Raw genomic sequence first — 136629 nt, 5'->3', positions numbered from 1 at the left:
AAGGCATATGACTTGCTGGGCTTTATTGGTCAGGGAATTGAGTTCAAAAACCGTGAGGTACTGTTGCAGCTCCATAAAACCCTCGTTAGATGACATTTAGAGTATTGTGTTCTGTTCTGGTTGCTAAAGTACAGGAAAGATGTAGAAGCTTTAGAGAGGATGCAGAGGTGATTTACCAGGATGTTGCCTGGATTAGGGGTCATGCTTTGTGAGAGTAGCATACACAAAATGCTGGAGTAACTCAACCAGTCATACTACATCTATGGCAAGTGTTCCCAGACTTTTTATGTCATGGACCCATACCATTAAGCAAGGGCTCTATGAATCCCAGGTGGGGAACCCCAGGTCTACGGAAAGGAATAGTCAGTCAACATTTTGGGCTGAGATCCTTCATCAGGAACCATACTTAGTGACACTGGGCAGTCCATGTTATTCTCATGCTGAAACCCATTCTCCAGAAACTACAAACAAGAGAAAATCCGCAGATGCTGGAATCTGAGCAACACAGACAAAATGCTGGAGTAACTCGGTATCTATGGAAAAAAGTATAGATCTGGGTCCAGCCGAAGTGTTTCAGTCCGAAATGTCGACTGTACTTTTTTCCATGGATGCTGCCTGGCTTGCTGAGTTTCTCCAGCATTTTGTGTGAGTCTCCAGAAACTGACACTTTGCTGAGTTTTCATGTAAGTGACCACTGTGTGAGTAGAAGGTGGATGTGCTCTAAGCCTCATTGATGAAGTTATCACATGGACCTCATTAGCCACGAGGAAACTGCAAAACTGTAATGGAAAGAAGTCATTCTCAATCTTGAGGGAATGCCAAATGCAACACACTCAAGATGCTGGATGAATTCAGCAATTCAGGTAGCAACTAAGACAGGGAATAAATGGCTGATGTTCCCCTCCCTAGATGCTCCCTGACCTGCTGAGTCCCTCCAGCCTTTTGTGTGTGTTGCTCAAGATTTCCAACAACTGCAGAATGGTTTGTGCAAATAATGAAGGTTAGAATGAGATTACAACATCTGACCATATAGCGTCTGACAACTCATCCAACTGCCTCATTTGCTTTTTCTGTGACACATGTCTGGATGCAAAATGTTTTCAAATTCATGAGCAGACTTTTCTCACACTGACACACCCATAACAACTGAGGTTCATTCATAGTAAGGAAGGCTGCATTTAATATAGACATTTAAAGAGAGGCCAGAGATTTGCTTTTGTCATTACTGGGACCAGCACGTAAGTCCAATTGTGAAGAAAGCACGCCAGCACCTCGAATTCCCTTGAATTCTGCCAAGAATCAGCATGACAACAAAAACTTGGACCATCTTCTACAGACGTGTGGTGGAGAGTATATTGACTGGCTGTATGGAAACATCAATGCCCTTGAACGGAAAATCCAACAAAAGTAGATTGTTTTTGTGAGTGGGCTGTATCCTTCACCTGGTTTTGCTCAGGTTATGCTCTTATAACCACCCAGGTCATGTTCTTTTCTTGCTGCTGCCGTCAGGAAGAAGGCACAGGAGCTTCAGAACTCACACCATCAGTTTCAGGAACAGTTATTACCCCTCAGGCTCTTAACCCCTCAACCATCAGGCTCTTGAAGCGAGGGGGATAACTTCACTCAATTTTACTTGCTCCATGACTGAACTGTTCTCACAACCCATGGACTCACTTTCAATAACTCTTCATCTCATGTTCTAGATACTTAGAAACATAGAAAACCTACAGCACAATACAAGCCCTTCGGCCCACAAAGCTGTGCCAAACATATCCTTACCTTAGAAATTACCTAGAGTTACCCATAGCCCTCTATTTTTCTGAGCTCCATGTACCTGTTCAGGAGTCTCTTAAAAGACCCTATCGTATCCGCCTCCACCATCGTTGCTGGCAGCCCATTCCACGCACTCACCACTTTCTGTGTAAAAAAACTTATCCCTGACATCTCCTCTGTACCTACTTCCAAGCACCTTAAAACTGTGCTCTCTTGTGCTAGCCTTTTCAGCCCTGGGGAAAAGTCTCTGACTACCCACACGATCAATGCCTCTCATCATCTTATACACTAATTCATTTATTCCTTATTTATTACTATTATCTTTTTTTTTGAATTTGCTCAATTTGGTGTCTTTTGCACATTGGTTGCTTGTCTGTCCTGATAGATTCTATTATGGTTATTATTATTGATTCTATCGTGGTTCTTGGATTTATTGAAAATGTCCACAAGAATCTCAGAGTTGTATACGGTGACATAAATGTACTTTGATAATAAATTTACATCATACTTTGTACTTTGTATGTACATTGAAACACCGAAGTGCTTAGAGTCAGAATCAGAATTAGAATCAAGTTTAATATCAGTGGCATATGTCACGGAATTTGTTGTTTCGTGGCGGCAGTAATTTGCAGTACATAATAAATATAAAACTATAAATTGCAATATGAAGTATATTAAAAATTAAATTAAATAAACAGTGCAAAAAGAGAGGAATGAAAACACTGGTAGTGTGCATGGGTTCATTTTCCATTCAGAAATCTACTAGCAGAGGAGAAGAAGCAGTTGCTGAAACATTGGGTGTGTTTCCTCAGGCTCTGGATGATAGCTTGCATCAGTGAACAACACAGTCTGAGGATCTCCCAGTGGCCACACATTTTAATTCCACATCCCATTCCCATTCTGATATGTCTATCCACGGCCTCCTCTACTGTAAAGATGAAGCCACACTCAGGTTGGAGGAACAACACCTTATATTCTGTCTGGGTAGACTCCAACCTGATGGCATGAACATCGACTTCTCTAACTTCCGCTAATGCCCCACCTCCCCCTTGTACCCCATCCATTATTTATTTATATACACACATTCTTTTTCTCTCTCTCTTTTTTCCTCCCTCTGTCCCTCTCACTATACCCCTTGCCCATCCTCTGGGTTTTTCCCCCCTTTCCCCTTTTCTTTCTCCCTGGGCCTCCTGTCCCATGATCCTGTCATATCCCTTTTGCCAATCACCTGTCCAGCTCTTGGCTCCATCCCTCCCCCTCCTGTCTTCTCCTATCATTTTGGATCTCCCCCTCCTTCTCCCACTTTCAAATCTCTTACTAGCTCTTCCTTCAGTTAGTCCTGACGAAGGGTCTCAGCCCGAAACGTCGACTGTACCTCTTCCCAGAGATGCTGCCTGGCCTGCTGCGTTCATCAGCAACTTTGATGTGTGTTGCTTGAATTTCCGGCATCTGCAGAATTCTTCGTGTTTGCAGTCCGAGGATTTGTTTGCCCACAATTTACTAACACTAATCCATGCATCTTTGGAACATGGGAGGAAAATGAAGCATCTTGAGGACACCAACACGGTCATGGGGAAAATGTATGAACTCCTTAGAGATAGCGATGGGAATTGAACCCTCATCACTGATACTGTAAAGTGCTAGGTGAACTGCAATGATACCACACTAGCTGCATAAAATGGAGCCTTCCTTAGTATTAACTGATTACCCTCAGTTATTACAGGTATGTCAGTGTGAGAGAAGCCTGCTCATGAATTTGAAAACACATAAAATGTGACGGTTGAGAGGCTCAACAGCTACCTGAGGTGGTGCCTCACAGCACCAGAAATTTGGGTTTAATTGTAACCTTGAATCTTGTCAATGGGGACTTTGCATGTTCTCCTTGTGTTCCAGTATCCTCTCATAGATTGATTGGTCATAATAAATCTCCCCTAGTGGAGAGAATCTGGGCAGGAGCCGTTGTGAATGTTGATAATAACAAAAAAGGATTAATATGTAGGAAAGCTTTAATTGATTGGGGTTGGAGGTGGGTGATTGGTGAGGCAGTACACCCTTTCCCATCACTTAGGCAAGGCACCCCTTGTGTCCCCGTGCATGGCCTTGTGGTTTTCTGCACTATTCTGAATGCTAGGGCCCTGCTTTGAATGGTCGTGGGTCAGAGATTCCCAGAAGTCAGTTAGAATGTCACGCTTCATCATTGAGGCTTGGAGTACATCCACCCTTTATTCACACAGTGTTCACTTCCGTGACAAGTTTGAAAAGAGTTTCTGGCACATCCATATGGAGGGTTAGTATAAAAGTATGATGATGGGCAGTCCAGACTCAATTGGCCAAATTCTCCACTGTCATACTGTGTCTCCCCGTAACTCCATATCTCCTTAATGTGCCATGAATCAGATTCAGAATCAGGTTCATTATAACTGTAATATAGATGACTGTATATGCATTATAACATAGATGACATGAAGTTGGTTGTTTTGTCACAACAGTACAGTGAAAAGACATGATTTTTTCTGCCCAATGTGCATTCCCAGCACCAAATTGTAGTGAAGTCCACAACCGGATCTCTGTGTGAGTTTCATGGCATGATGATGATGCCATGAATTTGAAGCCCATGGTTGAGCTGCGGATTCCTTAACTCACTCTTCTTGATAGTATTTCCAAGCTGGTTGCCAGACACCTGCTAAGAAAGAGCGATAAATGTTATTGAAATCCCCTCACTAATTACAACGAACCTTAATGGAGATGAGAATGCAGTAGTCTAGACAAAGTGCTGTTACCTCTGGGTTCAACACGTCTCAAACTGATAGGTTAACATCTGTTGATTATAAAGATCTTACATGAAAGGTATTTAGATTGCCTCAGTTCTGTAGCCATGGAGTCATTGCAAAAACCTTCAACTAATTTGACAATTAAGTTCAATTAAGCTCAGCAATATGTGGGAATGGGAAATGTTGCATTCCTGACTTAGATAATGCTAACCTCACTTCTCAAAGTCAAACCTGCCACGGAATGGAAAATGCTATCTGTTGCCTGCCTATGTATGAAAATTAAGAAAAAAAAACAGCAGATAACGAAATTCTGAAATATTAACAAAAGAAGTGTTGGAAACTATGCTGGTCCAGCAGTATAGGTGGAAACAGAAACGAGTTAACAACAGACCCTTCACCAGAGTTTTCTCTTTTTATTTCTATTCATTTATGTCCTGCCTTGATATCTACATTCTGGAACTTGACCGTTGGAAAAATGAATTTTCCCATTGATAAAGGAATTATAAAGGAAAAAAAAGAGTTGCTCTGGATTTCCAGCATCTGAAGAATCTCTTGTGATTAGGAATTATAAATTTCCATTTTTAATTTAGTAAACTGACCTAATCATTTGCTGCTTATAGAAGTATAACATAAAATGAGAATGGAGTGCATTGTGTCCTGCTTTCTATCAGTGAAAAATGAAAGACAAACTACTGGTAAATATGTGTTTTTCAATGATGAATTAAATTGGATATTGTTATAATTACCCAAATAAAGAATAAAGAAATCTGGCTAGACTACAGTGTTGATTAAAGTCTTCAGTGTTCAATGTGTCATATCCACACCTCATAGCAATATCAATTGATTGTTTATAGTATAGCTAAGTTTTTAGTAGACCCGTAGCTTTTGTGGCAAATATCACACCCAATTCACAAGCCTCTTGGGCTGATTTGTTCAAATGCTCTGTTCTGATGCTTCCCTTCATGATTGTTTAAAAAAAAGTGGAAAGGCCAGACTAGGAGATCTAGTTCAAACCAGTGGATACATTGCTACTTTTGGAAAATTCAGGTTAGAGTTGACCATTTGAAGACAAAAGAAATGTGTAATATATATCTGTCTATGACAAAATGCCAAAATTGCATTTAAAACATCTGTTCAACATTTTCTGTAAACTTGCAATGCAACAAATAGTAAAGTATAGCTTATTTTTGATCTTGGAAATAAGAATGTTGGTAACCAAGTCCACAAATGTTAGTATTTGTTTTTCCCACCCCTTCCAAATTATTACTTATTCATTTTGCTTTGAACAATGTTGATTCATGTCATTACATTAGTAACTTTGTGTAGTTGCTGTGATAATCATCCAGTGAGTTGCTGTTCTGTGGGTGAAAATGCCTTGATAATGAGAGAAGTCAGAGGAGAAATGGCCAGACTGGTTCAAGCTGACAGGAAGGTGAGGAGAAAAGCATCCCTATATGCACAACACATCAAAACTTGAAGTGGATGTGCTGCAGAAGCAGAGGATGACGGACATACACTCAATATATATACTGAGTCTAGCAGATGAGTTCCAACTGTTGGAAGCCAAGAATTAATCACTATTGGAACCATATTTTAATTCTACATTGGGGAAAGAACATGGACTCTCTGAGATGTGAGATAATGTTGGGAATGGGGAAATACAAGTATGAAGGAAGACCTGAAAAACTGGGTCTTTCTTTTTAAGAACAATGCGGATTTCTAGACAATGATTGAATAATGAAAGGATGGGTCAGACTAGATAGAAACAGACTGTTTTCAATGATAAGGGTCCATTGACGCTAGATTAAACACAAGCAGGAGAAAGTTCATTACAAAGAGGGTTGTGAAGCACTGGAATTCCCTATAACATTAATGGTCATACAGCAGTTTGCTTTTATATGGGGATTTTTAACTCAGTAAAAAATCACGGTGTACTTTACTGTATTGAGATAGTAACAATGGTAACTTTCACAGTTCCTGCCCACATTACCAAGTTCTCTATAGATTATTATCATTCCCACACCCAACACTCAACCCCTCCCCCTGCCATCATCACAGATTTTATTGCTCCTTTGTGAGATTTAACAGTCAAATAGTACTTTTGAAGTAGTGGTGATTGTTGCATTATGCACAGCAAGCTCCCACAGACAGTGATAAGATAGCGATAACATATAGCAATTCAGCATCAATGGGAACATTGCATGAATGCTGTGAATTGCTCAAAACAAACTTTACTATACACCACACATAAACTTTCCATGCATAAATTTTAATTAAATAGTCAAATCACGTGTCTCCTTACAAATACAAGAAAAATCTGCGGATGTTGGTAATCCAAAATGCTGGAGGAACTCAGGAGGCCAGGCAGCATCTTTGGAAAAGAGTAAACCAGTGTTTCCCAACCTTTTTTTGCCCAAAGTCCCCCTAAAGCATTTTCATACTTACCAATGCTCTGCCCCAAAGCACTTTCATACTTACCAGGGCTCCCCCCCCACAAAGCACAATATATTTTCCGGCACCCTTATAGTGTAAAAACATGAGAAAAATTATTCTGCTTTAAATTTTTATTTGTCTTTAAACCTAGCTTACACAGTACCTGAGCACTGTATAGCAATCTCAATGCGATCCTTGAGCTTGATGGTTTTTAGCAAGAATTGAAGTATCTTGCTCAGGTTGTGACAGCAAAAGCCTTTAAGTCCCCACTCGTAATAATGTCCTAGCGGTTCCTGCTTTTTGTGAATATGTTGTTCACTGTACTGAAGCCTCTTTCAACAAGGTAGGAGGATGGAGATGCAACGAAGAGCAGTTCAGTTCTTCTCCAAAGATCAGGAAGCTTTGTATGACAGTATAGCCACATACCACAAAAGCTGACATTTTTGAAAAGCATTTTTGCTTTTTCATCATTCTGAACTTCAATAATTTCTTCTTGAAAGCTCTGTTCTTGTTCTTCCACCTTGCAAAGAAGTAGGTTAATTACCAAGTCCAGAATTTATAGATCATTCAAATCCTTGAATTGATTCTGAAAATCCTTCTTCAGTGACTGCAGGTGTAAGCAGTACTCTTACAAATCACCATCTATGAAAGACAGTGCCATAGTTTCCATGCAGGGAAACTGTGAGAACATTCTTCTCCCAATGTTTCCAATTTTCCAACAAAAGTGGACACTGCACTTTTTTGCCTGGATTAAATTGAAATTCTCGCTCTGCAGTTTCACATTTAGAATGTTCATTTTGTCACATAGATCGGCTAGGTATGCCACATCTCAACGTAAAAGTTCAATTTTGTTTCCTAAGCTCTTGTCAACTTTAAGCAAAATTTCAACCACAGTGTCAAAAGGATCAAAAAAAATGTCTTAAGCAGCAGCCTTTTGACAGTCAATGTACATCAGAGTGAAGAAGCAAGCATTCAAACTCTTCATCATTGTCTTGGCATAACTGGCAAAATATTCTGCTATTTAATGGATGAGCTATAATTTTGTTGATAGATATTACAGGAGTCATACTTGAAAAAAAGTTGCGAGCTGAAGTTTTTGGCTGTGAGATGTTGACAATAAATTACACAATGGATTGCAAACAGACTTGGAATTTCTTTTCACATAAATGCCACTAAACCAGCATGGTGACCTGTCGTATATGGTGCTCCATCAGTTGCACAAGCAATCATGTTCTTAATTGGAATATTTTTATCCTCAATATACATCTTGAGCTTGTCATAGATTGATTCTCAGTTGATATTAGCTTTTAACTATTTACAGAAGCGAATCTCTTCATAAACTTTTCCATTTTTGATGAACTGTACATATGCCATTAGCAATGCTTCATTGTGTTGCACAGTTGACTCATCCAGTTGTATCCCAAATTCTGTTTTTTGTAGCTCTGTCCATAGCTGATACTCAATATCTTCATTCATTTCATCAATACGCTGAACGAAAGAGATATTGGATACCCTAAATGTTACCCTGCAGGTTGAGTCGGTGGTGAAGAGGGCAAATGCCATGTTGGCATTCATTTCTAGAGGTGTAGAATATAAGAGCAGGAATGTGATGCTGAGGCTCTCGTGAGACCACACTTGGAGTATTGTGTGCAGTTTTGGGCTCCTGATTTTAGAAAGGATATACTGATATTGGAGGGGGTTCAGAGAAGATTCACGAGACCCCTGGTCTAGAGCCTGTGAATAATTCTCTGGCACAGGATTTAAACCATTCTTCTTCAGTTTTGGAGTCCAGAATGCTACCAACTGAGCCATAATTCTACTCAAAATGTTTCCCATTTGTGGGAGCTTAATGTGCGCAAATGTGCTTTTACAATCTCTACTTTTAAAAAAGAGAAAATCTACAAAGGCTGAAAATTCTGCCGAAGGGTCTCGGTCCGAAATGTCGACTGTACCCCTTTCCACAGATGCTGCCTGGCCTGCTGAGTTCCTCCAATATTTTGTGTGCTCTACTTTAAAATAGTGAATTTGGTTACAAAAGTACTTCAGATGATTTGAAGTGGCAGAAAGAAATGCAGGTCTTTGTGAATGAAGGGTAATAGAAGTATGTCTTTTGGTCCAGTCAGAAAATATCAGACATCATGAGTGACTTCACGAAGAAGTGGGGCTGAATTCCAAATTAATGCCATTCTTCATAAACTTTAAGTAGGAAAACAAGATAATTGTTTTTATTTGTTTGCTCATGAAACATGGAAGCACATAAATCTTAACCAACATGTTGGTTCCCATGGCTGATATCAATCTGCTGTATGTATAAGAAAATAAGGGAAAATACATCATGTTCAAATTGCTTGTCTCAGATGTTATTCAAAGACTTTTGAATCAGGTGATGGGGTCAGGCACAACATGGGAGAAAAAAAGTTTGGAATTTGCTTTGACAGCATTCCTGCACATTCATGATTTACCTTTCTCTTTGACTGACCCCTTGAAATGCTCCTTATCTTTACCAGGGCCAGTTTGGCTACATTCAAATTCCTTCAGCAGACATGGGATAAAAAATGCTACTAAAGAAACAGCATTGTTGCCGACCTGAGAATAGCTATCGGCAGTTAAAATCACGTCAAAGATGCATTTTAAGAAAAGACACTCCACCCCATCACACAAAAGCCCTTATCAGAAACGCAGCTGTCTTTGTCATTGGGGGTGCCTGTTGGGAAATTGAGGACATTCCAGACAGATACATTGTCATTAATTCTGCATAGGCACTCCCACCCTATCAGGATGGTGAAGTTGTAAGATCAATTATTAAATGTAGTTCAGGTTAACTCTAACATTTTACTGTAAAGCCATAAAGGTAGGGGAAAAAGTCAACACCTGCAGAAAGAGGATGTTTCAACAAGAAAAGTATGCACTTAAAAAGTGTCTTTATACAGTTTACACAGGGTTCAAAGTTACGTGGTGCAATTATGTGGGCTTACTATGTCAGCGCTGGACTGTGTGGCAACACTTGCAGGCTGACCCCAGCACGCCACTGAGTGTGTTGGTTGTAAATGCAAATGATACATTTCACTGCATGTTTCAATGAACATGTGATAAATAAATCTAAATCTTGATCTTGATCTTGTCTATCTTCATCCACCGATGCCAGCTAACCCACTGAGTTCCTCAAGCAGTTTGTACTTTTAATAGTTCAATGGTCCAATTTAATAACAGAGAATGCACACAATATACAACCTGAAATTCTTACTCTTCACAGACATCCACAAAACAGAAAAAAAAATCCCAAGGAATAAATGGCAGAAAACTTTAGAACACCAAAGCCCCCACACCCCTCCCATGCACAAGCAGCTTCAAAAGAATCAACCCTCCCCCTACTTGTTCCGGCAGAATCACCAACACCCCACCTAAACCACCCTCCATACAAGCAAATAGCAATCCCCCAGAGGCCATGATCTAGACCCCATCAAAAACTACTGCCCGTCCCAACACTTCGACATCTCAGGCAGGTTCTGTTCCTCACTAGCGAGGGACAGAGAGATATCACTCCTACAACAGTGAGAGGGGAGAGCAGCAGCTCAATGTTACAATCTGCCACGTCCCCTGTCTGAGTTCCCAGACTCGAGGTCCAACAAACTCGCTCTTCTGAAAAAGAAATCAGGATGGCTCAAAGACCTTGAGTCTGTTCATCAAGAGCACACAGAAGTACTCTGTAGAAGATGGAAGGAGCCCACCGTGCCCCTGACTACCTGCTTACCTGGCCATCTGTCACTTGGTGCCGGAGTGTGTAGATCCTCATTGGTCAATCCATAACCCCCAACTCGGGAGTAGAAGCAAAACAGCCTTGTTTTCGAATTACTGACAAAGGAGAAGAGGAGATGAGCAAATATTGGGCATCAGAAAGATAAATAACCATTTCTCCTTAATGTTTTTGCTTGGAGCACTGGAATGTTGGCCAGCACAGCTGGAATGCTCGTTGCTCTTCTGCACATAATGCCAGGCGATTTTAATATGAGATAATAGGACAGACTAGTTTGTGGTTAACCTGCCAATTGTATCATGTACCTCCAGAATCTTCATAAAGTTGTCTCTGCATTTCCATAACACCTGATTACAGATGTCACAATAGGCAGGAAATGCAGGTCCTGAAACCTACAATTTTTGGTCATTCTCCATTGGTTTATTATTGTCATATGTGCAGAGATGTAGTGAAAAACATTATTTTGCACGCCATCCATACTGATCGTTCCAAAACATAAATATATCAAGGTGGTACAAAGGTAAAGGCAACAACAGAATGTAGTCATTCTAATAATCGTGTTATTGTTGCGGAGAAAATGCATTGCAGGTAGACAAAAATGGAGAAAGGGCCATGGTGAGCTTGATTGAGAAACTGAGTTCATCTTTATCATACAGGATGTCCATTCAACAGTCGTATAACAGTGGATTAAATGCTGTCCTTGAGCATGGTGGTATGTCTCCTCAAGCTTGTGTATCTCCTGCCCCATGGAAATGGGGAGAAGAAAGAATGTCTAATGACGTAGGATGGACATTTAATTATGTTGGCTGCTTTCTTGAGTCAGCAGGAAGTGCAAATTGAGTTAATAGAGGGGAGGCTGGTTTTCGTGATTGACCGAGCTATGTCCACAACTCTCTACGATTTCTTTCGGTTGGAGGCAGAGTGTAAACAAAAAGCTAGGGTTTCCAGCACCAGAGCCGGGCAGCAGATTCACGCCTGGTCTTTACTTTATAAATATGAAGAATGTTTCTTGAAATGGAAAGAAGTCCCCAAAAGAATAAAATCCAAGTCATTTCATTTGAGAACACAAGAGATTATGCAGGGCAACGCACACAAAGTGCCGGGGGACCTCAGCAGGTCAGGCAGCATTTCATTTGAGACTGGTTTTCCCAAGTTGTTGCCTAGTCCCGATATCTGCTGTTTGGTCAGCTGTCAATGAAGCACTATCAAAATTCCAAGAATTGCCACCTTGTAGTGGTGGAGAGACTTGTGAGTTCCTGTGATCCCGAGAACGACGCTGTCTGGAGCTTAGCTCCTGATAGGGTGACCCATAGTGTTAAGATTAAAGGGAAGGTTCCAGACAAAGGCGCCAACTAAGACCTCAACAGTGGAGCAGGAGGAAGATGATGACACATCACCAGGACAGTGAAGATGGAGGGAAGCTGCAGCAGTGAACGGGCTCCAGTCATAGAGTCATAGAAGAGTACAGCCCTTTGACCCATCTAGTCCATGCCAAAAACGTTTAAACTGTCCTCTCCCATCGACTTGCACCAGGACCATAACCCTCCATACCCCTACCATCCGCGTACCTACCCAAACTTCGCTTAAACATTGAAATCGAACTTGAATGCACCACTTGTGCTGGCAGCTTCTCCCACACTTTCATGATCCTCTCAGCGAAGAAGTTTCCCATCATGTTCTCATGAAACTTTTTACCTTTCACCCTTAACCGATGACCCCTGGTTGTAGTCCCACCCAACCTCAGTGGAAAAAGCCTGCTTGCATTTACCCTATCTATACACCTCATAATTTTGTATACCTCTATCAAGTTGACTCTCAATCTTCTATGCTTAAAGGAATAAAGTTGACTTGCATTCCGTGCCACTGGATCCTGACCCCTGACCCCAATCTGTCAAGGACTATGGGGTGGTTGCCTGTGCCTCGCATCAAACAAAGTCACGCACAGGCACTCTCTATTAAGGGAGTAACCTTTTTGGAGAACATCATTCTCGACTTGAGTGATCGCACTAAAATAGAACTCCAAGTAAGAGTCAAAACAGTCTGGTACCACTTCATAAAGCAGGGAAAAAATGTTGTCATTATCTATTGAAAAGTCACTGGCATCAACAGTAGGCATCTCCGTTGTGCTGAGTGAAGATTTGTAAGGTCTATTGACTGCAAAGGTTTATAACAGTGTTCAGAGGAGACTTCCCCAATTGTGTTTACTGTATTGCAGACACGGAGATTGAAGGAATTCAGCAGTGTCTTTATAATGTCACTGATGGTGAACCCTCAGGAATTATCATGGTATATTTACAGTGTTGTTGACATGTAACAATTGGAAGAATTCATTGTACTGTGCAGGTTGAGTCCCTGACTAACATTAGTCAGAAGTATTTCTTTATCCAATATTTATGGGGTCACTTTCAGTCAGTGATTTAAATTAATGCTCTGGCTGGATTTATAATGTCACAGACAGCTGACAACCAGAAGACTCCTGTGCACTACGATTACCGTGTTACAGATGTCTATCACAGGGCTATTCTCTGTACTCGATGTCACTAACGTGTCAGAGAAACTCCCCTCACTGTGAATATTTGTGGTAAGATAAAATTGGTCCATATAAAATGTATTTTCTTTTTAGTCCCCCTTTTTAATCCTGCAGACCTTCTTGGCTTTAGTCCCACTAAAATGGAACCCTCCATAGGGCTTCACGTTGCAGCTGACGCTATAAATGGTACTTTTCTTAGGTAGATTGCCCTGCCCTCATAAGAGCAGTATCATGGTCTTCTTCATCAAACAAAGCCCTCTACACCCCATTCCCCTGGTGGGCGTAACCACAAGCTGCTCTAAAAAGCCATCTCAAAGGCATTTTACAAATTCCCTCTCATGGGCTCCAGCACCAGCCTATTTTCTCAATCTACCTGCATATTAAAATTCCTCATGACTTTCGTGACATTGCCCTTTTGACATGCCTTTTTTTTTTATCTGCCATTGTAATTTGTAGTCCACATCCTGACTACTGTTCAGAGGCCTGTATATAACTCCCATCAGCGTCTTTTTACCCTGCAGTTTCTAAACTCTACCTACAAGGATGCTACATATTCCAATCCTATGCCACCTCTTTCTAAGGATTTGATTTCATTTTTTACCAACAGAGTCACCTCACCCTCTCTGCCTACCTACCTTTCCTTTCAATACAGTGCGTACCCTTGGATGTTAAGCTCCCAACTATAACCATATAACCATATAACAATTACAGCACAGAAACAGGCCATCTTGGCCCTTCTAGTCCGTGCCAAACGCTTACTCTCACCTAGTCCCACCGACCTGCACTCAGCCCATAACCCTCCATTCCTTTCCTATCCATATAGTTATCCAATTTTACTTTAAATGGCAATATCGAACCTGCCTCTACCACTTCTGCTGGAAGCTCGTTCCACACAGCTACCACTCTCTGAGTAAAGAAGTTCCCCCTCATGTTACCCCTAAACTTTTGCCCTTTAACTCTCAACTCATATCCTCTTGTTTGAATCTCCCCTACTCTGAATGGAAAAACCCCATCAATGTCGACTCTATCTATCCCCCTCATAACTTTAAATACCTCTATCAAGTCCCCCCTCAACCTTCAACGCTCCAAAGGATAAAGACCCAATTTGTTCAAGCTTTCTCTGTAACTTAGGTGCTGAAATCCAGGTAACATTCTAGTAAATCTTCTCTGTACTCTCTCTATTTTGTTGTCATCTTTCCTATAATTCAGTGACCAAAACTGTGCACAATACTCCAAATTTGGCCTTACCAATGCTTTGTACAATTTTAACATTACATCCCAACTCCTATTTTGATATCGTCCTACCAAAATTTATCACCTCACATTTATCAGCATTAAACTCCATCTGCCATATTTCAGCCCACTTTTCTAACTGGCCTAAATCTCTCTGCAAGCTTTGAAAACCTACTTCATTATCCACAACACCACTTATCTTAGTATCATCTGCATACTTACTAATCCAATTTACCACCCCATCATCCAGATCATTAATGTATATGACAAACAACATTGGACCCAGTACAGATTCCTGAGGCACACCACTAGTCACCGGCCTCCAATCTGACAAACAGTTATCCTCCACCACTCTCTGGCGTCTCCCATCCAGCCACTGCTGAATCAATTTTACTACCTCAATGTTAATACCTAACGATTGAACCTTCCTAACTAACCTTCTGTGTGGAACCTTGTCAAAGGCCTTACTGAAGTCCGTATAGACAACATCCTCCGCTTTACCCTCATCAACTTAACTATGATCTTCTTTTAGCCACATCTCAGTGATGCCCATAACATCATACCTGCCAATCTCTAACCGCACTATAATATCATCTATCTTACTCCATATACTGAGTGCATTTAAATGTAACACCTTCAGTCCTGTATTCATCACCTTTTTTGATTTTGGTCCCCTGTTACATTTTATCTCATCCCACTGACTGCAATTTTGCCCTATCATCTGTCTGTCCTTCCTCACAATCTCACTACACAATGCATCAAACTCAGCTCTATCATTCTGGTCCCCTTAGCCCTGCAAAATTAGTTTAAATCCACCCCAACAGCTCAAGCAAACTTGCCAGATCATCCTATTCTCACCCTCACTGGCACACGGCGCAAGCAGCAATCCAGGGGGTACTACTCTGGAGGTCCTGCTTTTCAGTTTTCTACCTAACTCCCTATAATCTCTCTTCAGGAGCTTCTCCATTTTCCTACCTATGTCATTGGTACCAATATGCACCACCATTCCCTCCCCCTTTAGAATGCTGTGGACCTGATCTGAGACATCCCTGACCCTGGCACCTGGGAGGCAAAATACCATCCAGGCGTCTCTTTCACAGCCGTAGAATCTGCTGTCTGTTCCTCTAATTATGGAATTTCCTGTCCCTACTGCTCTCCCCTCCTCTCCTCTCCACTTCTGAGCCACAGAGTCAGACTCAGTGCCAGAGGTAAGGTCTCTGCAGTTTCCTCCTGGTCGGTCATCCCCCTGAACAGTATCCAAAGCGGTATACTTATTATCAAGGGGAATGGCCACAGGGGTACTCTGCACTGGCTGCCTATTCCCTTTCCCTCTCTTAATAGTCACCCAGCTTTCTGCCTCCTGCAACTTAGGGCTGACTACCTCACTGTAGCTCATATCTATCACCTACGCTTTGTCTCATTTGAGCTGAAGGTCATCGAGCAGCAGCTCTAGTTCCTTAACGCGGACTCTAAGGAGCTACGGCTTGGTGCACTTCATGCAGATGTGGTTATCAGGGAGATGGGAGGTCTCCCAGCATTCCCACATCTCACAAGAGGAACATACCACTAACTCTGCACTCATTCTCAGTGCACTAGCTAAGTACTAACAGAAAAAGCACCTTACTTAGAATCACCACCAGTCAATGACCAGGCTTGCTGAGCCAAAGCCTGAGCACTCTTCTAACATTGTCCACTCGCACAATGGCTACTCCGCTTACACCTTGCTTCTTTTTATTGGCTCCTGCCAAGTGCCTATTAGGTTGTTATGACTGCCCCAAGTTTTTGTTACACCTCATGATACCTCACTGACATACAATCTCTGCAGCCTGTTGAAAAGTCTCGAAAGCACTGAGCTCTTTTTAAGCCTTGCACTGTGTCATAGAAACATAGAAACATAGAAAATAGATGCGGGAGTAGGCCATTCGGCCCTTCAAGCCTGCACCGCCATTCAGTATGCTCATGGCTGATCATCCAGCTCAGAACCCTGTACCAGCCTTCTCTCCATACCCCCTGATCCCTTTAGCCACAAGGGCCATATGTAACTCCCTCTTAAGTATAGCCAATGAACTGGCCTCAACTGTTTCCGGTGGCAGAGAATTTCACAGATTCACCACTCTCTGTGTGAAGAAGTTTTTCCTAATCTCGGTCCTAAAAGGCTTCCCTTTTATTCTCAAACTGTGACCCCTCGTTCTGGACTTCCCCAACATTGGGAACAATCTTCCTGCATCTAGCCTGTCCAATCCCTTTAGGATTTTATACATTTCAATCAGATCTCCCCTCAATCTTCTAAATTCCAACGAGTACAAGCCCAGTTCATCCAGTCTTTCTTCATATGAAAGTCCTGCCATCCCAGGAATCAATCTGGTGAACCTTCTTTATACTCCCTCTATAGCAAGAAGGTCTTTCCTCAGATTATGGGACCAGAACTGCACACAATTCTCCAGGTGTGGTCTCACCAAGGCCTTGTACAACTGCAGTAGTACCTCCCTGCTCCTGTACTCGAATCCTCTTGCTATGAATGCCAGCATACCATTCGCCTTTTTCACCGCCTGCTGTACCTGCATGCCCACTTTCAATGACTGGTGTATAATGACACCCAGGTCTTGTTGCACCTCCCCTTTTCCTAATCAGCCACCATTCAGATAATAATCCGTTTTCCTGTTTTTGCCACCAAAGTGGATAACTTCACATTTATCCACATTAAATTGCATCTGCCATGAATTTGCCCACTCACCTAACCTATCCAAGTCACCCTGCATCCTCTTAGCATCCTCCTCACAGCTAACACTGCCGCCCAACACTGTCACCACCAAACAGCCTCTCATGATGATTGTCCAGTGCCAATTATACCAATCTAACATTAATCCTACTTTATTCTCCTCACATTTCCATTAACTCCCCTGAGATTTTGCCATAGCTACACAAAACAGGCAATTTACAGTAGCCACTGAACCTACCAGTCCCCATGCCTTCGTGCACCCAGAAGAAACCCCAAGTAGTCACAGTGTGCATGTGCAAACTCTACTCAGAAGTGAGGAATGCCTCTTAGCGGAGATGATCCTAACTGGTTGAATCACAGTCTTGAGGAAGGGTCTCAGCCTGAAACATCGACTGATTATTCCTTTCCGTTGATGCTGTGTGACCTGCGGAGTTCCTCCTGCATTTTGTGTGCGTTACTCTGGATTTCCAGCATTTGCAGAATTTCTTGTATTTAGGAGCATGGCCTATCATGGAAGCACCAATGCACAGGGACAGAAATATCCACAGAAATTGGTGGAAACAGCCCAGTCCGTCACAGGCAATGTCCTCTCCACTACTGAGCACAGTTAGATGAAGAACTGCCAGAAGAAAGCAGCATCCATCACCAAAGACCCCCTCATCACCCAGGCCATGCCCTCCTCTCACTACTACCATTGGACAGGAGGTACAGAAACTCTAGATCCCGCTTCACCAGGTTCAGGAACAGTTGTTACCCTTCAATCATGAGGCCCCTGTACTGGTGTGGATAACATCACTCATCCTACCTCTAAACTGATCTACAACTTTCAAGGACTTTTTAACAACTCATGAGCTCAGTATTACAGTATTACTTTTTCAAACAGGAGAAATTCTGCAGATGCTGGAAATCCAAAGGAACGCACACAACATGCCGGAGGAACTCAGCAGGTCAGGTAGCATTTATGGAAATGAGTGAACAGTCAGCGTTTCAGGCTGAGATCCTTCTGAAGAAGGGTTTCGGCCTGAAACGTTGACTATTTGTTCAATTCCATAGATGTTGCCTGCTCTGCTAAGTTCCTCCAGCATTTTGTGTATATTTCTTTACTTTTGTATTTACACAATTTGTCTTCTTTCCACATTGGTTGTTCGTCAATCATTGTTTATGTATAGTTTCCATAAATTCTATTGTATTTCTTTATTTTCCTATAAATGCCCATAAGAAAAGGAATCGAGAAGTAATATATGGTAACATATAGACATAGACATAGTCATACTTTATTGATCCCAAGGGAAATTGAGTTTCATTACAGCTGCAGCAACCAAGAATAGAGCATAAATATGCAGTACAAAAACCACAAACAATCAAACAACAATATGCAAACTATGCCAGATGGAAATAAGTCCAGGACCAGCCTATTGGCTCAGGGTGTCTGACCCTTCACAGGAGGAGCTGCAAAGTTCGATGGCTACAGGCAGGAGCAACCTCCCATGACACTCAGTGTTGCATCTCGGTGGAATATGTCAAAGTATATACATAGTTTGACAACAATTTTGACTTTGACCTTGAGTCCTGCAAGCTGTAAGATGGATGCATCACTCTGCTGCCATATCCTACTTCAATGCTTTAGCTGCCCTGTTCAATCCTGAGGACTGCCCCATATGGGTCCACTATTAAATTGTATTTATAATATTTCCAGTAGTTATGTCCTTTCCCCCCACCAGAAGCCATTCTTGGCTCCCTCCTTGCCCTCATCAAATGTTTCCCCAAATTTAACTAGCAGAAACATGGCATCACTTTACATTGATAATATCCAGCCCTGCTTCACCGTCATTTCTGTTGATTCTCTATTGTCCAAATATCAAAGTCTGGAAACTTTAGTCATAGTCATAATCATAGTCATAGTCATAGTCATACTTTATTGATCCCGGGGGAAATTGGTTTTCGTTACAGTGGCACCATAAATAATAAATAGTAATAGAACCATAAATAGTTAAATGGTAATATGTAAATTATGCCAGTAAATTATGAAATAAGTCCAGGACCAGCCTATTGGCTCAGGGTGTCTGACCCTCCAAGGGAGAAGTTGTAAAGTTTGATGGCCACAGGCAGGAATGACTTCCTATGACGCTCTGTGTTGCATCTCGGTGGAATGAGTCTCTGGCTGAATGTACTCCCGTGCCACCCTTTAGCTCCTCATCTGAGCTTGCTTCCCCTTTCTTGTCCAGCCTCAATTTCCATATAGCCACCTAGCCCTTATTAAACTGTTTTCCAGTCTAATTTAAATTTGGCTCACGAGTTAAATCCATCCCAGACCATAACTTCTGCAGCTTCTAGCACCTCTTTCCTCATGTTGTGTCAGTGTTATGGTCTGAGTCCAAGAACTTCATTCCCTTGATCCCTCCACATCCCTCTGTTTAAAATCCACTTTTCCAAGCATTTTCTCCTTTACTTTGACACCTATTTCTGTCTGACTAATATACAGTAAGAATGCTACATGCCCACTGATATGACGAACTGGTAAGCGAGGCTTTGGGCTGCTCTGGGGTTCAGATCTGCGGACTCAATTTGGTTCCGAATGTTTTTTGCTTCAATTGTTTCCATGATTCTTTTTTCTTTCTCTTGCGCATCGGGTGTTGGTCTTTTCAAAAAAAAAATTCATTAATTGGGTTGTGACTACCTGTAAGCAAACAAATCTCAAGGTTGTATAATTTATACATTCTTTGATAATAAATGTACTTTGAAGAGGAGATTCTGCAGATGCTGGAAATCTGGAGCAACACACACAAAATGCTGGAGGAACTCAGGGGGTCAGGCAGCATCTATGAAGAGGAATCTGTATACCTTGAGAGCATTACTATCAAGTTGTGATGCATATTAAATTGACTTGCACTTATTGTGATTAGAGGAAATCTCTGCTCTGTTGTGATGCTAATGACATTGAACGATAAATTGAAACCTTGTCTTGCAATGACATCTGTTTCACTGAGTAATGCTTTACTGGAATTATAATTGTGCACATGAGATTGTACAGCCAAGACACCATTGTGATAAAAAGCCCCTGACAAAACAAAAACATGTAGGCGGGAGTACAATGCTGTTGTTTAGCACTTTCTGTACCAAGAAACTACATAACCTTGGAGATTCGTGGACAGCCTCTGAAAAATATCTGACCTTTAAAACAAGACCACAACAATATTTCTGTCCTTCCTATTAAAATAAACTCTGAGAACAATTTGATTCTACTTTGTGGCACTCCTTACACACGGATGGGGGATAACTTACCCTGTTATTATAGTGGAAATGCATCTCATGGATTACCTGGCAGGCAGTTAAAATAGGGCACTCACTAATGATTGAGCAGATTGGCCGATGCATTTAAAAGTAAGTTCATTAAACACATTAGAGGAAGTAATAGATGGATATTCCACAAAAGCTCACTCAAGAGGGCAGTTTGGAGGATATTCCAGTTGGATCCAACGGTATTTACTTTACTTATTAATTGTCATTGTCCAAATATAATGAAATAATGGTTGAATGAACCACCATACATTTCTTTAAGTCTTGACTGTAGTGGGATTGTAAACATGAGAGATTCTGCAGACACTGAGAATCCAGAGCAACTCAGACAAAGCCTTGGAGGAACTCAGCCGGTCAGGCAGCACCTATGGGGGAAAAGGACCAGCCACTGTTTCGGGCCATCGAACAGTGGAAATGTAAATAAATGAAAAGCTCCGGTTGTACTGCTCGAGTCACAGAATCGAAGAGCACTATAGCACAGAAACAGGCCCCTTGGCCCATCTAGTCCAGGCGGAACTGTTATTTTGCCTCATCCCATAAACCCACAACTGGACCATAGCCCTCATGCTTTTCCAATCTATTCATCTACCTAAATTTCTCTTAGCTACTGAACTGAGTTAAAAGAACACAACATGCTCCATCCACTATAGTCCGCACTAACAACCCCTGTCCAGGTGTCTTCTATTGTCAAAAAGGTGTGTCATCTACCTGTTCTGTCAGTTCCTGTAAAGTTCTCAAAGACTCTATCATTATCTGAGGCAAATTTTCTTCTATGTACACTCAGAGGCCACTGCGTTAGGTACTTCTGTACACCTGCTTGTCAATAAAAATATCTAATCAGCCAATCATACAGCAGCAACTCAAGGCATGGAAGCATACAGGCATGATCAAGAGGCTCAGTTGTTGTTCAAACCAAACATTAGAACGGGGGAGGAAGGGAATCTAGGTGACTTTGACCACGGAATCATTGTTGGTGCCAGACAGGGTGGTTTGAATATCTCAAAAACTGCTAATCTCCTGGGATTTTCACACAGGACAGTCTCTAGAGTTTACAGAGAATGGTGAAAAAAACATAAAACGTATACAGTGAGCGCCTTTTCTGTGAACTCAGGAGGGCAACAGTAACTCAAATAACCGCGTGTTACAGCGGTAGTGTGCAGAAGAGCAACTCTGATGCACAACATGTCGATCCTTGAAGCAGATGGGCTACATTCATTCAGAGGCCAATTTATGAGGTATGGGAGGAACATAATAAAGTAGCCAATGAGTGCATAAAAAACAATCCTACTATTACAGCACAGAAACAGGCCATCTTGGCCCTTCTAGTCCGTGCCGAATGCTTACTCTCACCTAGTCCCACCAACCTGCACTCAGCCTATAACCCTCCATTCCTTTCCTCTCCATATAGCTATCCAATTTAACTTTAAATGACAATATCGAACCTGCCTCAACCACTTCTACTGGAAGCTTCATCCACACTGCTACCACTCTCTGAGTAAAGAAATTCCCCCTCATACTCTCAATGGAACCAGCAGTGACTTTCAATTCTTGCCAAAAATAGAGCACATGGATAATAGATTTTATTAAACATGTTAATTACTTTTAATTTTAAATTTAATGTTAATTTAAGCATTTTAATTTATTGAGCATTTGCCTCAATGTGGTGGACATTCATTCAGTGCCAACCATTCAGGCTGAGTTTTCTGTCATATGCACAAGCGTAGCAAGCTACAGGTGCACTGAAAGTCTTGCTTTTAGCAACATCACGTCGAGTCAGACAGCACACAGTATAAATTATACAAGACTGAAGAAAAAGACTTCAAAACAAGGCACTATGGAACAAGTCCCTGGTAGCGCTAGATGTAGTTCGTGGCGTTCCATTGCTGAGGTACTATGAGGGCATTGCAGGTTAGCACAAGAACATGATGATTGTAGGAAAGTAGTTGTTCCTCAGTCAGCCGGGACTTATAGCTCCTGCACCTCCTGCCTGACATAGGTGCTGCCAGTGGTGGGGAGGACTATGGCCACGATGCACTAGACTGTCTCCACTTTCCTCTGCTGATTCTTGCATTTCCATGCATTGGAATTTCTATACCAGGCCATGATGTAACCAGTAAGAATGTTTTCAAGGGAGCATCTGTAAAAGTTTGTGAGAGAAAAGTGCTAAATCTCCTTACGCTTCCAAGAAAGTAGAGGTGCTGGCAATACCTTCTTCATTATTGAGCTACGTGCTGTGTCCAGGAATCTGATATATATCACTTTGCCAATACCAATAACGACTGTTCAATGTGATAGATAAATTACAACATAAGCAAAACCAGTGGTCAGATTAAGCACTGCCTTTCATCACAGAATCAATATAACAAGGGTCAGTCAAATGGAGAATGAGCCAATTAGTTTCATTCCTTTGATACAGAAGAAACCAGAGATACTGGAATCTCATTCCCTTGCTCTTTCCCATTAGGTAGTCATTGATTTCCTCATTAATCCTTCAAATCTATGAATTGACAGTGGTGGCAGTGGCAGTCATCAACCACCCTATTGCATTTGGGATATTCTGACTGTCAGTGCGAATGGCAGATATACTGCACCACTCTCCGCATGGGCAAAATCTGCCAGTTCCAAAAGCTAAGGCAAAAATTCCTTCAACACCTCCTTGACGATGGCATGTGTCACTAAGTGAAGGCATGACAGTGCCCTGGCTTTCTAAGGAGCTTGCACAAATTTGGCATGTCCCTGAAAACTCTGACCAGCTTCTATAGATCCACAATAGACAGCGTCCTAACTGGTTGCATCACAACCTGCTATGGAAGCACCAGTGGCCAGGAATAGAAAAACCTACAGAAAGTGATGGATACAACAAGTAAAGCTCTCTGCAGTGTACAGTACATTTACATGGAGCACTGCCACAAGAAAGCAGCATCCATTGTCAATGACCCCTGCCATTCAGACCCCATTGTCTTCTCGCTACTTCCATTAGGCAGGAGGTACAGGAGCCTTAGGTCTCACACCACTAGGTTTTGGAACAGTTTTAACCTACAACCTTCAGGTTCTGAACCGGCACAAAGAACTTCAGTCACATCAACACTGAACTGACCCTACAACCTACAAGCTCACTGCTAAGCACTCATGTTCTCAGTTTTTTTTTACTTGCTCAATATGTCTGCTTTTGTACATTGGCTGTTTGTGAGTCATTGTTTATTGAATTGAATTGAATTGACTTTATTTCTTACATCCTTCACAAACATGAAGAGTAAAAATCTTTATGTTGCATCTCTGTCTAAATGTGGAATGTGCAATCATAGTAATTAATAATAAATACAACAGTCAATGTAACATAGAAATACACTCACATCAGCGTGAGTTAATCAGTCTGATGGCCTGGTGGAAGAAGCTGTCCCGGCAGCTGTTGGTCCAGACCTTTATGCTGTGGTACCGTTTCCCAGATGGTAGCAGCTGGAATAGATTGTGATTGGGGTGGCTCAGGCCGCCAGTGATCCTTCGGGCCCTTTTTACACACCTGTCTGTGAATGTCCTGAATCATGGGAAGCTTGCACAAATTTGGCATGTCACCAAAAACTTTGACCAACTTCTATAGATCCACAGTCGAGAGTATCCTGACTGGTTGCATCACAACCTCAGACATCCCACCTCTCCCGGAAGTTCCGGGAGTCTCGCGCAAATTAATAGTGGGTCCCTGATGCCCGCAAATTATATACAATGTCCCAGAAATTGATTTTTTTGAGAGCGAGCGTGAGAGAACGTGCGAGAGAGAGCGAGAGAGCGAGCGCAAGAGCAAGAAAGCAAGTGTGAGAGAGCGACCACGAGAGAGAGAGTGCGTGCGCGAGAGAGAACGAGAAAGCAAGCGCGAGAGAGAGTGAGAGCGAGAGAGCGACCACAAGAGAGAGAGCGAGAGAGCGCGCGCGCTAGAGTGAGAAAGCAAGCGTGAGAGAGCGACCACGAGAGAGAGAGAGCGCGTGCGCCAGAGAGAACGAGAAAGCAAGTGCGAGAGAGAGTGAGAGCGAGAGAGCGAGCGCGAGTGAGAGCGACCACAAGAGAGAGAGCGAGAGAGCGTGCGCGCTAGAGCGAGAGAGCAGCCACGAGAGTGAGAGAGAGTGAGAAAGCAAGCATGAGAGAGAGAGTGCGAGCAGCAAGGGCAGGAGCGAGAAAGCAAGCGCGAGTGAGAGCGACCACGAGCGAGAGAGCGTGCGCGATAGAGAGAGAGCGAGAGCAAGAGCAAGAGCAAGAGAGTTCCAAAAAAAGTTAGAGTGGCAGTGTTCCAAAAAATATATAAAATGTACGTCACCCCAGCCTACACTAAAATGTACCCCTGCCTAATAGGGGTCAAAAATAATGTCAGTGTTGCTCGCTGCGCTGTTTGCAACAGTGACTTTTCTATTGCCCATGGTGGGTTAAGACTGTAAAAGACACATTGAGGTGAGTTTAACAGGTGTCATTTGTTCATTAGCATAGCTAACGTTATTTAAATTAGCTGGCTAGCTGCTAAGGAGGTACTCTATTGCAGACATCCCACCTCTCCCGGAAGTCTCCATCAAATTGATGGTGCTACCTCCCTGAAATGAGTTTTTGCAGCGTGGGATGTCTGCAACCTGCGATGGAAAAACCAATTCCCAGGAATAGAAAAACCTACAGAAAGTGTTGAATATAGCAAGCAAAGCTATAGTTTTTTCATAAATTCCATTGTATTTCTTTATTTTCCTGTTAACGCCTACAAGACAATGAATCTTAAAGTAGCATGTACATTCTTTGATAAGACATTTCACTTTGACTTTGAAGCACCAGGGAAATAGCCCCCTTGAGGGTTTTTGAGTACTGGGTGCTTGGAATAGCGCAGGCCAAGGCCTGGCTTCACTTTTCTGGAACCCAAAGCCATGGAGCAAAGTTATAGTCATATTATTTACAAAGTAAGGAAAATATTTCTTGGTACAGCAAAGGATTTTCTACAAAATTAACTTTATAATAAAAAGAATTACAAGAAAAAAAACATTCTTTTTCATTCCTTACATTCATAGTTGATGCTTTCAATAGTCAATGTTCTATTGCATTTATAGCACTGCTGCCACACTTGAGGTCCTCTGGGATGGATTACTACTGCAATAATTCAATAGTTAAAGGACTTCCTCCCCCAGTACGTCAAATAAATGTTTGCTTCAATATTTACTGCAGAGCTACCTTGACTTTCTTCTTGCACAATGGAACTTCTTGAATAACATCTTGAAGCTTTTCAAAATGGGAGGGCATCTCCAAACAGCTCTGTACATGTCAAGGTAAGAACATTCGGATTATCAGTTTGTGTGAAAGAAAAATTATTTGTGCTCTTTTATCTTCCCCTGACGTGCAAAATTGATACTTTGTTCCTATTATTCATTATGTGGTAAAATTCAATTCCTTCTCATGTCGGCTGAGCTGAAAAGGTGAGATTTCCATTGTATCGTTATAGACTGTAACAAGTGCAAATAATTGTGAGCATTCACACCTCATAACATAATTCATTTTTTAATTTTATTTAGCGATTCAACGCAGAGAAGACCCTTCTGGCCCTTCGAGACATACTGCCCCAGCAACCTCACAACCCCGATTGATGAGGCCTCTGTCAGTCAAGGTTGATCATGGATGTTACGTCTTAGCTGTCTAGATACGCAAGCCAGGGCACTACGATAGGGAGAGCAACCTGTCCCTCTCCATGCATCTGATGAACCAAAAGGAACAACGGAGACCGATACCATTTGGCACCAGTAGCGTCGCTGGATTTGCCAGTCTACCTAGGGATTCCAGCTCCAGGTTTTTCCACTGGGATTTACTCCCGAAGCTTTCTCAATGAGTGGGTACAGCCGCAAGGCAGCAGAGGATTGAGGTCAGACTTTTCCTTCTCCTAGATGAGCTGCCGATTATGGCTGATATGCCCCATATGCCTAAAAAGGGCCCAATGGATCACTGGCGGCCTGAGTCACCCCAATCACAATCTATTCCAGCTGCTACCATCTGGGAAACAATTATGACTGATGAGCTCCATATGAATGGTTTAAGGCACTAGTGACCCACCTTTGCCCATTTTCTTGTCAGTAGAAACTGTTTTGCAGGGCTTAGTAACTAAGATACACGTGAAGGCCAGGAGCTGGACTTGGCTGTCAGAGGCTATTTGAGCCACATGCCATTGGGAGCATTTAATAAGTAGTGGGAGTTTGCCCCCATTACCACCCTTGAATATAACAACCTTAAGGAACCAACAACCCCACAACCCCGATTAACCCTATTCTCATCATGGGACAACTCACAATGATCTGGTACATCTTTGGACTGTGGGAGGAAACCGGAGCACCCGGGGAAAATCCACGCATTCCGCGGGGAAGACATATAAAGACTCCTTACAGATGGCGTAGATGGAGTCCTGGGATTTAAGAGAGATGGCACCTTGGGTGGGTTGAGAAAGGCCTGGCCATGGGGTGGGAATGAGGTCTTGAGATCTGACAAGAGTGACTCTTCAGTTGGCATGTAGCAGGGGCTGGTGAGTTTAGGGCTGTTTGGGTGGGTAAAAATCTGGTCCTGAGATTCAGGCAGTCAAAATAAGGAGACTAACTCCAACCATTAGAAACTTATTGTGGCACCACAAGAGAGACTGCAGATTCAAGATTCAGATATATTTATCACGATTACGTCAAAACATACAGTGAAATGTGATGTTTGCCTTAACTACCAATGTACTTGAGGGTGTGCTGGGGGCCAGCACGGCAGTGTCTCCTCAACATGCTCGGCAGAACAAAACAAAACATAACAAGCAACAAAACAAGCCCCATTCCTCCCTCCCACCCACCCACAAACGGTCCTCCAACCCCAGAACTACAGCCTTCGGTGGACTTGAACTTGCAGACTAAATTAGGCCTTTGACTTCGACTTCCCCAGAAGACTCGCAGAGATTTGCAAACTTTGGGCTGCTGGAAATCGGGAAAATAACACCCAAAGTGCTAGAGGAACTCAGGAGGTCAGGCAGCATCTATGGAGGGAAATGAGCAGTTGACATTTTAGGCCGAGACCCTTCATCAGGACTGGAATGAAAATGGGTTGAATTCAGAATAAAAGGGTGGGGAGAGGAAGCGGAATACGAGCTGGTGGGTGATAGGTGAGTTCAGGTGAGAGGGTAAAGGTAGGTAGGTGTGGGAGTATGGGGCTGGTAATGATAAACTGGGAAGAGATGTGTGGAAGTGGCAAGAGGCTGAAGATGGAGTCTAATAGGAAAGGACAATAGACCCATGGGGAAAAGGGGAGGAGGGGAGGAATCAGAGGAAGGAAGATGCGGGTCATAGTCAGAGAGTAACACAGGACAGAAACAGGCCCTTCAGCCCAGCTAGTTCATGCCTACCCCAGCATCCCTCCTGCTAGTCCCTGTGACCAGCTTTCGGCCCGGGACTCTCCAAGCCCCTCCCCTCCCCAACTGTTCCAATTGTACTCGCCTCAACTACTTGCTCTGGCAGTTCGTTCCAGGCACTCAGTTCGTTCATAAAAACATAGAAAACCTACAGCATGATACAGGCCCTTCGGCCCACAATGCTGTGTCGAACATGTACTTACTTTAGAAATTACCTAGGTTTACCCATAGCCCTCTATTTTTCTAAGCTCCATGTACCTAACCAAGAGTCTCTTAAAAGACCCTATTGTATCGGCCTCCACCCTGTCGCCAGAAGCCCATTCCATGCACCACTTTCTGCATAAAAAACTTAGCCCTGATATCCCCTCGGTACCTACTTCCAAGCACCTCAAAACTGTGCCCTCTTGTGTTAGCCATTTCAGCCCTGGGAAAAAAAGCCTCTGACTATCCACACAATCAATGCCTCTCATCATCTTATACACCTCTATCAGGTCACCTCTCAACCTCCGTCACTCCAAGTTCACTCAACTCGGATGGCATGCTCCCCAATCCAGGCAACATCCATGTAAAGATCCTTTGCACCCTTTCTATAGATTCCACATCCTTCCTGTAGTGAGGTGACCAGAACTGAGCACAGTACTCAAAGTGGGGTCTGACCAGGGTCCTATAGAGCTATAACACTACCTCTCGGCTCTTGGACCCAATCCCATGGTTGTTGAAGGCCAATGCACCATCTACCTTCTTACCACAGAGTCGACCTACGTGGCAGCTTTGTGTCCTATGGACAGGAAGCTCAAGATCCCTCTGATCCTCCGCACTGCCAAGAGTCTTACCATTAACACTATATTCTGCCATCATATTTGACCGACCAAAATGAACCACCTCGCACTTATCTGGGTTGAACTCCATCTGCCACTCCTCAGTCCAGTTTTACATCCTATCAATGTCCCGCTGTAACCCCTGACAGCCCTCCACACTATCTGCAACATCCCCAACCTTTCTCTCATCAGCAAATTTACTAACCCATTCCTCCAGTTCCTCATCCAAGTCATTTAGTAAAATAATGAAGAGAAGGATTCCCAGAACAGATCCCTGAGGCACACTACTGGTCACCAAACTCCATGCAGAATATGACCCGTCTACAACCACTCTTTGCCTTCTGTGGGCAAGCCAGTTCTGGGTCCACAAAGCAATGTCCCCTTGGATCCCATGCCTCCTTACTTTCTCAATAAGCCTTGCATGGGGTACCTTATCAAACGTCTTGCTGAAATCCATATACACTACATCTATGGCTCTACCTTCATCAATGTGTTTAGTCACATCCTCAAAAAATGTTTAGCTTAGTTCACCCTCTGTATGAAAAAAGTTACCTCTCAGATCTCCTTTAAATCCCTCTCTCTTATCCTGGGTCTGTTCCTTCTCATTTTGGACTCACCGATCATGAGGAAAAGACCATGAATTGAATTGAATTGAATTGAATGATCTTTATTGTCATTATACATAGGTACAATGAAACTCTGTTTGGTTTCCTCTCAGGCAATTAACTAAAGTGGTAGATAAAAACAGGACAGTAATAGAAAAACAATATTAAATAGATAAGTAGCAGAAAATAATTTGCAGTAGCACCAGAATATCACAGTAGTGAACAGTAGCTGGGATTGATCGTAACTGGTGAGAGTTGCTACTGTACTTAGGGTACTTAGCAGAACTAAGAGAAATACAAGGCCGACAGTGAGCCGAGCCACTGCTGCATCTGCAAGCGCCGCCATCTTCACAAATTGACTGCCCGCCTTATCTGATCTGCTGACTTTTCCCAGGGAGGCACACAGACTCGGGCATCACGTACTGCTGGCAGATCATGAACTCAGTGAATGACGCCCTTTTGGTCAGCTCAAAGCTTGCCAGCACATCCAGCTGTCTGTAGAGGAATTCTCCTGACTGGCACATTCCAGGAGTACGTGCTGAGGGACGCACTGAAGTTTAGCGTAGCTACCAGAAGGGCAATGATATAGGCTTCTTCTGCTACTAGACAGTGAGGAGCCGGGCTGGGTGAGGATGCTCCTCAATTACTGTAGTAATGTATCATGCAAGAGGGCCACAAGAATGGCAACAGATCAGTTGATTTTAACCAATGTAACAGAACAGTACACAAATGGTTTACTTTTGTAGATAATTTCTATTATGAATAAAGTTTATAAGAATCTCCAAAATGCATCACCTCATCACTCATCATAGATAACTTTAGTGATGGTCAAGCCATGGGGGGGGGGAGGAGAAAAGGGAAGGGCTAAAGAAGAAAGGGAGAATAAAGAGGGGTGAAACAGAGGGGAGTGTTTGGAAAAACTGATGTTGATGCTGTCAGGTTGTAGACTAGTAAAGCAGACTCTGAGTTCCTCAGATTAAAGGTGAGCCAAGCCTCTGCTTGGTGACGGAGGAGGCCATGGACGGACATCTCTGTGTGGGATTGGGAAGTGGAAATAGAATGGGTGGCCACTGGAGGGGGTGGGGTGTGGGGAAGAGATCCTGGCTATTACAGTGGATAGAGTAAGGGTACTTGATAAAGTGAACCCCCAGTCTGTGTTGTGTTTCGCCGATAGAGAGGAGGCCGCACCAGGAGCTCTGGTCTCAGTAAATGACACCAGTGGATTAATGGGCAAGCTACCACGATTAGCTTGATACTGTCTCAAGGGAAATCTCCTTTAACTGTGACACCACTTTAAAAATCAGTAATATCAAGATCTTTCTGAAGAAGTGGCTTTTCTACACCACTTATCAGCCGAGCACAACGCCGAGGTGCCTTTGAAGTCTTCTGCGCACTCCTCACCGCAAATGCGGTCTCACTTAGTTCCTCCAGCATTTTGTCTGCTACGGGGAAGAACTGCCTTGTCCCTATTCTGTATATTGATGTGCGCCCCCGGACATTGTATCTAAGAGGAACATACTCGACAGCAGGAAATGCAAAACAGAGCATTTTAGATACAGCAGTATTCCCTCCGTGTTGCTCTGGTACAACAGCCTGGTGCTCACGCCTGAGAAGTGGAACCTAAACAGACACAAGCATCTTTTGAATTCAATATTGATTTGTCCATAAAATCCCCCCCCCCATGAAAACATCATATTTTAAACAAGTTAAATCCCCGGAAACCCAGAAATCCCTAAAATAAAGTTTTGACGTATGCTGAGGTCAGCAAAGGCGGAAAACCATCATCAAACTGCCAGACACCAGAGTTCTGATTCCTCACTTGCTCCACCTTGTGGCATAATATCAGGATTACAGGGAACATCTTCGACGCACCAAGGCTTCATGAGCCCTGAATTCATCAAGGAAATAAACTGATGTAGTCTAGTCATAAAGACAGAAATGATATGAACAGCGGGGATGAATATTAAGATTAATCGATGCAGAGTCAATGTCTGCTGTAAAGATATTTCAGAAATGTCTGTACGAATGTAGGTCGAAGAATTGATTTGTTCACTTCTGAGCAAATAATTATGATGGACATGTTCAAAATTATAAGGTTGGAATTAACATATAAAGATTTTATAAGTCAGTCCTGTCGGACATCGTATCCGATATGACATAACTACTAACACCGCATTGTTCGCAATTCATAGTCCTAGGACACTACAGCTCAGGAACAGGCGTTTCGGCCCATCTAGCCCGTGCCGAACTATTATTTTGCCTAGTCGCATCTAGCTGCACCTGAACCATAGCCGTCCATACCCCTCTCATTTATGTACCTCTCCAAATGTTTCTTTGGTGGTGAAATCGACCCCGCATCCACCACCTTCCGCTGGCAGCTCGGTCCCCACTTTAGTGAAGACGTTCCCCCCCCCCATATCATCCCCCATAAACATTTCACCTTTCATTCTTAACCCATGAGCTCCACTAGTTCGAGTCTCACCCAGCCTCAGTGGGGAAAAAAAGCCCGCTTGCATTTACCCTACATACTGTATCCCACTCATAATTTTGTCTACCTCTATCATGGTTTGTATTCTGTGCGATTATTCTGTATACTTGAGGTGCTAACCACTCTGCAGGACAACATCTTAATTATGTTCACGATGGTAAGCATAATTACCAGTTACTCATTAATGTAAATACATTAAACGTATTACTTTCAAAACAAAGTAGATTTCAAAGTTCAGACCCCCCGACATGGCAATAGAGTTTTGCACTTATTTCATCATCACTGACTCAGGAGACAACCATTTTGTAACTTTAACGTTATTCTTAGCGGAATCAGCGCTGCCTGCTCGCTCCGTAGCGCAGGGAACTATTGCAAGTTCCTGCTCTCGACACCACGGTCATTTTTGTCCGGCATTTAACGCTGTTCAGTGACTAAGCACAGTTCCCTGGCAACGCTGCGGGTGATTGGTTTTCCCATGTGTTATCAAACCGGTTACAGAACCATACATTCAAGCAGCGGAGGGAGGGAGGCCATCCGACCTATTCCTTACAGTCAACTCTTTGCTAGAACCTTCCAGGTGGACTCAGCCTTGGGCTCTGTCTGAATCTTACCACTTAATACATTTTCAAGCCACTACCAAATTTATTTTATAAGTTACAATTTGATTCTACTTCCTAAACCTATTTAGGCAGTCCCGATGAAAGGTCTGGGCCTGAAACGTCAACTCTTTATCTCTCTCTATTGATGCTGTATGACCTGCTGAGTTCCTCCAGCATTTTGTCTGTTGTAATCCGGATTCTATCATCCGGTGCGCAGTTTTCCTCCACAATCAACAGCGCACTGGCTATGCCCTCTCGGATAGCAACGAAACGTTTGCAAGTAAATTGCCAAGATCGGAGAACAACTCAACCCAACCACTTTTTCCTCTTCATCACTTCTCTTCTGGAAACTGCTTCAGTGACTCATCCTCTCCCCAGTTCATTTTTTATATCTTCATGAAGAACCTAACTAAGCACAAATAAATTACATATTGATTAGCATGGGGCTGATCTGCAGATCACAATGGAATCTCTCTCTCTCTCTCTTTCTTTCTTTTTCCTCTCTCTCCCTATCTCTCTCTCTCTGTCTCTCTGTCTTTCTTTCTCTCTCTCCCCTCTCTCTCTCCCTCTCTCTCTTTCTCTCTCCCTCTCTGAACGTGGCGATAGCTTGAAATCAGTAAATCCCGTCTGTGAATCGATTCAGGTACCAGTTATATTTCAGATATTTGGGATAGAATTGTAACATGACTTTCAGATTGAATTGAGGACCTTTGTAAAGGAATTTCTCTCATCTTTCTCCACTGTGCCCACACGGGGGTGGGGCGGGATTGCCCTCACTTGATGGTCAACTTCAGTGATAATTTCATAAGTATGATACCACCAGGTGTAAATACCAGAGATATCTGATTGTTAATTTATCATCAGGTCTGTATCTCCTTAACAGTTAAATTTTCAGGAAGGACTGGCAAGAACCTTGTGCTAAGACTGAGGGCCGAAATTCAGCACTTTGCCGATTATCTCATTGTTCTCCCGCGTATTTTTTAACATCTGGAATTCCAATTCACTGTCTTGATGCAGGGTCTCGGCCCGAAATGTCAACTCTTTATTCCTCTCCATAGATGCCGCCTGATCTGCTGCGTTCCTCTGGCATTTTGTGTGTGATACTCTGGATTTCCAGCATCTGCAGAATCTCTTGTGCTTATAATCACATTGTGAATGACAGTGATGCCTTGTTTTGTTTTTGCATTGAACAACATCACTGCTTAAAAAAACTTTTAAAATGTGACGTCTTAAACTATGTTCAACTAGGCAGAACATTCAATTTAAGGCAAAATCACCTTGGGAATATCTAGTATGGGAGATTGAACGAACAGTGAAAGCAGGTTCTTGCCGAGTCTATCATCACCTGCTGTCACAGCCCCCAAATATTGTAATATCATTGGTATTTTTCAGTCGTCGGTGCCTTGCATCCATATTTTTTATAAATAACAATAAAATAAAGAAAGTTTCCACTTCCGAAGCGGAGCTCTTGCGCCTAATAGGTAGATATATTGTTCTGGCACTGTGGAGGAGGCTGATTCACTTAGAAGATAACGAGCGGCTTTTACGCTAAATACGGGAAATTCTCGTTTCAGGCGTTGCCCGGGAAAAGTGCATCAAGACCTGCTCCTGAGAGGTTCACACGCCTCCGGAGGTTGGAATCCGCGGCAACAAAAAACCTGCCGGAAGAACTCAGCAGGTCGGGCAGCATCAGTGGAGGCAGGGGATGGTCAACGCTGTGGACCATCCTGAAGCAGGACTGCGGGGTCTCGATCCGAAACTACCTCCACAGACGATACTTGACACGCAGAGTCCCTGCAATAGTTTGTTTTTCTTTTAGAAACTACTTTAAAAAAAACTTCTGATCCAGAGAGGAATGGTATTAGCCAATGCATAGAGTCCTCAACAGAAGCATTGTCACGTTAATTCTTTTTTTCCATAGGAAAGTTTGAGTTTTCCAATTAAATATTAAAACCGTGTGCTTTTTGGCGCAGGCTTGCGAATGCCCAATTAAATGAAGCAGAATAATTTCACGTTTTATTGTTACTACTCGACATGGACTCTGTTATATTTTATATACACATTATCAACCAGAGTCTCAGAACCAGTTCTGCTGGCAAGTGCAATTGTCGATTTCCAACAGTTGAAATGGACGCGTGTGGAGCGGCGAGGAGGGGAATTAACAGATATTCGCCAGGGATTGGCGCATCCAACTGTCAGTTTACGCCGCCGTCGGACGATTGGTGAGAAGGTGTGTTAGGGGCGGAGTTTCTGTCCCAGCCGGCGCGCTTTATATCTTTGTGGGAGAACTGAGTGGTGCCAGATCCGATGAGACAGAGACAGCACCGGAGCAGGGTTTTTACATGTATCAATGAGTGTGTATGTGTGTGCGCGCTCCTCAAAAAAAAGTTGCCGCTAACTCCGAACTAGTACAGGTATTGCTGCTGGATCTCAAACTAAACACTCGCTGCAGACATTGAACAGGTAACCAGGATTAAGATCACTTTTTTTTACTTCTATCAGTCACTGATAATGAGATTAAATGTACGGGTGCCTCCAAGACACGTAACAGAGAGAACAAAAAAAAATCCGATCTTTTGCCCAAGTAACTCAAGTGAGGCAGGTTTTGGATTCGTGCAACGAGCGTGCGGAGTGAGTGGATGGTGCGGTAGATAGTACTCTGCGTTAAGAATTTCACTTTTCTGCCGGGGAAAGGGGGGAGAAGCGTAAACTATCAAAGGGACCCTTATTTGGTGTGTGTGTTTTGGGAGGGAGGGGGCGGGCGGGCTTGGTGGGTGGAAGCTAGCACCCTGACGAGCGACTGCGTTGTTGCATCAGTTCGAAACACTTCGACTACCGGTTTAGTTATGGGGTGCGTTAATGTCAGAACTTGAGTGTGGCCGGAACATGGTTACTTAATAGCCTGCGGCTTTGCTGGACGGAATTCAAAGACGCCGCACGGTTCATATTTTGTTAGTTGTGAGGGGTTACTTGATTTTTACTTGGAGCCCCGTTCCATTCTTCGCTTCATCGGGAGTGTTGTCTTTTTAAGGACGTTTTGCGTCGCTTCTCCCCCACTGCCGCTTCGCTGGTCAGCCGAGGGCATGTGCAAAGGGGCCGTGGCTAAGCCGTGGACCATCTGTCCTGTTTGCAGACGCGCGCACACACAATAATTGGCAGCCGAAATAGGAAGTTCCAAATATTCAAGGGCGTTAATAGCAAAATAATATTTTGGAAGTGGCATCAGAGTGGGAGTGGAAATCTGTCCTGCGGCCGAAATATTTTCGTACAACCGGTCGGGTCCAGTTTCATTTTATTATCTGTTTTCACGTGTGTCGAGACTATTTCAAACAGTCTTTGCCAAGCTGAGATGGAGGTTGTAACCACAGAGATAGAGGGGTGCTGTAATGAACTTCGTAGACAGGTCAATAAAGTGTCCGGGAGTTGGAGACAAGTCAGAGCTGTCAATCCAGCCCCAAGCCCTTGGTTATAATTTTTTTTTTGGGGGGGGTGTTACTGTAGTTCTACTCAGATTAGTGGTTTCAGCATCGTTTTTAACGCTGCAATCAGCGGTCGCTATTCCCAGTGCAGTCCAGACAGCTGAGAGCGTCTGCCAGATAACACGTGTGCGTGAGAGGGGCTTGGAGCTCGGAGAAGAGCAAAGGTACCGAGCGAACCTGGACCAGGAATTGGGCGGTTGGAGATGAGTCACGATGCGTGAAAAAAATCTCGTTCGGCAAACCCCACCACTGTAGGCTGAACCACATACCTGCCCTTTATCCTCGTTACCTTCTGTCTAACCGCTTTCAAAGCGTTCCCTCCTACTCGTCTCCTCTTCCCACACACCTGCCCTCCCATTTACTCTCATGTCCCTTAACCTCAACTCTGTCCTCTAGCTTTTCCCTGTCACTAAATCCGATCTACAATATCTGCCCTTTTAGTTTTTAACACCGCCTACTTCCATATCCCATTCCCTCTACTCACTTTCACCCGAATACTCCCTGTTCTCTCCCATTCGCTCTACCCTCTCTCCAAATACCCTCCTGTTCCCTATTTTTCTATCACACTCTCTATCCTCTCTCCCTTGAATATCCTGTACTGTACACCTAATCTATGCCTCGGGCCCTCCTCCCTCTCATTACCCACTAGTTACACAACCCACACACAACAATCTCGAAATTCCCTCTGTTTTCAAGTGCATTCTAGAACTTACCGATTCTCCTCCCCCACCCTCGTCCTTTCCATCCCTCCAGCGGCCCGGTACCCCGCTGCTCGCCCTCGCCGCCTCTCAGCGGGCACCGTGTGCAAGCCCCGGCGGCCGGAGTTTACTTGTCGAGCAACAAGTGCACGGCGGCCGCGGGGAATTGGAGCCCTCGCACCAGCACACTCAGCTCCAGGGCTGGCGTGTTCCTCAATCCTCCGGCCTCGGGAACTGACGGGAGGGGGGCGGTGAGAGGTTCTGTCGTGTCAGGCATCCGGACGCTGTCACAAGTTCTGTTCTTGCTAAAGATCAGAAAGGTGACAAGGCAAGGGAGACGCACTCCCCGGCCTCGCTTCTCCGGTTAGGCTTCAGCCGGCGAAATATTGGCGTTCGGTTGGGAAATTGGAACCCGGCTGGGGTTGCTGGGGGCAGAGATTAATATGCCGAAATAGACGAAATGAAAATGAATCAGAACCCGGCAGTGAATTAAAAGGGTTGGAAACCCGGCCTCCGAAGGCACAGGGTGCATTCAACGACTGGAGTGCAGGACGGTGTTATGGAAGGCAGTTCAAAGGGGCGATTGTTACACCGTCCCGAACTGGGCTGGAGCGGCAGCTGTAGCAGAGTTCCAGTAGCCGTGCCGTTCCTGTTCAGGAAGAATTGCCTGCGTTCGTTGTTTCAGTTCCTTTGCTGAAGCCTACTTCCTCCGACATTTACTGTGTGAAAAGTGTGATATCATTGCCAGCTTCGGACTGTGAAATCGCTGATGGGAAATAACAGCCCTTGGCATCCCCTGGGGAAGAAGGGAGAAACCGGAAGGCAAGCGTGGCAGAGAGCTGGGGCTCTCGCGGAGAATTGTCGTGGCGCCGACCAACTCCAGCCCAGTCCCGGAGCTGTGCTACAAAGCTGGAAGAAGAACTGCCCCGGCGAGAAGTCATTGGCTTCTCCACAGCTATCACCCGAGCTACGGTGTATTTACTATTTCAGAGTTGTTGCACCTGGGATAGAAGAAAAAGGGTGGGCCGAAAGCCCTCCCGAAAAAATGAATGTGCTTTGAAGGGAGGAAGCAGAGTGCAGCGTGAAGGGGCGGGTAAACGAGTGCTGAGAGACCAAGAGGCGGGCCCTGGGAAGTGGGTTTGCAGAGAGCCGGACATGGAACAGGGAGGCAGAGCGGACTGCCATTGTATAATTGGACCTGGGTTTGGGTCCAAACCTACCGCATCCTCGATGATTCTATGGGAGAATTCACACCTTTTGTGACAGGTGCAGGACCCAGCCTCACGACATAAACCCACCCCTTGTCTGTCCAGAATTGGGAAGACTAATTAACCCACACGCCGTGCCATTCTGTTGTCGTGATCATGGAAACTGTTATTCGTGTGCAGATCATTTGAAGTACAACACCCCATAAGAGAGCAGGTGACGAGAGAAGAACTGGATGGCTCTAGACGCGGATTGGCTCTTCAGTCTACCTGAGATAAGTTGCCTGTGCAGCTCACGACGTGTTCCTTTTGCAATATGAGTCAGATGCTCTCTTTCGTGCATGTTAGGGCTCGCCTTAACTGCACATGTTTTCGGAATGTTCAGGGTTCCTGGGAGTTCCAAAGTGCCGTGAACTGCCAACCTGGACAGGTCGCTTTGCATTGCAAATGCAGGCAGGCTGGTTGCTAAGGTAGTAAGAGGAGTCGGCATTGTGCTTTGTGTGTGTTTGACCGTGAATTATCTAGGCTTCTGCAGCAGACCGAATAGTGTGCATTGACAGTAGAACTGGAAAGCCACAGATATCTTTTCACTTTAATAAATATGGCATTGACAGATAAAAGGCGTGAACGGAATTTGCTACAGTCTAAAATTTCTCTTTACCAAATTCCCCGTCCTTGCTTGACTCCTTTTCTTATTCACCTCAACTAATTCCCCATTAAATTAACTTTGTATTTCTTTATGATGCTGTACAAGAAACTCAAAAGTGGATAAGGAATTGGTTGTAAGGAATGAATAACTGATGTTGTGATTGGCAAATAATTTGAGTTTAATCCAAGAGATAAGGTTCTCTTTGTTTCTAGCACACATTCTTCTCTCTGTATTCCACTGATACAAGGACAGATAACGAAAGGACACAGATTTAAAATAACTCTCTCTGTTGAGGATGGGGTGTGAAGAGATCCAGAGGAGATGAGGAATGTACACAGGTGACTGCAGACGTGAGACTCCACAGCAAAACCCAGAATAGCTGGCAAAACCTAGTGGGCCAGGCAACGTCTGAGGAGGGAAATGGAATCGATGTTTCAGGTCATGTCCCTTCACCTTGGACTGACTGGGCTCCTCCACCAGTTTGGTTTTTGCACGTTTGATGGCCCTGGAGGGTTTATGTAACAGCTACAACGAAATGCGACTGAGTTCCTTACTGAATTATTTCTGCTGGTTGGATCAATTGTTTCCATGGGTACCCAGATTTCCTAGGTTATGTCTTATCCATGGCTAACCAGACTTAGTTGGAAAGGCAGAGAGAATGCAATCGAATGCACCAAACTCCCTGAGAGGGTGATGGAAGGCAATTCAATTAAAGCTTAAAAAAAACTTAAACACATTTAAAAAGGATACGTAGAAATTATTTGTTTACTTATTGAGACACAATGCAGAATAGGCCCTTCAAGCCTCGCCGCCCAGCAATCCCCAGATTTAATCCTAGGCTAATCACAGGACAATTTACAATGACCAAATTAATCTACCAGCTGGTAGGTCTTTGGACTGTGGGAGGAAACTGGAGCACCTGGAGGAAACCCACATGGTTGTGGGGAGAACATACAAACTCCTTACAGGCAGTGGCGGGAATTGAACCCAGGTTCCCTGTACTATAAAGCTACTGCGCTAATGGCTATTTGGAGAGCAATAATAAGTGGAATATTATTCTGTACATTAGAGTGACCAAAACTTGTGTGGGATGATAGGGCTGTCAGAACTGACAAAACAAATAGAGATCTGTAGAAGGGTCGTAAGGAAACTTTCAAGGCAAATTGGCAAAAGAGATGAGATTAGATTTTTTATTATCGTTGACACCAAGATGCAATGAACTTCCTTGCTGGCATGAAGCTGACAAAGTAAACAGTATACATAAAAGTTGCTGGTGAACGCAGCAACTTTTATGTGTGTTGCTTGAAATTCCAGCATCTGCAGATTTCCTCGTGTAAACAGTATACATGGTAATTATAAATACAGGAAAAACATAAATGTACAATGTTTCATAGACTGGAGCGTTAAAACAAACAGGACAGGTCAGCCAGAAGAGGTGAGATCGATAGTGATTCAGTCATTGTGAAGGTAGACAGCATTGCAGTATTGTGGTTCGCGTGAGGCGATTTACAGTGCCAGCGAACCGGGTTCGGTTCCACTGCTGTCTGTAAGAAGTTTATGTTCTCCCTGTGTCCTTTGAGTACTCTGACTTCCTCCCACATCCCAAAGATGTATGGGTTAGTCTCATGAGTGTAATCGGATGGTGTGGGTTCGTCGGGCCAGAAGTGCCTGTTACCGAGCTGCATCTCTAAATAAAATAACAGAGTATCAGAGCTATACTAGTGAAGGTGCAGAATAGATTGAACAGAGCTCACTGGGTTCTGAATTCATTCCAGGAACTAAAACACAAGGGGAATGTCAGCATTCTGGATGAAGTACAAAGAAGCGCAGGTGGCTGACCCTGGCGTCAGAGAACTGAATTATGGAGGAAAATAACGATAAAAGAAATCTGAGTCTTCAGCTTTGAAAGAAGTTAAAGAAGTTTATAAGATTGTGAATGGAAAAGGGATTCTGGTGGACCTTTTCCAAGCTAAACAATAGGAGGCAACATGATGTAAGTATAGTTAAAGAAAGTTCAGGACCCATGTCAGGAAACAAAGATTAATTAAGAGCCCCGTAAGGTAACCGAGGCAGAAAAAAATGGATTGTATCTATAGAGCAGCTTTCCTAATGTTTGAGGTTCCACCGCATTTAAGACAGAGCTAAGTATTTCGAAACATAATTTCTTTTAACACATAAAATGTAGAAGCTAATTTGCATTTATCAATGTACTGAAAACAATATAAAAACAGAGAATTAAAGGGCACAAGAAAATCTGCAGATGCTGGAATTCCAAAGCAACAACACACAAAATGCTGCAGGAACTCAGCAGGCCAGGCAGCATCTATGGAAAAGAGCAAGCAGTCAACGTTTCAGGCCGAGAGTCTTCATCAGAACATGAAGGAGATGCTCAGAAGGTCTGAGAGCAATGACGGAAAGAGAAACAGGAGCTAACCTTTGAGATTGAAGAGCTTTTATCTTTTCACTGCTACTCTCTGTGTGTTTCCAGCCCTTTCTGGTTTTGTTGCTGATTTCCAGCATCTGCGGTTTATTTATACTCTGATTTAAAATAAAACAGATCATTCATTTTAAAGTTGTGTGAGGGATAGTTTTTGGTGTTGACACTGGGTAACTCATTTTCTTTGACAAGGTAATTTATATTTTCACCTGAGAAGGCAGTGAGCAGGCTATAAGATTTTTTTTAAATCATAAAGATTTTCACCGTGACAAGTGAATTATCGAGCCTATGCCAGGCCAAAAAAATGGTGTGATTAATCCCACTTAGCAGCAATGTACATTGCAGCTCATCCAAATACTTAATACACTTTGAGTGTTCTTGCTTCCATTACTCTCCAGGCCCTCAACTCTTGGATGAACAACAATTTCTCCTACTCCTTTCTAACTTTTATGATAAATATGCGGCTCCTCCTTGTAGGGAAAATGGCTCTTCCTTAATCTCTCTATCTAGGCGTCTTTAAAATTTTATGTAGCTGAATTAAGTCTTCCTTTAGCCAAGGGAAACGACCCCAGCATATCAAACGTTTCTTCGTAACTGAGCCTCTCCAATCATGTCAATGTCTTCATGAATCACTATAAGCTTTCTCTTGTGTCATGACGTTCTTCCCATCTCATTTGAAAAAAGCGAACTCCAGCATTGAGTAGTTCTCTGCTACTAGTGCACTGAATTATTGGTCAGATTGTGTAGTATAAGTTGGTAAGATGAAGTTTAAGCATACAAACCTTCTGACTCAAAATGATTTGGGTCAGAACTACCAATAAAATGCCACGGTAGTAAAACGGTTAGTACGACCCTGCTACAGCTCAGGGTGTTCTGGAGTTTGAAGTTCAGTCCTGGCACTGCTTGTGAAGAGTTTGTACATTTCTCCCTGTGACTGCGTGGGTTTCCTCCGGATGCTCCAGCTTCATCCCACAGTGCAAAGACGTACTGCTTAGTAGGTGAATTTGTCATTGTAAATAGTTCTGTGATTAGCTTAATGTTACGTCATTGGGTTGCTCGAAGGTGTGGCTTGCTGGGCCGAAGAAGCTTGTTCCATGTTGTGTCTCTAAGTAAAAATAAATAAAGAAATAAATATGATTGACCGATATCTGCATTAACAAACTTTCACTCTGATAGGTTATTTAATTTGAACCACTTAATGTCACATTTTTATGGGATGTTCCTAATCTACATCATTCCCTCCAACACATACCTATTTATCCATCCTGTCAGTTTCACTGATATTAAATGTAAGCTATCCTACTTGTACAAGACTTAAACGTCAGTGGGAATAGGTTTGCAGTATGTAAGCAAATAAGTGAAATGACTGCTTCCTCAGTAATGACCCAAGGGCAGATAAGGTTGGGAGGAAGGTCAACAAAAGCACAAGAAGATTTGAGTTGAAACTTAAATGATTATCAGTTTAAGGCACAACAATATATAACACTGCTGGCTTGGTGTTCTGCAATCTAAAATTAGTTGTATTACGGTGATTCATTGGTATTCTTTGATTGTGGTAGGGAGTTGTTTGGCAATTGCACAGTAAGTTCATATGTTTGGATAAACTGACTGACTTTTTTAACAGTCTGCTGTGTCAAACAGCATTTCCTTTCCTGAAGTACTCTATCTAGTCATGAATAATGCTTTTTACAGAAAGTACATGTTGTATGCTCTGTGAGGAGCTGCTGAACATGTTGAATGTTTGTGTGCAAAACAAATAGAACTAATTTTACATTGGTAGCTTGTATGTCTTTTAATAAAGGAAAGTAATGAGAAAGTACAGGACAGCGTCACTCGTGTGCTAGCTGCTTATAATTACTCTGAAATGATTATCTGTGCTTAAATTTACTGCTGTAATCTCATCCAAGGTAAATCGGAACTGTCAGGTCCAAGTATTTTGAGAAACTTTATCAATATCATCAGCAAGTGTGTTAGAACTTCCCTGAGGACACTACTTACAAATTTTGATGGTAAATCTGATTTGAGATTGTTCAATTGCGTTTATGCCCCAGTGTTTAGAATGTTGTGGATATCCATCTCTTCCCAGTTGTTGGATTGTACTCCGGTTAATTGGATCACATTGATCCAATACAACTGACGTCCTAATTTAACATGCACTAGAAATGCTTTGCTTGTCCTTGCAGACAGGAAAGAGAACACAATATACATTTCATCTTTAATCACGAATAAAAGAGACCAGGACAAGAATTTTAATCTGCGTGAAAATTTGAGAAATTTAGTACTTTGACTATCAAGGCTTGGACCTGTTCTTTAGCTAAGATTAAGTTGGAGTGCTTAATTATCCCTATTGATGGTGGTGGGGGTGATTTCTACACTGCATTGTTATGCTAATGTCCATTATATCCTTTCAATTACCTTTCAAAATTTTTATTTGACAGTAAATTTAATTTTACTTCTATTACAGATCACACTCTCATGAATTCTAACTAAGCATAGATTCTTGGATAGCCATCTCCATTCAAGACTGCTTGGTGGAACAAACGTTTCCAGCAGGGATCTGCTTTCCCAGTCGCGGTGGTGTTCCGCTTAGACGTTCGAAACTGTTTCTTCAAAGGTTGCTCCAAAAAATTTCAAGACTGTATCCCAAAGTAGAAACGCAGCAGTCCCAGGCGTTGGCAATGGGAAGCGTGCGTGCCAACCGCTACAGCATTGTGTCGTCAGAGGAAGATGGGATGAAACTGGCCACAATGGCTATTGCCAACGGTTACGGAAATGGAAAAAGCAAAGTTCATACCAGGCAGCAATGCCGGAGCAGGTTTGTGAAGAAAGATGGCCATTGCAACGTCCAGTTTGTAAACATGAGCGAGAAGGGGCAGCGCTACTTGTCGGACATCTTCACAACGTGTGTAGACATCCGCTGGAGGTGGATGCTGGTCATCTTCTGCTTGTCCTTCATCTTGTCCTGGCTGTTGTTTGGCTGCATGTTTTGGCTTATTGCACTGATGCACGGTGACTTGGATAATAAATTAGGCCATAAGCCATGCGTTTCTGAGGTCAAAAGCTTCACGGCTGCATTTTTATTCTCCATTGAGACGCAGACGACGATTGGGTATGGCTTTCGCTGCGTGACAGAAGAGTGCCCCATAGCAGTGTTCATTGTGGTCTTTCAGTCCATCGTGGGCTGCATCATAGATGCTTTCATCATTGGCGCTGTCATGGCAAAGATGGCCAAACCGAAAAAGAGGAATGAAACATTAATCTTCAGTGACAACGCGGTGATTGCAATGAGAGATGGGAAGCTCTGTTTAATGTGGCGCGTTGGAAACTTGCGCAAAAGCCACTTGGTGGAGGCTCACGTTCGAGCCCAGCTGCTGAAGTCAAGAATAACTCCAGAGGGCGAATACATCCCTTTGGATCAAGTAGATGTCAATGTAGGCTTTGACAGTGGAATAGATAGAATATTTCTGGTGTCCCCTATTACAATAGTCCATGAAATTGATGAAGACAGTCCTTTTTATGACTTGAGTAAGCAGGATCTGGATAATGCAGACTTTGAGATTGTAGTAATTCTGGAAGGAATGGTAGAAGCTACTGCAATGACCACCCAGTGTCGCAGCTCATATCTTGCCAGTGAGATCATCTGGGGTCATCGATTTGAGCCAGTGCTCTTCGAGGAGAAAAACTATTACAAAGTGGACTATTCTCGCTTTCACAAAACCTACGAGGTGCCTAATACGCCTCTCTGTAGTGCCAGGGACCTGGCTGAAAAGAAATACATACTCTCCGCACCTAATACTTTTTGCTATGAAAACGAGGTGGCCCTCATGAACAAGGACGATGAGGGGAGTGAAAGTGGGGTTCCAGAGAGCCCAAGCACAGAGACTCAAACTAACACTGACCATAATCAGGCCACCGTTCCATTAGAACCTCGCCCACTGAGGCGGGAATCCGAAATCTAATACCTAAAGTATCTTTGTTTTGTTAAAGAGAGTATCTGTCAAAGCGTATTGTGCTTACTGTGGCCGGAATAGCCAGCCAGGAAGGGTACTGTTGAAGTTAGGCTTTGTTCAAGAAAAGCTGCTGTACAGGAGGGTTTGTCCTTCAGCAGAAGATCAGTTCTTTCATACAAAGCACTAACTATACTTTCTGACGCAACGTGAAGGCACATAATACTGTATGCTGTAGCATACATAAACCGTATAGCAAAACTTGAACTTGCAGGAAAGACTGGGTGGATTGCATTATCTAAAGATGGCTTTCAATGGAAACTTGTAAACCTAGGAGATTTCCATCTGCTCTGAATGGTTTAACCAAATACCTGAAAGTACAGTGACCGCTGTACAATGATTTCAAAGACAAAGGTCTTGCTGTTAATAAGTGAATCTGCAGCTTAAATAATATTTATTTTGGAGAACTTATTGTGATCAAAAAAAAATCAGTATTTACGATTCCTGTTCTTTTTGAGCACCATCAATTTGAACATGGTTTGATTAGTTTTCCACTAGTTCCTTGATTACCCTATTTTAGTCTCCCAAGAATTGGTAACTTGGTTCTCCATAGTAGTGGCCCGCTTACAATTATTTTGATTGCTACATTTTCTCTAAAGGGCATGGTTCCATGGTTAATTAGAACTCCTGCATATGGAGGTATCTTGGGGCATTGCTCATGTGCAAAATTGTCACCATTCTCCAAAAGCCTAGAAGCATATTAATTTTGAACATTGTGTTCAACCTCCTACCAAAGGCATACAGGACCATCCCATACCTCAAAAGCTGAGATGCCATGTTCCAAAATGCAGGAAGGTTCAGTTTCCAAATCTGATAGTTTATTGGTCAAAGGCACTCATTGATCTTAGGCAATTACAGTCTTCGATCTTAACTGCCCTCACCCACCACCCCAATAAGAAGGGAATTGCTCTCTTGAGATACTTTACTGGACAGCAAATGAGATTTGGTTTGCAGTAGTATTAGGCTACACTTCTCTGAAAGTCTGATTATGAGCCACCTTAATACAATCAGCTAACCAAACATCTTGAATGCCATGGCCATTTGTACTAGAAACACAACTGAGCCGCATGCCTGGCTTTCTGGGATGATTTTTTTTCCACAGCAACTTTGCTCAGATTGAGTGTCCTGGTGAGCAAAGTCTTGACGGTACTTGCACTCAGAACCTCTTGAAGGCTCTGTAGCTTAACTGATCTTCCCAGCTGTTAAAGAGGCTGAATGGAGGCATCAGCAAGGGTGAGGTCGTAGTTAAGATCATGTTGTTAATGGAAGGATCTGGGGGATTTTAATTTTTGTTTTCCTTTTTTCCTTTACATGCTTTTATTTCCTTTTCCACCTGAATTGGCTTCCACTAATTCCACAGCAGTAGCTAATCAGTCTTCTTGCATTCCAATACTGGATTACCAGAGAAAGGACTTTTACTGCTGTGTTAATGTACCCGGATCGACCTCCCAAGTCTTCACAGACCTGTTACCTATTCTCTAAAAGGGTAATCCGTGAAATTGATCCATCAGATCAGTTCTATGTCTCCAATGAGGATGTCAGCAGGATTTACTAAATTAACACTTCGGGCCAGATTGTAGTAGTGATAAGTTTCACTGAACTTTCTGGTATTAACTCTTTGAATACCATTTGAAACATGCAGAGTTTTAAAAGTAAGCTTTTAAAACTGTTCATTCATAAGCTGAACATTGAGGGCATTGGAAGTAAGAGAACATTTCTCTTTTCAAATTACCAGTATTCTTTGGAAAGAAACAAGTTAGATAAAAGTTGGACTCATTCTGCAATGAAGGGTTACTGACGTACTGAGAGCTGAGATAAGAAGATCCTTTTCGAACTACAAGTTTGTCTTCTTGTCCAAGTACAGCTTTGTTGATAAGAAGGCTCTCAGAGGACTTGAAATCACTTGCTTAGTAAAGTGGCAAGCTTCCGCAGACTGCAAGTGATTAATGGTCCTGTGGAAGTAAGGAACAGTGAACAACTCCATGGCAGGGAGCCAATCAGGGCTGGGAATGGGAGTTGGGGTGGGGATAGGCATGGGAGGCATGGGAGGCAGGCAGTGTCTGCGTAAGGAAAGCAATACACACAAGTGACTGATTTAGTTAAGTACAGAGAGAAAATACGCACAAGACAACTTGAAGATGGATGCCAGTCAGTATACTAATTAAATAAAAATGCAAAAATACTGCACATGCTGCTAAAACTGGTTCCTCAGAATGGAATTTCAACCAAAGAGTATTTAAACCAGCAAATAAAGCAATGGGAGAAGAGCAGGACACCAAGGAGCTGGCTTACATCACTTTGGATTCGCCCTGCTAAATGCTGCCATTTCACTGAAAAGAATTTAGCACATTTAAAAATATATTAAAAAAATAAAAAAAAACTTCCTTGAACAATTCAGGTCTCATCACCTGATTCGTATATTTATCAGGAAAGAAAGAAACAGCATTTGTACAAAAAAAAACTCTTGCAATATATATAGTTTTGAAAAAAAATGTACAGTTTATAAAAGTTTAACAAATATTTTCATATTTAAAGCCAAATGTAAATAGATTCAAAGTAAGATGCCACAAAAGGATTAAAACTGGCAGTTCAGTACTTGTATCAACCAGTAGAACCTAGTTGCTGCAGGTTAGCGCGGGTTACTTGATTTTAACATTGTTCAAGTTTAGTAGGGTTTGTAACAACTATGAACTTTCATTATTTATTATTTAAGCATGACATGAAATTAAAACTCATAGAATATCTTAAAAGCATTTAAAATAAACTGGTTAGAATTTGGAAAGCTGCAATCTTGTCAGAAGACAAGTGAGTTTAAATCTCATGCACTCTTTGTATGAGATTTCTATAAAGATATTTCTTTTGGCCTTCCTACAAGGCATGTTGAGAAAACAAAATTGTGAAGTACTGTAACGTTTATAATGTATAGCTGCTCTCGACCATTTAAATTATTTAGTGCTGCATGGTGGTCACCTCTCAGCCAGTAAGATTTGTTGTCTTATGATCTCCATAGCTTTCCCTCAAAACACTTGCAGCTTGAACAAGGTAGATTTTGGATGATGTTCTTGATTTCAATTGTACTTGTCCCAATTTTGCAACCTTTTTTTATTGATGTCTTCCAACTGTACTGCACAGATCCACCATTTGTACAGATTTTTTAAAAATAATGTATGTCTTATTTTATGGTTGAAATAAATTTTTTGTGAAATACTAAACATGTCTGACTTTCTTATTACCCCGTGCACATTTTAGCCAAAGGTCAAAATATGTCCTTGGTCACTCTCAAATTCCCAGACATTTCCTGTAGATCACACATTATCTTCCTCCTTGGCAAGTGTGTGAAACTGAACCAGACTATTTGTTACCTTGAAGATTTATTCGAACTGAGATAAGATTTGGACCACTGAACCTCAATGGGACTAAAGTCAGCCATTTCAGTAACACTGCCTGACTCCATCAATCCCTCAGTTCAGCTGCTGATGCATTTGTACCACCATTACCTCCTCACTTAGCTGGTTTGCTGCCATCCCCTACCCTGTGCAAGAGAAGCAGTTTATATTTTAGATGGAAGATGCCTCCTTGGCAGATGCAGGAGAGTGTAGGAATAAGTTAATTTATAACTTTCAGCTTACTTAATACTAACTTGTTTCCTCCCTTTCCCAATTCTTCAGTCTGAAACGTTCACTCTGTGTCTCTTTCAACAGACATTGCCTAACCTGCTGAGGTTTCCCAACATTTTCTGTTTTTATCTTGGATTTCCAGCATCTGCAGTTCTCTGATTTCCAGTGCTTTATTTCACTCTCATTTCCTTGAGATCATCCACTTCCCTGCTCGCTGTGCACTAACTTGCCCCGTGTCATGATCACATGTAGTTTCTTGGCTGTCAATCCCACACTGCTTTCTGCTTGGCGATTAAAATTCTTTATCTAGTTTTTGAACAGTCCATGACCAATCCCCTCACCATGTCTGTAGCTTGCTCCAAGTCTACAATTCTTCAAGATATCATTAATTTTTAATAGACCTGATCACTGATTATAAGTGTATTAATACACCACCCTCAGTTGTACCTTCTTCAAAATCTTCCTCTTTATTCAATCATTTAGTTATTTATCCCAATCTGGCCTAGTATCATTTTTTGTTATTGTTAATGCAATTGCAAAGTACTTTGGGAGCTATCTGTTCTGATAAGGATGCTTATAGCAGCGAGACTCTCTATTTATACTTTAGATCTTCCCTGAGAATGAATAAATATTAGTCAGAGATAAATCACTTTGACAATATAACAACAATGAATTGCTATTGGAAAATAAAAATTGCAGATTTGAAATTATCAGTTTTATTTTCCAATTGCAATTTTTAATTTTATTTATTTAGCGAATCAGCACGGAAAAGGTCCATCTGGCCCTTCAAAATGTGCTGCCCAGCAACCCACCAATTTAACTCTAGCTTATTGACAGGATAATTTCCACTGGGCAATTCACCTACTAACTGGTACGTCTATGGACCGTGGGAGGAAGCTGGAGTACCTGGAGAACACACGCACACACAGAGGAAGGAATGTAGAAACTTGCTTATGGATGGCACCAGAATTGAACTTTGAACTCTGACACCTCAACCTGTAATACTGCCTTGCTAACTGTGGCAGCTGCATATAATATTGCTATATACAATCAGTGGCCACTTTATTAGGTACATCCTGTATCTAGTAAAGTGGACACTGAGCCTATGGCTGTGGTCTTAAGTTGCTGTGGCTCATCCATTTCAAGGTTCGACGTGTTGTGCGTTCCAACATACTCTTTGGCAGGCCACTGTTGTATTGTGTGATAATTTGAGTTACCGTCGCCTTCTTGTCAGCTTGAACCAGTCTGACCATTCTCCGCCCTCTCTCATTAACAAGGTGTTTTCACCCACAGAACTGCTGCTCACTGGATTTTTTTTTTGTGCATCACTCTCGCTAGAGGCTGGAGATCCCCAGGAGATCAGCAGTTTCTGAGATAGTCAAATCACGTGTCCGGCACCGACAATCATTCCACAGTTAAAGTCACTTAGATCCCATTTATTCCCCATTCCGATGTTTGGTCTGAACAACAACTGAACCTCTTGACCATATCTGCATGCTTTTCTGCATTGAATTGCTGCCGTGTGATTGGTTGATTAGATGTAGGTATACCTAATAAAGTGGCCACTGAGTGTATATGGCCAAGTATCAGAATTTTACTTTAATGTAATTGCAAAGTGCCTTGGGCATTATTTGATCCGATAAAGTTGCTTATATAAGTGAGACTGTCTATTTATCCTTTGGATTTTCCTTGAGAATGACTAAAAGCAAAAATTACCTGGGATAAATCACATTGACAATATAGCAACAATAAATTGCTATTGCAAAATTAACTTGCACATCTATAAAACCATCAGTTTTATTTTGTAATTGCAATTTATTAGTGCTGTATATTCTGAAATCTGAAACAGAAACAGAAAGTCTGGCAGCACCTTTGGAGAAGAAAACGAGAGTCAATGTTTCAGATTGACAACCCCATTTATACCTTTGTTATCTCTAGATTTAAGTGTTGATCAAGAACCTTCATCTTCAAGTATTAACTCTGGTTCTCTTGAGTTAGCTGGATAAGGGTCTTGGCCTGAAACATCGACTTCTTATTTCTTTCTATAAATGCTACCTGACCTGCTGAGTTCCTCCATCATTTTGTGCGTGTTTGTGTGGATTTCCAGCTTCTGCAGAATCTCTTCTGTTTCTGATTCTCCTTCCAACAATAAGTTGCATTCATCCAGAGTTCTGCACAGAAGTAATTAGATGATGTGTCACTGAAAAAAATACCCAGTACATTAGTTTAATAGATGACTCATTGATTCAATTAACTGAATTGTACAAATAATCCCTAGGTTAGCTTTTGGGGAACCATGGTTACATATTGAATTGTAGGCTTGACACCATCCTCCCTCACCACCCCAAGTGTCAGCATGGATAAACCTCCACTCTTAAGCATATTGAATTTGCATCATGCCCAGCATCCATTCATTTTCCCATGGAGATGCTTCACTGATATTAGACGGACTTCGAAAGAACGGAATCAGCCTTCCGTTTCAGCAAGGACCTAGGAACCTGCTTCATGTCTATCTGGTGCCTGGTGACACCTCCGCAACATGCCCTGAGTGTCCTAAAAGCTACAAGTTGCTGTTTCGGTAAACAGGTGGAAATGAAAACGTTGGTCTCTCGCTGAGAACACTTGCGGTATTATTTAGGGATACAGCACGGTACAGGCTCTGCCGGCCTAATGAGCCCACGCCTCCCTATGAGACCAATTAACCTATTAACCTGTACATCTTTGCAATGTGGGAGAGAACCGGAGAACCCGTGGTCATGGGGAGAAAGTACAAATTCCTTTCAGACAGTTATTACAGCACAAGAGATCCGGGTTCATTTCTACCCAGGGGATTGAACCTGGGTCGCTGATACTGTAAAATGTTATGCTAACCATTATACTACCCTGCCGCTCACCTGATCAAAAGCAGATTCTCTATTTTCACTTGTTATCAGTGAGTGTAAAGCTGACCATTGCTTCAGGAGAAAACTGATTGGTTCTCTGTTTTCTGACTATTAAGTTCAATAGATTTACCTATGTAGCTGTGGAGTCCAAAGCATCAATGCTTTGATTGACATGTTTAGATTAGATAAGATTAGATTCAACTTTATTGTCATTGTGCCGAGTACAGATACAAAGCCAATGAAATGCATTTAGCATCTGACCCGAAATGCAAAGAGTAGTGTTATTTACAAAATAACTGCGAATGAAGGAAGTGCTACAGCACACAAATATAAAAGTACTGAGACAGTACAATATGGGTGCAATACTGCTTAGCGCTGTGATGACATCAGTGTTGCTGGGAGCAATTAGTAATGACTTTCTAGGAAATGAGGAATCTATTACCAGTGGTGTCGATGCATACACAAGACATCTGTGTTGCCTGTCAATGTGCAGCTTTTGTGTGATTTCATTCAGCAGGTGATCAGAGCTCTGGCTGAGAATTAGCTGAGTGATATCCCTTTCGCTGACGAAATTTTCCCTTTGCCATGGTCACTATTCATCCTCACCAGTACTCATTCCACCTCTAATGCAGGATTCTTTGGAATTCATCTGTCCTTTGACGTAGTTTGGTCATTCAGACCAGAACATACTGGCGCCATCGCAGAGAGCATCCTCACATCAACCATGACTGTCTGGTTTGGTGCGGCATCTGCATCCCGCATCTGGCAATATACAAAAACTACAGCAAACCCTCAGGTCAGTAGAAAAATTCACTGGCCACAGTGAACCATCATTACAGGGTTGTATGCCCAGGACCAAGAAACGGGCAGGAAAAATCATTACAGACATGAAAAATCATTGCAAACTGCCTTCTTCAAAATCTCCATTCTGGAAAGCACTATAGGGCTATTAAAACAAAAAAAGTCAGGCCATGTTAAAAGTTTCTTCTCCAGACAGATTAACTAGTAAGCTCCCCCAAACACCCTCTATCACCTTGACTGTAAACCATTTAATCCACTTTTTATAATGCAGTTTACATTGTAAATACATGCTGGTACCTATGCACATTTTATTCAATATCTGTACCTCTGACTTTATTTTTTATTTAATTCATTTAATTGTTGAATGTTGTTATTTTGTTGCATGTTGCACCCTGACTAACACTCCACAACAGGTTCCCATTACATGCAAGTGTATGTGGCAAATCAAATTGATTCTCGATCTTTGAGATTGAGGACTTTGGAGCTGCATCTTAAGCCTACCCACCTAAGTTGGTGCCATATTCTTCATTCCTTTGAAAATCAGAATATTTCAGATGCTGGAACTCTAGAAATAAAAACAGAAAATGCTCTGAACACTCAGTAGGACAGGAAGAACTGAAGGAAAGAGAAGCAGAGTCAACATTTCAGGTTAAAGGGTCTTCTCTTTCCACCAGTGCTGCCTGACTTGCCAAGTGCGCTCAGTATTTTCTGTTTTTTTCTTTCTTAATTCCCTTCTGCAGAAAGAAACCTCAGTCAGAGCTGAGTTCACTGTCGATCCATTTATAATGGAAGTTCTCACTGAAACCATCATTTGGATGATTTGCAATGACTGGTATTTGCCAAAGTTCCTATTCTATGTTTAATTGGTGGGGGTGGGGGTGGGGGAGGTGATGGAGAGGAGATCATGCCTCGACGTTTGGTTATTTTGTATTAATTTATTTATTTAGAGACACAGTGTGAAACAGGCCCTTCCAGCCCACCGAGCTGTGCCATCCAGCAACCCACCGATTTAACCCTAGCCTAACCACAGGACAATTTACAATGACCAATTAACTGACTGATTGCTGGGTCTTTGGACTGTGAGAGGAAACTGGAGCATCTGGAAAAATTCCACGTGCACACAGGAAGAACATACAAACTTCCTCACAGAGGACACCGGAGTTCAACTCCAAACTCCAATGCTCAGATCTGCGCCTGCCACTACGCTACTATAAAATGGATGTATGGTGAGTGTTTGTCGGTTATGGCGGTGATTGCTGCATGTCTGTTTCCATTCACTTCAGCGGAGTGGAAGGCATGGTGAGTAGAAATGGGATATTCTGTTCTTTCACACATAAACACACACACACACAGAGGCACCCACAGACTCACACACATGTACTGACTCATAGACACATGCACACACCTAGCAAGGCAGACACGCACGCACATGCACACAAACACACCTAGGGAGACAGTCAGATAGACACACGTGCACACAGGCACTTGCACAGACACTCACAGACACACACACTCTCAGACAAGACAAACACACACACACACACACACACACACATGCCGATTCTTTTTAATCTGATTTTGTACCCTTCTCAGTGCCTGTTTAATGCTTGTGTTGTTTCACAAGTTGCCAGGCCCCTCCACTGCTGTTTGCTGATCTGTGTTTCTGCCGAATGAAGGTTTAGGTGGAGAGGCCAAGATAAACTTGATACTTTGGCAAAGTACTCAGCTTTCTGTGATAGAACATACTATCTCACATGAAGTGAGGGAATGGAACAAGGAAAGAGTGTGCATGCAGTTTGTTGGATCTACTCACATTAATTAAGCTTTAAATTATCATAATCAATTGTAATCCTTCCTATATCACCTCTAAATTATTTCAAACTGCCACAGCCTGCACAAGGTGCTGTAAGCTGTCAGGTTGTTTGTTTACCTGTCTCTCCACCAAGCTGGTATATTCTTCCACTGATAGACACAATAATGCTGGTTCACTCTGTAAATGGTGATGGCAGGATTGAAATTGGAGAAACTTCTGAGGTTGCTTGTGGATGTTTGTTCTCTGGCCTCGTTCACGGATTCATACTACTCATTATGTGGTGCTTAATTGGTTTCCATTCCACCTCATTTTTCACAACACTAATTGCTACCTCACCACCTTGTGAGGTTAATTTTTTTTGGAACGGCATTCAGCCATCAGGGACCCTTCTGTCAGATCCTTTCCCAATTCAGAGGGTCAATCAATTCATAAGCCGCCTTTCTTACTGATGTCTTTACCTTCTGCTTGGGAAAGTCATACTGTATAAAACAGGATTTTGTATCCGTTATATGTTATTTTGTGGGTGGTAGGGTGGAGATATATCTCTAACAAAGGAGGTGCAAGGTGCTCCTTCCCTCCGCTAGCCTGCAGATCACCCCTGGGCAGGTGTTGCATCTGCTTATCCCCCTCAATCAGGGCCATAAGAAGTCATGGGAGCTGGTGGTGGATGATCATATGAGCAACTGGTGCATATCACATGTCCTGGTTATGCAACCACTGACTCCAGGCAGACAATCTCTGAAGAGTATTGATAATGGTTGGGGTCACCCATCTCGTAAAGACACTGCCCGGAAGAAGGCAATGGTAAACTACTTCTGTGGAAAAATTTGCCAAGAAAAATTTGTCATGGGTAAGACCATGATCACCTACATCATACAACATGGCACATAATGATGACGATGGTATATTATTTACAATTTACAATCTGAACTTGGTATTTCACTGAAACAGGAGTCAAGAAGTCCATTCAAGTGCTTCCTTTGATAAATTGAATAGTGTAGCACACCATACCATCTCTCTGCAAACTGAGACAGGGCCAGAGTGTTGCAATCTCTGTGTCCTGATCAAAAGTGATTTTTGATTCATTTTGATGCCATCAATCTGTGTACTGTTCAGCACATGTATATCATCATCAAATGCTGCCTTCTTTTCATCCCAATTTCTACTGAAACCATTATCTATTTTTTTGCTGTCCTTAGACCTGTCCATTCCAGACCACTCCCAGCCTGCCTCCTTTCTTAAACTCTCCATTGACCTAACAAACAAAATGTATCATTCACTCAAGACCAAGTGTTTGTTGGCTTTCATTAGTTCCTGAATAAATAAGGGCTAGATTACAATAATCACATTCCTGATTTCATAGGGTCACCTCTCACTATTTTTATATAATCTACAAACTCCTCCAGTTATGTTTTTCCCAATCATCTGTGAATTTAATAGTTTCATCACTGATCCATCACAGGCAAAGCCCTCCCCACTATTGGGCACATTTATAAGGAGCGATGCCACAAGAAAGTGGCATTCACCATCAAGGACCTCCACCTTCCAGACCATTCTCTCTTCTCACTAGAGATCAAAGAGTCTGAGGTCCCACACCACCAGGCTCAGGAACAGTTATTAACCTACAGCCATCAGGCTCCTGAACCAATGTGGATAACTTTTCTCACCTTAACACTGAACTGGTTCCACAATCTATGGAATCACTTTCAAGGACTTTACAACTCATGTTCTCAGTATTATTTATTTACCTATTTGTTATATTTTTATCTCTTCTCACCTCAAGCTCGTACAACCTGAAGTACGGGCATAGCCAAGCACACTCGTTCCTCAATTGCGAGGAACTTACAGACTATTCTAGTTGTGTTTAGTATTGTGGTTTTCTGCAGATTTGTAGGTCTAATTGTTTAATGCTATTGTGCAGTGATTTTGGGATCAAAACTGTTTTTCGATTCATTTTGATGCCAGTTGTAGATATTTGTATTGGGACAATGTATACCTTGTTCATGTTCCATAGTCTTTCAATTTCCTCTTTTAATTCAGCATATTTCTGGCATTTTAACTTATTGATTTCTGTATGCCATGCATGTTTGGAATGGCTCTATCTATTAAGTAAGTTGGTCTTGCTTGTTTATCCTGTAATATTATATCCTGATGGTTATTATGGATCAGTGGTAATATAGTTTGTAGGTCTGACTCTAAAACTGGATCAGACTTGTATTTATAATAAGGTATGATGTCTTTTATGAGTTTGTATTTTAAAGCAAGCTTTTGGTGAATGATGTTTGCCACCTGACTGTGCCTGTGTAAGCAATCAGAATAAGTGAAACTGCTGCAGGGTCCAGTAACATGTTGGATTGTTTCTGGTTTCTCTTGGGATTTTCTGCATTTATTATCTTGAAGTTGTTGTTCTTTCATTATGCATGCTAGGTATTTTTTATATTATTATTATTATATAAGGTTCCCCATACGAGGCTCATTCAGAAAGTAAGGAGGCATGGGATCCAAGGAGACCTTGCTTTGTGGATCCAGAATTGGCTTGACCACAGAAGGCAAAGGATGTTGTGGATGGTTTGTATTCTGCACGGAGAACGGCGACCAGTGGTGTTCTGCAGGGTTCTGTTCTGGGACTCCTCCTCTCCGTGATTTTTATAAATGACCTGGATGAGGAAGTAGTAAGTTTGCTGATAATACAAAAGTTGGGGGTGTTGTGGATAGACTGGAGGGTTGTCAGAGGTTACAGCGGGACATCAATAGTCATAATCATAGCCAAAGTCATACTTCATTGATCACGGGGGAAATTGGTTAATTGGCAATAGGATACAGATCTCGGCTGAGAAGTAGCAGATGGAGTTCAACCCAGATACAGTATGTGTGAAGTGGTTCATTTCAACTGGTGAAATTTGAAGACAGAATATAATATTAATCGTAAGACTCTCGGCAGTGTGGAGGATCAGTGAGATCTTGGGGTCCATGTCCATAGGACACTCAAAGCTGCTGCGCAGTTGACAGTGTTGTTAAGAAGGCATATGGTATGTTGGCCTTCATCAACCGTGGGATTGAGTTCAAGAGCCGTGAGGTAATGTTACAGCTATATAAGACCTTAGTTAGAACCCACTTGGAGTACTGTGTTCTGTTCTGGTCACCTCATTACAGGAAGGATGTGAATGCTATAGAGAGAGTGCAGAGGAGATTTACAAGGATGTTGCCTGGATTGGAGAGCATGCCTTATTGGAATTGGTTGAGTGAACTTGGCCTTTTCTCCTTGAAGCGACGGAGGATGCGGGATGACCTGATAGTGGTGTATAAGATGATGAGAGGCATTGATCGTGTGGATAGCCAAAGGCTTTTTTCCCAGGGCTAAAACGGCTAACATGAGGGGGCATAGTTTTAAAGTGCTTGGAAGCAGGCACAAGGGGGATGTCAGAGGTAACTTTTTCATACAGAGAGTGGTGGGTGCATGGAATCCATTGCCTGCGAAGGTGGTAGAGGCAGATGTAGTAGGGTCTTTTAAAAGACTTAGATGAGTAGGTGGAGCTTAGAAAAATAGGGAGCTTCTAGAGTAGGTTACATGGTCAGCACAACATTGTGGGCTGAATGGCCTGTAATGTGCTGTAGATTTTCTTTGTTCTGTTCCATTATTTGCTTTTTTATTTGCACAGTTTGTCTTCTTTAGCACATTGGTTGTTTTTCAGTCTTTGTGCGTAGTTTTTCTTTGATTCTATTGTATTTCTTTGCCTTACTGTGAATACCTGCAAGAAAATCGGTCTCAGGGTAGCATATGGTGACAGATACATTCTTTGATAATAAATTTACTTTGAACTCTGCTTGCACTAAGCCCTTAAGCTCAGGACTTCAATTCCTCAGTCTTTCCTCCATTCCTTCCCTCTTTGAGTAAACATTTTGCAATCTAACCCAATTCTTCCTTATGTATTTGTTCTGAATTTTGTTTGGTAAAGCTCCAGGTAAATGTTTTGGGACACTTTTCTATGTTAAATTAACCCTATAAATGAAAGTTGTTTGAAGTTTGTTAATTAGGATTGATTGGTTGCCTTAATTGGAGCTCAAAATGGAATCAACTGGGGTCATTGTAAACATATAGAGCAAGCACAGCACCCAGTGTTCCAAAAATAGGGCATATAATGTTATCTCAGATCAGTTTCAGATGTTGGTCATTCTCTGTTAAAGGGCATTGAAGATCTTGTGATTGTGCTGTCCAATCATCGCAACATCAAGTACACAGACAGATCGTTTGCGTTAATGCTGGATGAAGCTAAGACAATCAAATTTCTGAAAACTTTCTGAAGCAATGGAATTAAATGTTAATAAATAATATCAATGCATTCTAATGTGTATCCTGATTAATGTAGAGAGTGATCCACACACCCACTAACAAAGTCGTTGATCACGTAAAGCTTTGGCCTAAATTCAATTACCACTCAGTCATTAATTGAATGTTAGAAAAGTGACACGTAATGTGAAATTGAATTGCTTCAGAATGGAACACCATTCCACAGAGAGCAAATATGCACTCACTTCAGCAACACACACAAAATGCTAGAGAAACTCAGCAGGCCAGGCAGCACCTATATAAATGAATTTCGGACCAGAAGGAATGAGAAAGGAATGGGAAAGTTGCCAGAATAAAAGAGGTGGGGGGAATGGAAGGAGGCTAACTGGATGGTGACAGGTGAAGCCAGGTGGGCAGGAAAAGTCGAGGGGTGGTGAAGAAGGAATTTGAATAGGAGAGCATCTGGAAGCCATGTGGCACAGGGTGGCGGCGAAGACAAGCTCCGAAGAGGGATACGTAGCTGTGGCAGCTTGTCTGAGAGAGTACATGGTTGAAGAGTCAGAGTGTAGCAGAGGTCACAGAGGGGGAGCAGAGAGGGTTTCATCCTACATTCCAGTTTAAATTAACATTGGATCTTCTTTTAACCCATATAACTGTATATAGTTTGATATGAGCTAGCTTTAAGTTAAAAACATCCAAACACTTAATATGTAAAGGATACAACTTGCCCAAATTGGTTACTGGACTGTTGAGGAGAGATTTATTAATGATCTTCCGAAACATCTAAATGAGTTGTCTTATTTGAGAGTCTGTGGTACGCAATCAGATTTTTATCTCAGTGACATTGTTCATGAGTTGTGGATCCAGCTACTAATCCAGTTCGCTGAGACCGATAGCCTCAGAAAGTGACTTCGAAGCCCAGCATGACTGAATGAAGGAAAGGACATTCTCATCATAGGCTGGAGGCAGGAGTTCCAGTGGAGAGTAATCAGTTTGTGTGGGGATGTCAACCATTGACAATGCATAACTGTTTTATGGAAAAGAATCTAAACTGAGGATCTTGAGCCCAGCAACGTCTCGTGCGCTACCTCCTATATGCATCTCAGACTTACACTACCCACTGTCGGGGAAGAGATGAATAGGTGGATGAGGGAAAATATTCGATGATGCTCTTCAAAGAAATGCAAGATCCCCAATGACCTCTGGCAAATCTTGCTTCATGATGGCTCAAAATGGAGGAGTAGGCACAGGCAACCTGGAGTCCATGCACTAGGAGCATTTCAAAGCCTAACATGAGTAGTGGAACAGGAACAGCACCTTCATAACTCTCCAACCTCCCCATCCTGACATACTCGTGATGTTTGTCAGTCTCATTTTTGCCTGATGAGTCACCTCAGAACCCATGGAAATGGATCATGGATCCAATCAATCCTTGATTGCTTGGGTGGCCCAAGTGGGCATCATATATGTACTTACAACAGAGGATCCAGCTTGAGCTGGAAACATTGTAAACATGGGTTTGGAATGGAAATTATGCAAAAATGGCCACCAGAACACAAGGATAAAGATTCAAAATATTATGTAGTCGAGGTGGAAGGGGAGAGCTGCTGGGTGTTGCTGAGGGTAGATTGTTGGGGGATAGTTAAAATCTATCAGCTACCAAGATGCGGGGGAGGGGGGTGGGTGGTGTGGTTACAGGAGACTGCAGATGCTGGAATCTGGAGCGAAACACAAGATGCTGGAGGAACATCAGTCCAGATGAAGGATCTAGGCTGGAAACATTGACTGTCCATTTCCCTTCACTGATGCTGTTATTTGCTGCTCAAGATGTGGGGGAGGTTTGACAAGCCCATCAATTTTGTACAGTTTTGTGTGGAGGTTACTGGGCTGTTGTGACCTACAGTGAAAACGATGTTGATAATGTAACTAAACAACTGATTCTCATTTTCTGATGTTTTCACTGAGCATATTAATGAATGCAGAGAGTCAAGCAATGCATGCACTCACTTGGTTTAATTGTGCCAGAAAATGATATCTGTGAACAGTACATCACTTAAATGCAGCATCTCCAAGTCTGCGGATGACAGGAAACTGGGCAGCAGTGTTAGCTGTGAGGAGGATGCTAAGAGGATGCAGGGTGACTTGGATAGGTTAGGTGAGTGGGCAAATTCATGGCAGATGCAATTTAAAATAGATAAATATGAGATTATCCACTTTGGTGGCAAGAACAGGAAAACAGATTATTATCTGAATGGTGGCCGATTAGGAAAAGGGGAGGCGCAACGAGACCTGGGTGTCATTATACACCAGTCATTGAAAGTGGGTATGCAGGTACAGCAGGTGGTGAAAAAGGCGAATGGTATGTTGGTATTCATAGCAAGAGGATTCGAGTACAGGAGCAGGGAGGTACTACTGCAGTTGTACAAGGCCTTGGTGAGACCACACCTGGAGTATTGTGTGCAGTTTTGGTCCCCTAATCTGAGGAAAGACATCCTTGCCATAGAGGGAATACAAAGAAGGTTCACCAGATTGATTCCTGGGATGGCAGGACTTTCATATGAAGAAAGACTGGATCAACTAGGCTTATATTCGCTGGAATTTAGAAGATTGAGGGGGGATCTTATTGAAACGTATAAAATTCTAAAGGGATTGGACAGGCTAGATGTAGGAAGATTGTTCCCGATGTTGGGGAAGTCCAGAACAAGGGGTCACAGTTTAAGGATAAAGGGGAAACTTTTTAGGACCGAGATGAGGAAAAACTTCTTCACACAGAGAGTGGTGAATCTGTGGAATTCTCTGCCACAGGAAACAGTTGGGGCCAGTTCATCGGCTATATTTAAGAGGGAGTTAGATAAGGCCCTTGTGTCTGAGGGGATCAGGGGGAATGGAGAGAAGGCAGGTACAGGGTTCTGAGTTGGATGATCAGCCATGATCATACTGAATGGTGGTGCAGGCTCGAAGGGCCGAATGGCCTACTCCTGCACCTATTTTCTATGTTTCTATGTTTCTGAAATCTGTTTTCCTGACTAGACTAAAATGAAAATAAACTGTCAGCGTTCCCCACACTTATGGAAAAACTGAAAGAATCTGCAGAGAAAACATTCAAGTCCAGAATCTACAATCTGTAATTCTATGTTCCCCTTCTGTGTGACTGGTTCAGTCTTTGCAGATGCAATGAACGCTGAATTAAAAGTTTGTCAACTTCCTCAATGTCTTAATTGCACCATTCCTTCTGACGGAACTAGCATGAATCCCAACATATTGATGCAATATTGAAGAAGGCACGTTGCGGTTATATTTCATTAGGAGTATTAGGTGATTTGGCACGTCGCCAAAGATTTTAGCATATTTCCATCGATACACCATGGAGAGCATTCTACCTGGTTGCATCACTATCTGGTATAGAGGGGTCACTGCACAAGATGACAAAAAATCTGCAGAGGTTTGCAAACTCAGCCAACTCTATCACGGGCACTAGCTTCCCCAGCATTGATGACATCTTCAAAAGGAGATGCCTCAAAAAGGTGGCATCCATCATTAGGACCCCCATCACCCAAAGCGTGCACTCTTATAACTACAATCAGAGACGAGGTCCAGGAGCCTGAAGACACACGTTCAATGTTTTAGGAACAGCGTTGTCTCCTCTGCCATCCAACTTCTGAATGGACAATGAACAGCTTTTTCCTCTATGCCACCTGATTCCTAAACGGACATTGAAACCTTGGACACTACCTCACCTTTTTAATGTATATAATTTCTGTTTTTTGAATGATTTTTAATCTACTCAATATATGCATACAGTAATTGATTTATTCTTTATTTATTATTATTATTATTTTGGTTTTTTCCTATGTTATGTATTGCATTGAACTGCTGCTGCTAAGTTAACAAATATTATGTCACATGCTGGTGATAATAAAATCTGATTCTTGATTAGTCAGAGTGTCACAGATTATGGGGAGAAGGCAGGAGAATGGAATTGAGAGGGATCACAAATCAGCCTTGACAGAATGGTGGAGAAGACATGATGGGCCAAATGGCCTAATTCTGTCTTATGGTCTTCTGTAAGCTTCACTTGAGCAAGGAATTTCATTGAACTCTGATGTATATGACAATGAGCAAATCTGGTAGGAAGTGCAAAGCCTCATTCCACCGTGACAATGTTTAAGCATTGCTTTGTGCTTTTAACAAGGTATTAATTGTAATTTGGAATTTTTATTTCATAATATTCTATCTTCTCTGTTTAACCCCAATCTCTACTTTCTGTGCAAGAACTGAAATTAAGATTCATCCTTCATACTGGGCTGGCTGTGAGACCTCTTCAGCCTGATGGAATGGTCAACCTGCTTGATGTCACAGGTTGTGTCAAGTTGAAAACCAAAATGAAGTCATGTTCTGGAGCCCACTGATCTTTGTGGTAGGTTTTATCTCTTCCATGTTACCCAATAAAAGAAGACAGCCAATTAGTTTTAATTTTTTTTGAGGAAGTAGACTACAGACTGATGCTAAAATTTTTTAAAGTACCATTAACAGAATGAAGACCTGAACCAAATGCAAGTGAGAATTTCCCTCCAGCATCTTGGTAACAGAAATTTAAAAAAAAGCAATGGTGTCATAGATATTAAGTTAACAAGAATCTGATCTGACAGTATGAAATGTGAGTGGCATTAAAAGATTTACGGCATGACTAATCCACTGGCAGACTTGCACAGAGAATCAGTACTTCCAACTGCGCCACAGCTTTTCAGTAACTGGTATTCAACATTCTGTCATCTACTTTTAATAAAAGAAGCTTCATTATCCACAGACCAATTATTTGCCATCTTGGTTATCCACTGGAATTCTTATGTCAAAGGTTCGTGAAACATATTGCTGAACTATCAGTTTTCTACCGTATGGATCTGAACGTCAGAAATTTGTTTGTAGTTCATTGGTCTGCATTCCTCTTCCTCCTGAAATGGGAGGAGATTTTTTTGATCTACTCTAATCACAGCAAATAGATTCTGAGATTCTGCAGATGGTGAAACTCCAGTGACACACACAAAGTGCTGGAGGCAATCAGTAGGGAAGGCAACATCTTTGGAGAGGAATAAGCAGTCGATGTTTCTGGCTGAGATTCTTCATCAGGATTGGGAAGGAAGGGGGAAGAAGGTGGGTAGAGGGGAAGGAATACAAGCTGGTAAGGTGATAGGTGAGACCAGATGAAGGGGAAAGTGAGTTAGGGGTGATGAATTAAGAACTTGGAAGGTGCTAGATGGAAGAGGTACAGGGCTGAAGAAGAGATCTGAGACCATGGCAGAAAGGGAAGGAGGAAGAGAACCAGAGGGATGTGATGGGCAGGTGAGGAGAAGAGAAGTGTTAAGAGGGGAGCCAGAATGGGGAATAGAAAAAGACAGTAGGGGGAAGAACAGAGATTACTGAAAGTTAGAGAAATTGATATTTATGCCATCAGATTGGAGGCTACCCAGATGGAATACAACATGCTCCTCCAACCTGAGTGTGGCTTCATTGTGGCAGTAGAGGAGGTGATGGACCAACATATTGGAATGGAGATGGAAAGTGAATTGAAATTAATGGAATAATTCCGAGATATTAGTCTTTACCAGCATTAGCCTATTTCAGAATCAGAATCAGAATCAGGTTTATTATCACCGGCATGTGACGTGAAATTTGTTAACTTAGCAGCAGCAGTTCAATGCAATACGTAATATAGAAGAGGGAAAAAAATAATAAATAAATAAGTAAATCAATTACATATATGTATATTGAATAGATTAAAAATGTGCAAAAACAAAAATACTGTACATTTAAAAAAAAATGAGGTAGTGTCCAAGGGTTCAAGGTCGATTTAGTTATCGGATAGCAGAGGGGAAGAAGCTGTTCCTGAATCGCTGAGTGTGTGCCTTCAGGCTTCTGTACCTCCTACCTGATGGTAGGAGCATGCCCTGGGTCCTTAATAATGGACGCTGCCTTTCTGAGACACCGTTCCCTGAAGATGTCCTGGGTACTTTGTATGCTAGTACCCAAGATGGAGCTGACTAGATTTACAACCCTCTGCAGCTTCTTTCGGTCCTGTGCAGTAGCCCCTCTCCCATACCAGACAGTGATGCAGCCTGTCAGAATGCTCTCCATGGTACATCTATAGAAGTTTTGGAGTGTATATGTTGACATGCCAAATCTCTTCAACCTCCTAATCAAGTATAACTGTTACCCTGCCTTCTTTATAACTACATCGATACGTTGGGAGCAGGTTAGATCCTCAAAGATCTTGACACCCAGGAACTTGAAACTGCTCACTCTCTCCACTTCTGATCCCGCTATGCGTTCCTTTGCTTTAACCTTCCTGAAATCCACAATTAACTCTTTTGTCTTACTGACGTTGAGTGCCAGGTTTTTTTCATTGATAATATCACCATTTTATCGCACATATTTCCCCTTTTGTGAATAGTTATTCAAACATGTTCTGACTTCTGCAGATTAATTGCTAGATAGGTTGCTCATCATACAGCATAACTTTAAAGAAAAGGTAAAATTAACATGCTTATTATCCAGGACTTAAAACACACACTGAAGATTGTCTTGACGTATAACACAGAATGGTAGAAGAGTACAGAATAGGAACAGGCCTTGCGGCCTACAACATCTGCACCACACATGATTCAGAATTGAACAAAATCTCTTCAGCCTGTACGTGATCCATATCCATCCTTTCCCTGACTACCATAAGCACAAGAGATTCTGCAAATGCTGGAAAGCCGGAGTAACACAAACATAATTCTGGAGGAACTCAGCAGGTCAGGCAGCATCTATGGAGAGCAATAAAGAGTCAACGTTTCGGGCCAAGACTCAGTCCTGTGTGCGTTTCCCTGACTATCATTGTGTCTATCTAATAGTTTCTTAAACACCTCTATTGTAATAGCTTCCATCACTCTTTCCTGCACCCTGTTCCATGCACCTTCCACTCTGTATGTAAAATAAAACTGCCCCGCACATCTCCTTTAAACATCCCTCCTCGCACTTTAAATGCATTTTGTTAAGTGGTTGACCTTTCTACTCTAAGGAAAACATTCTGACTGTTTGTCCATGCTTCCCTTAATTTTATGAGCATCCATCAGGTCTCCCTTCAGCCTCTGATGCTCCAGAGAAAACAAGTCCGTTTGTCCAATGTCTTCTTATATCTCAAAGAACTCTTAGTCTTGTATAATGTGAGGCTGTTGAATGTAACGGCCAAGCACATAACACAAGTATTCACTGCTGTTCCCTAGTCATAGATTTAATATTGCATACCTTTGTGACATTTAAGCTTGACCCTTACCTGAGGGTAAGCAGTGTGCTTAGCTTTCAGAAACTGTCAAACATCATAGGATATAGACCATAGAATGTTGAACCTAGAAAACTACAGCACTGTACAGGTCCTTCGGCCCATGACGTTGTGAAAAACTTTTAACCTACTAAAATCAATCTAACCCTTCCCTTCTACAAAGCCCCTCCATTCTTCAATTACCTATGTGCTCTATCTAAAAGTCTCTTAAATTCCCTAATGTATCTGCCTCTACCATTACCCCAGGCAGGGCATTCCACAAATCTACCTCTCCCTGTTTAAAGAAACTACTTCTGACATCCTCCCTATACTTTCCATGAATCACCTTAAAATTATAGCCCTGGTATTAGCCATTTCTGCTCTGAGAAAGTGTCTCTGGCTATCCACTCGATCAATACCTCTTATCATCTTGAATGTCTATCAAGTCATCTCTCATCCTCAAATATTATCAGTGATCTCATATTACCAGTCCTTGAAGAAAGAGAAAAATAATCACATTGCTACTTCAAGATTCTCAGAGGTCATCTCTGTTGCTTTGCTTGAGATGTCTTGACTCCATCATCTTCGCAACCACTGAGGTCAGACTAACAGGGCTATAATTTCTTTTCTTCTGCCTTCTTTCGTTCTTGAAGAGTGGAGTGACTTTTGCAATTTTTCAGGTCTCCAGAACTATGCCAGAATCTCTTAATTCTTGAAATATCATTACTAATACCTCCACAATCTCATCAGCAACCTCTTGTCGAACCCTGGGGTGTAGTCCAACTGGTCCAGGTGACTTACCTACCTTCAGACCTTTCAGTTTCCCAAGCACTGCCTCCTTACTAATAGCAACTGCACTCACTTCTGTCCCTGACACTCTCGGACTTCTAGCATATTGCTAGTGTCTTTCACAGTGAAGACTGATGCAAAATACTTATTCAGTTCAACTGCCATTTCCTGGTCTCCCAGTATTGCCTCCCCAGCATCATTTTCCAGCAATCCAATATCTACTCTTGCCAGCAACACACATCAAAGTTACTGGTGAACGCAGCAGGTCAGGCAGCATCTCTAGGAAGAGGTACAGTTGATGTTTCAGGCCGAGACCCCTCGTCAGGACTAACTGAAGGATGAGTTAGTAAGAGATTTGAAAGTGGGAGGGGGAGGGGGAGATCCAAAATGATAGGAGAAGACAGAAAGGGGAGGGATGGAGCCAAGAGCTGGACAGATGATTGGCAAAAGGGATATGAGAGGATCATAGGACAGGAGGCCCAGGGAGAAGGAAAAGGGGGAGGGGGGGAAAACCCAGAGGATGGGCAAGGGGTATAGTCAGAGGGACAGAGGGAGAAAAAGGAGAGTGGGAGAAAGGAAGTGTGTATATAAATAATGGATGGGGTACTAGGGAGAGGTGGGGCATTAGCGGAAGTTAGAGAAGTCAATGTTCGTACCATCAGGTTGCAGTCTACCCAGACGGAATATAAGGTGTTGTTCCTCCAACCTGAGTGTGGCTTCACCTTTACAGTAGAGGAGGCCGTGGATAGACATATCAGAATGGGAATGGGATGTGGAATTAAAATGTGTGGCCACTGGGAGATCCTGCTTTCTCTGGCGGACAGAGCGTAGGTGTTCAGCAAAACAATCTCCCAGTCTGCGTCGGGTCTCGCCAATATATAGGAGGCCACATCGGGAGCACCAGACGCAGTATATCACCCCAGCCGACTCACAGGTAAAGTGTCGCCTCACCTGGAAGGACTGTCTGGGGCCCTGAGTGGTGGTAAGGGAGGAAGTGTAAGGGCATGTGTAGCACTTGTTCCGCTTACAAGGATACTCTTTCTTGTTTCAGTGATGCCCGCAATGTCATATATGCCAATATCATTGACCTTATTCTGTACACTGTGTCCATTCAAATATAACACCTTCAGTCCTGTATTCATCACGCTTATCATCTGCCTATCCTTCCTGACAGTCTCACGACGCACTGCCTCTGCTTGTAAACCAACAGCCCTTCGGTTCACATCTCCCTGCCAAGTTAGGTTAAACCCTCTCAGACAGTTCTGTCAAACACACCTGCAAGGTTTTTGGACGCCCCCCCCCCTCGGGTTCAGGTGCGACCCGTCTCTTTTGTACAAGTCATACCTTCAGCAGAAGAGTTCCCAATGATCCCTGCACCAGTTTCTCAGCCACACATTCATCTGCCAAATCATCCTGTTCTTACCCTCACTGGTGAGTGGTACAGGAGCAATCCAGAGCTGGTTCTCTGGAGGTCCTGCTTTTCAGCTTTTTACCTAACTCCCTATATTCTCTGTTCAGGACCTCCTTGCTTTTCCTACCTATATTATTGGTGCCAGTATGTACCAATGTACCAAGACTTTCGCAACACACCCTCTCCCTTTAGAATGTCTTGGCCCTGATCTGAGCCATCCCTGACCCTGGCACCTGGGAGGCAGGTGTCTCTATCACGTCCACAGACTCCTCTAACTATGGAATCCCATTATCACTACTGCAGTCCTCTTCTACCCCACTTTCCTTCTGAGCCACAGTTCCAGACTCAGTGCTGGAGCCCTGGTCACTGTGGCTACCTCCCAGTAGGCCGTCTCCCTCAGTACCCAAAATGGTATCCTTATTATTGAGGGGAATGACCACTGGGGTGCCCTGTATTGGCTGCCTATTTCCCTTCCCTCTCCTGACCGTCACCCATTTAGCTGCTTCCTGCAACTTAGGTATAATTACCTCCCTGTAGCTCCTATCTATCACTTCCTCAGTTTCTCGTATGAGCCAAAGGTCATCAAGCTGTAGTTCCATATCCTTAACACGTTCCCTGAGGAGTCGCAGCTCGGTGCACCTGGTGCAGATGTGGTTATCTGGAAGGCTGGAGTTCTCCTGGAATTCCCACAGCTCACACAAAGAACACAACACAGTCCCAGAGCCATTCACACTGCTCTAACTATGCTCTAGTTTAAGGTGCACACGAAAGGTTGTCACCCTCCATGCACTAACAGATGAAAAATGAAGAATGAAGAAGAAGAAACTCACCAGATACTTATCTCGCCCAAGCCTGTTGAGCCAAAGCCTCCCCACTCTAACCCTGGTCCTCTCCAGCAATGGCTGCTATGCTTGCCCCTGCCTTATTTCCATTTGCCCTTGCTAATGAATCATGACTGTGTCATTGAAAAAAGGCAAAATCCTGCATAAGTCTCTCTTGGACTTGTGTAAGGCCTTCTCTGCTGGTTAGACTGAGACTGCACCACGAGGAAAAGCCAAAATCCTGTGAAGGCTCCTCTTTCAAACCTCTCTCTCCCAGATCTGCGAGAGGCCTCCTGTGCTGATTCGACTGTGACTGCACCACCGGAAAAAAGCTAAAGTTCTGTGAAAGCTGATTTAAAAATCTCTCTCCGCAAACCCGCACTGATTTGACACCCTCCACTGATTTGATTTGACGGCGACTGTGTAGCAGAAAAAAAATGAAATACCAGCAGAGAAGGAAGTGCAATGTCACAACATTTAGTGGCTCCTGTACAAAAAAAAAGTTATTTCAAATAAAAGTTGGAAAGAGTCTGCTAAAAATCTGTAGATTCCAATCGAAGTTTCCAAGCCTGCAAAAACCATAATATGCCTTTTTTAAAATGGATCCCTTGGGACGGTATAATCTGATATAACTAATGAATAGTGACTTTGCCTAAAGTACTAACAAAATACAAAATTACAGCCACTGCCATTAAAGAATTCACATGCTCTAAATATATTCCTAAGTTTAAAGAGATCAGATTGGCAGAACTGGCATGTTTACCAATCACTGTTCACTTTCAGCCAATCCAGTGCCTCATTCCACGCTAAAATATGTGGAAAACTGAATAAAAGTGCTTTTACACCAACACGAGGAATTCTGCAGATGCTGGAAATTCAAGCAACACACATCAAAGTTGCTGGTGAACGCAGCAGGCCAGGCAGCATCTCTAGGAAGACGTACAGTCGACGTTTCGGGCCGAAACGTCGACTGTACGTCTTCCTAGAGATGCCGCCTGGCCTGCTGCGTTCACCAGCAACTTTGATGTGTGTTGCTTTTACACCATTCTGCTTTGCTGAGCACAGAATTGCACATAAGACACAGCTAGGCTTTAGTTCCTGTTCCAAGTTGGTGACATTTTTAGAGCATTAAAAGCACATCTCTGGAAGTAGTTGGGTTATGCAGTTGAAGATCGCTTATCACAAGGCTGAGAGGATATAGGTACACTTTATTCCTCTGGATTTCTGCACTAGCTTCACTGTTTTCTATATAGTCTGGAAAGCAGTATTAATCCATCAGGCTGATGCCAGAAACTTGTATCATTGGATAGAAGCAATATCAATACCTCAATTCAATCATGTATTTCTTCTCATTCCCGTCTATCTTTCCACTGAAGGATAGAACACAAAGATCACAGAGGGGTTTGGCAAAATCCCAGACCATGCTAGGAATAAGTCCTCCTCCAGGGCCCTCTATTCAACTTCCTGTCCTCCCTTTATACACCCAACTAATGCTGAGTCATCAGAGAATTTCTGCAGTTGAAATGAATATTGCAGAACAAATGCATTTGCCATTTTAGCTACTGACCAAATGCCTTGGGTATGGATGTGAGTTACTGTAGCTACTATACTTCCATAAGGTCCATTGGTCCTGGGCCTTGGTTGTGCTAATTTCCATACTGGGCCCATTCTGAATGTCTGACAGCCAGACTTGACACCTCCACTCTGCGAGAGCTCTGCCGATATCTGTGTCCACAAGGAAGCTCCTCTGAGATATCAGGTGTTAGGCAATGGCATCTCTTGTTTGTGTAGAGAAATCAGCTAACTCAGACAGAGCACAAGGGAAGGGAAAAAAGTAGAATTGATGAGCTGTAGTGGGGTGACCACTTACAAAGTGCCTACGTCCTCAGACCAAAGCTGACTGGATGTCTGATGGTGATATCACTGCACAGGTCGGTTAGAGCCATCAGACGTCTGGACAACTGTGGTATGAGGACCTAGACGCTCTATACATTGAGTCTATAAGACCATAAGATATAGGAGCAGAATTAGGTCATCTGGCCCTGGAGTCTGCTAGGCCTTTTCATCATGGCTGATCCATTCTTCCACTCAGCCCCGATCTCCTGCCTTCTCCCTGTATCTCTTCATGCCCTGACTAATCAAGAATCTATCAATTTCTGCCTTATGTATGCCCAATGACTGGCCTCCACATCCTCCTGTGGCAATGAATTCCACAGGTTTCACCACTCTCTGGCTAAAGAAATTCTTCCTCATCTCTGTTCTAAGTGGATGACTCTCTATTCTGAAGCTGTGTCCTATGGTCTTAGACTCCCCCACCATCGGAAACATCTTCTCCACATACACTATCAAAGTTTTTCAGCATTCGATAAGTTTCAATCCCTTATTGTTCTGAGTCATAGAGTAATACAGCACAGAAACAGGCCCTTTGGCGTAAGTTATCCATTCTGGTAAAGATGCTCATCGCCACTAGTCCCATTTACTCGGCTTTAAGAATAAGAATATCTTTATTGTCATTGTCGTGGAGCAATGAAACGCAGTTTAGCAGCTCAATGTTTTGCAGCATGACAAAGAATATATACATAAAATAAACTCTAAAACCTCAGGAGTGCAGTCCAAAATTAATAATATATGGATGGGGGGCGGGATAGGACTATTGCACACCTGCCATTCCTGGAAGTGTGATGCATTTAGCTGCTGCCGTCTTAGGAGGGGGGGCAGGAGAAGGGAAGGGGGTGTATCCCTCCAAACTTTTCCTATCCATATACAGTATATGCCCAACTCTCTTTTCAGTGCTGTTAGCATAGCTACATTGACCACTTTCTCTGGCAGCTCCTTCCAAATATGTTCTTCCTTTTGCATGAAGAGTGGCACTTTTAAAATATTTCCCCTCCTAAATGAAACAGATACCATTCCCCCTTCTGGGGGAAGATCTGTGTGCATTAACTTAATCTTTTGCCCCTATCCTTTCCATCTTCTTCCATTCCCAATTCTGGCTCCTGTCTTACTTCTCTTCTTGTCAACTGCCTATCACTTTCCCCCTGCTGCCCTTTCACCTTCCCTTTCTCTCATGGTCTACTCTCCTCTCCTATCGGATTCCTGCTTCTTCAGCCCCTCACGTTTTTCACCTATCATCTCCTAGCTTTTGACTCGATCCACTCCGTCCCAGCTAACTTCCCCCTCACTTAGTTTCATCTATCACCTTTAAGATTGTACTCCTTCCTCTGCCCTACCTACTTCTTCCTTTGCATAGGTGCAGCCTGACCTGCTGAGTTACTGCAGCATTTTTTATATGATACTCTGAATTTTGAGCATCTGCAGAATCCCTTGTGTCTATGCCTTTTATGACTTTATATGCTTTTATAAGGTCAACCCGCAATCTCCTATGATCTAGGGAATAGACTGCCTAACTTCTCCCTGTAACTCAAGACCTCGAGTCCTGGCAACATCCTTATTAACATGAAAATGTCTACAGATGCTGGAAATCCAAAGCAACACACACAACATGCTGGGGGAACTCAGAAGGCTAGGAGGCATTTATGGAAATTAATAAACGATTGGCATTTCAGGCAGAGTCCTTTACTCAGGACTGAAGAGAAAAGGGGAAGTTGCCAGAATAAAAAGGTGGGTGGCTGGGGGGTGGGGGGGAGGTGTGGAGAGTGAAGGAGGCTAACTGGTAGGTGATAGGTGAAGCCAGGTGACTGGAGATGAAGGAAATCTAACAGGAGAGGAGAGATGACTGTAGAAGAAAGGGGATCCAAGGGGAAGTGATAGGCAGGAGGGAAGAGGTAAAAGGCCAGAGTGGGGAACAGAGCAAGAGTTGAGAGGGAGGGAATTCTTTTTACTGAAGGAGAAATCAATATTCATGCCATCAGGTTGGAGGCTACCCAGCCAGATCATAAGGTGTTGCTCCTCCAAACTGAGGGTGGCCTCATCTTGGCACAAAAGGAGGCCAAGGACTAACATGTCGGAATGGGAATGGGAATCAAAATTAAAATGTTCGGCCATTTGGAAGTTCCTCATAAATCTTCTTTGCACTCTCTCCAGTTTAATGACATATTGCCTTCAGACAAGCAGAGATCTATTGGCGATGCATCCATGACTCTGGGAGTCTCCCTTATTGTTATCATCATTCACTGAGTATTGTATATGGATTATGTTCAGTATAGGTAGAAGAACCTGTGTTAAGACTTGACATATTCCAATGAAAGGAGACGGTTGTTTTCTGCTGGTGAGAGTGAGTGGCCACTGTGATTTTTGCACAGAGTATCGCTGTTGCAACAAAATATTAAGAGGAGGAAGGACAGTGTATTCTGCATGGCTTTACAGTATCATTCACTCTGATACTGATACACAAGTCAACTATCTCTGCAGCACTCTCCCACAGGCCCATTAATTTTTTCAGAGCCATTTGTATTCCTGTCCATTGCCATGGAAACACTGGAGCAGGATCAAAGTACAAATGCAAAGTAAATTTATTATCAATTTAATATTGAATCAAATTTATTATCAATGAATTTAATATCAAAGTACATATATGTCACCCTGTGATTCATTTTCTTGCAGGCATTCACAGTAGAACAAAGAAATACAATAGAATTGATGACAACCTACACACAAACTAAGATGGTCAACCAACCAATGTGCAAAAGAAGAAAAACTGTGCAAATACAAAAAAACTACTACTATTACTACTACTACTAATACTACTACTGCTATTACTACTACTACTACTAATAATAATGATAAATAAATAAACAATGAATAGTACTAAGAACATGAGTTGTAGTGCCCTTGGAAATGAATCTGTATGCTGTGGAATCAGTTCAGTGTTGTTCAGAGTTGAGGTCAGTGTCCACGCTGGTTCAGGAGCTTGATGGTTGAAGGGTAATAACTGTTCCTGAATCTGGTGATATGGGACCTAATGCTCCTGTACCTCCTTCCCGATGACAGCAGCAAGAAGAGAGTATTATCTGGATAGAATAGAGGGACATTCACTTAGAAAGGAGATGAGGAGGAATTTCTTTAGTCAGAGGGTGATGAATCCGTGGAATTTGCTGCCACAGACAGCTGTGGAGGCCAGGTCACTGGGTATATTTAAGGTGGAGGTTGATAGGTTCTTGATTAGTCAGGCCATGACAGGTTACTGAGAGTTGGCAGGAGGATGGGTTTCAGAGGGAATGGATCGGTCGCGATGAAATGGTGGGGCAGACTCGATGGGCTGAATGGGTTAGTTCTGCTCCTTTGTCATATGGGTGGTGGATTGAAGTTCTTCAGGTTTTCAGTCAGACTATCTATGGCTGATCCACATCGTCACTCTTTTATCTTTGTCTCTGTAGCTTTAGCAGCTTTGACTAGCAAAGGCCCATCCACCCACTGAACCACTCTCAACCAGAGTATTTCAGTGTTGTGATTTTGTCAGGCCTTTCTCCTTTTCTATGATGGGGAGCAAAACAGCAACACCGTGTTTATACATGGAAAATACTAATTTGAGGTGCTTTCCCTGCATTTGTCAGTACGGTCTCAAACACAGGAGTAGAATTAGGCCATCCGGCTCATTGAGTCTGCTCTGCATTCAATCATGGCTGATTTATTATCCATCTCAACCCCATTCTTCTACCTTCTCCCCTTTGACACCCTTACTAATCAACAACCTATCAACCTCTGCTTTAAATATACCCAGTGACTTAGCCTTGTCTGTAGCTCACACACTATAGGAAACATCTTCTCCACATCCACTCCTCATCTCTGTCTTAAAGGGACATCCTTATATTCTAAGGTTGTGCCCTCTGTTCAGAGATTCCCTCACTACAGGAAACATCTTCTCCACTTCCACTCCATCTAGATCTTTCAATATTTGATAGGTTTCAATGAGACTCCCCCTCATTCTTCTGAATGCTAGTGAGTACAGACCCAGAGCTATCAAATGCTCCTCATATGTTAACCCATTCATTCCCAGGATCATTCTTGTGAACTTCCACTGGATCCTCTCCAATGCCTGTACACCTTTCTTAGATATAGGGCCCAAAATTTCTCACCACACTCCAAGTGCGGTCTAGCCAATGTCTTATAAGGCCTCAGTTTTACATCCTTGCTAATATGTTCTTGTCCACAGGAAATGAATGCTAACATTTCGTTTGCCTTCCTTACCACAGGCTCAATCTGCAAGTTAACCTTTAGGGAATCATCTGGGAAATGCATCTATTTCTTGTGCGTGTTAAGACCTGTGGTTCTGCTGATAACACCCCCTATTTTCCTTATATAATTTCCTCAATCTGCACACCATTGCCTCTTGAGCCTGATTATCGAATCTGTTTATTTCCCTTCCCTTGTGCTCCATTTGAGTTACCTGAATTTTTTGTGAAAAACAAATAATGCTATTGCCTGCTCTTCTAACCAGCTTAATTACTTATTAAGGCCCTTAAAATGATGCATGGAGCTAGACTGCTGCTGCAATCTATTTGGCCGTCCTTTGTGAGAATGCTTCAGAATAAACGAATGCACAAGCAAGGAAAAATAGCCTTCATCTGGATGTTTGCAGCTATTACAGATCAAAAACAAGGGACAATTATATCTACTTTAATGTAAAAAGCTACTTCTACATATTTTTGTCAACAAGCAATCAAATTAACTTCATAACATCGACAGTACCAACTCCACAGCAAGACAATAATTTCCATCTGCTCTGTGTTTGGGGTCAAAAACTGTCAGGGTGCCGAACTTTTAAACACCTGAAGAATGACGATGAGCGGCATTGATCGTGTGGATAGCCAGAAGCTTTCTCACAGGGCTGAAATGGCTAACACGAGAGGGCATAGTTTAAAGGTGCTTGGAAATAGGTACCGAGGGGATGTTAGGGGTAAGTTTTTCACACTGAGAGTGGTGGGGGTGTGGAATGCACTGCCAGTGGCAGTGGTGGAAGTGGATTTAATAATGACTTTTAAGAGCCTCACAGATACATGGAGCTTAGAAAAATAGAGGGCTATGCGCTAGGGAAATTCTAGGCAGCTTCTAGACTAGGTTACATGGTCGGCACAACATTGTGGGCCGAAGGGCCTGTAATGTGCTGCAGACTTCTGTGTTCTATGTTCTGTAAATTATTTTGGTGCAACTTTTAATCAATCAAAGAAAAGCTCCACTAGTAATTACTACTGACTCTAGGACCAGCTCTCATCTTGTTCATGAGCTGTCTAAAATAAGCAGCCATTTCAGGGTCTCTGCTACCCTTTGTATTTTTGTCATTGTTAATAACCCTTCCTTCACAATGGGTCACATATCCCCAAACCAATTTAAAATTAGTTGGAGGAAACCAGAGGAAACATTCGGTTTCTGATTATAAGATAATTCACAACACTGAAGGAGGCCTTTCAGCCCTTTGTGTCTGTGCCTATTAGTTGTGGTATGAATGAAGTCACTGGCGAATATTAATGGTAGATCCAAAGCAGCTAATTTATTTGTCAAAACAAGGTACAGCAGGCATCATATGGAGACACTTTTGCTCGAAAGGTCTCACTGACCAAATGTGGGGCTCAATATTTTATGTGCCAAACATCAAAGGACAATTCCATATTTACAATGTATGGACGATGCTTTCTTTGAAACTACATACATACAACCTTCACATCTCCTAATTGGCAGCCACACCACAGACATCCAAATGAATTTTAATTAGCCTTGTCAGCTAATCAGCTGCATTCCAAATTAAATCCACAACACATATTCAGATGTGAAGACTGGTAGCCAAAGTTAATTGCTAAATGTATGTGTCCTAAACCCAAAAATCATTCTAACACCTATCAAAGAAAAACACATTCACCTTTCCCATCCACCTGGCCTAACCTATCACCTTTTAGCTAGAACTGTGGTGTTTGCTAAATGCTTTACAGCCAGTGAAGTAATTTTATGATAAAATCACTGTAGTAAATAAACACAATGGTTAATTTGCATATTTCAAATGATATAAAGGATAATGAGATAAAAGATAAAGCAATATATATAATGATTAAGACAACGGCCAGGCTTCCTTTGAATAGTGTCATACGATTGTTCAAATCCACCTGAAAATGAATTAGAAACCATGAGAATCTCCTGTTACCCTTTGAGGTACTCCTTCATTTGAAAGATAGCTTATCGAAGACTACAACATTGAAAGAAAACAATGTGACCGTTTAGCCCCTCGAATTATTCAGTGAAATCATGACTTAATTCCATTCACGTTTGTCTCATTTTCCTCAGCATCTTTGATTAACAAAACAAATCTATCAATCTGTCAGCTCTCAAATTTAAGAGTTGGCCTTGCAGAGAGAGTTGTAAATCTTTACCACCCTTTGTTAAGAGCTTAATTTTAGACTAGTTGGGGATTCCCTAAACCAAGACCAAAGAACTTTGGGTGGATTTCAGCCCAAAATGTCGACTGTATTCTTTCCCACAGATGCTGCCTGGCCTGTTGAGTTCCTTCAGCATTTGATGTATGTTGCTTGGATTTCCAGCATCTGTAGAATTTCTTTTTATTGTCATAGACTCCTACTGTGAGGTGTTTGATTAGGAATATAGAAATATAGAAGCATATCGCTGCTTTAGACAGGAATACTCAAGAGGAAGTACTGCACTAATCCATTATCCATTGACTCACTGGACTGAACAGCAGACAGTGATTTTAATTTTCATCAGCTATTTCATGGCAGATTCAAAGCCAAGTCCAGGTACCAAGCCAAAATCAATGGAAACAGCGATGTTTAGAATCAGAATCATTGACATATGTCATGAGATTTGTTGTTTTGTGGCAGCAGTACAGTGTAATACATTAAAAAAAAACCTTAAGTTACAAAAAGAAATATAAGAAGAAATAAACAAATTAGTGCAAGAAAAGAGCAAATTAGTGGTACAGTTCATGGGTTTATGGGCCATTTACAAATCTGATAGCGGAAGGGAAGAAGACATTCCTAAAACATTGAGTATGTGTCTTCAAGCTTCTGCACCTCTTCCCTGATGGAAGCAATAAGAACATAAACAGAGGAGATTACAGCACAGTAAAGGTCGTTCAGCACATGACTTTGTGCTGAGCTTTTAACCTATTCTCGGATCAATCTAACACTTCCCTCCTACACAGCTTTCCACTTTTTTATTATCCATGCGTCTACCGAAGAGTTTCTTAAATGCCGCTAATGTATCTGCCTCTACCACCATCTCTGGCAGTGTGCTCTGAGCAACGCCACTCACTGTGAGGTTGTGTCCTGGGTGGTAAAGGTTTCTGAGTGGAAACTGAATATGAATACTAATGACATTGTCATGGCTATTTGTGAGATAAACCAGAGAGACATCCTTTTTCAGTAATTCAGGATCCACAACCCCACTCCCTTCCCCAATCAACCTTGTTGAGTTTTGCATGGCTGAATGGAAGATGGACACCACCATCAGAACAATAAGGTTCAAAGGTTCATTTACTATTGGGGAAGGTGGGACCTGTACAGAAGGGACGGTTTGCACCTCAACAGGAGGGGGTCTGATATCCTGGAGGAAAGATTTTTTAGGGCTCCATAGTGGGGTTTAAACTCGAGTTGCAAGGAGGTGGGAACTAAAGTGCCAGAGCAGTCAGTGAAGAGTTTGTGGAGGCAGCTGTTGGTAAGACATCAGACAAACTTATGAATCAAAGCAGGTTTGGGCCCCTTATCTTAGAAAGGATGTGCTGAAACTAGAGAGGATTTAAAGAAGGTTCACAAAAATGATTCCAGGATTGAATAGCTTTTCATATGAAGGGCGTTTGATGGCTCTGGGCCTGTACTCACTGGAATTCAGAAGAGTGAGGGGTGACTTCATTGAAACCTCATCGAGTAGTGAAAGGTCCTGATAGCGTGGATGTGGAGAGGATGTTTCCTATGGTGGAGAGTCTAAGACCAGAGGACACAGCCTCAGAATAGAGGGGCGTCCTTTTAGAATGGAAATGAGGAGGAATTTCTTTAGCCAGTGAGTGGTGAATCTGTGGAATTGTTTGCTAAAGGCAGCAGTGGAAGCCAAGTCTTTAAGGTAGAGAGTGATAGATTCTTGAATGGTTAGGGCATGAAGGGATACGGGGAGAAGGCAGGAGATTGGGGCTGAGAGGAGAATTGGATCAGTCATGATGAAATGGCAGAGCAGACTCAATGGGTCAAATGGCCTAATTCTGCTCCTATATCTTATGGTCTAAAAGAAGTGAAATATATGGTTTCATAATCTATCCAGAAGATGTCGACGAAGGAGCATTGTATGGAGGCACCACCTTGACCAGAAGAAAGCAGAAGTACTATTGATGATTTGTGATTTGTATTGTAATTTGTAACTATAATTTACTTCACAGCTTTGTGTATTTTAGTCTCACTTTTGTTCAATGCTTGGGATAGAAATTCTGCAGTAATGACAAAACTTCATTCGCTCTTTCAAATTATACAGACATTGATAATATCCGGCAAGATGTTACAAAAACATCTAACTCCAAATGTAGAAGCTGAAAGGGTCTTTCAGTTCTCAAGGGCCCAGCGCTGCCTTTCTTTGTAGGAGGAGAATTGACAGTTCAACACTATAGTTTACAAGGGTAAGGGTCAACACTTACAGAATATTTGGAATGATCAGCAACTTCTTTCCTCAAAACTCTTCAGTGGTTGGGTGGAGGAACTATGTACGTTTATATCAGTAGCACATCACAGAAATTAATTTTATATCTTATATCACAATATCAAATATTAACCAATTGTGAGAGATTTGTTGTTTCATGTCAGCTTCTGTTGGTTGGTTATGAAGAAGTTCCTCTGGTTTCAATTGTTGGCATGCATACAATAACAAGTCTCCTTCACTTAGAACTGAACTTCAATGCAACAGCAGCATTTGATTATGAGGGAAAGAAAACACCCTTTCTTCAAGATCAACTGCTTCAGCAAAGTTGCAATACCTGGTTGTTAATAATGTTCAAAGATTCAAAGATTCGAATTACTTTTATTATCAGAGTATTTATGCAGTTTACAACGCTGAGATTCATCTTCCCACAGACAGCCATGAAGCAAAGAAACACCACGGAACTCGCTGAAGCAGTTGATCATGAAACAAAGGTTTTCCCTTTTCTTCACAGTTAATTGCTGCTGTTGCATTGAAGTTCAATTCTAAGTGAAGAAGACTCCTTGTTATTGCGTTCAAAGAAAGCATCAAACACCCAACACATGACAGTAAGGAACAAATCATGCAAACAGCAAACACAAGTGAAAAACACAGAATATAAAACAAAAAAATATTGAAACAGTCTAGGAATTGAACTTCAATTCAGTTTAGTTCAGTTCAGTTCAATTTAGCACTGTGTTAGTCATTGACTATAGGCCGCAGAGCCGGTCTGCCCCAATCAAAATTGCATGATAGCAATAATATGGAGTGTTTTGCACCTATACACACTATTTATATCAATAGTGAATCTCAATCCAAAACTAAACTGTAAGTTTCAAATAAAACTGCTCCACATGAGGTAACAGAAAGGAATACAAACATTTTGCCATTGTGATACGAGATCCCGAGGAGCATGCTTTTTGTGCATGCACTGATGTGTTTTTAATTTTAAAGGTTTTAGCCAAGGTTAGCTTGGTCAATCATACCACCTGTTGTGCACACTTTGCTAAAGCTATTTCATGTTGCCAAAATCTTTGGAACACTACAGGGCACAAGATTTAGACAGAATGAACCCTCAAAGTTCTGAATGTTCCTGGTAATGAGGCCAAGACTGGAAACAAATTTTCTTCACATTATGCACAGGAATTAGATTTTACAAGAGACAGCTTTATATTATCAGAGGAATAATATGCTATAATCTATCGGTAATAAAATTGTTCAAAACAGGCAGGTTAAGCAATACACTAGCCATGTGGTTTTAAGTATATTTCTAGTGGTACAGTTAGAGTTAATCCCCAGCTGCAGACTTGCATTCCATGGGATGAAATTAATCTTAGTACGCATTGCAACATCACCACCTGTAAGCTCCCTCCAAGTCAAACACAGAACCTGACCTTGAAGTACAAGAGCATGGGGAGTGAAAGCTGAGTTGGTTTAAACTAGAGAGAGAGAGAGAGAGAGAGAGAGAGAGAGAGAGAGAGAGAGAGAGAGAGAGAGAGAGAGAGAGAAGAGAGAGAGAGAGAGAGAGAGAGAGAGAGAGAGAGAGAGAGAGAGAGAGAGAGAGAGAGAGAGAGAGAGAGAGAGAGAGAAGGAGGGGGGAGAGAAGGAGGGGAGGGGGAGGAAGGGGGGGAGGGGGAAGGGGAGGGAGGAAGAGGGGGAGGGGGAAAGGGGAGGGAGAGGGGGAGGGGAGAGAGAGAGAGATATAGAGAAAGAGATAGAGAGAGAGGAGAAGGAGAGGTAGAGAGAAAGTTAGAGAGAGAGATAGGAATGGAGAGAGAGAGGGGAGTGAGAGACAGAGAAAGAGACAGAGAGATATATATAGTTAGGGAGAGAGAGAATTAGAGAGAGCCTCTGTCCTGTCCTGTCATTCAATAAGATTGTGTCTGATGCTGTTTCTGATCCAATACCACTAACCTGCATTTTCTTTCATTGCCATTGTTTTGAATCACATTCAGCTAATCAGCATTCATTGCCTTTGGGGTACATTGTTAAAAAAAAAATTATCACTCCTGTTTGAAGCAATCTGTTCACAGCTCAGTGCTAAATGGCCAAGCTCTCTTGCTGAATTTTTCCCCCTTGTCTGATATTATTCAGAGGAAACAGCATCCATTCCGAGAAACTTTTTTTTTCAGAGTTTTCATCTCAATGTGATATATTCTGATTCTTCATGTCACCGGGTAAAAGTTATGACACCCTTCCTGATGGCACAGTGGGAGTAATTTCATATTACTTCCCACCTTCTCAAGGGTAGTCCATAATGGGAATTAAACGGAGGTGTTTGCCATCAATGACCACATCCAAGTGTTTTATTATGCTACTGGGACACAAAGCTAATCTTCATGGCATTTATACTTTGCATATGCACCCAGTGGCCACTTTATTAGATACACCGCACACCTGCTCAGTAATGCAAATACCTAATTAGCCTGTCATGTGGCAGCAACTCAATCCATAAAAGCATGCAGGCATGGTCAGGAGGTTCAGAACAAACACCAGAATGGGAAAGAAATGTGATCTAAGTGACTTGGACCGTGGAATGATTGTTAGTGCCAGACGGAGTGGTTTGAGTATCTCAGAAACTTCCTTTCTCCTGGGATTCTCACACACAGCCGTCTCTGGTGTTCACAGAGAACGTTGCTAGAAATTAAAAACTTCCAGCAAAAGCAGTTCTGTGAGGGAAAACGGTTTGTTAATGAAGAGCTCAGAGGAGAATGGCCAGACTGGCTCAAGCTGACAGTAGTGGTGTGGAGAAGAGCATTTCTGAATACGCCACACATTGAACCTTGAAGTGGATGGGTCACAACTGCAGAAGTCCAAAAGCATACACTGAGTGGCCGCTTTATTAGGTGCAGGACTTCCCTGATTAAGTGACCGCTGAGTGTATATGCCCATGACAATAAACTAGAACTTGAACAATAATGATACAGAGGAAATAAATATGCTCTCCTGATCCCACACATTTATTGGAGCAAAATCTTTGTGCACAAGGCCAATTTGTATCCACCAGAGGCAACTCACAACTACCTGCAACAGAGTCATGTGCGAGAGTGACACAGTAATTTAAATCAGTTACTACAGATAGCATTAAAAGCAAAAATGAACCGAACAGAAAGCAGACGCTAAACTTGAACTTAATCTTCCTCCTTCCTTTTCTCATATTGTCCACTCTCTTCTTCTATCAGATTCTTTCTTCTCCAGCCTTTGACCTTTCTCACCTGGCTTCACCAGTCACCTAGTAGCTAGCATCTATTCCCTCCCCTCACCTTTTTATTCTGGCATCCTGCCCCGACCTTCTCAGTCCTGAAGAACTGTTTCAGACCAAACCGTCAACTGTTCATTCTTTTGCCTGACCTGTTGAGCTCCCCCAGCATTTTGCTTGTGTTGCTTTTGGATTTTCAGCATCTGCAGACTTTCTCGATTTAGTCTTATATTGCTGCTTAAGATGTCCTAGGAAGCAAAGTAAATGAAAAATGTGTGCATTAAATTAACAAAGTCGTGGGAGGCATCTGTGCAGAATGTGCTAATTCTCAGTTCAAGGTAACCACAGTAGCATATTTTAGCTCTGCTGAATAACTGAATGCCATCCCATAAAGATTTAATAAACTGGCAGAAAAAGATGAGGAAATCTTGAATTAATTTGTCAGTGATGGTACAATAATTGCACAGATATTCCCCTTGGGGTTATTTGCTTTTACAGTTACTGCTTGACTGTGTACATGGAACCTTATGCACATGATTATGTATGTGTTCTGCTCGTACTATAGGTGGCACAGAACTGAATAGAAATCATGCAGAACTTCTGTTATAGGAGGTTCCTAAATGGTTACATAGTCAGCCTGGACTCATTTCAGATCTATCTGAGTAGTTCTCAAGTTGTAAGGCTTCACCAGTCATGGGCATGTGTGGAGCCAGGAAGATAGCCCTGTGCATTATATGGCTTGCCTGACGTACTTTGTGACAAAGGATTGGCCACCCATCAACCAGATGCGTAGCTGGCCACCACCAACCTCACTACTGCTTCAAGTGTTACTCTATTAGCTCCTGTAGTTTCTTCTGGCAAACTTGAGATTTCCAACTGGCCCCATAAACTAATTCTGGGACTGGTTTGCTGAAGCTGAGTTTGTAAAACTAGAATTCCTGCTTGAAACAATCTCACTAGCATTTTATTACCAACTAGTTTGATCTTAGCATTTGTTTGTGGTGCTTTTGAAGGCTCCACTTTCTCAGCTTCGGGTTTTTCTTTAACGAAATGCAGCCCCGATTGCGCGATGTTACCAGAGACGCTACCGGTTAAAAGCGCAGCAGTGCACCCAGATGCACATTTCTTTGCTGTTTTCTTTGTGGTTTAGACAAGGAAAAAGTAATCATCAGCGGAGTTTGCCGCAAGAAAGCAGCATCCATCATCAAGGAAACCTACCACCCAGCCTATGCTTCCTTTGCACTGCTGCCATCGGGAAGGACGTCCGGGAGCCTTAGGTTCCACGTCATCGGGTTCAGGAACACCTATTGCCCTTCAGCTATCAGGCTCCTGAACCAGTGTGGACAGCGTCACTCACCTCAAATCTGAGCTGATTCCGCAACTCGTGGACTCACAGTCAAGGACTCTACGACTTGTATTCTCACGTTCAAGGACTCTACAACTCAAATTCTCAGTACTATTTACTTCTTTAATAAAATGCACACTTGCTTTCTTTTGCGCATTGGTTGTTTGTCAGTCTTTGTGTGTAGTTTTTCATCGATTCCATTGTAACTCTCAGTTCTACTGTGCTTATGTGTATACAGTACGTACATTTACTTTGAATTTTGAACCTTGATGAAGGTGTTTGCAATTCTGAATTAATTTGATAGAGCTGACAAAAATTATTCCATTGCATTCACTCTGCCAGTCACTGTTTTCTTTGATTGTCAACATTTTTACCTCTGAAATTCAATTGGATGCTTCTGAGTTTTGTCATTCAGTGCTCCTATAGTTCAAACATATTGTGTTGGGAAGTCACTAACTAGATTTGAGGTGGTTTTTGAAAGGAATGGGGGGTGGGAGGTTGGAAAATCTTACATCATTCAACTGTTGTGGGTTCTGAATGGACAGTGGAGGCAGAAACTCCCAACCTATTAAATAAATCATTTGGATGAACATTTGAAGAGCCAGGAGAAAAACAAATGCAGAAAATGTAACATAACCAGAGATTGCTGGAAACACTCAGTGAGTCAGGCAGTCTTCACTTTGTGTTCCTCTGCTTTGCTCTTCCATCCTCACTGACGTCTGCTGCCACCTTCCCACGCAACTGTAGTAGAGGCAACTCTTGTCCTTCCGTCCTTCTACCTTTTTCCTCACCACCGTTCATGGAGCCAAACAGTCTTTGCAAATGAAGCAGCAATTCACAGGCACTTCTTCCATTTTATTGTATTGCATCTAGTGTAGTTCTGTACACAAGATAAGCCAAACTTTGATGGGTGACTGGTGTGCAGATCACCTCATTCAGTCAACAACGATAACCCTGAGCTTCCAGTTATCCATCACTTTAAGAACATAGAACACAGAACTAGAATATAGAACATAGAACATAGTACGGTAAAGTATAGGCCTTTGGTTAATGACATTGTGATGACCTTTTAATTTAATTTAAGATCAACCTAACCCTTTCCTCCCATAGAGCCCTCCATTTTCCTTTCATCTATAAGCATAGCTAAGAGTCTGTTAAATGTTCCTAATGCGTCCACCTCTACCTCCACCCCTAGCCCTCACCACTCACTGTGTAAAAGAGCCTACGTCTGCCATACCTCTATATTTCTCCAATCACCTTAAAATGACACCCCCTCATAACAGCCAGACCTGCCCTGAGGAAAAGTCTCTGGCTGTCCACTTGATATATGTTTCTTATCATCTTATATACTTTACTTCCACATCCCACTCCCAGTTTGACTTTCCCATTTTTGACTTCTTACACTGTTCCAGTGAAGGAAAGCCTGAAGATTAGGGATGGCCTCTCAAGTTCTATTTGATGACTTACAACCTTCAGAGTTTAGCACTGAATTTGAGAAATTCTGATAACTAGGCTTCCCAAATTGTATCAAAAGGTCATTAAATATTGTTGTAACGTTCCGTTATATTGGCTCGTGTATGTCTAGGGGAAATCCTGCCCAGCACCTGCTTCAACACTCCCCTCAGGGTCAGTCGCCGCCCGAATCAATCACAAACATTAATCATCAGCCAGCACACCCAGTAAATTTTAACACATACACTTTATAGATATTACTAATTCTATGACATTAATATGCATTTGATACAGAGAGGAAAGTAATGGAAAAAAAAGGTGCCAACACTTATCAAAGTCTAAGTTCTTCGCGCGCTACCGTTGGAGCTCAATTCGACGTCAGACGACCACCTGAATTCCGTCGACTCACGGCTCGGGACCACCCTGAGTGATCGACCGGAGCCTCTTCGCACGTCTGCCGTCCTCCTCGTCTCTCCTCCGACTCCCCGCCGAAACTCAGTCCACAGTCATATCATACAGCATGGCATCCAAAAACAAAACGATACATAACCACCCATTTGCTAATAGAACCCTGTTATCTCATTTTAAAGTAAAACAAACTGTTAGCGCAAACTCTCTTCAGCGCTAAAGCACAACAAAGCCGCATTCCCCAGATTAACATCACAAGATCGCCATTTCAAATGTAACAAAAGAAAGACCCTGTACATTGTGTATTTTTCTCTCTCTACAGAGAGAGTTGCCTATCTTTTTTGTTAACTGACAGTACCACATATTTCCTACATTTTATTCCATTATTAAATTATTCCAATTCTTTCATCTCTAAAAGATGTAACACATCAATATGCTAAACAAATTCACTTATTTGCAGATCTAGCAATGGAGCTATGCAATTACCTTGGCTTTGAATATGTTATCAGGAGATATTAACTTCATCTCAGCATAACTATGTCATGGAATTAACAGAACTGATTGCAGAAAATAAAGCACAATAACGTAAAATATCGAATGATGAAACAAATTTCTGTAATTGAGATCGAAAAGAGGAATGACTAATTCTAAAGTCTTAATACATCTGTTCTTAAAGCAATTGAACAGTTTTCCCAGTTGCAGTTAAGAAGACATCATCTACCAAAGTTTGGAATGCTTCTCTAAACATATTCTTGTTAATAACAATTCAAACCCAGAGATCAATATATTTTCAGTTATTATTAAATAAAGGATATGGGCTTGATGCAGTGATATCAGGCTGAGTTTAAAGATCAGCTACAGTATGATTTTATTGAATGATGACATGTGCATGAGGGGCCAATCAGCCTAGCCCTGTCTTTATGACTTGCGTTTATGCTCATACATAATATACTCTGGTTCGAATCACAGGATTCGGCCACACATTTACTCCATTGTTTCTCTGTAGTTCTCACTTTCATTCATCTTCTCCTTCATCACTCTCTTTCAGCCAGCATCACATCACTCTCTGGCTCGGACACAAGCATTCCCTTTCTTCCATCTGTCATAACCCTTCTCTGTAAATTTAAACATGTGGACTTCTAACTTAATTCAGATCACGGATCAAAAAAGTTAATTTGATTTTTCTTCCTCTCTGTGGATGTCGCCTGATAGGTCAAGATTTCTCCAAATGACCGTGAACCAAGAGCAGGAAATTGGGATTAACCTGAAGCCTATTTTTGACCGACAGGGAGATCATGAGATAAAGATGAGCTTCATTTGTCACATGAACATCGAAACAGTGAAATGTACAGTGAAAATCATCATTTGTCTCAAACCAAATCAGTGAGGATTTTCTGAGCAGCTCGCAAACGTTGACACACTTCCGGCACTAACACGACATGCCCACAACTCAATAACCTTAGTTGTGATCTTTGGAATGTGTGAGGAAACCGGGGCAGCTGAAGGAAATCCACGTGGTCACTGGGAATCGTACAACCTCCTAACAGACAGCCGTAAAAATTGAATCCTGATCTTAGAGCTGCCATCCAAAATGAATAGAGTCCTTCTGTATCATAAAGTCCAATGATTTCCTTCTACGATTCACTTTAGAAGTGAATTCTAGTGAAGTCATTCTAGAAATGAATACATCTCCCTCCCTCAGAAGCTCTAGAATTCCCTCTAGATTCTGTAGGGAATTCAGACAAACTTATGTTAGTTCTTGTTAGTTCTTGTTAGGAGTCCTGACGAAGGGTCTCGGCCTGAAACGTCGACTGCACCTCTTCCTACAGATGCTGCCTGGCCTGCTGCGTTCACCAGCAACTTTGATGTGTGTTGCTTGAATTTCCAGCATCTGCAGAATTCCTGTTGTTTGCGTTTGAAAAAGAGCACGTCACTGTCAGACTTGGCATGTTACAGCCATGGGAATTAATGTTGAATTAAACAAACTTAGATCACCCTTTTTTTTTCCTTTTACAGATGTGGTTGTACCTTTCAGTTTCACTTTAATTCCTTTTAATATTCTGCAAAATATCAACTGAAACAGTGAACCAATTCGAATCTTGCTCCCTCTGAACACACTGCTCTCCTCTCTCTGTGCATCAGTTCCAACTTAACACTTGCCTATCACCTCCCCGATGCCCTTCCTCCTTCCCTTTCTCTCCTCTCCTATCAGATTCCCTCTTCTTCAGCCCTTTACCCTTTCCACCTCCCTGCTTCTCACTTCATCCCCCTTCCTCCACCCACCTGTCTTCACTGAGCAACTTCCAGCTTGGACTCCTTCCCCTCCCCCCACCTTCTTACTTTGGCCTCCCCCTTCCATTCCAGTCCTGATGAAGGGACCCGGCCTGAAATCTCAAATGTTTATTCCTTTCCACAGAAGCTGCCTGACTTGCTGAGTTCCGCCAGCATTTTGTATGTGTGTGGCTTTCAACTGAATAGGGTAGCTGCCAGCTTTTAAAATGATTGTTACTTTGACAGCTTTGGTGTGCCATATCACAGACACACCCTTTACTCCCTGCAGCCCTTTCCCTCTATAGGCTATAGGGATTGAATTTCCTGTAAACTAACTCCAACGCCTAATATCCCCAGTACCTTCATAGCCGTAATATGATCTAGAATTTAACTACTGCTGCTGTATTTGCATGTAGGTATGCAAATACTTTAATGCAAATAGTTGTTCTGTTGAACATTGTGGGCATGCTGTATTAGCGTCAAATGTATGGCGAGCTTTATGGACAGCCCCCGGGTAGCAAATGATGTTTACTTTGATTTTCAGAAGGCCTTTGACAAGGTGCCACACGTGAGAATGCCAACCAAGATAAGTGCTCTTGGTATTACATAAAACATGCTGGCATGGACAGATGTTTGGTTGACTGGTAGAAGGTAAAGAGTGGTTAGCTACTGGTGACTAGTGGTGTTCCGTGCACTACTTCTCACATTATGTGTTAATGACTTGGATGATGAAATTAATGACTTTGTGGCCAATTTTGCAAAGGAGATGAAGATAGTTGGAAGGTCAAGTAGTGTTGGGGTAGCCCGTGGAGGGACTTGGACAGATTAGGGGAATGGACAAATAAGTGGCAGATAGAATGTAGTGTAGGGAAGTGTATAGTCATGTACTTTGGTCGGAGGAATAAAGGCTTAAACTATTTTCTAACAGGGAGAAACTTCAAAAATCAGTGGTGCAAAGGGACTTCTGTGCAGGATTCGCAAAAGGTTAACTTTCAGGTTGTGTAGGTGGCAAAGAATGTTAGCATTCATTTCAAGAGGACTAGAATACCAAAGCAATTACGTAGTGCTGAGGCTTTGTAAGGCATGAGTCAGACTGCATCTGGAGTATTAGAAGAAATTTTGGGCCCCTTACCTAACAACTGATATGCTGGCATTGAAGAGGGTCCAGTGGAGGTTTACGAAAATGATCCCAGAAATAAAAGGATTAATGTATAAGGAGTGTTTGCTGGCTCTGGGTCTGTACTTGCTGGAGTTTTGAAGATTGAGGGTGATCTCAGTGTAACCAACCAAATATTGAAAGGCCTAGATAGAATGGGTATGCAGAGAATGTTACTAATAGTCGGAAAGTTTAGGACCAGAGAGCACAGCCTCAGAATAGAGAGCTTGATAAGTATTCATGTTCACAGAATTCTTGATATTATTGTGTATATGGTTAACATGGATTATCATCTAAGTAAATAAATCAATCAGAAATTCAATTAGTGGTTTGGTCTTTATTGCAGGCCTATTTAAGTACAAATGCAATTACGCCTTATCTCAATTATACAGAGTCAAGTGAGATCAGACCTGGAATATATGGATAGATTAGTTCATCCTACTCAAAGCAAAGTATTTGTGACCAAGAGACTGTAGCAAAGGTATACCCCGTTGATACCTGGGATGGGAGTATTGTCCTATGAGGGTAGATTAAGCAAACTGTGCTTATACATTTCAAAGATTGGCAGGGAATCTCCTTAACAGAGTCAAAATTCTCACAGGAATTGACACAGTGCAGTGATAATTTTCTTGTCCTTGTCAGGGTTGTCTGGAGCCTGGGGTCACAGACTTTAATGGACAGGTAGGAATGTGCTATAGAATTTCTTTATCCATAAGGTGGCAAACTTTTGGACTTCTCTATCCAAGAGGGCCCTGGTGGCTTAGTTACTCATTACATTTAATACAGAGATTAATAAATTTATGGATATTACAAAAAATCAAGGGGATATGGAACGGTAGAGAAAGGTTCTCCACCACCTGATAGAATTGCAGATCAGTAGTCAGGTGTTAACGGTTGACTCCTGCTGCTATTTCTTGTTCCTCTTCTTCTTATTGAGGTGATTGAGTTCTCCCAGTAACCAAAATGGTTGTTGCTGGGGAAATCTTCATCCATAGGTTGCTAGGCAACTGAGCATTCTCTACCAACATTAAATGATTCATCCGATAGAGAATTGGCATGATTAGTAAACATTTCTACCCAATCCAAATCAGATCTTATTAACCAATCTTGACCTAGTATTCCTGCTTGGCGTTACACTCTGATGTGTCTATGAGTAATTCTGGGCAGCAGAGCATTTCAAACATTGTATCTGCACCATGACTTACAAATTTCATCCGAAATATTCCTCAGGATTAACTTAATCTTACTAAGAGTAGATAACTAAACCGTTTCCATTATATGTTTTTCCCACTATGACAGTTTACATCTGTATCTGTCTCAGATCTTTCCATCAGTCAAGGTTATGTCCAGGAATTCGTGTTGTCTCATACTAACGTTGCAAGCTGCGTGACTGCTGTATAAATGAAATTTGATGTAATTTGCAGTGGTTACAATTTTGTGCAGATTCTCTTATTGTGAATTACAGAATCTAATCATCTGTTTATTTTCAAGTGAAGATTACTAAAACCATAAGATAAAGATGCAGAAATTGGCCAATTGCTCCATCGAGTCTGCTCCACTATTTCAACATGGCTGATCCATTTTTACTCTCAACCCCTCTCATTCTGTTTCCTTGTATCCTTTCATGTCCTGACTAATCAAGAGCATATCAATCTCCGCCTTGAGTATACCCAATGACCTGGCCTCCACAGATGCTTGTGGCAATGAATTCCACAGATTCACCATTCTCTGACTAAACAAATTTCTCCTCATCTCCTTTCTAAGTGACCTTCCCTCTATTCTGAGCCTGTGCTCTCAGACTCCTCCACTGTGGGAAACATCCTCTCCACATCCACTCTATCTAGTCCTTTCAACATTCAATATGTTTCAATGCGAACCCCTCTCATTCTTCTAAATTCCAGCAACCACAGCCCCAGAGTCATCAAACGCTGCTCATATGATAAATTTTTCACTATTGGAATCATTCTCATGAGCCTCCTCTGAGCTCCCTCCAATGTCAGCACATCTTTTCTTAGATAAGGGGTCCATATCTGCTACAATACTCTAAGTAAGGCCTCACCAGTACCTAATAAAGCCTCAGCATTATTTTTTTTTCTTTTTTATTCTAGTTCTCTCTAAAGCTGACTTTACCTTTGCCCTCCTCACCACTGAATCAACCCTCAATTTAACCTTCAGAGAATCCTGCACGAGTACACTCAAATCCCTTTGAACCTCGGATTTTTGAATTTTCTCTACATTTAGAAAATAGTCTACACTTCTATTTTCTACCAAATTTTATGACTATACCCTTCCTGACACTATATTCCACCTGCTACTTCTTTGCCCATTCTCCTAATCTGTCTTTCCTTCTGCAGCCTCCCTGCTTTCTCAACACTAGCTGCCCTTCCACCTATCTTTGTATTTTCTGCAAACCTGGTCACAAACTTGTCAATTCTATCATCCAAGTTATTGACATATAACTTAAAAAGTAGGGGTCTCAACACTGACCCCCGTGGAATACCTCTAGACACCAACAACCAAATTAAAATGGCTCCCTTTATTCCCACTCTTTGCCTCCTGCCAATCAGCTAATTCTCTATCCATGCAAGTATCTTTCCTATAATACCATGGGCTCTTATTTTGTTAAGCAGCCTCATATGTGGCACCTTGTCAAAAGCCTCCTGAAAATTCAAGTACATAACATCTTCTAATTTTCTTGTTGCTTGCTATTTCCTCAAAGAATTCCAATATGTTTGTCACCTAAGAATTTTCCTTAAGGAAACCATGCTGACTTTAGTCTCTTTTATCATGTGCCGTCAAATGCACCGAGAACTCATCCTTAACAATTGATTCCAACACCTTCCCAACTACTGAGGTCAGGCTAACTGGCCTGTAACTTCCTTCCTTTTGTCTGCTTCCCTTCTTGAAGAGTGGAGTGACATTTGTTATTTTCCAGTCCTTCAGAACATTTCAAAATATAGTGATCCTTGAAAGATCATTTTAATGTCTCAACAATCATCAGCTACCCCTTTCGTAACCCAGGTAGTCCATCTGGTCCAGTTGACATATCTACCTTCAGACTTTTCAGCTTCCCAAGCCCCTTCTCCTTGTAATGGCAACAACACTCACGTCTGCCCCCTGACACTCTTGAACCTTTGGTATACTGCTGGTGTCTTCCGCAGTGAAGACTGATGCAACATACTTATTCAGTTCACCTGCCATTTCCTTGTCCCCCATTACTACCTCTCCAGTGTCATTTTCCAGCTGTCCAATATTTACACTCCTTATCTGTTTTCTCTTTATATATCCTGAAGAAACTTTTGGTATCCTCTTTAATATTATTGGCTAGTTTATCTAATTTTTCAGCTTTTCCCTCCTTATGGCTTTTTTGGTTGCCTTCTGTTTGTTTTTAAAATCTTCACAACCCTATAACTTCCCACTAATTTTGGCTCTACTCTCTGCCTTCTCTTTTGCTATTATATTGTCTTTGACTTTCATTATCAGCCATCGTTGTGACATCCTACCTGTAGAATATGCGCCATTCGAATCTTCCTCAGAAACTCCAGCCATTGCTGTTCTGCTATCATTCCTGCTAGCGTCCCCTTCCAAACATCTTCGGCCAACTCCTCTCATGCATCTGTAATTCCCTTTACTCCACTGTAATACTGATACATCTGATTTTAGCTTCTTCCTCTCAAATTGCAGGGTGAATTCTATCATGTGATGCAGCCAGTCAGAATGCTCTCCACAGTACAACTATAGAAGTTCTTGAGTGTTTTTATTGACATTCCAAATCTCTTCAAACTCCTAATGAAGTAGAGTTGCTGTCTTGCCTTCTTTATAACTGCACTGTTATGTTGGGACCAGGCTAGGTTCTCAGAGGTCTTGACACCCAAGAGCTTGAAGCTGCTCACTCTCTCTAATTCTGCTCTCTCTATGAAGATTGACATGTGTTCCTTCATCTTATCCTTCCTGAAGTTCACAATCAGCTCATTCGTCTTTCTGACATTATTGAATATATTATTAATGAAATATTAGGTACATAGCATAAACTGATACCAATTCCAATTACGGTTCCTAAAACCTGCTTGCATAGCATCACTAACATATAGATACAAACAAAACAGAGGACATAATTATACTGAGTGTAAGTTAAACCAAGCAGTAAAAACAGACATTAGTGCAAAAGGAAAGACACAATTAGAGACAAGATCATGGTGGTGTACGAGGAGGTCTGTCGTATTTCATTGCTGAGGAAGGGTGAGTTGACAAGATTAATGCGGTACTCGATACCGTACTCAAGTCTGTTGTCCTGTTAATCATTTTATGAGTTTCCTGTCCAGGTAATAATACTATGTAAAAGAACAGTTGTGGTTGGAATGATTGTTGGTACTTCCATAACAGTGTCCCCGCTTCTCTTACTGTCACACAATGCTATGCTGCTTGCTGGATCTAAGCTTTACCAGCTGTCTTTTGACTGTAGGCTGCTGTTATAGATGCAGGACAGAATTTCCTGGGAACCATGCCTGCCATCTCTAAAAAAAGGCTGCAATCCTACATGCCAAATCAGATGACAATCATTGTGTCAAGGAATTTCTTTAGCCAGAGGATGGTGAATCAGTGGAATTCATTGCCACAGATGACTGTGGTGGCCAAGTCATTGGGTATATTTAAAGCAGAAGTTGATAGGTTCTTGATTGGCAAGGGTGTCAAAGGTTATGGGGAGAAGGCAGGAGAATGGGGTTGAGAGGGAATACAAACCAGCCATGATGGAATAGCAGACCCGACTCGATGAACTGAATGTCCTAATTTTGGTCCTACACATTATGGTCAACATCATTGATTGGAGCACTTCACCTCTTAGACCATTCATTTCTTGAATCTAAATTTGAATTACAATTGGGTTTGTAACTGTGACAATGTGGTCACTCATTTGCCCAGCATGTGATTGCACTTACAATTCTGCATTACCTCTGGCAGCTGTGGGATGAGGTGTCCTTCCAACCTGTAGGCTCACAAATGAGGTATCTCTGGAAATATTGACGAGTGTGCAGTACATGTCAGAGGTAACTCTTGCAAACTGTAGCAACACGCACAAAATGCTGGAGGACCTCAGCAAGTCAGGCAGCATCTATGGAAATGAATAAACAGATAACGTCTTGGGCCTTGGCCGTTCATCAGCACTAGAAAGGAAGTTGGGGGGGGGGTAGATGCCAGAATAAGAAGGTGTGGAGAGGGGTAAGAGTACAAGCTAGAAGATGATAGGTGAAGAAACACGTGGTCGAAGAGTCAGAGGGCAGCAGAGAGTACAGAGGGGGAGCAGTGAGAGAGGGTTTCACTGAACTCCCATCAAAGAGAAGGTTTAAGCTTCTTCAGGGTAGGCATAACTTGAAGAAACGTCGTAGTGGAACATCAAACCATACACACAAGGGATTCTGCGGATGCTGGAAATCCAGAGTAACACTGGAGGAACAGGGCAGGCAGCATCAATGGAAATGAATAAACATGTGACATTTCGGGCTGAGACTCTTAATCAGGACTGGAAAGGAAGGGGGAAGATGAGAGAATAAGATGGTGCGGGGGGGGGCAGTACTATTTCCAGGAGTCCTAATGCAAGGTCTTAGCCTAAGGCATCGACTGTTCCTCTGCCTGATCTGAGGGTTCCTCTAGCTGTCTGTTTTATCGACTCCATAGCTTCAAGCATTTTCCTTCTTTTGTGCTGCTTTTCTGTTCCCTCACTCCAGGCTTTGACACCTACTCATTTGCAGCACTGAGTTCCAGATTAAAAATACTATGAACTCTGAGCAGCCACCTCCACCTTCTCCATGTAGGAAGTGAACAATTCACGTGTTTTATTATGCACCCCCAGGAAATCTATGAAACATGCCTGTGCTTGAGTAGCCATTTTCTTTGATTTCCTGCCAAAACAGTGTTGCAGTATTACAATAGTATTATAATCACGTGTGTGTTTGCACTTTAACTCTCAGCTCATCCCAATATTTGCAGACCTAGGCATCCTTCCTTGTTTAACTTTTACTTCAAAAATAAGTTTATGCATCTGTAAAAACAAGTCCTGCCAGAAGTCAAGTGGAATAGGCAGACCTTTTTGCGCTCTCTCTCCTCTCTCTCTCTGTCTCTCCTCTCTTTCTCTCTCTCTCCCTCCTCTCTCAAGCCTACTCCCTCTCCCCTTCTTCCCTGCCAGTCTCTGTCTGAAGTTCTCTATCTCTCTCTCTTTCTATCTCTCTCACCTTCTCTCCCTCTTCTCTCTCTTTCTTTTCCCCCCTCCGTCAATCTCTGACTGAAGTTCCTTCTCTTTTTCTCTCTATCTCTCTTCCCCCCTTCACTTCCATCTATTTCTCTCTCTGTCCCCCAGTAGTTCTCTCTCAGTCCCACCTCTCTTTTTCTCCCTCCCTCCCTCTCTCTATCATTCTTTCTCTGCTTTTCTCACTCACTTACAAAGAAAATCAAAACAGTTTTAACTTTCACCAAGATTTGAAAGCATAATTAATCATGGTTAACTGCTTAAATAATTTTATAAGTACTGTACACCAATGTCGATACATGTCACATACATTGTTGTTTTGAAATAAAAGTCAAAAGCCGTATATAATTCAGATAAGTATGTGTGGAAAATTACAGATGTGTACATGCGTTCAGTGCAGAATGTGCACAGGTATTTGCCATGTCATTAAGGCAGGGCATTGTCCTTAAGTATTGTGACAAGTATCTGTACTCAGGCTAATTATAAACTCACTGAGAATATTTGCATTATTGCTGTATGAGTGTACAAAGCATTAAAATATGCTGCGCAGTTTTGGACTTGTTTACTGAGAGATATAGGGTGAGACTCCCCAGGGAAAGCAGCTTCATATACCAGATAAAGCTACAGCGATACCAGAGACAACAGTTACTGGAAAAAGAAGCAAAGAAAAAAGAAATGAGCTACCTGAAAAATTCAGCAGATCAGGCAGCATCTTACAGGATAATCAGACAGTACATTTTTAATGTGGACCATATAAAATGAATTCCTCAATTAATAATTGTAACAATCTCCAAGCTACCATAAGACCATAAGATATAGGAACAGACAGAATTAGGCCATTGGGCTCATTGAGCCTGCTCTACCATTTCATCATGGCTGATCCAATTTTCTTCTCTGCTCAAATCTCCTGCCTTCTCCCTGTATCCCTTCACACCCTGACCAATCAGGAGTCTATCAAACTCTGCTTTATATACACACACAGACTTGGCTTCAACAGCTGCCCATGGCAATGGATTACATAGACATTCCTTTTCATCTCCATTCTAAAAGGACACCCCTCTGTTCTGAGGCTATGTCCTTTGGTCTTAGACTCACCCACCATAGGAAATACCTTCTGCACATCCACGCTATTAATGTCTTTCACCATTCGATAGGTTTCAATGAGGACACCTCTCATTCTTCTGAATTCCAGTGAAAGCAGGCCCAGAGCCATCAAACGCTCTTCATACGACAAGCCATTCAATCCTGGAATCATTTTCGTGAACCTCCTTTGAACCCCCTCCAGTGCCTGCACTTAATTGTGCTCACACTTATCACTTAAAATGTACAACATTTATTAATATTTGACTTAAAGGACATGAAACCTTATCCTGGCCTCCTTGAGGAGAACCAGTCTGCCAGAGTCCAATGCTTACAGGTCAGCAAATTGGAATCGGATCTATTAACACTGTCTTATACGATGTGAAATCTATTGTTATGTGTCAGCAGTGCAGTGCAAAGATATAAAATTACAAAGACAATTTTTTCGCTGTGCCTCAGGCGTGTGATAATAATAAACCAATTTACCAAATGTTCATTTGTAAAAACAAAAGGAATAATGAGGTAGTGTTAATGGGTTCATGGACCATTCAGAAATCTGATGCCGGAGGGGAAGAAGCTGTTTCTCAGTCACTGAGTGCGAGTTTTCCGGTTCCTATGCCTCCTCTCCGATGGTAGTAATGAGCAGAGGGCGTGTCCTAGGCGCGAGGGTCCTTAGTGATGGATGTCACTTCCTGAGGCAGTGGAATATTTGAATGAATTTCTACCATCCATTCCCTTCCTACAGCCCTGTTGATCATCTTGGCCTCCATCACCCAATACTTTGCCAATCTAAATCCATCAGGGCACGATGGACTGCAGATTCGTCGGCATAAGACCTAGTAACATAGTGTGACATCCAATATGGAAAGCCGTTCATGTTAATGTATTCAATTGGCTCGCTGCCTGAAATGCAGAAGCTCATCCCAGAAAAAGGTGAGGACTGATCAGGATACAGACCAGGGATACTCATCGTCTCTCGTATTTGTGCCCATTCTTATTTTTATGGGAAGACTACTTGCAGTTGGCATCAGACATGACTTACATAAGTTGTGGCTCTTGGCTCATTAGAAATTTAACTAGAAATTTTGAGCATTATACCAGGAGTGAAGGCAGACCTAGTCTGAGGAATCCTCAAACATATCCTCTCTGTAACTGGATCTTGACCTTCTTGACAAAAAGGCCACAGTCAGTCTGTGTTGGAGGAAACACCTCCAGCACCATCACGTTGAGCTCTGGCATTTCCCAGAGCTGCGTGCTGTTGATGGATCCAGTTCAAACTCACCCGTCAAAATCGCTGATGACTCAACAGTGGATGGCCTCATCAACAGTGATGACGAGGTGGCGTACAGAAGAGTAGATTGAGCAGCTGGTGAAATGATGTGAGCACAGCAGCTTGAGTCACAATGTGGACAAGACCAAAGAGGTGGTTGTGAAATTTACGAAGGTGAATGCTGACCACTCCTCACTGTACATTCAGAGCTTGTTTGTGGAGAAGATTAGGAACGCCAAGTTCCTGGGGGTGCACATAACAGATGATCTCACCTGGTTCCTCAATGCCACCTCAGAAAAGCACAGCAGCGTCTCCACTTCCTAAGGAGATTGAGTGAATGAGGCTTTCACTCACCACCTCCGCCCATTTTAAGCAATTTTAACAGGAGCACCATCAAGAGTGTTCTGACTGATTGCCACATCACCATCTGGTATAGGAATCGCAAGGCATTTGACCGCAAATCCCCACTTGTGAAGACTACTGAGAGGATCATTGGGGTTTCCCTTCCATCCATTAGAGAGTGCTGCACATGTAGGGCCATTAGCATTGTCAGTGAACATACAACATCCATACAACAATCTCTTTGACCCTCTACCATCGGGCAGGATGGGAACTGTGTTAGGACAAGAACTGTTTGGATGGGGTACAGCTTCCTACCTGAGGCCATAAGATCACTGAACAGAGAGTTCTGGTACCACCCAGGTCTCATCACAATAAAGCGCCAAAAGCAATATACCGTTTACTTTTTGACTTGTATCATATATGCACCTTATTATTTATTAATTGTTGGCACGTGGCCAAGTGGTTAAGGCATTGGACTAGCGACCTGAAGGTCATGAGTTCAAGCCCCAGCCAAGGCAACGTGTTGTGTCCTTGAGCAAGGCACTTAATCACACATTGCTCTGCGACGACACTGGTGCCAAGCTGTGTGGGTCCTAATGCCCTTCCCTTGGACAACATTGGTGTTGTGGAGAGGGGAGACTTGCAGCATGGGCAACTGCCGGTCTTCCATACAACCTTGCCCAGGCCTGCACCCTTGGAGAGTGAAGACTTTCCAGGCACAGATCTGTGGTCTCGCAAGACTAACGGATGCCTTTTATTTTATTAATTTATTTGTTAATTTATTTGGGGTAATATTCCTTTGTATGTGATTTATATATACTGTGTTGTGCACCATGGTCCAGAGGAACATTGTTTTCTTTGGCAACATACTCTACATATGTAAGGATGAATGACAACAAACTTGAACTTGGACATCGCTAGTCTGTTTTTACTCATTGATTTGTTTATCTGTCTTTATCTGTTTGAAACAAAAGTCTATAAATGATATATTTTAGTGGCAAATGTCATGCAAACTATTTCTTTGCTAAACTATTGCAGTTAGATCAAGTGCTGCAGAACAATTGGAGACTTGTAGTAGCAGTCACCTCTTCACTGTCACTATAGCCTGCAATGAATATGCTGCAGCACAATATCCAAAATTGGCCAGGTGAAAGAATTCAAGATTCAATTTTATTTATCATGTGTACTTCGAAACATACAGTGAAATTTGCATTTTGCGTTAACAACCAACACATGCGTGGAATGCTGGGTCATCACACACTCCGGGACCAACTGGGCATGCTGATAATACTCAATAGAAAAACACAGCAAAACAAGCCTTGCTATTCTCTAGCACCCACCCACATCTTCAGTCTACAGCCTCGGGCACGCAGACATTTGGCTTCAACTTTCCTGGCAGACTCACAGAGATTCACAGACTCAGGGCTCCGGCCATCGGGCCTTGGCTTCCAGTCTTCCAATCGATCCTTGGGCTTTGATTCTTAGCATCAACCCCAGGACCAGCCGATCTCCAAACACTGGGTTCTGTAAGGAGGCTGTAATAAAAGTAATCATATTTTCCAAATTGTTGGTTTATATCAATTAGTCAGAGACTGGGTTTAGTTTGTTACCACACTTCATAGATACAGCTTCAGGGGTGAGACCGATTGGTTCCTTTAGGTTTTAAGGGTTAACATGGGACCTGTGGACACTGCCATGAGTGGGGCAGGAGGTGGTTGGCAGAGGTGTTTGGTATGTAGATTGTTTAGGCGGTTCTGAGCTGTTTCTGCCACTTTAGCTTGGTCTACTCATGCTTCCATTATGAAGGATTTTGCCGATGATTCCCATGAGATGATGTCTATTTAAAGCAATGCAAGGTTGTTTGTTGTCATCCTTCACCACACGGGTGTAAAGGAGAAAAAAACGATTATGACTCTGGGTCTGATACATCATAAAAAAACACAGTAGGCATGAAGGACATAATAAATATAAATATAAAAGCAACCCAATAAAACACATTGTACTGCTAAGTGTGGCCGTATATTCATAATATTAGCTTATAAACATAGATTGATTGCATGTACATAAAGTGATGCTGGGTGCAGGAGTATCTGTACATAAGGTGACTCTGACAGGAAGTGACAAAGCGACTCTTGGAAAGAGGAACTCTTCCAGGTAGCAGCAGGGCATCTGAAAGCACAGTAGGAAAGTGACTGTGCCAGTTTACGTATGAGGGGTGTAAAGTGGCAGTGCATACAGGGATGAAGGGTGAGGAAGTCTATTCTGCATTTCTTCAAACAGATCGTGAGAAAATGCTTGAGGTATCTTTCCCCCACTCCTGAAGACTTCTTAATTTTTTAAAAAAATTTGAAGATACACCACGGCCCTCCGGCCCGACAAGCCCAATTACCTCCATGTGACCAATTAACCTACTAACCTGTACTTCTTTGGAATGTGTGAGGAACGCAGGCCTGGGGAGAATGTACAAACTCCTGACAGACAGCAGCGGCAGCGGAGCTGAACCCGGGTGATTGGCGCTCTATTAGCATCACGCTAACCACCTTGCCACCGTACCGCCCCATGACAGAGCTGAGAGTACCATCCTGGTGAAAGGCTTCGGCCCAAAACATCGGCTGCTTCTTCATTTCCACAAATGCTGCCCGACCTGCTGAGCTCCTCCAGCATTTTGTGTGCGTTACTCTGGATTTCCTGCATCTGCGGAATCTCATGCTCCATCCATGCTCAATTCCATGCTCAATCACAGAGTTCCTCCAGCATATTCTAGATTCCAATGTCAGCAGTCTGCTGTACCCCTTTAGAACGTACATATATCAGGATCATGTGGGCACGTGGCCAGGTGGTTAAGGCATTCGACTAGCTACCCGAAGGTCGTGAGTTCAAGCCCCAGCCGAGGCAGCGTGTTGTGTCCTTGAGCAAGGCACTTAACCACACAGTGCTCTGCGATGACACTGGTGCCAAGCTGTATCGGCCCTTGCTCTTCCCTTGGACAACATCGGTGTTGTGGAGAGGGGAGACTTGCAGCATGGGCAACCTTGCCCAGGCCTGTGCTCTGGACAGTGAAGACTTTCTAGGCGCAGATCCATGGTCTCGCAAGACTAATGGATGCCTTTAAGTTAATATCAGGATCATAGTCCAGTGATTTAGATGTCTGATATACTGACCACATGGTATACCTACTTCCTACCTCCTTATAAACCTAGTCCTATCATATTTCTCACAATATAGTAAGAAGCAATTTGGTCCACGAGTCCATGTTGGCTCTCAATTCCTTTCCCTCCCTTATTTCCCTGTTACCTGATTCTCTATGTTGGGGGGGAGGTGGTGGGTGTTATTTGTAGTATCTAATGTACCTACAAGCATGGCTTTGGATTGTGTGAGTAAAACAGAGAACACAGGAGAAAGTGTAAATTCCACACAGACAACATCCGAGGTCGGATTTGAACCCAAGTTCCATGGGATTGTGAGGAAGCAGCTCTCACCACTGTGACACTGTTCTTGCTGCCCATGAGCTCATCTGTAATTCTTAGTGCTCAGATTTGCTTCAAGTCCTGTACAACCATCACCCACCTCCTAAACTTCCTTCCACTTAATTTTAAATTGCTCACTTTCAAATTCAAATCGCTCCACAGCTCTGAACCTCCCTCCCTGTCTCCATGACCTCAGTGCTTCTCCAATCTTGTTGAATAAACCTAATTGCTGCCACCGGAGGCCTTCAGCTGATTAGTGCATGAACTCTGAAATTCCCTCACCAAGTCTTTCCACTCCTCCTCCTGTTTTGAACATGCTCTTTAAAACCTATCTCTTCGATCAAGATCCTCACTGTCCTCACTGGTTTGGCATCAATCATGAGCTGTTGTTTCTTTTCTGAATATTTCAACTTCGCTACACATTGGGGATATGCTTTGCTAGCATAGTTTTAGTTTCATTGATTGTTTCAAGTACAGTAAATCCAATTTATTGTAATCATTTATAACATGTTTAGTTGAAGCTAATGAGCAGATAATATACTTACACAAACTAGAATGGCAGGGCCACTGCACAAGATCAGAAAAATATGCAGAGGGTTGCAAACTCAGCTAGCTGGCCTTCCCAGCATCGGGGACATTTTTCAAAAGCAATTCCTCGGAAAGGTAGAATTTATTGTTGAGAACTTCCATCACCCAGGACATGTCCTCTTCTCATTGTTACCATCAGAGAGGAGATATCGGATCTTGAAGTCACAATGTTTTAGAAACAGCTTCTTCCCCTCAGATTTCTGAATGGACAATTCCAAGATTCAAAGTGCATTTATCATCAAAGTATGTATACATTATTCAGCCTTGAGATTCGTCTGCTTACATGCAGCCACAAAACAAGAATTCCGACAGAACCAATTAAAAAATATATAAAGAGCAACACCCAATATGCAGAGAAAGTGAAAAAGCACAAATCATGCGAGCAATAGAAGCGAGCAGCAGCATCCTGAACCAAATTGGGTCCTTAGATCCAAATCTCCAGAGCAGCCCAGAGTAGGCCCAAGGCTTCAGTCTTAGTTCATCATATTAGTGTGGCAAATTGCTTCAAGGCTCACTGACACAAGGCCCAGCAGCCAGGGCAGTCTCAAGGACACAGCGGGCCGCAGAGAGAGGAGGGAACATCGCGGGAGAGCAAGTGAAATCGGCCTGACCCTCGCCTCTGGACCCGGCACCTTACCTTTCCAGTCTATCTGGGCCAGCATTTAAATTAGCCATCCCATGACAACAACCTCACAATTTTTCAAGCACAGGAAAATCTGCAAGGTGCTGGAGATCCAAAGTAACACACACACACACACATACACGAAATGCTGGAGGAAGTTAGCATGCTGCCTGGCCTGCTGAGTGCCTCCAGCATTTTGTGTGTGTTGTTTCAGATTTCTTTTGAAAATGTGGACAACTTACCCTACCTTGCCAGCATTCTCAATGATGATTCAGTTAAAAGGCTAACCGAACTCCTTTACTTAATGGTTAAAGCAATCACACCAGGACCTGCCAACTACCTAATCACTTGCCACAAGATTTTCTTTTGATCTGACGCAGATGGCATTGTTTAGAAAAAAAAAGCCTTGTTGATATGCCAGCTGTCTGTTTGAAAAATCATACTGTATAACTAACATATTCTTTATAAACAGGGAGAGGCTGATCAGTTGCACAACCTGTACTTATACGCATAAGTGGCAAGTTACAATTTTTGTGAGAATGGGAGGATTCATGAGAGGCAGTGGATTGTTGATATATGATACATGACACTTAACGATGCAACCTTTTGTATACCTACACATGTTAAGAATCCATTCTTTGTTAACAGGGAGTCAAGCCAATTATGACTCACTGCTTGTATATCTTTATTCTGCATTCCCCTTACAGGGAGGAATGGATATAGGTAGATGGTTGAAGGTTAGTATATAAGAATAAATTGGTTCTTGACAGGATCTACCTAAGTAGAAAAGGGAAATGACTCAGATATTGCCTTCCGATATACACTCATATACAGTATGCACATATACATACTTGTTGTGTTGGCAACAATTTTGTTAGAAATAATTGAAACGAGCCTTAAAGATGGGGCAATCAAAGATGGAGCAGCAGAGGTGCTGAGCTGATGGGAAGACTCACAAGGTTGTTGCTGGGGCCAGAGGGCTTCTGTTTTAAGGGGAGATGAAGTTGGCTTTTCCTGCAGGAAAGAAGGCCGAAGGGGCAGCACAGTAGTGTGGAGGTCAGCGTAATGCTTTACAATGCTAGCTGTAAGAGCAGGGGGTTCAATTCCCACCACTGTCTATAAGGAGTTTGTACGTTCTTCCTGAGATCGTGTTAAGTTTCTCCGGGTTTTTCGATTCTACCCACTGTCAACGACATACCAAACGGGTTAGGGCTGGTGAATTGTGGGCCTGATATGTTGAGGCTGGAAATATGGTGACACTTGGTGGGCTGCTCGGCACGTTCCTCACTGATTGGATTTGATTCAAATGGTGCATTATGCTGTATGTTTCGATGTATATGTGACAAATAAAGTTAGTCCTTATCGTTATCTTTTATTCTCCTAATGAGGTTTATAAATTTTGATGGACATTAACAAGTTGGATAGGAGGAGGAGAAGATGGGGGCGGGACGCAGCTTGCGCGGCCACTCCGGTGAATGGTATCTGTAATCTGTCAAGTAGGGTGCCGTGCACAATCCTGATTTGATGGAGGCAGACGTGAGAGAACGGAGGAACATCAGGAGAAACTTCTGAAATGCCTTTTTCGCTGCAGCTGTTACTGTGTGATCCAGAATTTCCGGAGGGGAAGGCCCCGAATCCTTGGCTTTGCTTGTTGCTCGGCGGCCGGGACAGGGTCGAAGGGCTCGGTGCTCGGTGTCGAAGGGCTGGTCAGAGGCTCGAAGTTTTCTGATGAACTTCGAGTTGGCTGGGGTTAGATGCTTCCAATGCAATGACAGTTGTCGGTGCCTGGAGGTTTATGGCAGAGAGAGTTTCTCCCTTCTGCGACCTGCTATCAGGGACTATCGAGAGTCGATTGGAACTTTGAGACTTTTTTTTACCATTCCCATGGTCTGCTCTTTATCAAATTATGGTATTGCTTTGCACTGCTGTAACTATATGTTACAGTGCTGTCAGTGTTAGTCTTTGGTTTGTCCTTTTTTTTTGTGATATCACTCTGGAGGAACATTGTATCATTTCTTAATGCATGCATGCATTTCTAAATGACAGTAAATGAGGACTGAGTGTCCTCATAATCTAATCTTTTTTGCCAGGGCATGGAAGCCTAAAACGCGAAAGGGGAATTATATAAATAATGGTGGCTAAATAAAAAGAGCTGCCAGAGGAAATGGTAGATCTGGGTAAATATGCATTGCTTAAAATACATTGGAACTGATTCATGAATAGGATGGGTGACGGGGTGGAGATGCGTCTCTACCAAAGGAGATGTAAGGCGCTCCTTCTCTCCGCTAGCCTGCAGGTCACTCTTGGGCCAAGTGTAGCACTTGTTCAGCCCCCCACCCCACTTCTGATGAGGGTCACGAGAAGCCAGGGGAGCAGGTGGTGGATGGTCAAATGGGCAGCTGGTGCATATCACCAGTCCTGGTTAGGCGACCACTGACAGCAGGCAGACAATCTCTGAAGAGTATTGATAATGCCTGGGGTCAACCGTCTTATAAAGACACTGCTCAGAAGAAGGCAATGGCAAACCTCTGTAGAAAAACTTGCCAAGAACAAACCTGGTCATGGAAAGACCAGGACCGTGCACGTCATATGACAGAGCGCATAATGACTAGGACATGGATAGGAAAGAATTTAGAACATAGAACACTACAGAACAGTAAAGACAAAATAATTTGCAGATGCTGTTGTCAAAGGAACACTCACAATGCGCTGGAGGAACTCAGCAGGTCAGTCAGCATCAGTTGAAAAGATTAGTCGACGTTGTCTTTAGAATTACTGTTTTTTTCAACTACCGGCATTCTTCAAACTCTCCCCAAAGTTCTTCCTTCAGTCCTGACGAAGGGTTTCGGCCTGTAACGTTGACTAATCTTTTCAACCGATGCTGTCTGACCTGCTGAGTTCCTCCAGCGCATTGTGAGAACAGTAAAGACCCTTTGGCCCATAATGTTGTGTCGACCTTTAAATCTACTCAAAAATCAATCCAACCCTTCCCTCCTATATAGCCCTCCATTTCACTATCTTAAGAGTCTCTTTAATGTTCCTAATGCATCAGCCTCTACCACTACCCTGGCCGTGTGTTCTTATCACTAACAACTCTCTATGTGAAAGATAACTACTTCTGAAATTGCCCTTATACTTTCCTCCAGTCACTTTAAAATTACGTTCGCTTGTATTAACCATGTCTGTCCTGGGAAGAAGTCTTTCTCTGTCCACTTGATTGGTTTAGAATAGGGATTCCCAAATTTTTATGCCGTCAACCCCTGCCATTAACCAAGAGGTCTGTAGACTCCAGGTTGGGAACCCTTGGTTTTGCAGGACGTAGACCAAATAAGTGCTGGCAAATGGGACTAGCTCAAGAGCAATATGGATGACTCAGGCTGAAGATCTGTATCAAGATGTATAATTCTGGGACTCTAACTCTGGAACTATACATTGAAAGAAACACCACCCAGTTTAAGTGTTAATAAGAAAGTAAATAGATCTCAACTCAGCTACAATGTGTAACATTCCAACTGCACCAGCAGGAAATAATATTCCAGCCCCGTCCCCCACATTCATGGATTGATGTCTGTCACTAAAAGATAATGAACTGTCAAAACACAAAGTAAACATCTCATAAATTGCGAGATAGTCTTGTTTTGATTTGGATTGTGTAACAGCATTTCGGCTAATTGTATGAATGGTGAGGGGAGTGAGATAAAATATAAAACATAACAATATGTCACAATAGGTGAGATGTATTTGATTGCATTGCTATAAAACTGGCTGTATCAGTTTGCTGTAATGGAAGGAAGGATTCATGGTAAACATGTTGGTCAAATTAGCTCCAAAACAGGAAGGAAAAGCTTTGACCCCAGCATCTGCAGATTATTTTGTGTTTTCGAAGGAAAAGCTTGCTGCTGACTAGTGATTCCATGGCAGAAGGCTTTAGAACGGAGATGAGGAGGAATTTCTTTAGCCAGAGTGGTGAATTTGTGGAATTCACTGTCACGGATGTTTCTGGAGCCAAGTCATCGGATATAATTAAAGTGGAGTTTGAAAGGTTCTTAATTAGTAAAGGTGTCAAAGCTTACTGGGTGAAGGCAGGAGAATGGTGTTGGGAGGGTTAATAAATCAGCCATGATGGAATGGTGGAGCAGACCTGATGGGCTGAATGGCCTAATTTTGCTGCTACAGTATGCCTAATGGTCTTTTGGTCTTATGGTAGTTTACAGTGGGAAAGAAGTTACTGGAAGATATAACCTAATGTAGGGGTTTTAACTATTGTAACTAATTTTATTTGCTGTTTCCATGTATGACTTCAGGTAAAGTGGTTTGTTATATGCAGAAATCCAGAAGGTTCCATTGGCTTTAAAAGTTAAAGATTAAGATTAGCTTTATTTGCCACATGTATCTAGAAACATCAAAACATACAGTGAAAGGCATAGTTTGCGTCAGTGACCAGCACAGTCCGAATAAGTGCTGGGGGCAGCCTGCAAGTGTCGTCACACGTCTGTTACCAACGTATCATGCCCACAACTTACTAAGCCTAACCTGTACATCTTTTGGCATGCTTGGTAGAAACCAGAGAACTCGAAGAAAACCCACGCGGTCACGGGGAGAACGTACAAACCCCTTACAGACAGTGGCAGGAATCGAACTTCATTTATGGCAGCATGGTCACTGTATCTGGCTAGCTCCAGCTTAGCACCGTAATGCTTTCAACAGCCTGAAAATCTTGAATTAAAATAGGGTAAGTCTGGGAACAGTCAATAGATCAGGCAGCACATGCAAAGCTGGAACAGGGAAACGTAACTTAAAAGATTAAAAGTGATTGAAACAATTAACATAGAATTAACAACTTAGATCGAAGATCTACCATCAGGAATCCTCTCTCGTTTAATACATTGTTACTGTTTTGCCTTATTCTACCTCAACTGCATTGTGTAATGATCTGATCTGTATGAACAGTATGTAAGACAAGCCTTTTCACAGTATCTTGGTACATGTGACAATAATAAGCCAATTCCAACTCCAATTCCTACACTGTTAATGTAAATTAAACTTACTGCAGAATGTGTTGTCCTAAGTACTTTTCTTATTGTTTGTGAAGTATAACTACCTATCAATTATGAATATCGATTTCACCTTCCGGTAAAACAAAATTTTCCCTTCCCCTTCCCTCTTCCTCTATTCCTCACTCTGACCTCTTACCTCTTCTCACCTGCCTATCATCTCCCTCTGGGCCCCCTCCTGCTTTCCTTTCTCCTATGGCCCACTCTCTGCTCCTATCAGATTCCTTCCTCTCCAGCCTTTTGCCTTTCTTACCTACCTGGATTCACCTCTCACCTTCCAGCTATCCTCCTTCCTCTTCCCCCACCTTTTCACTCTGGCTTCCTTTCCAGTCCTGAAGGAGGGTCTGAGAAGTTGAATGTTTATTCATTTCCATGGATGCTGCCTGACCTGCTGAGTTTCTCCAGCATTTTGTGTGTATTGCTTTGGGTTTCCAGCATCGGCATGGACTAGTTAGAAAGAAGAGCTTGTTTCTGTGCTCTGTGGCTCTCTACAACTGAACATTAATTATTTTGGGTATTACTTCATATTTTTAACTGTCAACAGAATTTTCGTAAAAGATAAAATTTATTTTCACCGCATTTTGCCTCTTTATTCTTGCTTCTTTGACTTACACATTCATATATTTTTTTCAGTGCACGACTGCTGCTGTTCCATGGAATTCAAGCACTCTAATTTACACATTCACTTTAGCTCTTGAAATGTGAATTTAAAAATGTTTCAATCCTGCCTGATTGGTTAAAGAGGTAGGCAGCTTATTACTGCACACTCCAACCACACATCCCACCTCCCCCACCTCCGAATGCCTGGCTATAATGTTATCACTTCAGACTTCTCCAAGGATCGTCACCCTGTCGTGGCAAGGAGGTCTGAGGGTTCCTGTGATCCCAAGAGTGATGCTGTTTGAAGGTTTGCCATTTGGTGCTTAGCTCCTGGTAGGGACACTCATGATGGTGAGGTCAAGTGGAAGGTCAACCAAGTGCCAAGAACTCAATGGCGGAGCTGGCAGTAGATGACACATCAGAATGGCAATGGAGGCGGTGGAAGGCTGCAGGAGTGAAGGGTCAACAGTCGTCTTGCATTCCAGGCCACTGGACCCTGACCCTGATCTGTCAAGGACCGTGTGGAGTCTGACCATGTGTCAGCCTCCATGTGATACATAACACCATGCACAGGCATTCTCCATTAAGGGAATCCACTCTAATGTCCCAGATTAAGTCTCATAGCAATTGCCAAGTGGGAAAGTGGGCTGGACTGTGAGGTCAGTACAATCCCTGGATCCATGGTGTTGGGTTTACAAAGGGCAACTGAAGGAGGAGAATGAAGGTTGATCTTGCCTACACTGCACCAAAATATGCAGATCACAGATCATCCTCTATAGCTGCCTGAAGACATACCATAAGACAGCCCCTTAGGAAATGTCATACTCGATTTGACTATTACCTCATACTTACTCCAATTTGCCAACAGGACATGTTGTAAAGTTGAACAACACAAGATCAATGTCACACTCAGTTGAATTACTTGCCTTTGTTCACAGCAAGTATTATCCCATCATTACTACAATTTCCTGAAATATGGCATCATTTCATGTAATTGATATAAATATTGACAGGAACGTGAATAGAAACAAGGGGAGAGGAGGGAGATCATTCATTTATTAATCTCCCCTGAGTATTTTAGAGCTTAAAAGATTCAATGTACATATATTATCAAAGTATGCATACAGTATGCAACCTTGAGATTTGTCTTCTTGCAGACAGCCACAGAAAAGATACACTGTAGAACGCAATTAAAGATAAGCCCCTACACCATACGACCATCAGACGTTGAAAATAAAAGAAATCGCTCAAACAGCAAAATGCAAACAAATAACACTCAAAGCATTAAACATTCCTGAAAGTGAATTCACCATTTAGTATTATTGTGGCTGATTTATTGCTCAGCTCTTGAATTACCCTTTATCTCACGTTCCATTGCTTAAATAAAGTCCAACAACCTCAGTTTTAATAAAAACACCTATTAAATTCCATTTGTGACAGAGATTTCCTATTTTCTACACCCTCTGCTTATAAAATGCCAAGAGCAATAATGTTTAAATATGGTTGAATAATTTATTTTTTTTGCTAAAATGATCAACAAAGGCCAAATTCTTAATTGCTTATATGAGAAAAAAATAGTTAAATACATTGCTTCATAACTACTTTACTTTTTTGTCAAGTTCAGAGGCTTCAGCTCAATCTATTTGAAGTTTTCTGGTGCATTGCTAAACAGAAAAAAACAAACTGTTGTGACATAAACAACAGGAATTCTGCAGATGCTGGAAATTCAAGCAACACACATCAAAGTTGCTGGTGAACACAGCAGGCCAGGCAGCATCTGTAGGAAGAGGTGCAGTCGACGTTTCAGGCCGAGACCCTTCGTCAGGACTTTCCTATTTCTATTTCAATGGCTTTCGGTAATTGAAAGAAGAATTTCCAGAACATCAGATGTGGAGATTAGAGGCGGATTAAGAAATAATGTGATGTCTAACATGTAACATATTAAGGTAAACTTGTCCTACGAAGCATCTTACTAACTTAACTATGAATGTTATCCAAGACCTCTTCAAATGCAGTGCCTCAGAAAGGCAGCATGCATTGTTAAGGACCCCCATCACTCAGGACATGTCCTCTTCTCATTGTTATCATCAGAAAGGAGGTACAGAAGCCTGAAGGCACACACTCAGCGATTCAGGAACAGCTTCTTCTCCTCTGCAATCCGATTCCTAAATGGACATAGAACCCATGAATACTACCTTACTTTTTAAATTATTTCTGTTTTTGCACTATTTTTAATTTAACTTTTTAAAATACATGCATCATATATACATACTGTATTGATTTACTTATTTTTCTCTCTATTATTATGTATTGCATTGTACTGCTGCTGCTAAGTTAACAAATTTCATGACGTGCCAGTGATATTAAACCTGCTTCTGATTCTAATTCTGAATGGTGGAAAGCTTAACATTTACGAAATTGTAAAATGTATCATGATCGGAAATATTTTGTTTGCATCAATGAATTATTTCTTAACCTTTAACAGAACAACTATCCCCTGAGATCTATAGTAGAAAATTATATTCACTTAAACAGAGCCGTAAGCAAGAGATACATTTGAAAACATGAATCAGAATTAGATTTATTATCACTGACATACGATATGAAGTTTACTGTTTTGTGGCAGCAGTGTGGTGCAAAGACATTAAAAATCTATAAATTACAAAAAAGTGTAGAAATAACTATTCCCTCCTTTCTGCACCATTTATTTATTCATTATAATTTCTAGGTTTTTAAGTCTTTGCGTTGGATTGCTGCTGTAAAACAGCAAAGTGTTCATGGGTTCAAGAAACGTTCGGAATTCTGATGGTGGAGAGAGCTTAGGAGTTTGAAAAGATTTGGTATGTCAACAAAAACACGCAAAACTTCAACTGATGTACCTTGGAGAGCATTCTGACAGGCTGCATCACTATCTGGTATGGGGGAGCTACTGCACAGGACCAAAAGAAGCTGCAGAGGGTTGTAAATTTAGTCTGCTCCATCTTGCATACTAGCCCAGAAAGTACCCAGGACATCTTCAAAGAGTGGTGTCTCAGAAAGGCAGTGTCCATTACTAAGGACCCACAGCTCCCAAGGCATGCTGTTTTCTCACTGTTACCATCAGGCAGGAGGTGCAGAAGCCTGAAGGCACACAGTCAGCAATTCAGGAACAGTTTCTTCCCCTTTGCCATCCAGTTCCTAAATGAGCATTGATCCCGAGAACACCACTTCACTTTGTTAATATATATTATTTCTGTTTTGCACGATTTTTAATCTATTCATAATACATGTACTGCAATTGGTTTATTTATTTATTATTTTTTCTTCTTCTCGATACTATGCATTGCATTGAACTGCTGCTGCTAAGTTAACAAATTTCACAACACATGCTGATTATAAACCTGATTCTGATTCTGATAAATCTTTGATTCCCCCCTGACAATGTATAGAGAGAGGGCAAGTACAAGCATAAAGAATAAGAGCAAGAGTGGGCCATTTGAACCCGGTCCCTCACTTATAACCATAAAACAATTACAGCACGGAAAAAGGCCATCTCGGCCCTTCTAGTCCGTGCCGAAGATTCCTGTCAAGATTCTGGCAGATTTTCTACTTCAATGCCACATTCTCTCGGACTATCTTTATACTCTTTGAGCACCTTAATATCTAGAAAATACCTTCTTTAGCCAATGGGTTGTGAACCTGTGGAATTCATTGCCACAGACTGCTACAGAGGCCAAGTCATTAGGTATGTTTAATGAAGTTGATAGAGTCTTGATTAGTAAAGGTGTCAGAGGTTACATGGAGAAGGCAGGAGAATGGAGTTGAGAGGGATAATAAATCAGCCATGATGAAATGGCAGAACAGACTCAATGGGCCAAATGGTCTGATTCTGCTCCTTTGTCTTATGGTATTATGGTCTTACAGTCTAATATCAAAGCATTGATTCCCCTGAGGCAAACTGTTGATGCAAAATATGAATATCTAGGGATTAAGCACCAATCCTTATAGTATCTTCCTAGCCACTTGCCTGAGCAAGACCTGCTTTTTCCTCTTCTTTTTGTTCTGCCTGATGATCAGTTCTCATTTTATATTAATACAATTCTTTGTGCTTTAATCTTAAAACTACAAATGGCATAAAATTGATCTTTGATATCATTAGCCAGAAACAGTCTATCCCCAAACATTATATGCTTTGCATAATTGTTGAAGATTAATTTCGAGCCCAATTTCCTAACATCCAGAAATTCAAAATATTTTGAGATGACATCTTATCATTTGCCATTTTTCTACCTCTAAACTTTTCCTAAATTCTCTTGTATCCCTTTAGATTGGTAAAGGTCCAGAAAAAAGCAGGAAATCTAATTTTGTGAGTTAGCCTATATGTACTGAGGAGGGGCTGGCAAGACCCCAGCAGTGGAGCTGGAAGACGATGACACAACACAATGGCAATAAAAGCAGAAGAAAGCTTGCAGTAGTGAAGCACCTCCAGTCATCTTGCACGGCGTGTCACTGAACCCTGTTCATGATCTGTCAAGGTAGTGTGGTTGCTGTTCGTGCATCAACCTCACCACGTTATGCAAATAAGCGTTTGGGAGAACATCATACTCGACTTGAGTATCGCACTTCTACTATTGAGGAGAGGATTGTTTAGCTGTAAAATTACTATTGCAATAAAACAAAATGACTAATTTATTATATGGTTTTTGCATAAGATGTAAGGGGCTGCATAAATCCGGAGTTAGGGTGTTATCCAATTTGAAAGGGCTATGTTTTCTATGCCTGCTGCCTTACATTGGTTCCTAGAGAGGAATATTTTAAAATATAACCCTTGTTTTCAAAGTCTTCTATAGCTTTGTCCCTCTCCATCTCTGAAACCTCCTTCAGTCATACAAAACCAAGGCTTTGGTCTATAGCAGCTGCTCCAGGGATTTGGATCTAAGGACTCAATTTGTTTCAGACTGCTGTTGCTCGCTTCTATTGCTTGAATGATTTTTTTTCCTCTCTTCCTTTGTTTATTGGTCTTAATTTGTTTAAATTGGGTTCTTTGGGATTTCTTGCTTTGTGGCTGCCTGTAAGCAGACGGATCGCAAGGTTGTATAACATACATAATTTGATAATAAATGTACTTTGAATCTTTTTGAATCTTTGAACAGGGATGATGACACACCAATTCCATGCAGAGCCTAGAAAGCAAAACAAATGTAAAAGTGAGCTAACAAATCAACAGTACATTTGTGATAAAATCTCAAAGGAGACTGAAATCACAAAGAGAGACATAGATACTGACAAAGCATCGACCATGAGTTTCTAAGCTTCTGTGTGATGTGAATAACATGACATTTTAAGTTCAGAGGCACGGGCATATTGATTTTCACACTAAGTGGGTCAATGCTACAGCACCTAAACTACAAGGAGCTTTCAGAGTTTGTTAACGTATAATTTTTGTTTCTTTTAATTTTTTTATTTGTAATACATACAGTGCATACATATATCACCATCCACAGCGTGTTCCATTTACAGATAAGATTAACATTAAGCAAGCAGTGATTTTTTTTTAAGTTTAAGAAATTTTTCTGGGCAACAAGCTTGTGAGATCTTGCCATGTGTTCCAGACCCTCATTGTGCTTTGACTGCTAGCCTTAACTTAGCCTTCTCCCATAGAAACATATTGCAGCTATACCAAGCTTTGGATATCCATCGGCATGAGGTGCTAGACCTTAGAGTGGGTCAGCCTTCGGTGCGAGACTAGTGAGCAAATCCAGCAAGATTCCAGGAGATCAGAGGTATTTCTCTGTGGCTGACATCATGTTCATTAATCTGGGCTTTGCACAGAAGGAAAAAATAGCATCTACGTACAGAGAGACTTTGCAATGAACATCCGCATATCCGCACTGCCCGGGGCAGTCACACCTCTTGTGACAAGTTCAGCCATGTGTCTTACAAATGGAGTTAGCGATATGCATGACACAGGAAGAAAGAATGAGCAACACACAAAAAATGCTGGAGGAACTCAGCAGGTCAGGCAGCATCCACGGAAAAAGGTACAGACGACGTTTCAAGCTGAAATCCTTCAGCAGGACTGGAGAAAAAATGATGAGGAGTAGATTTGAAAGGTGGGGGGGGGAGAGAGAGAAACATAAGGTGATAGGTGAAACCAAGAGGGGGATGGATGAAGTAAAGAGCTGGGAAGTTGATTGGTGAAAGAGATACAGGGCCGGAGAAAGGGGAGTCAAATTGGAGAGGACAGAAAGCCACGGAAGAAAGAAAAGGGGGTAGGAGCACCAGAGGGAGGTAATGGGCAGGTAAGGAGTTAAGGTGAGAGAGGGAAAAGGGATGTTGTTCCTCAAACTTAAGTGTCACTTCGTCGTGACCTAATCTTTTCAATGATTTTAAGCACATGCTCTGGATCTTTTCAATGATTTCAAGTTCTCTAGTCCCCATCATCTTATTTTCACTATGGGTGTCCAGTCCATATACACCTCCATCATCCACTAGGAGGGCCTCAAAGCTCTCCGGTTCTTTCTAGACACCAGACCCAACCAATTCTTCTCCACCACCACTTTCCTCTGTCTAGCGGAACTTGTCCTCACGCTTAATAATTTCTCCTTTGGCTCCTCCCACTTCCTTCAAACAAAAGGTGTAGTCATGGGCACTTGCATGGGTCCTAGCTATGCCTGCCTTTTTGTCAGCTAAGTAGAACAGTCTATGTTCCAAGCCTACACAAGTGTCTGTCCCTCACTTTTCCTACGCTATATTGACAACTACCCCTCACTTATCACCTTGCATTTATCTCTCCCCTCCCCCACCTTTAAACTCTTCTCCTCATCTTTTTTTCTCCCATCCTGCTGAAGGGTCTTGACGGTACTTTTTTCCATTGATGCTGCCTGGCCTGCTGAGTTCCTCCAGCATTTTGTGTGTGTGTGTTGCTTGGAATTCCAGCATCTGCAGATTTTCTCTTGTTTGTGGAAGAAATGATGACCTTGTCTTCGTCCATGTGAGGTTGGGAAGCTTTTTGTTTAGCACCTATCAATTAAATTTGAAGCACTGATGCCAGCGTAGAGCAGCCATATTCAACTGAGGTCTCCTTCCCCAAACCTGATGTATCAAATATGCATTCACAGGTTCTATCTTGACCCAAACAATTCTATAAGAAATGTTACCACTGTCCCACTGGGCAAATAAATGCTTGTTTCAGACAAGGTTGTCAGGGATCATTTTACCAGGTAAGCTGCAAATCAAAATCTGGCAAGTCACCTGCTCCAAAGAAGAGTTATCTTCAATGTAGAAAGTTATCTGCCTCGGGCAGAATCTCAGATCTTTGATATTTAAAGTAAAGGCTAAAGATTAGCTTTCTTTGTCTTGTGTACATTGAAACATCAAAACATACAGTAAAATGCATTCTTTTGTGTCAATGTCCAGCACAGTCCGAGATGAGCATTCCACAATTGTTTCCACACTTCTGCTGCCAACATAGCATACCTACAACTTACTGACTCCAACTCTTTGGAATGTGGGAGAAAAGTGGAGCAGCCAGAGGGAAACCCACATGGTCACGGGGAGAACATTCAAACTCCTTACAGATAGTGGTGGGAATTGAACGTCGATCTTACAGCTGGCACTGCAGAGTGTTACTTGAGCTACGACACTACCATGTCAGCATTCCTCATGAATTCTGACTGGCTGTCAGATAAAAACAGAGTGACAGCAGAGCTGACTATTCCAATCATGTAGAACCAAGTAAAAACCGGCCGGCAAATTAATGCCTTTGGTACTTTATTTGTTTCAAAGTACGAGAGGTGATTCCTAAGTTTGTGGCCAAAGGCAGAAGGAGTCAATTTTGGAAAACCTAGCACATCTATTTTTCAACGTAGTCCCCTCCTACATTTACACACTTAGTCCAGCGGTCGTGGAGCATACAGATCTTGGACCTCCAGAAAACATCCACAGCAGGGGTGATTGATAAGTTTGTGGCCTATGGTAGAAGGAGATGAGTTATACAGCTCTTGTTATATGCACATGCAGTTCAATTCTTTGAACGATTATGAAGAAAGTTTGAAGTTAATAACTCATTTCCTTCTACTGTAGGCCACAAACTTATCAATCACCCCTGATGAGCTATTAACCCTTGAGTTATTAACTCATCACCCAAGTTATATTGGCCAGCAATGGTGTTTCAGATTTGAATATGTCTGGTTATGGAAAAGTCTTTGAGCCATCCTTTTCCTGTGGGCTGCTGATCACATAGATTCCTTTGTGATCACATCACATTCTGTTCCACTGACGGGGCCCTGGATCTTGGGAGATGCCAAGGTGAAGTCTTGCCTTGCTGCGTTTTCACCTTTTGGACAGTGACCCACTTCAGCTGCAGTGGAAGCAAACTTTACCTTCCTTACCGGAGCTGCCACTTATTTCTCAGCTTCCCTCTCAATTTCAGAATGCTGGAGGAGGAAGAACTTCTTGATGTTCATTTTGCCTGCTCATCACCTGTGCATGAGGACATCAACGATGGGCTCCACTGCTCTTCCTATGCAACACACACACAAAATGCTGGAGGAACTCGGCAGGCTCGGCAGCACCTATGGACAGGAATAAACCGTTGATTTTTTAGGCCGAGGCCCTTCATTGGGACTGGAAAGGAAGGAGGAAGAATCCGGAAGACGAAGTTTGTGGGGGGAGGGGGTTGGAGCCAGGGGAAGGAGTACTAACTGGAAGGTATTAGTGAAGCACATGGTCGAAGAATTGGACAGCAGCAGACATCACAGAGTGGGAGCGATAAGAGAGGGTCTCAGAGAAGATTTAAACTTCTCCAAGGTAGACATACCTCGAAGAGATGTCATAGCAGAGCGGCAAATCACAAACACAAGAGATTCTGCTTCCAGCATCTGCAGAATCTCTTGTGTTTCTACCTTCCAGTCTAATCCATGTTTTCTGTGGTTACCAGTTTCCTGTTCAAATTCCATGTACCTCTAATTAGTAATCATATAAGAACACTGAGAAGACACTGCTGGATGCCAATGGGAGATGTTGGCACACAAGCAGGAGGTCTAGCCAAACTGGACTGAGGCATCCAGGTGGATTGCTATGCTGATCTATCTGCAGGGTTGCTGAACACGATCTCTAGCTTGGTACATTTTACTGTTTCAATCAGGAGTCTGGGTATGTTGATGTCCAGCCAGGTTGACAATCATGTGAAGTCACTACCCAGAACAAACTGGCCAGGTCTTTGGCAGCAGCAGTGGGAGCTCTGGAAGATGGCTAGCCCTTGTTCTTAACAGCCAGGTGCACACTAGGGCGGAGCTGTGTTTGTTCTACATACAAACCTCTGTCAGTCTCCACCTTCTCACAGCAGAATACTTCTGTCAGAGGAATGATCAAAGTTACTCTCAGACTAGTCTGATTACCCATGGGCCACTGTGATGGTCACAACCAATGGTTGCCGGGATGGGATAAGCAGAAACCTTAGTAAGGCATCCCAATTTTGCATCACATTGCATAATGTTTTTAACTCAGGAGGGAATCTTCAACCCCCTTGTATTGTCAATACAAAGCCCAATGTTATGCATGAGTTAATTTCTCTATCCCAGTATGCATAACCCACTGACCTTATCCGAGGCTGAGGTCCTGATCTCCCATTGTGCCTCACTTCTGACAGCGTAGAACGGAGACCGGCTTGTTCTTGATCCGATGCGCCTCTTTCATTAGAGAATGATCAACAAGGTTTTTCTTATTCTCTCAGGTTCTTGGAACGAGGTTGCATTGGATGCTATCCTATTCCAAGTTTCCTAGAGTTACCTGTGTCCCAGAGGTGTGGAGCAGGTGTGTTCTTGCCCCCAGCACTTTGGTCCCTGTCTCAGTTTGCCTTTCTACATTTTCAGTGCTTTGGTGCTGATTTGTGGCATGTCGTGGCATGGAATTTCCCAGTAACTGGCTGCAATCCATTCCTAATCTGTTTGAAGCACACCTTTGTAATTTTAACAGAATCATAATCTACTTATTCAAGAATACAATGAAGAATGGCATAATTAGCCCAGATATACCCTCAGTGGTCACTTTATTAGGTACACCTGTACACTCATTAGTGTAAATATTTAATCAGCCAAAGATGTGGGCAGCAACTCAACACATAAAAGCAGGTGCAGTTGTTATTCAGATCCGGTATCAGAATGGGGAAGAAATATGATCTATGTGACTTTGACTGTGGAACGTCTGTTGGTGCCAGATGGGGTGGTTTGAGAATCTCTGAAACTGCTGATCTCCTGGCATTTTCACTCACAGCTGTCTCAAGAGTTTACAGAGAATGATGTGGAAAACAAACAAAACACTTCCAGTGAAAACACCTTGTTAATGAGAGAGGAGAATGGTTAGACTGGTTTAAGCTGACAGGAAGGTGACAGTAGTTCAAATAACCACACGTTACAACAGTGGTGTGCAGAGGAGCATCTCTGAATTCACAGCATGTCAAACCTTGAAGTGGATGGGCTACAGCAGCAGAAGACCATGTTCATAACTTCAGTGGCAACTTTCTCAGGTACAGGAGGTCCCTAATAAAGTGGCCACTTAGTGCAGACTTTAAATCGGTGGATTAAAAATATTACACGGTAGAATTTCAGCTTCACTGTTGATAAACAGATGAAAGATTAGAGATAACAACAATGAAAATAAAGAAATGAAATACTGAACTGAAAAGAAAGGAGGAATAGTAATTGCGGTTTAAGTGTCCTGCTATACACTTGAGAGTTATGATTTTAAACAGCCTTGCATGTACAGTATGCAACCACTCTGTATGGAAAATATAAACAATTCACAGAGCAGCTACAGTTCTTTAAAAGGCAATTGCACTCTGATAGACGTCATACTTTAAATCTCATTTGAAGCTGTTTATTTAAATCACTTGACCTAACATCTTAAATCAGCAAGACAATACATTGCTTTGGTTGTATATATAAGACTAATCCTTTCAACAGAATATTAAGAAAATTCAACTGTGCTATAAAATGCCCAAGGATGACCGAGGAAGCAATATGTTTTGCTGATGATACACAGTTTAATGCTTAGACGTTCGAACTGGAGTGAGAACAGAGCTTAAGGTGACATTTATCTGACTTCTCATTCCTTAATAACAGAGTAATAGGATTTATTATTCCAAGTATGGAACCACACCGATATGATAATCTACAGGAGAGAAACGGCTGTGTTCCGATTTCTTTATACTCCTTAAAGGGCTGGTCAAAATTTCATCCCTTTTTCAGGTTAAGCTGCTTATGTACATCCAGCTGGCTATTAAGAAGCATTATTAGTTCTGTTAATAATTGGTAGGGTCTAAATGAGATCACTGGGCACAAAGAAAAGGCTGGGAATATCAATAACTGTGGCATTTCTCTTCCTGACGAACTTAATGTATTCTACGCAAGATTCGAACAGAAGAGGAGCGTCCCGCTCCCTCCGGATGAACCGGACCTGGTGGCATCGAGATTCATCATCACCGAGGAGGACGTTAGAAGAGCCTTCCTGAAGATAAATCCAAGGAAGGCAACGGACCCAGATGGCGTCCCAGGATGGGTTCTCCGGGCCTGTGCAAGCGAGCTAGCTGGAGTGTTTGCTGACATCTTCAACTGCTCCTTGCTTCAGTCTAAGATCCCCTCGTGTTTTAAGAAGGCAACGATAATCCCGGTGCCGAAGAAGAGCAAGGTGGCATGCCTGGATGACTATTGACCTGTGGCTCTGACATCAATTGCTATGAAGTGCTTCGAGAATTGGTTATGGCACATATCAACCACAGCCTACCAGTCAACCTCGACGCTTTGCAATTCGCATACTGCAGCAACAGGTCAACAGCAGATGCCATCTCTCTGGCCCTACATTCCTCCTCAGAACACCTGCAGAATAAAGACACATACGTAAGGCTCCTTTTCATTGACTACAGCTCTGCCTTTAATACCCTCATTCCAAATAAACTGATTCCGGAACCTGGGCCTTAGCACTCAGATCTGCAGCTGGATCTTCAACTTCCTCACAGACAGGACCCAGACTGTAAAAATAGGGGACAAGCTCTCCTCTACAATCACTCTGAGCACCGGTGCCCGACAAGGTTGTGTATTCAGCCCCCTGCTGTACTCACTGTACACCCATGATTGTGTAGCCAAGTTTCCATCGAACTCAATATATAAGTTTGCTGATGACACAACAATTGGGTAGACAGGGGCTTATTAGGGAGAGTCAACATGGCTTTGTGTGTGGTAGGTCATGTTTGACCAATCTGTTGGAGTTTTTCGAGGAGGTTACCAGGAAAGTGGATGAAGGGAAGGCAGTGGATATTGTCTACATGGACTTCAGTAAGGCCTTTGACAAGATCCCGCATGGGAGGTTAGTTAGGAAAATTCAGTCGCTAGGTATACATGGAGAGGTGGTAAATTGGATTAGACATTGGCTCGATGGAAGAAGCCAGAGAGTGCTGGTAGAGAATTGCTTCTCTGAGTGGAGGCCTGTGACTAGTGGTGTGCCACAGGGATCAGTGCTGGGTCCATTGTTATTTGTCATCTATATCAATGATCTGGATTATAATGTGGTAAATTGGATCAGCAAGTTTGCTGATGATACAAAGATTGAAGGTGTAGTAGACAGTGAAGAAGGTTTTCAGAGCCTGCAGAGGGACTTGGACCAGCTGGAAAAATGGGCTGAAAAATGGCAGATGGAGTTTAATACAGACAAGTGTGAGGTATTGCACTTTGGAAGGACAAACCAGGGTAGAACATACAGGGTTAATGGTAAGGGACTGAGGAGTGCAGTGGAACAGAGGGATCTGGGAATACAGATACAAAATTCCCTAAAAGTGTCGTCACAGGTAGATAGGGTCATAAAGAGAGCTTTTGGTACATTGGCCTTTATTAATCGAAGTATTGAGTATAAGAGCTGGAATGTTATGATGAGGTTGTATAAGGCATTGGTGAGGCCGAATCTGGAGTATTGTGTTCAGTTTTGGTCACCAAATTACAGGAAGGCTATAAATAAGGTTGAAAGAAGGTTTACAAAGATGTTGCCGGGACTTGAGAAGCTCAGTTACAGAGAAGGGTTGAATAGGTTAGGACTTTATTCCCTGGAGCGTAGAAGAATGAGGGGAGATTTGATAGAGGTATATAAAATTATGATGGGTATAGATAGAGTGAATACAAGCAGGCTTTTTCCACTGAGGCAAGGGGAGAAAAAAACCAGAGGACATGGGTTAAGGGTGAGGGGGGGAAAAGTTTAAAGGGAACATTAGGGGGGGCTTCTTCACACAGAGATTGGTGGGAGTATGGAATGAGCTGCCAGACAAGGTGGTAAATGCGGGTTCTTTTTTAACATTTAAGAATAAATTGGACAGATACATGGATGGAAGGTGTATGGAGGGATATGGTCCGTGTGCAGGTCAGTGGGACTAGGCAGAAAATGGTTCAGCACAGCCAAGAAGGGCCAAAGGGCCTGTTTCTGTGCTGTAGTTTCTATGGTTCTATGGTTCTAATTGTAGGCCGTATCTCGGGTAATGATGAGTTTGAGTACAGGGAGGAAATTAAGAACGTTGTGGCATGGTGCGAAGAAAATAACTTATCCCTCAACGTCAGCAAGACGAAGGAATTGGTTGTTGACTTCAGAAGGAGTAGCAGACAGCACGACCCAATTTACATTGGTGGTGCGCAAGTGGAACACGTCAAAAGCTTTAAGTCCCTCGGGGTCAATATCACAAGTGACCTGACTTGGTCCAACCAAGCAAAGTTCACTGTCAAGAAGGCCCACCAGTGCCTTTACTTCCTTAGAAAACTAAAGAAATTTGGGCTGTCCCCTAAAACCCTCACTAATTTTTATAGATGCACCGTAGAAAGCATTCTTCTAGGGTGCGTCACAACCTGGTATGGAACTTGTCCTGTCCAAGACCGAAAGAAGCTGCAGAAGGTCGTGAACACGGCGCAGCACATCACACAAACCAATCTTCCATCCTTGGACTCACTTTACACTGCACGCTGTCCGAGCAGTGCTGCCAGGATAATCAAGGACACGATCCACCCAGCCAACACACTTTTCGTCTCTCTTCCCTCCGGGAGAAGGCTTAGGAGCTTGAAGACTCATACAGACTGATTTGGGAACAGCTTCTTTCCAACTGTGATAAGACTGCTGAACGGATCCTGACCTGGATCTGGACCATACCCTCCAAATATCCGGACCTGCCTCTCGTTTTTTTTGCACTACCTTACTTTCCATTTTTCTATTTTCTATTTATGATTTATAATTTAAATTTTTAATATTTACTAATTTTTACTATTTTTAATATTTAATATTTGTAATCCAGGGAGTGGGGAGCGCAGAATCAAATATCGCTGTGATGATTGTACATTCTAGTATCAATTGTTTGGCGACAATAAAGTATAAAGTGTTATTTCTATTAGTTCTATCCACTATTAGGGTCGCATAGTAGCTTCATGGCTAGCGTAACTCCTTACAGCGCCAGAGAGCTGGGTTCAATTCTCGCTGCTGTCTGTAAAGATCTCGTATTTTCTGTCCTTAGCCACGTGAGTTTCTTCCGGTTTCTTCCCACATCCCAAAGGTGAACGGATTTGTAGGTTAATTGGCCATTTGGGCGCAATTGGGCAGCCCAGACTCGTTGGGCCAAAAGAGCTTGTCACCTCTAAAAGAATAATTAGTTAAGATATTTTGTATAGAAAAATGGAAAGATAATTTATTTACTTTTTGTTGATTTATTGATACAGCATGGAGTAGGCTCTTCCAGACATGGTTCATAGCAACCCACCAATTTAACCCTAGCCTGCTCACAGGGCAATGTAGGTAGATAGATAGATAGATATATAGATAGATACACTTTATTGATCCCGAGGGAAATTGGGTTTCGTTACAGCCGCACCAACCAAGAATAGAGCATAAATATAGCAATACAAAAACCACAAACAATCAAACAACAAAATGCAAACTATGCCAGATGGAAAATAAGTCCAGGACCAGCCTATTGGCTCAGAGTGTCTGACCCTCTACGGGAGGAGCTGCAAGTTCGATGGCCACAGGCAAGAATGACCTCCCGTGCCGCCCAGTGTTGTATCTCGGTGGAATAAGGCCGAAGTCCAACAGCAAAAAGTTCAATATCCGGTCTACAAATTAATGACAAATTAACATACCAATCAGTTTGTCTTTGGACTGTGGGAGGAAAGCAGAGCACATGGAAGTAAGCCCATGCTTTCACGGGGAGAACGTACAAACTCCTTACAGGCAGCATCGGGAATTGAACCCTGGTCCCCTGCACTTTAAGGCATTGTGCTAACGACTACGCTACTGTGCCGCCCCCTACATTACTGTGTCATCCCCACTATGCTAATTTGTGTGGAAGCTAACCTAATAACATAGAAAATTGGAAGATAACTTGCACGGATAAGGCCACACAGAACATGGCCCCAAGTTAGCACAATACAGCGCTCGTGGCTCAAAGTCAACACACTACACACTGAAGTGTGACTAGGTTTATTTGGAATGTACTCTGAGTGAGAGTTATCCAGTTGGACTTGCAGAGAGTGAACCCAATGCTTGACACAAGGGAAATGGAGCCAGACGAGGGGGAGTCTGAACAGGACAAATCAAGTCACTCCAGCCTCCCAGAGGGGTGGTTTTAATGGCCAGGAGGCCAGGAAAGTCTTCAAATGCTGACTTTTGGAAGTCAGATCTGCAAGATTTGGACACCATTATGGAACTGGTGCCAAGATTTACATGATGTTACCAAATAAAGCGAGGAGACAATTAGACACTGTGAGCCGGTTTAATATTTTTGCTAATGCTTTGCTGTAAATACTGGTGTTGATTTAAAAGCTTAAAATTTAAGTAAGCACCTTAATGGTGTGACCTTGGTTATACCCATAATGCTTTTACACAACTATTTTCTCTCTTTAGTCAAAATGCAGTTATTATGAATATGACCAATGAACTGAGCCTGATTTGATCATGGCTAATTTTGAAAGTTTTATAATAAGCTACGGTTCAGACTATTTATCTATTTACTTACGTAGGAATGCATTTATTTATTTATTTTTGAGGTACACTACAGAACAGGCCCTTGCAGACCAACAAACCACACCATCCTGCAACCCACCTACTTAGCCTGAACCTATTCACTGGGCAATTTACAACGAGCAATTAACCTACTAACTAGTACGTCTTCTGGACGTGTGAGGAAACCAAAGCATCTTGAGGAAACCCACTCGTTTCACAGGAAGAATGTACAAACTCCTGGAATTGAACTCTGAACTCTGGAAGGCCCCCGTGCCTTACGCTAACCACAGCATTACCGTGGCACTCATTTTACATTCTGTAGCACATGTTGTAATGGCAGACTGAACATTGAAGTATAAGCATATCTCTGAAAGGGGTACAGAGGGCCAGATTAATGGCCTGAAAACTAACCGTGGGAGTGGCACTGGCAACCTACACGTGACCTACCTCTGATGTAAATCTGATCATTTGTGATGCCTCTTACTGCGTACAGTTGGCTGAGCGTGACCATTATTTCTGGCTTCCTACCAAGGTTGCGAGACCTTTGTTGCTGCCAGAAAAAGAAAAGAATTTCCAAGTTCACAGGCATACATAGCGACCATCAATTACATGACTCCCATGTTCAGAGAGTAATGTAAATCCGTAACTGCAATAAGCTGACAAGAGGAGGAGTCAGCACTGCTGCATCAGGCTCCAGCTGTGGCCTGTTAAACTGTGTCATAAGGAAGACACAAAATCCTCGACCTGCAAACTGGATATGAAGGTTGCGGTCAGCTCTTGGCATTTACATCAGAGAAAGGTCAGCAAGTGCGGATTTTGATAAAACTTATTAGGGATCAGTGCCGGGGTCTGACTTTCAGATTTCTCACTGGTTCCCCTGGGCTTTGCTGCAGCATAAATTCCTCCTTGGCAGAATTCCAGCATGGTAGCCAAAATTTTGAAGGCAGATTTGTTTTAGTTTATTGGAGTGTTACAGTCTCTATTAAATTTAGAGAAATAACACATTTAAAAAAAATAAACTAACAAATTTGTTACAGGGAAAAACCCTCAGACAAATAGAGCTCTTGATGAGGTATTATTATCAATTTAAATTTCATTTCTTGGAGAGGAACTGCATAACTGGATTGTGAGAAAGTATTAACTGACCAGAACTTTTATTTGTTTTAGCTAGAGTACAGTTATGGGTAAGAAATCAGTATTGTTATTTCTGCACCTGTTATTTATAACTACCAAACAACACATTACATAAACTATATTTGCTAAGTCCAGTCGAATATTTCAGGCCTGCATTCTTCACAAGGAGAGTGACGGATGTGGAACTTGCTCCCACGCGGAGTAGTTAAAGATTAAAGATCTTAAGCATTATCTTTATTTGCCACATGTACATGGAAATATCGAAAGATCAGTGAAGTGCATTGTTTGCGTCGAATCAAACCAGCGAGGATTGCGCTGGGCAGCCCGCCAGTGTCACCACGCTTCCATCACCAACAGAGCGTGCCCACAACACACTAAATCTCATTGTATGTCTTTAAGGTGCGAGGGGAATCCAGGGCACCTAGAGAAAACCCATGCGGGAGTCCGTACAAACTCCTTACAGGCAGTGGTGGGCATTGAATCCTGATCTGTGATCGCTGGCACAGCAAAGCGATGTACCAGCTGCTGTACTACCATACCACCTCAAGTGACATTATCATTTTAAAGGGAAGGTGGATAGTATATAAGGGGGGAAAGGAATGGAGGAGACTCTTGCTAAAGTTGAATAAATAAGATAGGAAGGAGATATGTGGAGCCTGAACATCCTCTTGAGCTGTTCTGCAGTTCAGTGTAATTGAAATGTTAGTTCTTGGAGCCGAGAACAATCAGCCATACCAAATCAGCAGCATAATAGCCTAGCAGTCTCTCAGTGGCCGCACATTTTAATTCCATGTCCCATTCCCATTCTGATATGTCTATCCACGGCCTCCTCTGTTATCAAGATGAAGCCACACTCAGGTTGGAGGAACAACACCTTATATTCCGTCTGGGTAGCCTCCAACCTGATGGCATGAACATTGACTTCTCTAACTTCCGCTAATGCCCCACCTCCCCCTCGTACCCCATCTGTTATTTATTTATATACACACATTCTTTCTCTCTCCTTTTTCTCCCTCTGTCCCTCTGACTATACCCCTTGCCCATCCTATGGGCTTCCCCCCTTCCCCTTTCTTTCTTCCTAGGCCTCCCGTCTCATGACCCTCTCATATCCCTTTTGCCTATCACCTGTCCAGCTCTTGGCTCCATCCCTCCCCCTCCTGTCTTCTCCTATCATTTTGGATCTCCCCCTCCCCCTCCCACTTTCAAATTTCTTACTAGCTCTTCCTTCAGTTAGTCCTGACGAAGGGTCTCGGCCCGAAACGTCGACTGTACCTCTTCCTATAGATGCTGCCTGGCCTGTTGCGTTCATCAGCAACTTTTATGTGTGTTGCTAGCAGTTAGTGTGATGCTTTACAGGACCAGTGTTCAATTACTGCCATTTCCTCTAAGGAATTTGTACGTTCTCTCCGTGACCGCGTGGGTTTCCTCCAGATGCTCTGGTTTCCACCCACATTCTGAAGACATACGGGTTGGTAGGTTAATTGGTCACATGGGTGTAATTGGGTGGCCTTGGCATGCTGGATTGCATCTCTAAATAACTATAGATAACATGCGCTAATGGCTTGGCATCACATTTAATGGAAATAGTCAGCACTTGATGGTTTCTAATAATATAAAGACAGACATCAAAACTCCAATAGACTCTAGTTTCAAGTAGAGCCAGGAAACAAGATTTGAAGCACAGTTCTGGCAGGAGTTACATTGAGTGAGTAAAATTCCCTGCGTGAAACTACGCTCTCGCTGCCCTGCCAACATCTGGGTGGCCTGAATTAACAACAGCTGCACACTCCCACCCACCTGTTGTTCGACCTCTTTCCCCAAGTGGGATTTGACAGATGGGTTGGATTCACAACAGCACCTGTTAGTCTATATGAAGCTTCTCAGTCCATGGGACTAGAGAAACCTCAGCACAGTGAGAGCACTTAGAGCGTGAGACCTATCCAACGGCAGCCCGTGGGAGAACCAGAGGAGCTCTATTCAAAAGGATTGAACCAATAACTGCCGGATTGAAAGCCACTCAAGGTGTTTTGCACATGCCGTTGATTGACCAATGCATATTGCACCAATCAGAAAGGTTTCCTAAACAGAGTGCTAGTGTTCACGCCAAAGAGTGAAGATCATGAATGAAACATCTGAGGTGTTCCTCATGGGATCCAAAAAGATAACTGAACTTTTATCTGATAAACACAGAAGATTCTAGAGATGTTGGAAATCTAAAAGTGCAGGAGGAACTCAGTAAGTCAGGCAGTATGGAAAGGAAGAAACAATTGATGTTTCAGGCAGAAGACCCTTCATCAGAACTGGAAGGGAAGCGGGAAGAAGCCAGGATAAGAAGGTGGAGGGAGGGGAAGGAGGACAAGCTAGCAGGTGGTAGGTGAAGCCAGGTGAGGGGGAAGGTAGGTAGATTGGGGAATAGGAATGAAGTGAGAAGCTGGGAGGTGATAGGTGGAAGAGGTAAAGGGATGAAGAAAAAGGAATCGGATAGGAGAGGAGAGCGGAGCATGGGAGAAAGGAAAAGAGGGGGGCACCAGAAGGAGGTGATAGGCAGGTAAGGAAAAGACAAGTGTAACTTGCCACTGCATATCCTCCTTGACCCCCAGTAAATGATGCTGTGTTGTTTAATAGCAAGTCAAGTTTATTGCCATTTAACTATATACATGTATACCATCAATTAAGACAACGTTTCTCTGAACCAAGGTGTAAAGCACAGTAGTACACATAACACACAGTAACTTAGGAAAGAAAGGATATCATCTACAGATGAATTGCACATAAACAAAAAAAGTAAAGTGCATAAATTAAATATTATCAGATTAACCAGTGACACATTGAATGCGATGCAGCAGCGAGTTCAGAAGCCTAATAGCCTGAGGGAATAAACTGTTTCTCATCGTGATTGTTCTTGCTTTTATACATCATAGTCTCCTGCCTGATGGTAGAAAGTCAAAGAGGATTCTGGATGGATGGGTGGGATCCTTGATAATACTAAGGGCCGTGTGTATGCAGCGCTCTTGATAAATGTCTGCGATGGATGGTCGGGAGACCCCTATGATCCTCTCAACCGTTCTCACAGTCCTTTGTAAGGACTTCGGGCCCGATGCTTGGCTGCTCCCATACCAGATGCAGCTTGTCAGGATGTTCTCAATGGTGCTCCTGTAAAATGAAGGTAAGTGGGGAGTGCGGGCAGCCTCTCTCGCCTTAATCTCCTGAGGAGATGGATGCGGTGCTGTGGCTTCTTGTTCAGGGAGGTGATATTGAGGGACCTGGTGAGGTGAAATCATATTGATACCGTGAGTTGGTGTTAATGCCAGAGTGTGGTGGAGAACTGAAGCTAAGTCGCCATAGTACATTATTTATTCCAGATTTCCATTTTGATGCCTCAGTGTGTAGAGTTTTCTCAGTAAAATATTAATATCATTAGGTGTAGTTAACACTTCTGTATAGTGTTGAGGGCATGGGGTATTAGTGAGGTAGCAATGTAGTGGTAACTTTGTATTTTATTATATTAATTTATCTAACAATACAACATGGAGTAGGCCCTTCAAGGCATGACACACCAGCAGCCCCACAGCTCCCATTAACACTAACCTAATAACGAGAGAGTTTATGATGACAAAATAACCTACCTGGTATAACTTTGGACTGTGGGAAGAAACAAGAGCACCTGGAGAAAACCAAAGGGAGGATATACAAAGATTCCTTACCAAACTGGGCCGACACTGAAACTCTGGAAGGCCCAGAGCTGTAATTGCGTCACGCTAACTGCTATGTTACCGTAGCGCCACAACACTGCATGGTTTAGAAGCCACGTTGTGCGATAATGCCACAGGATAGTGTTGGTATGGGTATGGGTTTAGTATTGCCACGTATATTGAGATATGGTGAAAAATTTTGTGTGCTTGTCACCCAGGACGCTAGGAGTGCATTCTGGGACCGGCAGTGCAATCTTTTAAGATGTGACATGCTGTCATTCAGATAGTACTTAAACCAACCCACTGATCCGATATTATGCATATACCATAAGATCATAAGACCATAAGACAAAGGAGCAGAAGTCGGCCATTTGGCCCATCGAGTCTGCTCCGCCATTCTATCATGAGCTGATCCATTCTCCTATTTAGTCTCACTCCCCTGCCTTCTCACCATAACCCTTGATGCCCTGGCGACTCAGATACCTATCAATCTCTGCCTTAAATACACCCAATGACTTGGCCTCCACTGCTGCCCATGGCAACAAATTCCACAGATTCACCACCCTCTGGCTGAAAAAATTCCTTCGCATCTCTGTTCTGAATGGGTGCCCTTCAATTCTTAAGTCATGCCCTCTCGTACTAGACTACCCCACCCTGGGAAACAACTTTGCCACATCCACTCTGTCCATACTTTTCAACATTCAAAATGTTTCTATGAGGTCCTCCCTCATTCTTCTACACTCCAAGGAGTACAGTCCAAGAACGGACAAACGTTCCTCATATGTTAACCCTCTCACTCCTGGAATTATTCTAGTGAATCTTCTCTGAACCCTCTCCAACGTCAGCACATCCTTTCTTAAATAAAGAGCCCAAGACTGCACACAGTTCTCCAAGTGAGGCCTTACCAGTGCCTTATACAGCCTCAACATCACATCCCTGCTCCTATACTCTATTCCTCTAGAAATGAATGCCAACATTACATTTGCCTTCTTCACCACCGACTCAACCTGGAGGTTAATCTTAAGGGTATCCTGCACGAGGACTCCCAAGTCCTGTTGCATTCAGTACTTTGAATTATCTCCCCATTTAAATAATAGTCTGCCCATTTATTTCTTTTACCAAAGTGCATAAACATACACTTCCTAACATTGTATTTCATTTGCCACTTTTTTGCCCATTCTCCCAATCTATCCAAGTCTCTCTGCAGACTCTCTGTTTCCTCAGCACTACTGGCCCCTCCACCTATCTTTGTATCATCAGCAAACTTAGCCACAAAGCCATGTATTCCATAATCCAAATCGTTGATGTTCAAAGTAAAAAGAAGCAGCCCCAACATGGACCCCTGTGGAAAACCACTGGTAACCGGCAGCCAGCCAGAATGGGATCCCTTTATTCCCAATCTCTGTTTCCTGCCAATCAGCCAATGCTCTATCCACGTATGTAACTTTCCCGTAATTCCATGGGCTCTTATCTTGTTAAGTAGCCTCATGTGTGGCACCTTGTCAAAGGCCTTCTGAAAATCCAAATACACAACATCCATTGCATCTTCCTTGTCTAGCCTACTTGTAATTTCCTCAAAAAATTGCAATAGGTTTGTCAGGTAGAATTTACTTTTAAGGAAACGATGCTGAGTTCTGCCTATCTTGTCATATGCCTCCAGGTACTCCGTAACCTCATCCTTGACAATCGACTCCAACAACTTCCCAACCTCTGATGTCAAGCTAACAGGTCTATAATTTCCTTTTTGCTTCCTTGCCTCTTTCTTAGATAGTGGAGTGACATTTGCAATCTTCCAGTCCTCCGGAACCATGCCAGAATCTATTGACTTTTGAAAGATCATCGCTAATGCCTCCGCAATCTCCACAGCTACTTCCTTCAGAACACGAAGGTGCATTCCATCTGGTCTGGCAGACTTATCTACCCTTAGACTATTCAGCTTCCTGAGTACTTTCTCTGTCGTAATTGTGACTGCACACAGTTCTCTTCCCTGACACCCTTGAGTGTCCAGTATACTGTTGATGTCTTCCTCAGTGAAGACTGATGCAAGACACTCGTTCAGTTCCTCCGCCATCTCCTTATCTCCCATTACAATTTCTCCAGCATCATTTTCTATCGGTCCTATATCTGCTCTCACCTGTCTTTTACTCTTTATATACTTGAAAAAGCTTTTAGTATCCTCTTTGATATTATTTGCTAGCTTCCTTTCATAGTTCATCTTTTCCCTCTTAGTGACCTTCTTAGTTTCCTTTTGCAAGCTTTTAAAAACTTCCCAGTTTTCTGTCTTCCCACTAACTTTTGGTTCCTTGTATGCCCTCTCCTTTGCTTTAACTTTGGCTTTGACTTCTCTTGTCAGCCACGGTTGCATCCCTTTTCCATTAGAAAATTTTTTCTTTTTTGTCTGTCTTGCCCCTTCCTCACTTCTCGCATAAACTCCAGCCACTGCTGTTCTGCTGTCCTTCCCGCTAGTGTCCCTTTCCAATCAACTGTATGGGAGAATTTGCTTGTTGTCTCAACGGACAATGGCTCTCCAGCATAGTTGTTTGAAAAATGCAAATGCAGCCTCTGACAAATTGAGAAATATCTTTTAATTTCTTGAGTGCATTCTACTTGAGAGTACATGTGGGAAATGTATCTATGCACAGTCCAAAGGAGACTTTATAAAGTAGAGAGTTATATCACAAACAAGTCAGCTGCAATCATAACGTTCATGCAATGTTCTTTGGGCTAAAACATTCAACAGTCAGAATCAGTATCGGGGTTAACACCGCCAGCATAAGTTGTCAACTTGGTTGTTTAACAATGTAATTTTATTATAATAAGAAGAATAAATACAATAAATTACAGTAAGAAGTATGTAGAATGATTAAATGAAGTAAGATGCAAAATGAGAGTAAAGGCAAAATAGTGAGGTAGTGTTCCTGCCCCTTTCTTCTATGGTTTTCAACCCTCTCCTGTCAAATTCCCCCTTCCAGCCCTTTATCCCTTTCACCTATCAACTCCTCTGCTCTTTACTTCATCCCTCCGCCTCTCTCGGTTTCACCTATCACCTACCACCTTATAACTCTTCCTCCCCTCCCCTATCTTCTTGCTCTAGCGTCTCATCCTTTCCTTCAGTCCTGATGAAGGGTCCCGGCCCAAAATATTGACTGTTTACTCTTTCCCATAGATGCTGCCTGGTCTGCAGAGTTCCTCCAGCATTTTGTGTGTGTTGCAGGGAGGTAGTGTTCATGGGTTCATAGTCCATTCAGAATTCTGATGACGACATCCTGTAAAGCTGTGTTGGAACTGTGGTCCTTTTGTTCTAACTCCTTAATAAAAGTGTCTTTGGAGTTTTTCTTTTATGCATGGTATAATAATTTGCATTCTTTCTTCTCCCCTCTCCCATAGGGCAGAAGATAAAAAAGTCTGAAAGCACGTACCACCAGGCTGAAGGACATAATCAGACCCAGAATAGATTTCTTGTACTGCAAGCTGCAATCTTGGCCTCACCACCTTCCTCGTTATGATCGTGTACTTTATTGTTCACCTGCGCTGCGCTCTTTCAGTAGCTTTTGCCCTTTATTTTGCATTGTTATTGTTTTTTTTTATTCTAGCTCAACACTGTGCAATGATTTTATCTGTAAGAACAGTATGCAAGGCAAGCTTTTCACTTATTTCGGTACAGGTGACAATAATAGACCTATACCAATACCAGTACCAAATATATCTTATTCGGTTTGCTGAAGGTAGGCTTAGACTGGAAGGTAAAGTTTCCAGAGCAGAAAAAGATTGCTATGAATTACGTCCTGTTGACATTGATAAAAATATATCGTCAGAGAGAGTTTCAACATACCGGGCTCATATTTCTCATGGTTTCGGAGATCTTCGAGCTCTCTGATTGTGTGTTTCAGAGAAATCGCATCAGAACTCTTACCCCTTCGCCCTTTCCCCATAACTTATTCTGTCCCTCACCTCATCAACTACTCCAAAATCCGCTGCTATTTGCCTTCATTAAGTGAGATGGGAAATCTTGCTGAGTGGTGCCACATCAATAACCTCTCACTCAGCGTCAGCAAGACCAAGGAGCCGATTATTGACTTCAGGAGGAGAACACCAGAGGTTCATGATCCAGTTCTCATCAGGCAATCAGAAGCGGAGAGGGTCAGCAACTTTAAATTCCGTCGCGTTATCATTTCAGAGGATCTGTCTTGGGTCCAACACATAGTTGCGATTATGACAAAAACATGGCAGTGCCTTCATTTTCTTAGAAGTTTATCAAGATTTGACATATCATCTAAAACTTTGATAAACATCTATAGAATCATACAGCACATTACAGACCCTTCGGTCCACAATGTTGTGCTGACCATGTAACCTACACTAGAAACAGCCTAGAATTTCCCTATTGCATAGCCCTCTATTTTTCTAAGCTCCATGTACAACTGAAGTGTGCTGGAGAGTATATTGGCTAGTTACATCATGGTACTGTATGGAAACACCATTGCCCTTGAACAGAAAGTAGTGGATATGGCCCCCGTCCATCATGCGTAAAGTCCTCCCCACCACTGAGCACATCTACACGAAGCGCTGTCGCAGGAAAGCAGCGTCTATTATCAAGGACACCCATTATCCAGGCCATGCTCTCTTCTTGTTGCAACCATAAGGAAGAAGGTACCCCGAGCTTCAGGACCTCCAGCACCACGTTCAGAAACATTTATTATTTCTCAACAATGAGGCTCTTGAACTAAAGAGGATAACTGCACTCAACTTCACTTGCCTCATCACTGAACTGTTTCCACAATCTATGGACTCACTTTCAATGACTTGTCATCTCATTTTATCAATATTTATTACTTATTTATTATTATTATTATTATTATCTTAGGTACGGGCATAGCCAAGCATACTCATTTCTTAATTGCTAGGAACTTTTGGACTATTCTATTGGTGTTTAGTATTGTGGCTTTCTGATGATTTACATAAATATTATCATGAATGTGGAATTGTTTAATGTTATTGTGTGGTGACTTTGGGATGATACCAGTTGTAGATATTACTATTTTTCCGGCAAGTCCACTAAAAGTTGATTTGGAAACTTGACTGGAATCTTGATTGAATTTCACAACTCAAAGATTTTTGAATGTTGCAATCAGCAAAGCTCTGTTTGAGCAGGTACATGTAAGCAGGATAAGATAAGCATTTTTCATTCATAGTAACTATTAACAACACCTTTGTAAGAATAATTTATATTTTATCTATCATCAGTAACAATCTCCTTCTAGTAATGAATGACATCTCTTCACATATATACAATTTGTGAATGAGCCATTTGGGGAACTTTGCTTTGAAAGGGTTTTGCAAATCTATTATGCAACAGGAAATGAAATTTCTACTTTGACAAGAGAATTTGCCTATTTGAATCTTTGCATTTAAACTGCAAGGATATCTTTTGCTGATAGATTCAAAGCTACCTGCTGTGACCTTTCTGTTTCGCCATGAGTGTTCAACAGGAGTAAGGAACAGTGGAATAGAAAATTTATCCTACCCATTATACATTATTCACAAGGTATGCAATTTCATTACAAGAAGATCCCAGATCCAATCTTTCTTCTCTTTTTTGTTATTTTTGCACATTTTTTTGTTCTTTTGCACATGAGTTGTTTGGTTCATCTTTGCTGTGTGCAGTTTTTCATTGATTCGTTTGTATTTCTTTCTAACTACTGAGATTGCTTGCAAGAACGCGACATATTTGTACTTTGATGCCAAATATGTGCTTTGATAATATATTTACTTCATACTTTAAACTTTGAACATTGGCTGATTTAATCTGTGGCATTAGAGATACAAAAAAATAGCCTCAGAGTACCTGGACAATGAATGAAAAGAATTTCAGATGAGTTTCTGATTACTCTCCCGTCCTTGACTGGAACATATGTTTGTGAATATTGGACAAAACTTAGCCTAGAGTGCTGTCATGATTCCCTAAATGAGTAGCTGAACTCACAAGGATTCTGCCTACTTGGCTGGGCCATTGGAGATATGCCAGTGTCTGTGGAAACATCCCAAGCAAGAGGTTCCAGACTGAAATCAGAAGAATGATGGAAGAAACTGGCATTAACCATTGGTGGCATAAAGATTAACATTATTGGATTCAGTCAAAGGGATACAAAACTGTCTTCCACATATGTCCCATAGGGTTTGGTGGGACAAACCCCTAAATCATTGAAAATGAGTTGACATTTAACTATCTCTATTGGCATTAGTATATACAGTCGACAATGCAGTGTGAACATTGTTTAACAAGGTAGCTTTATAAACATAACACAAATTAATTGAGTCATAATATTAATAGAATTGTACATATTAAATACTGAATTGATCATGCATGTGCAGTAGAGTCAAGAAGCACTACAATGCAGAAACAGGCCCTTTGGTCCATCTAGTCCATGTTGAACTGTTATTCAGTCAATTCAGTTCAATTCTGCCTCATCCCATTGACCTACATTTGGACTACAGTCTTCCTAACAGAATAAAAGAATACTTGATAAAGAGCTTAAACTGAGCTATCTGTATTCTTCAATGAAAACACAACATTTCCTTACAAGAATTTAATCATAAATATGGGTGCCACAGTGGCAAAGTGGTTAGGATGTTGCTATTACAGCTCAGTGTATTCTGGAGTTTGGAGTTAAATTCTGGTGCCATTCTGTACGTCATCCCTGTGGAATGTGTATGCTTTCTCCAGGTTCTCCCACAGTCCAAAGATGTACTGGGCAGGTTAATTGGTTATTGTAAATTGTCCTGTGTTTAGGTTAGGGTTAAGCAGAGGTCGCTGAAGCGGCGTGGCAGTAAAGGTCTACGCTGAGCTGTATCGCTAAATAAATAAATATATAAAATTGATTTCTCCTAGGACGGCTTACAAGTCAGTCCAAAGCAAAAAAGCAAATTTGTTCAAGATAAGTTCTTTGCCAGATTCAGAGCATGTTTAGTTATTTATAACCCATCATGAATGGGAAATGATCTGCACTGTGCTAGCAGGGTACCAGTAAATATTACATCACAGGGGAGAGATCAGAAAAAGCAAGTCTGAGGAGTTTCTCAAACTTGGAATCACTGGGTCTCGCTTCACTCAGCCTCAATCTCATTATTTTTTTTAATTTAAATAAAGATTTAAAGCATCTTCTGAGTTGAAGTTTGGAAAAGACCATGACTTATCCATTAAAAAGTTTGCTTTATTAATTTATTAAAACAATGTCAAAACAAGGCTGCAATCCATCAGAAATGAAAACTGGATTACTGCCTTAAAATCACTTACAGGTATTTATTATCATGCTGATTACATCTCCAGCAGTAATACAAAACCTTTTGCCTTAAAGCATTTAGAATTATGAAATGCAAGGATTTTAGCAAATCAATGGACCAGTCATTTGACTATCTTCCAAAAGGCAATTAAGGATCGGCTTTGCTAATGAAACAACAAAAGTAAATTTTCTCCTATGGCCTGCCATC

The 136629-nt window shown here is 42.3% G+C and overlaps 1 protein-coding gene and 1 long non-coding RNA gene across 3 annotated transcripts; both read left to right on the top strand.

The window, feature by feature from the left end:
* Positions 1-34695: 34695 nt before the first annotated feature.
* Positions 34696-73464, top strand: LOC140187243 (uncharacterized). 2 transcript variants are annotated; one of them, XR_011883038.1, is made up of 5 exons: positions 34696-34867; positions 52011-52174; positions 53127-53405; positions 62553-62697; positions 73165-73464. It is a non-coding gene; the product is annotated as an uncharacterized lncRNA (long non-coding RNA). The 2 variants fall into 2 exon arrangements; XR_011883039.1 differs by lacking the exons at positions 62553-62697; positions 73165-73464 and adding an exon at positions 58178-58297.
* LOC140187242 (inward rectifier potassium channel 2) lies at positions 43360-48085 on the top strand. The gene has a single exon (XM_072242360.1). It carries the CDS (start codon positions 43551-43553, stop codon positions 44829-44831), a length of 1281 nt encoding a protein of 426 aa, XP_072098461.1. The 5' UTR covers positions 43360-43550; the 3' UTR covers positions 44832-48085.
* Positions 73465-136629: the final 63165 nt, after the last annotated feature.

Source organism: Mobula birostris, chromosome 24 (genome assembly GCF_030028105.1).
Source record: "Mobula birostris isolate sMobBir1 chromosome 24, sMobBir1.hap1, whole genome shotgun sequence".
NCBI lineage: Eukaryota > Metazoa > Chordata > Chondrichthyes > Myliobatiformes > Myliobatidae > Mobula > Mobula birostris.
The sequence above is the reverse complement of the archived record's forward strand: the minus strand, read 5'-3'. Positions and strand labels throughout refer to the sequence as shown.

Coding starts and splice junctions, on each gene's coding strand:
- LOC140187242 (XM_072242360.1), top strand. CDS start 43,551: ATGGGAAGCGTGCGTGCCAACCGCTACAGCATTGTGTCGTCAGAGGAA.